The sequence below is a fragment of the Chenopodium album genome, chromosome 27, assembly GCF_948465745.1.
Source record: "Chenopodium album chromosome 27, dcCheAlbu1.1, whole genome shotgun sequence".
In the NCBI taxonomy this organism is placed as follows: domain Eukaryota; kingdom Viridiplantae; phylum Streptophyta; class Magnoliopsida; order Caryophyllales; family Amaranthaceae; genus Chenopodium; species Chenopodium album.
In genome coordinates, this window is record NC_137860.1 from 32,223,948 (window position 1) to 32,363,004 (window position 139,057).

The 139,057-nt window shown below is 35.0% G+C and overlaps 17 protein-coding genes and 1 pseudogene across 19 annotated transcripts; 11 read left to right on the top strand and 7 right to left on the bottom strand.

The window, feature by feature from the left end:
• The first annotated feature begins 1,151 nt into the window (after positions 1 to 1,151).
• On the top strand, positions 1,152 to 7,261 carry LOC145620791 (RNA pseudouridine synthase 4, mitochondrial-like). 2 transcript variants are annotated; one of them, XM_081675501.1, is made up of 10 exons: positions 1,154 to 1,626; positions 2,263 to 2,331; positions 2,436 to 2,579; positions 2,663 to 2,710; positions 2,812 to 2,892; positions 3,585 to 3,698; positions 3,854 to 3,958; positions 6,198 to 6,303; positions 6,439 to 6,485; positions 6,583 to 7,261. In XM_081675501.1, exons 1-10 carry the CDS (start codon positions 1,255 to 1,257, stop codon positions 6,943 to 6,945), a joined length of 1,449 nt encoding a protein of 482 aa, XP_081531627.1. In that variant the 5' UTR covers positions 1,154 to 1,254; the 3' UTR covers positions 6,946 to 7,261. The 2 variants fall into 2 exon arrangements, with proteins under 2 accessions (XP_081531628.1, XP_081531627.1); XM_081675502.1 differs by lacking the exon at positions 2,263 to 2,331 and having other exon boundaries at positions 1,152 to 1,626.
• Positions 7,262 to 8,942: 1,681 nt separating this feature from the next.
• On the top strand, positions 8,943 to 12,105 carry LOC145619194 (putative cinnamyl alcohol dehydrogenase). The gene is made up of 5 exons (XM_081673828.1): positions 8,943 to 9,093; positions 9,565 to 9,678; positions 10,371 to 10,598; positions 10,694 to 11,133; positions 11,662 to 12,105. Exons 1-5 carry the CDS (start codon positions 9,005 to 9,007, stop codon positions 11,862 to 11,864), a joined length of 1,074 nt encoding a protein of 357 aa, XP_081529954.1. The 5' UTR covers positions 8,943 to 9,004; the 3' UTR covers positions 11,865 to 12,105.
• Positions 12,106 to 18,659: 6,554 nt separating this feature from the next.
• On the top strand, positions 18,660 to 20,983 carry LOC145621458 (uncharacterized). Its single transcript, XM_081676185.1, has 6 exons — positions 18,660 to 18,801; positions 18,986 to 19,063; positions 19,162 to 19,231; positions 19,410 to 19,519; positions 20,115 to 20,229; positions 20,625 to 20,983. The coding sequence occupies exons 2-6, from the start codon at positions 19,003 to 19,005 to the stop codon at positions 20,707 to 20,709; spliced, it is 441 nt and encodes a 146-aa protein (XP_081532311.1). The 5' UTR covers positions 18,660 to 18,801; positions 18,986 to 19,002; the 3' UTR covers positions 20,710 to 20,983.
• Positions 20,984 to 21,985: 1,002 nt separating this feature from the next.
• Positions 21,986 to 29,502, bottom strand: LOC145620610 (uncharacterized). The gene is made up of 10 exons (XM_081675309.1): positions 29,171 to 29,502; positions 27,213 to 27,280; positions 26,502 to 26,527; positions 25,774 to 25,864; positions 24,542 to 24,637; positions 23,460 to 23,528; positions 23,230 to 23,288; positions 23,003 to 23,125; positions 22,701 to 22,772; positions 21,986 to 22,603 (listed from the first exon to the last, which is right to left on the bottom strand). The coding sequence occupies exons 1-10, from the start codon at positions 29,258 to 29,260 to the stop codon at positions 22,539 to 22,541; spliced, it is 759 nt and encodes a 252-aa protein (XP_081531435.1). The 5' UTR covers positions 29,261 to 29,502; the 3' UTR covers positions 21,986 to 22,538.
• Positions 29,503 to 31,766: 2,264 nt separating this feature from the next.
• Positions 31,767 to 33,002, bottom strand: LOC145620782 (transcription factor MYB44-like). Its single transcript, XM_081675491.1, has one exon. The coding sequence runs from the start codon at positions 32,907 to 32,909 to the stop codon at positions 32,115 to 32,117; it is 795 nt and encodes a 264-aa protein (XP_081531617.1). The 5' UTR covers positions 32,910 to 33,002; the 3' UTR covers positions 31,767 to 32,114.
• Positions 33,003 to 54,632: 21,630 nt separating this feature from the next.
• Positions 54,633 to 57,699, top strand: LOC145620961 (uncharacterized). Its single transcript, XM_081675702.1, has 2 exons — positions 54,633 to 55,087; positions 56,958 to 57,699. The coding sequence occupies exons 1-2, from the start codon at positions 54,824 to 54,826 to the stop codon at positions 57,234 to 57,236; spliced, it is 543 nt and encodes a 180-aa protein (XP_081531828.1). The 5' UTR covers positions 54,633 to 54,823; the 3' UTR covers positions 57,237 to 57,699.
• Positions 57,700 to 58,421: 722 nt separating this feature from the next.
• LOC145621008 (reticulon-like protein B11) lies at positions 58,422 to 63,037 on the top strand. The gene is made up of 6 exons (XM_081675748.1): positions 58,422 to 58,615; positions 58,728 to 58,908; positions 59,011 to 59,152; positions 59,235 to 59,304; positions 59,413 to 59,594; positions 62,467 to 63,037. Exons 1-5 carry the CDS (start codon positions 58,555 to 58,557, stop codon positions 59,583 to 59,585), a joined length of 627 nt encoding a protein of 208 aa, XP_081531874.1. The 5' UTR covers positions 58,422 to 58,554; the 3' UTR covers positions 59,586 to 59,594; positions 62,467 to 63,037.
• A 469-nt stretch (positions 63,038 to 63,506) lies between these two features.
• Positions 63,507 to 67,246, bottom strand: LOC145621024 (protein TIC 21, chloroplastic-like). The gene is made up of 4 exons (XM_081675762.1): positions 66,904 to 67,246; positions 65,700 to 65,957; positions 64,422 to 64,625; positions 63,507 to 63,860 (listed from the first exon to the last, which is right to left on the bottom strand). Exons 1-4 carry the CDS (start codon positions 67,171 to 67,173, stop codon positions 63,750 to 63,752), a joined length of 843 nt encoding a protein of 280 aa, XP_081531888.1. The 5' UTR covers positions 67,174 to 67,246; the 3' UTR covers positions 63,507 to 63,749.
• A 4,172-nt stretch (positions 67,247 to 71,418) lies between these two features.
• Positions 71,419 to 76,346, top strand: LOC145619366 (receptor protein kinase-like protein At4g34220). Its single transcript, XM_081674045.1, has 2 exons — positions 71,419 to 73,364; positions 75,625 to 76,346. Exons 1-2 carry the CDS (start codon positions 71,603 to 71,605, stop codon positions 76,287 to 76,289), a joined length of 2,427 nt encoding a protein of 808 aa, XP_081530171.1. The 5' UTR covers positions 71,419 to 71,602; the 3' UTR covers positions 76,290 to 76,346.
• A 10,354-nt stretch (positions 76,347 to 86,700) lies between these two features.
• On the bottom strand, positions 86,701 to 88,170 carry LOC145620071 (F-box/kelch-repeat protein At1g64840-like). Its single transcript, XM_081674722.1, has one exon. It carries the CDS (start codon positions 88,168 to 88,170, stop codon positions 86,701 to 86,703), a length of 1,470 nt encoding a protein of 489 aa, XP_081530848.1.
• Positions 88,171 to 89,792: 1,622 nt separating this feature from the next.
• On the bottom strand, positions 89,793 to 93,939 carry LOC145620072 (putative F-box/kelch-repeat protein At5g24040). The gene is made up of 3 exons (XM_081674723.1): positions 93,856 to 93,939; positions 90,653 to 91,187; positions 89,793 to 90,547 (listed from the first exon to the last, which is right to left on the bottom strand). The coding sequence occupies exons 1-3, from the start codon at positions 93,937 to 93,939 to the stop codon at positions 89,793 to 89,795; spliced, it is 1,374 nt and encodes a 457-aa protein (XP_081530849.1).
• A 670-nt stretch (positions 93,940 to 94,609) lies between these two features.
• Positions 94,610 to 101,463, top strand: LOC145619555 (F-box protein CPR1-like). Of its 2 annotated transcripts, none has more exons than XM_081674270.1 (3): positions 94,610 to 95,957; positions 99,934 to 100,019; positions 101,069 to 101,463. In XM_081674270.1, exon 1 carries the CDS (start codon positions 94,690 to 94,692, stop codon positions 95,944 to 95,946), a length of 1,257 nt encoding a protein of 418 aa, XP_081530396.1. In that variant the 5' UTR covers positions 94,610 to 94,689; the 3' UTR covers positions 95,947 to 95,957; positions 99,934 to 100,019; positions 101,069 to 101,463. The 2 variants fall into 2 exon arrangements, with proteins under 2 accessions (XP_081530396.1, XP_081530397.1); XM_081674271.1 differs by lacking the exon at positions 94,610 to 95,957 and adding an exon at positions 97,996 to 99,248 and having other exon boundaries at positions 101,069 to 101,455.
• Positions 101,464 to 104,049: 2,586 nt separating this feature from the next.
• LOC145619067 (F-box protein CPR1-like) lies at positions 104,050 to 108,005 on the top strand (annotated as a pseudogene).
• Positions 108,006 to 110,564: 2,559 nt separating this feature from the next.
• Positions 110,565 to 114,720, top strand: LOC145621125 (F-box protein CPR1-like). Its single transcript, XM_081675856.1, has 3 exons — positions 110,565 to 111,768; positions 112,437 to 112,532; positions 114,442 to 114,720. The coding sequence occupies exons 1-2, from the start codon at positions 110,636 to 110,638 to the stop codon at positions 112,483 to 112,485; spliced, it is 1,182 nt and encodes a 393-aa protein (XP_081531982.1). The 5' UTR covers positions 110,565 to 110,635; the 3' UTR covers positions 112,486 to 112,532; positions 114,442 to 114,720.
• Positions 114,721 to 115,141: 421 nt separating this feature from the next.
• On the bottom strand, positions 115,142 to 116,939 carry LOC145620708 (large ribosomal subunit protein uL6-like). Its single transcript, XM_081675415.1, has 3 exons — positions 116,538 to 116,939; positions 115,546 to 115,668; positions 115,142 to 115,467 (listed from the first exon to the last, which is right to left on the bottom strand). The coding sequence occupies exons 1-3, from the start codon at positions 116,907 to 116,909 to the stop codon at positions 115,381 to 115,383; spliced, it is 582 nt and encodes a 193-aa protein (XP_081531541.1). The 5' UTR covers positions 116,910 to 116,939; the 3' UTR covers positions 115,142 to 115,380.
• Positions 116,940 to 128,226: 11,287 nt separating this feature from the next.
• On the top strand, positions 128,227 to 129,378 carry LOC145620073 (F-box protein CPR1-like). The gene has a single exon (XM_081674724.1). The coding sequence runs from the start codon at positions 128,227 to 128,229 to the stop codon at positions 129,376 to 129,378; it is 1,152 nt and encodes a 383-aa protein (XP_081530850.1).
• A 2,953-nt stretch (positions 129,379 to 132,331) lies between these two features.
• LOC145620074 (F-box protein SKIP23-like) lies at positions 132,332 to 133,705 on the bottom strand. The gene has a single exon (XM_081674725.1). The coding sequence runs from the start codon at positions 133,703 to 133,705 to the stop codon at positions 132,332 to 132,334; it is 1,374 nt and encodes a 457-aa protein (XP_081530851.1).
• Positions 133,706 to 136,303: 2,598 nt separating this feature from the next.
• On the top strand, positions 136,304 to 137,618 carry LOC145620076 (F-box protein CPR1-like). The gene is made up of 3 exons (XM_081674726.1): positions 136,304 to 136,381; positions 136,560 to 137,464; positions 137,570 to 137,618. The coding sequence occupies exons 1-3, from the start codon at positions 136,304 to 136,306 to the stop codon at positions 137,616 to 137,618; spliced, it is 1,032 nt and encodes a 343-aa protein (XP_081530852.1).
• Positions 137,619 to 139,057: the final 1,439 nt, after the last annotated feature.

Genomic DNA, 139,057 nt, shown 5'->3' on the forward strand with positions numbered 1-139,057 from the left:
GCGGTAATCGAGGTCGGGGTGTTTTGGGTGCACTACAGTGGTCGAGGTCATATGGTTCTGGGCGCGCGGTGGTTGGGGTTTGGGTTAGGGTCTGGTCTGGTGATGGCTGACTGAAGATGAGGGTGAAAGTGAGGAGATTTAAAATTGACAAAAATCAAATTAGTTACCTCATTTGAATTTTTTTTTTTTTTTAAGCACCTCATTTGAATCTTCAATGATATTGAATGATTTTATTCCTTCTGATTATAATTGCTTCAAGATACATGAATAATTAAAGAGGAAAGCAAATGGGGAGAAATGGAATGCGAAGAGATCGAAAGAATCTGACTTTTCTTTTTTGATTTTTTTTTAAAGAAAATTAAATTTTAATAATTTTAATTTTAAATCTATATATATAATTTAATTTAGTAGTGCATAGCAGTACATATCGTTTGTAGTACATAACAATGTATGTCGTGTACTGTAGACTCTCCGTTTTACTTGTATATTTTAAAGAACATTAAATAAAAGAATATGTGATAATTTTGAATAAAATAGAACGAATATTTAGTTTCAAAAGAAAAAATACAACGAATATCAATGCTCTTTTTGTCATAATGTCATGTTCTTTTATATACTCATATACTTATGTTCTTTTATTACAATTCATTGTGAAATAGTTTCATTTTGTGCAGTTACACATTTATAATTCAAACAATACATGCACATGTACTCTTCTTACTAGTATAATAAGTAAAACAAAAAAAAAAAGATATTTCAATTACATTAAAATCCATAAAAGATTTCAAACAAGACCAACAAAGTGAAACAAATTATGTATGAGATCTTGACACACAACAATTTAGCTTAGTAGTTTGAGCTTGGCTCTCACTACCTAACTTACAAACATAATTATAAGTAGCTAATTACTTTTTATACAGACAATCTATCTAACTAGTGCCTTTAGTGGTGTCAAAAACCGACTCAACAAACCTGATCCAAAAAATCAAATTGAGTTTCGACTTATAGACAAAATACTTTAGCAACACTCAAAATTTTAATAAATCTAACTTAACCCGACCTCACTAAACCTGACCACATCAAATCTGACCATACACGATACACCCAAATTACACATCTACGCGTAACCTTAAGGTCATGAGTTCAAGTCGCACTTAACACTCGAGTCGACCTACGGAGCACTAATTAAGCAAATTTGACCGACGAACTAGAGTTTGTTCTCCCGAACCCCTTCACTTGAGAGAGAACCAGAAAATGACAGGACCTTTCTTTTTCCGGCAAGTTCTCCGTTCCCCGGCAACCGCCGCCGCCGCAAAATTCGAAACTTTCTACCAACAGCAGTGTCATCGTTTCACCTCCGCCGCCGTTAAACAAGAAACCCACCAGTCTACGGAGAAAAACGGCGGCGGTGACGGCGGTGGTGGGAGAGGCAAAGGAAAGTGGGTAACTTTGCCGCCGTATACATCAACCGTAAACGTCGATTCACTGGGTAGAAGATTAAGCCGCCGAGATATTGAAGCACAAAATGAGTCTATTAAAACGACGATGTCTGCTTTGAAATGGGTTGTTCGTTGTTGCCCTCATCTTCCTCAATCACTTGTTCAGAAACTCTTTCGTCTTAGACAGGTTTATTTTTCTCTCTCTTCGAAAATTATCAACTGCTATTGGTTGTAAAAAAAATTCGATTTTTTCAATGATGTTTGATGTATGTTAATACAAGGGTTTCTGTTAATCTTTTGAATTATGAAATTGTTTGATAAAGTAAGTTTGCTGTAATGTTAATGACATTTTTACTTACCTCTTGAATCTTGTTCCGTATTGAGGTGTTTCAACTTTCAATGGAATTATGTGATATACATGTATCTAATTACAAGCAGTTACCACAATGTGACAACTAATTCCAGACAAAGGGATTGTTTGTGATTAGTATTAGCCTGTTAGGTGTAGAAAAAGATTAAAGATAGTGATAGAGTATAAAACATATTTCTTGACCTCAACCATCAGCTTAAGCTTTTGGTTGAGTTGGTCCTCTAACAGGTATCAAGAGCCAGCGTGACACAAAGGTCATGGGTTCGAATGGGCCTTTCATGTGAGGGGGAGTGATAGAGTATAAAACATATTCATGGGCCTCAACCATCCGCTTAAGCTTTTGGTTGAGTTGGTCCTCTAACAAATAGCACTAGAGGAAGTTGGGTTTGGGGAGAAAGGGAATTTTTGGGAAAATTAATGAATTAGAAGATTCATTATTTGAGGCTGTGGCAGGTTAGAAGAGATTGCATAGAAGGAGATGTGGACTGCAGCGGTGATGCCCAAGAACGCCGGTTGAAAAGGGTAATTTGAATGAGATAGCTCGTGTAGTTTGTATGCTTCTATGATCATGTGTAATGATAGTTGTTTGGTGTCTAATTCTGAGTATTAATTTTGATTTTTGGAAGGTGGGAGCTAAGGACTTGATGAAGAAAGGAGAACGAGTTTTTCTTCCTATATCTGTTCAAGGATCATCACCAGTGAAGAAGCAGAAAAAGTATGAGTGCAGTGAAGAAGAAATGAACTTCATCCGTGGCCTTGAGTTGTATAAGGTTCTATAATGTTGAATTTGTAATTTTGACTGCTGTTTACTGACTTTCACTTGGTAATGACTCTTGGTATGGTGTGATTTCAGGATTCTGCCATTATTGCTATCAATAAACCCCCGAAACTGCCAGTACAGGTAATGTGGGCAGGTATAACATGAACATTTTGCATTGCTGCTGTGATATGTAAGAAACTTTGCATCATTGCTTTACTCTTACTGTGATCATCATTCTTTAGGGTGGCATTGGGATCAAAAAGAGTTTAGATGAACTGGCTGCTACGTGTCTAAGATATGACTCCAATGAACCTCCCAGGCTGGTGAGTTATATTTCCTTTCCAGTTCTAACACGAATTACCTCTTTGCAAAGTGCTGGGGCAAAGTGTATACGTCAAAGCTCCCTTTATTTATGGTATTGGCATTGCATGGTCGTAGTGTCATGTAAATTGCTGCTAGTTAATGTCCTAAGTTAGAACACATGGTATTTTTTAGTGTTCGTGGTGTGAATTGCAAAGTCAAGAGGGAACTTATGAACTAGTGCGTAAAACTTGTGACAAGCTGGAGGTGTAATAGGAGAATCATCCATCGGGTGACCTTATGATTTTTATGAACTAATTTTCTTTGTGCATGAGGGATATGCACATGCATACCCATTGTGTGAACTATATTCGCCACTGCTTCTGCTGTAAGGGATGTTGTCTAAGACTTTAAGAAGTAGTCTCTAGGGAAGGATTGACTAGAAAATATCTCAGATTATAAGCACTTCATTTGTATTGATTGGAGCTTTCGAAGTAGTATTTCAAGAGCGAAAATGAATATAATGGGAGTGTCAACGTTCATGAGCTATTGTACACGGCTTTTTGCTTGTTATCTTGAATATGTGAGGTTAGAAGCAGACACTGTATCTGTGGTTTAAGTGTCAGAACATGGCTGAATCACTGAATCATATTTCATTTGTCTTGCTTTCATGTTTAAATAATTCTGTTACTGAAAAGTTCATGTTTCTTCTAAGGTACACAGACTCGATAGAGATAGTAGTGGAATCTTAGTGATGGGAAGAACACAAACAAGCGCAGCAATCCTTCACTCTGTTTTTCGCGAGAAAACTATTGGTACATTGGAAAATGTAAGTTCCTGTATTTTTCAACTTTAGTAGTGTTCTTTCTTACCAGGCCGTCACATAAAACATTAATCTCATGTCCCCCCTCCTTTCCCATTCAAATTGCTGTGAGAAACAACTGTTGTAACTAATAAGAGAGATGAAATAATTTAAATTTTCAGAACGAGATTGACTGGGGGAAGATGATCCTACAAAAGAGATACTTGGCACTTGTCTTTGGGGTTCCTAAACACTGCAAGGGATTGATCACAGTACCACTGGCAAAGGTGCTTGCTCTGGTCATTAAACTCTTACATAAATCATTTATCGTTTATATATTCCTATAATGTTTTACTTGGTATTAATTTTTAACCCATATAGTACATGGCTCAAATTAGCCTTTGATCAGGTTGTACGCAGTCTGTCAGTTGTTGTGGTGTCACTTTTTCTCCATTACAGTTAACACTCCTCCTTTTCATATTACATTGTGGTCATGCTTTAAATAAAATTTCTGAGATCTTTTCACGTAACCTTAAATAATTGATTCCTTACAATGCATCAAACAAATACATAGAATACAGATTATTTTTCCGCAAAAATTGCAATTTGTATGTCTGTTTATATACTCCCTCTATCTTAGAGTAATTGACATAGTCAAACTTAGCACACATGTCAATAAACAAGTTTGACCTTATATATATATTTAAATATCAGTAAAAAAAACTAAAATTTGATAGAGTATTATGATAAATTTTGTAATATGTTACTGAAAAACTATGGTCAAAGTTAATATTTAAATAGTGAAAAGTCAACCGTGTTAATTATTCAGAGACGTAGGGAGTACTGAATTCATAACTTTTATTCTCCGTCTTGCCAAAAAAAAAAAAAAAAGTTCTCTGTCAAATAGAGCAGCATATGATGTGCTGACTGTAGGTAGGAACACATACAAATAGATCAATTGAATTTTATTTTTAATTTTTTTTTTAAAAAAAACCTTCTTGCCACCCGAAATTTTTTTCTTTTCTTTTTTCCATATGTGATGGGGAAGTTTGATTATTGGGTGTGGAACTCTGGGTTAGTGTATAACTTTAATCAGAAATCTATCCCTTTGCAAATGACATGTATGCGAAAAGACTCATCTTTGAAGTTTGAACTAATTAGAAAGGTATGACAACCATTGGAGTACGTTGCTCTCAAATAGTTAACCTAAGAATCCCTAGTTAACCTTTTCTCTATCAGATAATCCTTCAAATAATCCTTTTGAGTGTCCATCAATATGCATACTGATCATCTGAACTGTAATGGACACTAGCCTATCAACTAATGATCAATGATTTGGGGCCAGTTAGGAGGTTGTGAAATGGGTGAACAAAAAATGGATAGTAGCCTTTCGGGGTTGTCTGATGATTGTCGTGTCATTTTATGATGATAGACTAAAGACTGATTATCCTTGCTGAATGGTAGGAAACCTTATTACCGGCTTTTCTAACAACCTCTAGGACTGATTGCAATTCACAATGTTATCGTGAGGCTATAAATAATTCTGAATAATTTTACTCTTTTCTACCAAGGTTGTCCTAAGAGGCTTTTCATTTTTTTTATTTTGAGATGGATCAAGTCTTCTCTCTCAATATTGGTTTTGCGGGATATAACTTATTAAGTTTACACCACGCTATAAAAAGTTTCTTGCTAGGTCATAAGTGTTTAATCTTAATACATATATTTTCCTAAAAAAAAATCTTAATACATATATAATTCTTGAGGTTCTCTTGTTGTTGAATTTCCACTGATCTTTAGACATTTAGTGTACTTTATGATGGCATTGATTAAGCCTCTTGGAAAGGTTATGAGGCAAACACATATCTGTGGGAAAAGGTTGTTCGCTTATGGATGCTCTATATGAAGTAGAATCAGCTTCGTGACAAATTAACCCATTTACTGAAATACGGAGTAAGATTTGTGTTGAAAGAGAAGCCGTTGCTGATCTTAGACCTAGCTACCTGTGGTCTCACAACCAATTGTAAGCCACTGTTTTGATGGCTACCAGCATCCCACACAGCAATCTTGCTTTGGCCCTTCAACTCTTACCACACACTTTCTGGTTGTAATTTGTGTTTATTTTTAAAAAAAAATTTAATTTTTTTTTTAATTTTTTTATTTTGATGGATTCATCATTTTAATATTTAGATACATTTAGGACATTGTTAATTGTTTGTTTGTAATCCTGATACAATGGACTTTAACTGCCTATCAAACATTATGAAATTGGACATTTGGACTGGTATTACTGGTATGCAATTGTAAGCACTGTTTTTAAACTGGTATTACTAGTAGATTATTTTTCTGTTTTATCATTGCTCATAAGCTGAGATCCAAACCTCTTTGCTTCCCACTCCCACCCCCACCCCTTTTTTCCATCTGACTACTTTTGGTGTTATCTATATGTGGTGGTTGTGATTGAATAGTTATTAGTGCTAGTGTAATGATTGAGACTCTTCAATTCACTTGTACTTCGTACTGTTTTAGGTGGTGGTCGATGATGGAAAGTCAGAACGAATTACTATTGCAGACCGTGCTTCCTCATCCCAGCATGCTATTACAGAGTATAGAGTCATCGAGACTTCTGCGTATGGTATATTATATTTTGATACATTGTTTAGCATAAAAGGTTTTCGTTCTAAATGGATTTTGTTCCTGTGTGCTGACCAAAGAGGAGACATATGGAATATGGTTCACTGAAATTTTCATTTTCCTGATAATTTCCCAGGGTATACATGGTTAGAGTTATGCCCAGCCACTGGCAGGAAACATCAGGTAAATTCTGATGGACATCTTTGCTTCTAAATATGGCCTTTTCCCCATGTCTGGATTACTCTAACATTACACCCGCCTATCAAATTGCCAAATGCAGCTTCGAGTACATTGTGCAGAAGTTCTAGGGACACCTATTGTTGGAGACTACAAATACGGTTGGCAAGCTCATCGGAAATGGGAACCTTTATCACCAAGTCCCAACGAGAAAGTTGTTGAAGCAATACCAGATCCCCTTGGCCTCAATTCAGAATTTGGCAGCATCACCGAAAAGCAACCCCACTTACATCTGCACTGTAAACAGATGGTTTTGCCGAACATTTCTCTAGCTCTTGATCATATCTCCCCTGATTCGGATTATGACTTCTCTAAGTTGGACAGCGTTAACTTGGTAGCCCCCTTGCCATTGCACATGCAGAAGAGTTGGGACCTTCTGAAGTATCTTGCTCAGCAAAGTTCCTGATTATCGTTCATTAGTAGATGGTACTCTCAACTTCTCTAATTCTTTCATCCAATTTGAGCAACCTAGGAAAAGGCATGTTTTCGGCTTATAGCATTTAGTTTTCCTTCTGATAGAACTTGCAATATAGCCTCTGATGTGTTGATTTTCTTCATGGTGTTACACTCTGTCATGAATCATGATTCTTTTCTAGAGTAGGTTTAGCAAAAGTAGTGAGATTGGAGCAACGTCTATGTAATACATTTCGACTTTGTCTTCTTAAATTGAAATATTTCGACCATGTGTAAAATGAAACAATAATTACAAACTTTATAGATAATTATATACCCTCAGTTCAGAATTAATAGTCAAGCTGTATTGATTCAGAATATGTAGAAAAAACTGGTACAGAGAAACAATTTATTCTACACGGAAAGAAGTATTAAAGATAGCCGATATATGTTTCAGTAGTTTTCTTTACGACTACAATTACGAGCCAAGGGCGATATCAGAACTGATATTATATCCACAACAATGTCAAAACTACATCAAAAGCAATGTCGCCTTCATGTAGATGTCGATATGGGATGAGAACAGAAAAGTAAGAAAAAAGTTGCTGGGGTTGAACTTGAAGTGCAAACTTTGTAATACGGGGTACCATCTTACCAACTACGAACAGTCTGATATTGCGCAATATTTAGAGATTCAGATTGAGTGTCAAACAACTGAAGAAAAGTGCTCGAATTATGGGCAGCAAAATATCATTTTCACACCTACCCAACTTTCAAAGTTAAGTATGGTGGGGTTTGGATCTCGAATTCTTTCCTACTACTTTTCCTTCTTGTTTATCTTCGTTATCTTGTCTAGTCAATTTTGATATACCTAAAAAATTGTGGCTCACACACCTTTTTGTAAGTTCTTGTATGAGATTCATTGTGTCTCTATCACTAGGCCATTGCATGCCTAATTCTTGGTGGAGACCCAAAATATATGTATAAGAAGACTTTGACAATATACTATCGCTGCATTATTAAAATGAATTCACGTGTGATTTTGTTAGATTCGTTTTGTTGTACTCCATACTAGCTTATTTTTAAGCTATCAATTTTTACCAATTTTATGGTTAAAAAAGTAGAAATGTTGATAATTCAAGACATTTTGGAGAAGCGAAATTGACTCTTTCATGTTTTGGTGAAGTAATTCATGAAGAACCACTCATGATTAGACCATTCTACTAGAGGTAGGTAGCTATTGATGTAATTAACTAGAAAATTTCCCATGCATGAAGATAAACATGAAATTCTCCTAATTTGTTTGAAATAGGTAGAGGTACATGAAAATATGTGCTTGCCCAATTAGGTAAATACGAGATTAAGAAATTCTCTAAAGTCTAAACTAATCTTTGATTTGAATCAACTTCCTCCTACTAAGTACTAACACATTATATCTACCGAGATTTTCACTAAGTTTCAATGACCATCATAGTACTCCGTACTACCTATCTAAAATTGTTCAGGAGCGCTTTTTTTTTTTTAAATGTCAAGCTAGTATAGTAGTATCAATGATTGTGTGTTTGAGTCAAATTTTATATAGACAATTATGTTTTATCCGGAGTGACTTTTTACACTCTTCATGGCTAGGTTTGTTGACAATGACGACTAAGTGACGCAGCAACCTCAATGGGTTTACCTACCACAAAACCACCTTCTTCAACGTACAACCTTTTAAATGTGCCGTGAGTGCGCTTTGGCTTATTTAATCAATTATTGTTAATATTGCCCTCATTTCTTGCTATTTTGCTACTTCCACCAACCTTTTAAAAACAAAATTAAAAAACAGAAACAAAAGCTAAATAGTATTTTTTAATCATTTATTTTCCTTCCTTTGTTACGCCTGTTTATATATAATAATTTCATAACATATCTTCCTTTTTCTCCAGTATATATTCCCACTTCCTAGTTCCTTTCCACTCCTACCAATAGTATATCAACAACCATAAATTCTACAGTAACTCATAATTTTCTTCAAATTTCAGCTGAATTCTTTTGTTTTCTCTCTAAATATTTGAAAAAGGAAACATAAGATGGGTAAACAAGAATCAGAAAGGGTGATCAAAGGGTGGGCTGCTAGAGACTCCTCGGGCATTCTTTCACCATACTCCTTCCCTCTAAGGTACTCGATCTCACTCTCGACCATTTATTTTGTTATCCATATGATCCCGATTTATAATAAGTTAACACGCTAAAAGGGTCATTCAAATTTGAATTGGATATTGATCTCGCTCTTTATTGAACTGAACTGAATTGATTTTAATGATTAGACTCGATTTTATTGATAGTACTGAATTTTTGTGGATTTGGTAGTCTTTTTCAGTGTACATGGTTGATTTTTCGTGCTTAAAGATCAAATGTATTAAGCAAAGAACTGGTTTACGTATCTTATTGAGTAGTGGTTTTGCGGGCCATAGATAACTTAATGATCTTGCATGTACCATAAGTCCATAACTTATAACTTTTACATCCCTTTAATTTTAATTCATTTTCATTAACTAATACACGTTAATTATGTATATTTTTCGAATATGTATGGACGAATCATATATTGGCAAAGTGATTTAATAAAAATGGTAAATGTGTAAAACAGGAATACAGGAGAAGAAGACGTATACATAAAAGTACTATCATGTGGAATATGTCACACTGATCTTCATCAGGCCAAGAATGACCTTGGCATGTCTCGTTATCCCATGGTTCCTGGGTTTGTATTCGATCCCTTACTTCAAATCCGTTTTCATCGTCATATGTTTTGATGATTGTACTTTGTACCATTAGTCCCTCTATTATGAATTCATTGTCGCATTGCTTCAACCCTCGGGAAATTGTTTCACATAAAAGGGGACTACGTAATATGACATAATATGAGTACTCTGTACCATGCATGTAATAAAATATTAGAACAAAATTATAGATTTATTTTGATATACAGAGCATAAACACCCATCATGTTATTAACTTAATTGTAATTTTTTTTTTAAAATCTTGCCTCAAAGATAATTTAAAAGTTGGTCATCTTTTATCAAAAGCGTTTTGTTTTACCGAACCTGAAATGACATGTTTCGCACCTAATAAAATAATTCAAGGTACAAAAAATTCTATCTAGGACCCACTCATCACCCAAAAATTTGAAAATATAAGGTGGACTGTGTACATAAAGTCTTACAAATCATGAAAATTTATCTGAATTTTGTAGATTAATAATCTACAGTAGAAAAGTGTGTTATTAGCAGTCCCACTTTTGCCCATTAATTAGTTCGGATGTAATAATTAGTTACAAACTAATTCAAATTACATTATCAACGTGTCATTAAATTTCTCATAAAGAAGCACTTTATTTGTTATGTGTCAATTAATTTAGTATTTAAAATTTATTAACTGTTTTACACCATGCAGACATGAGGTGGTGGGTGAAGTTGTGGAGGTAGGATCAAATGTGAGCAAGTTCAAAGTAGGTGATTGTGTCGGAATTGGGGTGATCGTCGGATGTTGTAGGAACTGCCACCCTTGCAAGACGGAAGAAGAGCAATATTGCAACAAGAAGATTTGGTCTTACAATGATGTCTACACCGATGGCAACCCCACGCAAGGTGGCTTTGCCACTAACATGGTTGTAGATCAAAAGTACGTACTAAAACATCACGTGACAACTAATTTTGGACAAATATCGATTTATAATACAGTAAACTTAACATAAAATGTGTTATATATCTTGGCAGATTTGTGGTGAAAATTCCAGAAGGGATGGAACCAGTGCAAGCAGCCCCACTATTATGTGCAGGAGTAACAATATTCAGCCCATTAAAACATTTTGGGCTAAACAAAAGTGGGCTAAGAGGAGGGATATTGGGCCTAGGAGGTGTGGGCCACATGGGAGTGAAAATAGCCAAAGCAATGGGCCATAATGTGACAGTCATAAGCTCATCTGATAAGAAAAGAAAGGAAGCATTGGATGATTTGGGTGCTGATGAATATGTGGTTAGCTCAAATGCTGAGAAAGTGCAAGAATTGGCTGATTCACTTGACTATATTATTGATACTATTCCTGTGTTTCACCCACTTGAGCCTTACCTTCCTCTCTTGAAGTTGAATGGCAAGTTGATTTTGAATGGTGTTATTAATACTCCTCTTTCTTTTCTCACCCCGATGGTCATGCTTGGTAAGTCTCGAACCCTTTTTCTTTAAATTAAGTTTTGAGGGCATTCTGGCATAAATTAAGGTTGAGGGTTCATGTATAATTAACACCTCTGAAACCAACAATTTTACCGTTATCATTATTTTATCAAAATATATCTAAACCTCATATTTGTCTACTTGGACAATTAAATCATCATTTCCCCCACACTTTTTTTTGGATTTATTCAAAATTTCAACCGTTGACTTATTATAGGATATAAATAAGATGTGTTTTCATGTCATGTCATTTTATATCAAATGGCATACATTAGTGAAGCAATTTCAATAATTACGGCTAACTTAAAATCAATTATATGTTTTCATATCAATATTGAAATTAATATAATCTTAAAATCTAAATAAGTACAAAGAATTGTTCAATGTTAGACCTATATCAAGATAACAACTATATTAGGTGAGATATTCTTAATGATCATGACTTAACTTCTAATATCATGTAATTGACAAATTGTGACAAATGACTAATGTGATTTTTGTACACTATGTTTAGGGAGGAAGTCCATTACAGGAAGCTTTATAGGAAGCATGAAAGAAACAGAGGAAATGCTACAATTCTGCAATGAAAAAGGTGTGACTTCTCAGATTGAGATTGTTAAGATGGATTACATTAATCAAGCTATGGAAAGGCTTGAGAAGAACGATGTTCGATACCGGTTCGTTGTTGATGTTGCCGGAAGCAAGCTTGATGGTTGATGTTCTTTTGCTCCATGAATTGACTTACTGTGTTCTGTCTTGAGAGAATACTCCTCTGATTTATAGTGTACTTTTTCTTTTGTATGGAAAAATGCAAGAAGAAATAATATTGAGCTGTATTGCCTGTAATTGATGAGTGACACTTTTTACTTGTTTTATTTTCTTTTTCTTCTTTTATGAACTTTTGTATTCTTTTTTATGTGAAGTGATACAATGCTAAAATGTGGTGATTGTAAACTGACATTCTTTTTCTTTTTTTTTTTTAAATTAAAAAAAAAAAAAAAAAAAAAAGGGCATTTAACTTAAATTTAAGACGACAGAGTAGTAATGTAGTACAAAACTGTCAATTCGGGTATTCAAGTGGGGTTTGGGTCGGGTCAAATTAGGTCTCGGGTTAAATCAGGATCAGGTTATGTCGGGTCAATCTAGCTTCAGATCAGGTTCAGGTCGCTTCAATTTCAGTTCAAGTTATAACGGGTTGTTCACCTTTTCGGATATAGGTTGGGTTCAATTCGAGTTAAAATCAGATCGGGTTCAATTTCAGGTTCGGGTTGTGTTGAGTCGGGTTTGGATGGGTTAACAAGATGGTACATTCGGGTTCGGGTTAGTGTTGAGTCAGGTTTTGGTTCAAGTTCAATTCTAATAAATATCGATGTGGCAAAGTTGAACTATATAATTACGCCTTCCATAATTTGATCAAGCATCATCAAGATTTTATTAAACCTATATACAAGTAATAGAGAACAAAAGGAATATAAGTTGAGCAAAAGATTTTATTAAATCGGATTAAGGGTTAACATAATTATACCAGTATATATTATATAAGCGGAAAAAAAAAGGTATATAAAATTTTATTAAACCTTCCATGACTCGGTTCATGTTTTAATTGGATCAGGTACTAGTTCGAGTTCGGATTGTTTTCGGGTCGAATTAAATCGGTTGACTAATACTACCAGATCGGGGGCAGGTTCGGGTTCAGGTCATAAAGTATTGGATCAAATGGGTTTTCGGTTAAGAACAGGTCAGGTTTAGGTTGGATTATAGGTCACTAGTTTAACCCCTTGTTCATGTACAGGCTGGGTTCAAATCTATGTCGATTAAGGTCGGGTTCTCGGGTCGGGTCAGTTTTTGACAATTCTGGCTATAATCTACGCTTTTTGAGGAACTTTGAGGTTTCGGGGCTCGGTGGGCGAAAAGTGTTGAGACCCTAGTGGATATATCTCGGTGTCATATAATGCCGTTTAAAACCATATATGATCATTATATGTGGTCATAAACGTCCGTGGTAGGCTGGAGTTTACAAAATCACTACAAGTTGTTAACAGGTGAAATGACTGTTTAAGAGCATATTTAAATGGTTTTACCTACCCAATTGGACTCCTAGAGGGTATAAGGGACAATGGTAAACATATCGACAATTTTTATTTCAAGGCGAAAAAAGGTCAAAAAATTACAATATTGAAGGCTATAATCCACGTTTTTTGATGAAAATTTTGAGGCTTTGGGCCCGGTGGCGAATAGCCTTAAGACCTTAACGAATACATCTCGGGGTCATATAATGTAGTTTGAAACCATATATGATCATTATATGTTGTCATAAATGTCCGTAGTTGGCTTGAGTTTACGAAATCACTGCAAGTTGTGAACGGGTAAGATGACCATTAACGACATATTGGACGGTTCCACCGACCCAAATTGGACTCCTGGAGAGTATTAGAGGCCATGTAAACATCTCGGAAATTTTTATTTCGGAACGAAAAAGGTCAAAAAATTACAAAATTGAATGTTATAATAATCCACGCTTTTTTAGGAAAATTAGAGGTTTCGAGTCCAGGTGGCGAAAAGTGTTGTGACCCTAATGGATACATCTCGGTGTCATATAATGTCATTTGAAACCATATATAATCATTATATGTTGTCATAAACGTCCGTGGTACGTAGGCTTGAGTTTACAAAATCACTACAAGTTGTGAACGGGTAAAATGACCGTTTAAGGGCATATTGGACGGATCCACAGACCCAATTGTACTCACGGAGAATATTAGGGACCATGGTAAACATCTCGGCAATTTTTATTTCCGGGCGAAAAAGGTCAAAAAATTATATAATTGAAGGCTATAATCCACGCTTTTTATGGAAATTTTGAGGTTACGGGGCCCTGTGGCGAATTGCCTTGAGACCCTAAGGGATACATCTCGGGGTTATATTATGCCGTTTGAAACCACATATGATCATTATATGTTGGCATAAATGTCTGTGGTAGGCTTGAGTTTACGAAATCGATCACTACAAGTTGTGAATGGGTTAAATGATCGTTTAAGGGCATATTGGATGGTTCCACCAACCCAATTGAACTCCTAGAGGGTATTAGGGACCATGGAAACATTTGGGCAATTTTTATTTCTGGACGGAAAAAGGTCAAAAAATTACAAAATTGAAGGCTACAATCCGCGCTTTTTGAGGAACTTTTGAGGTTTCGGGGCCCGGTGACGAAAAGTCTTGATACCCTAAGGGATATATCTCGGGGTCATATGATGTCGTTTGAAACCATATATGATCATTATATGTTGTCATAAACGTCCGTGGTAGGCTTTAGTTTACAAAATCACTACACGTTGTGAACGGGTAAAATGACCGTTTAAAGGCATATTGAGAGTTTCCACCGACCCAATTGGACTCCAGGAGGGTATTAGAGACCATGGTAAAAATCTCGGCAATTTTTATTTCCAGGCGAAAAAAGGTCAAAAAATAACAAAATTGAAGGCTATAATCCACGCTTTTTGAGGAAATTTAGAGGTTTCGGGGCCCGATGGCGAAAAGTGTTGAGACCCCAGAGGATATATCTCAAGGCCATGTAATGTCATTTGAAACCGTATATGATCATTATATGTTGTCATAAATGCACGTGGTAGGCTTGAGTTTATGAAATCATTGCAAATTGTGAACGGTTAAAATGACCGTTTAAAGGCGTATTAGATGGTTCCACCGACCCAATTTGACTCCCGGAGGATATTAGGGACCGTTGCAAACATCTCGACAATTTTTATTTCGGGCGAAAAAAGGTCAAAAAATCACAAAATTGAAGGCTATAATCCACGCTTTTTGAGGAAAATTTGAGGTTTCGAGGCCCGGTGGTGAAAAGCCTTGAGACCCTAACGGATACATCTCGGGGTCATATAATGTCGTTTGAAACACTGTATAATCATTATGTGTTGTCACAAACGTCCGTGGTTGACTTAAATTTACGAAATTATTGCAAATTGTGAACGGGTAAAATGACCGTTTAAAGGCATATTGGAAGATTCCACCGACCCAATTGTACTCCCGAAGGGTATTACACACCATTAATAAACATCTCGACAATTTTTAGTTCCGGGGAAAAAAGGTTAAAAAATTTACAAAAATGAAGGATATAACCCACGCTTTTTGTGGAATTTTTTAGGTTTCCGGGCCCTGTGGCGAAAAGCCATGAGATCCTAAGGGATACATCGATTTTGGGGTCATATAATGTCTTTTAAAACCACATATGATCTTTATATGATGTCATAAACGTCCGTGGTACTCTTGAGTTTACGAAATCACAACAAATTGCGAACGGGTAAAATGACCGTTTAAGGGCATATTGGATATTTCCGCCGACCCAATTAAACTCCCGGAGGGTATTAAGGACCATGGTAAACTTCTCAGAAATTTTTATTATCGGACGGAAAAAGGTCAAAAAAATTACAAAATTGAAGGCTATAATCCACGCTTTTTAAGGAAATTTAGAGGTTTCGGGACCCATGGCGAAAAGTGTTGAGACCCTAGAGGATATATCTTGGGGTCATATAACGTCGTTTGAAACCATATATGATCATTTTATGTTGTCATAAATGTGCGTGGTAGGCTTGAGTTTATGATATCATTACAAATTGTAAACGAGTAAAATGACTGCTTAAGCGCGTATTAGATGGTTCCACCGACCTAATTTGACTCCCGGAGGATATTAGGGACCATGGAAAACATTTCAGCAATTTTTATTTCTGGGCGAAAAAAAGTTAAAAAAATTACAAAATTAAAGGCTATAATCCACGCTTTTTGAGGAATTTTGAGGTTACGGGGTCCGGTGGCGAAGAGTCTTGAGACCCTAGGGGGATACATCTTAGGGTCATATAATGACGTTTGGAACCATATATGACCCTTATATGTTGCCATAAATGTCCGTAGTAGGCTTGAGGTCACGATATCGGTGCAAGTTTAGAACGGGTAAATTGACCGTTTTAAGGCATATTGGATGGTTCCACCCACTCAATTGGACTCCCGGAGGATATTAGGAACCATGGTAAACATCTCGTCATTTTTTATTTCCGGGCGAAAAAAGGTCAAAAAATTCCAAAATTGAAGGCTATTATCCACACTTTTTGAGGAATTTTGAGGTTACGGGGCCCGATGGTGAAAAGTCTTGAGATCCCAGGGGATACATCTTAGGGTCATACAATGACGTTTGGAACCATATATGACCCTTATATGTTGCCATAAATGTCCGTAGTAGGCTTGAGGTCACGATATCGGTGCAAGTTTAGAACGGGTAAATTGACCATTTTAAGGCATATTGGATAGCTCCACCCACTTAATTGGACTCCCGGAGGGTATTAGGAACCATGGTAAACATCTCGGCATTTTTTATTTCCGGGCGAAAAAAGGTTAAAAAATTCCAAAATTGAAGGCTATAATCCACGCTTTTTGAGGAATTTTGAGGTTACGGGGCCTGGTGGTGAAAAGTCTTGAGACCCTAAGGGATACATCTTAGGGTCATATAATGACGTTTGGAACCATATATGACCCTTATATGTTGCCATAAATGTCCGTGGTAGGCTTGAGGTCACGATATCAGTGCAAGTTTGGAACGGGTAAATTTTCCGTTTTAAGGCATATTGGATGGTTCCATCCACTCAATTGGACTCCCGGAGGGTATTAGGAACCATGGTAAACATCTCGACATTTTTTATAATCTACGTTTTTTTAAGGAAATTTTGAGGTTTAGGGACCTGGTGGCGAAAAGCCTTGAGACCTTAAGGGGTACTACTCGGGGTAATATAATGCCGTTTGAAACCATATATGATTATTATATGTTGTCATAAAACATCCGTGGTAAGCTTGAGTTTACAAAATCGGTGCAAGTTGTGAACGGGTAAAATGATTGTTTAAGGGCATATTGGATGATTGCACGGACCCAATAGGTCTTCCGGAGGGTATTAGGGGACACGGTAAACATCTCGGCAATTTTTATTTACGGGCGAAAAAAGGTCGAAAAATTACAAAATTAAAGGATATAATCCACGATTTTTAAGGAAATTTTGAGATTTTGGGGCCCGGTGGCGTAAAGTAGCAAGATTGAAGGCCATAATTCACCCCATTGTTCGAGTACAGGTTGGGTTCAGATCTTTGTCCGTTAAGGTCGGGTCCTTGGGTCGGGTCAGTTTTTGACAGCTTTAGGGTCTCAACACTTTTCGCCACCGGGCCCCAAAACCTCAAACTTTCTTTAAATCTATGGATTATAAAACCTTCTACTCCCTCCGTTCCACAATGATGTTCCTGTTTTGAATCTTTGACTTTTTTAAGAAAGATAGAATCTTCTAAGTTTCTCTTAATCTATAAGAGCAAATATAATCATGTGGGATCTAGTTTGATTCGTCTTGGTGTGTAGATTATTAATATCTAACTTTTATAATTTTTGCTAGTGTGAGATTAAAGATATTTGCGGTCAAAGATGGGTAAAATTTTGCATCGATTTGCGAAACAGGAACATCATTATGAAACGGAGGGAGTATTTTGTAACTTTTGACCTTTTTTCGCCCGAAAATAAAAAATTGTCGAGATGTTTACCATGGTCCCTAATACCCTCCGAGAGTTTAATTGTGTGGGTGGAACCATCCAATTTGCCTTTAAATGGTCATTTTACCTGTTTTCGTACATGCCTCTTTTATTGGCTATAAGCTCTCACGGGGCCTTTATTTTAACGGATAATGGTCATATATTGGTCCACACAATATTATATGATCCCGGGATTCATCCCATAGTGTTCCGTGAAATTCCAACACCAGCTCCCGACAACTCCTAAATCGTTCCGATTTCGTGTATTATACTGTAGTATGCAAGTAAAGGAGGGAGTTATCTAGATTAATAATTACTCTTATTATAGTGGTCATTTAAAAGTGGTTTTTTTAAAAATAAAAAATAATTTACAAATATAGTTAATCAATTGCTAAATTTAAAGTTTTTATTAATTATCATTTCCAAGACTAGCTAGCATACCAAAACACTCTCACTTTGTCAAAAGATGTGAGCAATTGGTCAATCATTTGTCTTTATCTTGTATTTTTATTTAAGTGCCCTAATTTGACTGATGGTCAAAAAGATGTATGTAAATAATGTAGGAATCAATGACTCTTAAATAAAATGAAGTGAGTGACACACGTTACTTATGTTTGCATACTCCATATCTTATTTGATCCAAAATTGAATTTTGGATATTTGGTGTAGATATTGAAAATTTGAAATTTAGTTATCAACATTGTGTATCCAATGAGAGTGAGGGATTTTGCACAAAAAAAAAAAAAAAAGAGAGCGAGAGCGAGTGAGGATAGTTCAAGTGGTTATAGCTTTCTTCTCGATTCCAAAATATCTTGCGATTGATTCTCACCTCGCCGTTATGACTCTTTAAACACCAAAAAAGGCATCGTGTATTGTGTATATACTACGTGGAGTATTTTGGTTCGAATACCCGACCCATGCACAAGCACAACCGATTTTGTTTAGCCCAAAGCCCCAAAGCAGTGAAGCACTTTTCTCTGATATTCACTCTTTCTCCTCCTGCTAGAAACTTTCACACTCCGGCACTGACTTTTGTCCGGAAACATAATCAGCAGTGTTGGCTTTGATTTCTTCTTCACTTTCTGTAAGTTCCCTTATTTCTCTCTTACTAAATTTGTGAAATTTCATAACTTTAACCTACCCAAAAATCATGTATAGCTTTATTGTCTAATTAAGAATTCAACAGTAATTTTCCGTAAATTTGAATGTTTAAGATGGGTTTTCGATTTCTTTTAATTGGGTGTTTTTTAAAATTTTACTTCTTGCAGTTTCTACTTGATTATGAATGGATTGGACTGCTGTTCATAGATTGTGGGATAAATGGGCACCTGATAATGTAGGTTCAGGTTAGGAACTTCAACTTTCTGGGTTTGAATTGGGATTTTGATTTAAATTCTTATTAATATACATGAACAATTTGTTGATTTTGCTTTTTAATTTGTAGGGCAACCTTTAAAGGCTGCATTACTTGTCAACTATGATCCTACAGGACCCTCACGCCTCTTATCAACTATGTATGACATTTTATTATTTTGCAGTGATTTTTGCATTCGTTTTGATTCTTATAGTTGCAAGCATGTACTTTTCGCTTTACATCAAGTAGAAGTACCTGTGTCGAATCCCCGACATGAGCTTTTACACTTAATGTTGTGCCAATCATAGAATTGCTGATGGTTGATTTGGCATTTGCAGTGCAGAACAAGAAGGATATAGAGCAGATCCTATCGAACTAAGTCAGTTTGTAAACTTTGTAAAACGCAACAATTTGCAGGCTGAGACCTTCCTCCTTGGACCAAATGAATGTGAGTTGTGCTCAACTCAATCAATCAATCAATGAAAGCCTTAATCCCATAAGTGGGGTTGGCTACATGAACCAAATTTGATTATTCCGTGTAGTCATCGACATAAATGTGTTGTGCTCAACTAATGACTACAAATCTCTATTGTTTGGAAGTGTGTTTATTAATCTGACTTGAAAGTTTTGAAAGTTTCCTGCTCTCTCTCTTTAAACCTCTCATGATCAATAAAGGTGTATATCCGACTGCGATATTACCTTAGACAATAGCCTAGGGAAGCCTACATAGTATTCTTCAGCTGTTTTATATGAACATTTGCAGAATAGCAGCTTTAATTTTGTAGCAATGATTTAAAGTTTACTTCCTCAAAAGCAATAATATGTATTGAGTTATCTTCTCCTTATATCAATGAAAATATGTTGCTTATTATAGGTTGTGAAAATGATGTTCAGTACCCAATTGTCACTATTCTTAAATTGATATGGATTTAAGTTATGACTTCTCAAAATCAGGTCGTGTAAGTGCAGTTCTTTGTCAAATGTTACTGGCTTCTAGTACACTACTGTTTTGGCCTTCTTAACCCCTGACATTTTCGTTGCAGACTTGGTAACTTCAATTCATGAGAACTGGTTTCATGCAAGGTGCATGAACACGGCAAAGCCCTCAGGTGAAGGTGTCGTGGTGATGCAAACAGCAGCATTTCTCTTGGTAGCCCTGTAAGTATAAAATTCCATTAATCTATTCATACCTTCTGCGTACTATGGAGACAATGTGTTCCTAGAATACTTCCATAGATCATAATCATACTTAGAATGCAAATTGCACATTCAAGTGATTTTGTACATAGCAGTTCTTTTGTTTCTTACCATTAACAACAGTTGGTTCCTAGAATTCTGTCAAGTAGATGATCATATTTCGAATGCAAGTTGCAATTTCAAGTGTGTTTGTGCATAGCAATTCTTTTGTTCCTCACATTTAACGACAGTTTGTTTCTAGTATACTGTCATGTAGATGATCATATTTTGAATGCAAATTGCAATTTCAAGTGTGTTTGTGCATAGTAATTCTTTTGTTTCTCACATTTAACTTAAATTCCCATCATGTTAAACAGATATGAAGGGTCAATAGGATCTGCGTCGTGTGCTGTGACTGCTGCTGATCAGTTTGCAACTCAGTTAAGTCGCAAGAGCTTTTGACTTCAAATTGTTAGGGCGAGAGCAGAAGTGCCTGCAACTTTTAAGAGGGTTTATTAGTGAGAAATTTTTTTTTCAAGAAAGTTGATTTCCCCATTTGTCTGTGTTTGGTTTGTAAAGAATGGAAAACAGGTTTCTCAATTGTGAAAAATACAAGTAGTTCTCTATAGGGTGTAAATCACTTTCTCTTTGCAAGGGAAGCCATTGTTATTTCTCATCTTCCTCTTCCCTTTTCCCAGTTCCATTTCCATTTTTTATTTCTTTCCAACTCTTCTTGCAAGAACCATTTTACAATTGTGGCATTTTTTTTTTCTCTTTACAAAGAAAAGAGCACCTTTATCTTAAACTAAATTTCTTACAACAATAGAAGTTGCCAGATGAAATAAAACGGTATTGCAGAGGTCATCTTGTGAACAAAATGTAGCACTAGTAATCTGATAAGTGGTAACAGCAGGACAGTTTAAGAGGAAAGGACCTGGATTAGTCCTGGAAAGAGATATTCAGAGGAAGTGGCTGTGCAACAAACATGAAAATTAGGGATATGATTAATTTTGGCTAGTCCTTCCTACCTTGGGGTCACTAGTCACTACATCTTTTCGTCAGGCCAAAGCGGTTCTTCAGTTTAAGTGTTTAGGGAAGTGAGTTGGCACATTGTGCCTGGCAGTGAGTTCAACTTAGAGCAGCTGGATATCACAAGCAACCCCAAATATGTGAAGCAAGGGAGCCATTCTGGGAGAGTAGTCATTTACTAGAATACTGTTGGAATTCATTCCTGGCTAGGATGTAGAAAGACAGTAAAGGAAGAGGAACTGGAGAAATTCCACGGCATCCCTTCCTCCTTGCCCTCATGCTCTTCCAAGTCCAAATTTTTAGTCTGCATAATGGAGAGGTTTTGCAGGTTGGTCAGCTATCACATGACGTCTATAAACTGCAGATATTCAAGATGCTTAAACCGTCCTGATGGTCTCTCGGCTCTCGCACCTCTTTGTTATGTTAAAGTTGGTGTTTTGGTAGGCTGGAGAGATGATCTATTCCATCATCAGACTCTTCAGGTGGTCGCAACCAGAAAGTCCTCAGATCCTCCACAGTTAGATCTTAGGAGTTTTTCATGGAAATTTGCATTAGTTCGAATGCTTTTATTCTGAGAACATGGCTGCATTAGCCTAAAATTTTACGTAAATAAGTTCTTGTATGTGTAAAATTCTTGGATTAGGAGTTTAAATTAGCACTGTGGCAATGAACTCACATAGTCATGTATTACAGAAAGACATATCCAACATTGACCAGAAAAAGAAGAAATCTGTGTATTCGTATGTAACAGACTAGCAACCTGTATTTTAGTTCAAATGTACAAAAACACTACCATACCAGCATACACCCATACACAGAATGACAGAAGAAACAAAAACATTTTCTATTTGCTAGAAAATGTACTGCTTGTAAAGCTCTAATTGCCCTCACATTTCCAAGTTTACATTAGTAAAAGTGCGGGATTCTTTCAACAAAGGAACTACTGGAGCGGACAGGTTATAAGAATAAGCGGAACCATTACATTTAGCATTTTGTTGACAAGATCCACCAATTCCCTTCCTCGGCATCCTATTTCCCATTGCCCCAAAAAATAAAGGTAAAAATCTGTAGAAATAGGAAGGGGGGAGAGGGGAAAAGGCCGTATAGGGTAAAAAATTTCAAAAGCTCCCACAAATGACCATCAGGAAAATCTTCATACTTCAAGGGACATTCGTAGCACCTCCTGTTCACAACATGTGCCTACTGTCATCTACCGTTTCTGGCTCAATGTATGTGCTTACATCACAGCTTCGACCTCAGAATCATAGTCGCATACTGAAGTACATGTTCATTATATATCTCGAGGGATTAAAGCCACTAAGAATAACTGCATAATCAAAATAGAATAAGAATCAGACAAAATCACGACAGTAACTTATTAAGCTAATTTTACCACTAACAAAGGAACAGTGTCTTTTACTTACAAATAGGAGAAAGGATTAAAACAACGCCGATAGGATAGAGGAAAAAGGTTGTCCTCTCCAGGAAGGGCAACACTGCATTACAATGAAGGATTAGTCAAAAAGAAAAAAAAAATCTTGAAATAAGCTCTATATCTACTCTAAAATGACAATGTTTGCCATTTAGCCTATGCAATTATTCGAATATGGATAATTAAAGTAGCATTCTGAGAATCTGAGCCATGAAAGATTTGAAGCAGCAGCTTCAAACCCATCTTGTCCTTCCAACCAAATAAAAATTTCCACATCAAAAATATAAGTCTTACCATCATAACCTAGAAAGTTGAGATAATGGTAGTATGACACAGCAGCCATGAAGAGCAAATTTGACAACAGAACAGGTATGAATCCATGTGCAAGAAGCAGCGGTGACAAAAAGTAATGTATCACTGCAACCAAAAAAAGTCCATTAAAATTCAGTAATAAGCCTTTATAAATGTCTCCAGTAACTGAAACAAAGTTTATGCAAATACCAGAATGAGCTGAAACTTACCATATAGTAAAACAAACATTGGGAAGAAAGAATTGCAGTGCACATCAAATGCATACAGCCTAGCATACCACATCACACAGTCAAGTCAAACACAATCACAAACTTTTAGGATGCAAAACCAAAAAAGTAAACAGAGAGAAACCCCTCATGGTATGCAGTGTATACGTGAACAAAAACCATTCTGATTGATATATAATTTACTCAAGTATAAATCCAGAAGCCAAACTCACCATTCTACCCGCTGTTCAACCACATAACTATTTGGAGCCTCTTCTCTTAGGTAATTATTTGTCAGAAACCTGTATATTCAAGGCAAAATTAGCATCAAGCAACAAAATAATGGATTCACAAGACACGATTAAAAGACCCAGCATATGACAAACACATAATGACATAATAAATCATCAAAGAATAGGTCTTCCACATTATTAAGCCACTCTCCTCATATATTCTCCTTGATCATGTATCAATATTTGTCCCAGGGTCATAGCACAGTGTATGGATCCCAGACAAGAATTTACAAAAGATAAAGTTCACCTATTCAACAAGGATTATAGCAATTAGCAGGACAAGGAAGATAAGCTATAAAGATGATGGAATTGCAATTTTGCAGTTTCCGCATTCTAAAAATTACTGGCCAATAGAAGTCAAAGCACAACGAATAGATCCCAAAAATAATTAATGACAGGATGACTTATTCACTAGGTACTTTAGCAGGTCATTAATAATTAATGACAGGATGACTATAAGACATGTTATCATAGGCTCACAAAAGTACCACAGACCCATCAATAACAACAGTATTCATCATCTATTTTCTGGCTTAGATAGGAACTATACCATGTACACCATATGAACCCACAAAAAAAAAAAAAAAAAAAAAAAAAAAAAAAAAAAAAAAGGTCATTCGCCAAAAAGAAACTTGTAGATGCCATTTAGAGAACAGACCTACTAAAGAGAGTCCACCACTTAAAACCCCAGAGCAAAAGAATACAGTAATCAGCATCTAGGTAATATAAAGGACAGGTGCATACCCTAATTAGGGAGAACACAGGAAATCAACCAATGCACAGAATTCCATTTATTTTTCCCACCACTGGGGCACAGCCAAGCACTCAATGATTCATTCAGCATAAAAATGCTATTCAACGCACACAGGTCAAGAGCTAGAAATCATACAGTTGAGCAAGCGACAACATCCTAATCAATAATTCAAGTGAGAAGCCACGGCATACTAGCATAGGAAGAAAAGCGACAAATTTCCTTAACGAAATAGAGCATGAAGGGAAATTGGGGTGATGGAAGAATTTACCAACAACAGGTTGCCAACACTGCTCCAGTTATGATGAAATGAAAAAGCAAAACTGAAAGAACTACGTAAACAGCATGTCCTGTGCTATGATCATACCTGCATTCCGTACCAATAAAAAGCAATGTCAGAAAATTTGCACTTGCCAATAACTAAAACTCTAAGAGCAATAGAAAAGACCTTAAGGAGAGGTCATATATTTTTGATTCCATAAGATCATATGTTGAAGGTCAAGAGTTGACAGAACCATAATTTTGGTTTTGTGGTACAGAAAATAATTGGGTTGGGGTACAGGTGACTGGGGCAAAATACGAAATGGGTTCACAAAACAAAAAATATTCAGTCATAAATTGGAGAGAATAAAAGACAGAAAGTAAGAAAAGTGTGCATTCCTTAATTGGAACATTGATGCGTCTGTTCAAAAATTACAAGCAATGGTAATTGGTTCCATAACTCCTGAACAGCTATTTGAAACAGTTATTGAGTGATTCAGTTAGACAAGTGAAAATACATGCTTACTAGCTCCAACAAATTGACAGTGCATTATTGACAATCACGGATGTAATAAGCTTATAAGCTGTTTAATGGCAGGATATACTTTCCCAGAGCTTGGCCGGAAAAAAAGACCAAATTTTCACAAAATCAGCTGATGCATCTAAGATTCAAAGCATCTAAAAAATTCCAAAATTTTCAATGTGTCCTTGAAAACTAATTCAGCAAAGCAGGTTAGCAGTACTCTCCTACCTCTCTATTTGTCTCTTTTAATGCAGATAATATTAGCTCTTTTATTACAGCACAAGACCATTCTGGTAGAGCTCCTCATCTATGTTTCAAAGCATTTCATGTTTCACAACAGCCATGAGAATCGCTAAATTGTCTCCTGAAGGTGAAAGTCTCTTTTTACAAGAAAAGGCAACGTTGCAGATAAAAGGTAACTAAGCCTTCTCAATATTTTCATGAACGAACTACTACTGTTAGGAGAGTAAATACTCCGAGCAAGTATTCTTTCAAAGCACACATGACAAAGTAACTCACATCAATATTTTCTAAAATTCTTAATTAAGAAGAGCACATTAAAGATAGTGCGCATATTCTGCTCTTGAAAGCTAAAATGGACCAACTTATTAATGATTTAAATCGCATAATCAACATTTTCATAAGACTTCTAAAATCGTGTGGCATTAAACAATTAAAATGGCAAAAGAAAAGTAGAAGTTAGAGTTTTCAAGACTTACGCAGCACAATAGGCCAAAGTTGAAACCACTAAGAGAAGGCTGCAGATAACAACAAAAGCAGGATCATCACGAGCCCATTGATTTTTGGTTTCTGAAATAACAAGAAATGCAGACAATCAGGAAAAAAAAACTTTGGAACATTCCAGAAGTTTAATTGCCATTCAGATACAAAACAATATGTTTAAATTTTCAGAACATATTGACTAAAAAAAGTGACAAGATCATCCTCAACTCACAAGATTGTGTTATACACAGAACAGGATGACAGCAGGTTAAGCTGGGACTGGCAAATGTATAGGGTAAACGAGTAGTTTTTGCAGCAGGCACAGTAAATTTTGTTTGATCCAACAGTTCTATTTCCGTACTTAACAGGATACAGGACATAGTAGACCAAGATATTACAGATTCAATTCTTCAATTGAGCTATGATGTTGCTAGTGATATAAGACAGAACAACAAACGTCCCATCCCATACAGGACATGCTATTTGTCGCTCAGGCAACATTCATGGGCCCAATCATCCAAAAAGGGCATGTGTAAAGATATAGCCCCTATCATCAATTTGAAAGCTATACAGTTACAAACTAGACCAAGAATAATATTCACATGACAATTTCGCAATATCAGAATTCAAAATCAGTAGACCCACTCTAAACTCAACACATCTAATCTTGTTGCAGTTACTTGAATAATTGAGAACGTGGCAAAGGGGGAGAATAAAAACTTACGCTTGTGGTACTTTGTGTGTTGATAGCTGCATAATTGAACCATTTGATATGCCAAAGAAAAAACACGTGATTAGACAATTATCACAATACATCTGCCAGACACTAATAACAGTACATTATTATGCTGATTTTCTTAGTTCAAAATAAGAGAGAGAGTATGAAAGCAAACTTGGTTGATCATATAGTTAATAATATTTTGATGAGGGTGCAAGATGATGATAGGTATAACTGACTAAGTGTAGACTATCAAGCCATTACTCTGCACCCCCAAAAAATAAAGAATAGAAAAGTGGATTATAAAATATCATTAGTTTAATAACGCATGTTAATATGTTATCCCTTTCAAAGATGATTGACATAATATGTCAACAGATATAGTATAAAGGTGCCCTTACTCGCCACACGGCTAACATCCTACAACCACAAATTCTATACAGTCCTTAAATTTACAAGAGACACGCACAAGCCACTAATAACAGGTAAACCAAAGGGCATCAATAAAAATTACTTGTTATAAAAACAAAAGAGTAGACCTTTGGCTACAATCATAGGCCTCATAATAAGAAGTGAAAAGATTAATAGTACGAAAAAAAAAATTAAGCCTATTTCTCTCCCCACACAATTTCAGAATAGAATCCAACATCATCAATGCAAAAGATGATTCCACCAATAGTAAGAGTAGAGTTCAGACAAGTGGTAATAATTACTTACACTACTTTTGGTGAGGTACACAGATGAAGCATTTGCCAGAAAGTGTATTCAACATCCATTTGTTGCCACTGCATACAATCAGCAAAGTAAAGAAAACATATGATAAGCTTATACTTTCTAAACTCCCTTCCCCTGCATATATAAGAGAAATATGTGCAAGCAAGATTCCAGCAGAATAATATCCACAATACTTTATGGAAGGTAAAATTCAACAAAGATACGAATGTCAATGTGGGAATTTGAACCATACTTATTAACATGAAGGCATCATCAAGCAATAATAAAGCACAACATTAAATTCTTTCACTTTGTCAGCTATGATTCCTTGCATAGTTGCATGTATTCCTACAAATAACTTCAATTGCACTTATTTCCACCAGAAAATAATGCTACACTTCATCTAAGCTCCAAGAGCAATGCTTGAAGCAAATCTCTCTTAATTATTAGTCTTTCAAACCATTAATTAAAACAAAAGTCGAGATGAATGATCAATATCACCAGTGTAAGCCACATTCACCTCAAGCTCCCCCATACTCCTCTCTCCTCTGATCCCTACCATTTGCATTTACAGCCCTTCAAAGAAAAGTCATGACCCTGATTGACCTTGTGACATGGTAGCACCTCAGTATGTGAACATTTAATCATCAAGTCATCAACCTAACAACTAAATTAGTAAAGCACGGTTGAAAAATGTAAGTGCTCTCCGTCCAAAATTACAGGCATCATGATCTCCAAAAAAAACCCACCCCTGGCAAGCTCTGCACTGGGACATTGATGATGAGCCAAACTCGTGTAAAATTACCACTCTTCTATCTTTCTGTTTCCAGACATTAAAATCACCCCAGGTAATTCTCATATCTATAACATGCAGCATGTTTATTTATATTATACAGATCATACAGCCCAAATTGGCTTTGTATTGACCTACACATAAATGGGTCCTTGTTACTCAGGTAAAATCAGTTTCACAGATTGACAAAACTGTTTGATAAGGCAATTCTTGCAGATCCGTGGATTTATAAACCATGGGTTGTATCAAGATGACCAAGCATCAATCTTTATCCTTACTCACGGTAGCCTCCTTTCTAATCCAAATAAAACCAGCATGAATTTTGAAAAGGCCACAACCAAAGTTCATCAATGTGCACCTAGATGGCTGATCATCTCATCCTGTTTCCCGTGTACAAAACTTAAAGACATTCAAATAAAAATCTTTGGAAGATTATGCAGTCCTTGCCAAGATGAAAAGTACTACCGAACCCACTCCACTCTACACACTCAAAATACAATGTATACTATCAACTCGTCAATCATCCACATAACAGCAACTCCTGCCCCGTTTCCAAAGCCTCACTAGACCTCTCACGGCGACTAAGTTACAACCCAGAACCAGCAAGCAAGAGTAACAATAATCCTATCAGATCCTTGCAACTCAAAGATGATTCAGTATAATGCTATTGGTTTACACAACTCATATCAAAGTAAATACAATATCTTGGATCATCACACTAAAAGGCGAAATGACCCCATTTCAAAAGTGCAACTATAAAACAATGCCATTTTGTTTTTCTAAAGCAAGTACTGCCATAGACATCAATAATATACTATCAAGTGGGCCGCATTGCCTGATTCACCTCCTACTAAAATTGGCAGTTTATCCAAATTACATCAGATCCAATAAGAAGAATTCGAACATAGCCTTCTAATTACAGAAATTAAAAGCTAAATTACCCAAATAATCAGCATATTCAATGTAAATTACTTAAAATTAGATCAGCAACAAAATAAATAAACCCTCAAATGATCAAATTGAATAGCACAATAATTTCACACAACATTCGAAATCAACAATGAAACGAAGAGAAACCCAGATCCAAAAGAAGAATCAACAAGCGTAATTACAAAGCAATTGAAAAATCACAGCAAAAAAAAAAGGGGGGATTTATAGAAAAAATTACCTTGATAATTCGACGGAGATAATGAGGGAAAACGGGATTAGGTTGCCGAGAAGTGGACGGCAAACGCCCTTTTGACGTCGTCGGCAACATCTTCGAAGTTTCGATCTGGGGATCTCTTCTTCAGCGTTTTCACTTTCTCTCTCTAAGAAGTAGGGAAAAGAGTGTGAGGAAATGGGGATCAGTTGAAGTGGGCTAGTCGCAAAGGAGGTGAGAGAAGAAGAAAAGCTTCATCAAGCGTCTTCCATGGATGACTTTCTCTCTCCTCTTTTGTTTCTGTACTCCATTGATAGGTAGATGATGATACTCTTGTTTTGTTTTTGGGTTTGCGAAAAACTATACAGCCAGACTCCAGAAGATTTGATTAACACTAAATTTTGTCTAATTCTTTGTTTAATTGTTTCATTAGTTTTTAGTCCCGAGCAACGGAGCAATTCCCTAAGGTGATGGCCATGTTTGGTAATTGGCTTTTTAATGGCTTTTTGGTTAACTTTTGGCTTTTAGCTTTTTTAGGTGGTCAAACAGCCAAAAAAATTGTTTGGTAATTGGCTTTTTAGTCGGCGAAAAGCTGGCTTTTAAGCCAAAATGAAAAAGCTGCTTTGAGAGCTTTTTTGTTGGCTTTTGGCTTGTTGGCCCACAAATTATCTAATAAACAGCCAACCACCAACAATTAATTTACCAAACACTTTTATAAACAGCTAGCTTAAACAGCCAATTTCAAAAGCCATTATAAACAGCCAAACATTCCAGCTGATCAAACAAGCCAAGTGAACCAGCCAACAGCCAACCGCCAACAGCCATTTGCCAAACAAGGCCGATATAATTTCAGAATGTTTAGTGATTATATGTAGTCCGTAATATCTATATCTATACTTAAATATTAAAACAGAGTATGTGCCATCTATACTTCTATATTAAATCAGAGTATGTGCCACGTGGCACACCATTCACAGGTATTATATGCCACATCAATAAAAATGCTTATTACAAAGTTTGAACACAAGACCAATAAGAATTAAACTAATATACTACATACTTTGTATTAAACATCAATTTGAGAACACTTATTTAGATTCATAGTTATTATTGTTCGCTTTTATTTTAATTATATAGTTTATATTTTATAGGTCAAATAATATTTGTTAATATTCAAGTAAAACTCGGGGCATCGCCCGGCGTACACACTAGTTTTACATTTAAAAAACAACATCAATTATATACGGAGTATATAACAATAATTACATTGATTTGCGTGTGATTTTGTCGTGCATTCTTAGATTAATATCAAACTAGAAAATGTATTAAATGTTTATATAATAGCATTACCATTAAAAAAGTTTGAACTCATTCAACAAAATCTTGGATGGCTATATCTTTCCTATTATTTGATAGAAATTTAGATTAAAGTTTTTAGTAGCTAGTGCATGAATGTTCACCTAATGTTCTTATGTTCTTGTTTGAAAAACAATTAGGTTAGGAGCAAAAAAGAACAAAAGGCATGTGTAAATTTTGTACCCAAAAAGGGTCTACTAGCCCAATTTCCAAATTTACGGTCAAAATTATTTAGTTATGAAGGACAAATAAGTTAAATCTTTAATTTCATGGAATAGAATCTGAAGCATTTATAAGCAATAAATTTCAATATAAACTTGTAACATTATTCATGCATATATCAAAGTATCTACTCACATGTTAGTCGTGACATTTATGGATTTATCTGATCAAAATAAAGATACGAAGTATTTTGGTAGATGTCCTTATTTATATACGAACGTGTTCATAATCTAGCTTTGATTCACAACTTTAACATTTGAAATTGCAATGTACGAGTACTAAATTACCATATCTATTGTTGATAATATGGAGTATTAATTTGAAAATAAATAAATTAGAATCATTTAATACGTTTTTCAAGCATAATAAACAAAACCTTCCAACTTCCTCCTTTCAAGTTAGGTTTACATAGTAATAAAATTGGAGTTTTTTCTCAAAGCTTCTCAAGTTGGTTAGAAGTCTTAGAACAAGAATAGAACGGTCAACCCTTTATAAGAAGAAACGGTTGGACTAACAATAAAGAGCCCAATGGACCTAAAAATCAGTTACGAAAGTTACAGTTACAGCCCATGAATTAAGACACTCCAGCTAGTATTGACATCCTATCACACTTGATCGAATTGACCATAATACCCCTCCTTCCCCAACCGGCCAACCCATCCTTCAAAAAGATCAAAACTGTCCCAAGTGATTGTACCAGCGGAAACCGTACACCTCCGTACCCATGTGCCATTTTTACGCCTTTAAATTTTAAATTAAATTTCTTGGCTACTCAAGGTTCCATTTTCATCAATTGATACAAATATGATATGGACTTATGGAGTACAATTTCATGATAATCAAACTTAATTTAACTCCCACCCTTCTATTAAATAATAAGGGTATGATACAAAGTTTATAATTTGAACTTGTAAGGTGACAGATTCGACAATTAGATTTTACATTCGACTACTCTCTTAATAAAATTCGATTTTCATCAGTCTGGCTACATATGCGAAACAGGTCATGGTAATTAAACTTAAATCTAACTCAGTCCAACCGAAAATGATGCGAATACTTTAGATGATTTGAACTAATAATGCAACAAGTTCGATAACTAGATTTTATCGAGGCCAATAACATGATTTAAATTAATCATTTTTAAGAAAAAAAAGATCCTAATAAAAACTTTAAACCAATTTCTACCAAAAATGTGCTCCTTCATATCCATTTTAAAAACCTAATTTTACTGAATTTTCTACTCTTCATTTCTGTACATACATTTTGTGATTTGAAACTACCGAAATTTAAGAGATTTAAAATAAATGAATTGTCTTTTTTTTTTTTTTTTTTGGAGATGATTTCTTCCTTCTTCATCATATCATCTCATATCATGTCCTGGATTGAATTGTATTCAATGGAAATGGCCATTGTAAAATCGCTCAACGACGCCGTTTCGAACCACATCTCCATCAAAATACACCCCACTTTTCTCAGCCTCCGCCATATAATTCCTCACTTCCTTCCTTATCATCTCCTTCATCACATTCATCAACTCAGGCCCAAACGACATCGTTTCCTTCACCGACTCATTCTTCTGATTCACTTCCTGAGTCGTCGGATTCTGCTGCTGCTGCTGCTGCTGCTGTTGATGTTGCTCTTCCACTCCAGGGAGGGAAAGAGTCAACGCAGTCAACGGATCATTCTCAATCTTCTCCTTCTCCTCCACAACCGCCGACCTAAAACCAACGCCGGAATCGCTGACGTCAGATTCCGACGGACTCAACGGAGGAGAAGACTGAGAAATCTCCGGCCGTTTTTCCGGCCGATAAACCTCATCTCCGGCGACGATCGACGAAAACTTACGCTTCAAGGTGCTATTCCAGTGATTCTTTATGGCGTTGTCGGTTCGACCATTGAGAAGCCTCGAGATAGTAGCCCACTTATTCCCAAACTTGGCGTGCGCACGAACGATTATATCGTCCTCCTCCGCGGAAAACGCCCGGTGTTCAACCTCCGGCGAGAGCTGATTACACCAGCGGAGACGACAAGATTTCCCCGACCTCCCGGAAATCGACTTGCTGATGACAGACCAATTCCTAGCACCATGCTTCTCAACAAGCTTTCGTAGGAGTTGGTCCTCTTCAGGACTCCAAGGGCCTTTGATACGATCCGCCGCCATTGAAGAAGAGGTTTGAAGGTTATCCATGATACTGTAACCCTAATTTGTGAGCAAGAGGAGAGAGAAAATGAAGGAAGAGGAATTGAGGGAGGAGGAAGAAGAAGAGGTGGAGGCCTCTGAGATTTGGTGGTCTAGTGGGGGGGAGAGAGAATGAGGAGAATATAAAGGAAGGGAAAAAGGGAGAAGAGGTAAAAAATGTGAAGGAGGAGGTTGAGGAGGTTACGGGTACTATCCGGTAAGCGGTTAATTGGGATACAGCTGGAGTGGGGGCCACGCGTCCCCACGTAACTGCTTCGAAATTTACTGGATTTAACTAACTAAAATATCGCCTATAATAACTTTCTATATTACCACTATATAATTACGGAGTACAATTTTATTTATTTTGCCATTCTTGATTTTATCTTTTTTTTCAAAAAAATAGAATTGAACCAATGTTGTGATGTAAAAAAAGAGGTTAATTTTATGTTTCTAAACTACAAATGTGATAAAATCTCATATGACTATTTTTTTGTTACATATAAAATCCGAAATATATATTCAAAAAATATTATATAAATTACGATATATGTTAAATAACTCTTTTAATTGTAGCAAAAAAATAATAATGCTACGAACAATGTATGTAAAGATTATGTATTTTGAAATTACTGTTAAAAGCGAATATGATGACTTGGAAAATTTCAATCCGTCTAACTATTCAAAGAATGTAATTATAGTTTTAATGATGCTATCTTGGTCTAATTTAATATGGTTGATAGTTTCGTAATGTACATTTACGTTATGCAAGCATTGTTCTGAAATATACATAAATATGGTATACGAATAAATACTACTTTTGATTCGAAAATAATGTTATATGTCTATATGATGTGGCTTTGGATATAGCTATAATCAAATCATGATTCTTTATTACTTAGTTTTTTTATTGGAGTATTCATTCCTTAACAATATTTTTGACGTAACTAATTAAACGACTTTAATCAATTCAGGAGAATGTTACCTCTAAGGCTCTAACCCATGTTGGTTAGACATACTTGATTCATACATTACGAAGTACAATAGTTAATATGAGTAGCAAGCTTACTAATTTACCCATCAACACCTAAAAGGTAAGTCATTTTGTACAAAATACAATTCAATGGAATGGACACAATAATAGGAGTAACACAATGTTATTCATGATGCCACGAAATGATTAATATCGGAGTATACTCCTACAATAATAATAATAAATTCAATATTGTGATCAATTTTTTGGGCAAATGATCCAACAAAAAATTTGTTTAGCTAATCACGATAGAAAATGTTTAATTTAATCCAATATAGTACGGAGTAATATATTCCAAAATATAGTACTCCGTACTCTATAATGTTTTGTATATAGGTAATAGGTTTAAGATCTAAAATACATGTTCAAAAATAATCTTAAATTACTAACGATTTTATCTTAATTAACAGACTAATTTCGAAATAATGTTACAAATATCCTAATTTTGGAAACGAAAAAAAAAAAAAATTATTTATTGTAGTCGTAGTAGTTATGGAAGTTAGGGGATGAGTGAGAAAAAAAGGAGCAGATAAGATTTATACGTTTAGAGTTTTGACTGAGAGACAGGCTGTAAGGCACTGGGAGGGAGTGAAGTGTCATTTGAAAAACGGAAGTTGAGAATCTAAAGGTGAGGTGGACAAAACGACAAAAAAAGAGGGGTTTGCGTGGGCCCAGGAAACGGAAACGATTTAGCTGAGTTGTAAGTCCAGCCTGTTTAACCTGCGTAAAGTTGGACAACACTCTAACGGCCTATTGCTTCACTGACACCAGTCGGTCACCGTCCTTTCTTTTTGAGGTTTTCCCCCCTTTTTTCAATTTTTTCCCCTACCAATCACGATTTTCTCTTCTTATAACGCATCTTAATTACCCTATCGGCATTTTTCACGGGAATTAATAAACACAAATAAAAATAGTAAAAATACATTGAAAAAGTAAATTGACATTGGGTATGCAAAAAAGTAAAGAGATAAAGTAATAAAAATACATAGGAAAACAAAATTTACATGGAAAATTTAAATTTGCACAAGTATTGTTGCAAATTGGGGGGAATTTTGGTAAAAAAAATTAATATTAATGGTTGTTGGAAAAAACAAATTGAGTGAACATTTTAGGACTAAAATTTGCTATAAGGGATTATCAAAAGGGGACGGAGGGAGTATTTGTTTTCCATCTTAATTTTTGTTTTAGGCTAATTTATTGGTAATAAATACACCACCTCACACATAAATATTTGGATTTGGATTAATGAGTGCTGATGTGTGACTAATTGGTGTTTAGTTGGGAACAATATTGATAGTTTCAAATGCGGACAATTGTAGTTGAGTTGTTATGTAGAATGTAGATTGTAACGGATGATTCGGTTGTAACGAAATAGTATTGATATGTTATTTGCGATTTTTACATGTCCACGAAGGAATTTAAACGTATTTTATTGAAGTTACTATGATTTGGTTGATAGTAATGTTTAATGAAACATTGGCTCAAAAAATTGATTCTCCCAAATGCTCTAGAATCTCAATAGAAGGTAATAACTTTGATTTTATCATTATTGTCCCAAACACATTTAAGTTGGGAAATGATCAAACAAATATTTGCTTTGTTGTAGTTAAAACCATTATTACCAACTTTCAAATCGAGGTAAGCATACTTCTCGTTTGGAATTGACTCAGCAAATTCTCGAATACATGTCTAGGATAGAAATCAAATCATACACAATACACATTACATTACATACGTTACAAATCAAAGGCCTTTCCCTCACATAATATATAAATAAAATGAAATGAATAATGCATGACTCCACAATCCACAACCATAATGACCGTAACCATGCAAAGAATGTGGACTGTGGAGTGTATCAATGTATGTTAATCTTGTGGAACTAATGAAGAAAGTGAGCATATATTATCTACGTACACAATTTGCCATATGTTGAGTTAGCCGCACAACAACGTACGAGAGTATCATATAATAATAATGTTGCACGTCTCGTGCATTGTAGCAAGAAAATAATAATGTTGCACGTCTCGTGCATTGTAGCAAGAAATGTAGTACGAGTATATAAATTTCACATAATTCAATTTTTCTATGAGTCATAAATCTCATAATAGTGTTATAACTTATAATTAGAGATAAAAGTATTGTGACATATCATAATATCGATTATATCATAATTCATAAGTAAACCCTTGCAATTTGCCACTAGGCAATGACATTAGCTTTCAAGGCAAACACATATATTGTATATACGATATAGTTCCAAACCCAAACTATTAATTATAGAAGCCATTTGACTTTCTGATCATGATATTTTGTCAATATCTTTATAAAAAAAAAAAAAAAAAACCATAAAATTGGCAAAAGTGGGATTAAATAAAAACAACTTCAGCGATGTTAACAGGTTACAATGCTCAAAACAAGTACTAAAAGCTAAAGTAATAATTAATTATAAAATTAGATTAGATTAGTACTACAACTTTGCAGGATTGGTTAGAATTAAGGTCACTTAAACATTGTTAATTTATACACAAATAGACAAGAAAAGAGAGTCCTTAACTTTAAGGGACTTTCCTTGATCCTTCCCTTTCAATAGTTTACTTTTACGTCTGAACAACAAATATGGAATACAATAATTTATAATACTATAAAATTATATTTATTATTTGTTATTTTGTTATTGTTAAACGGTTAGAGAGCATTTTCTCAAAGAAGATAAGCATCTCTCGATTGCTACATTGTCTTTGTCTAGCACCTGCACTAGCATTCGAATGTATTTTAATTTTTCAGCGCCCAACAAACTTACAAGATATACTTTTGTTTCTTTTAATAATAATATTAATAATCTCTCGACTTTTACAATATTTTCATACGGCTTTAACATTAGTTACAACTTACAATCGATTAATGTTTTTCAATTATTTCGATATGAAGAGAGTATTATTAATAATATAATTATACAACTAACACCAAAGTAGCGGGAGCAGCCGTGCTATGGTCTATAAAATATTGTTATATAGAATATCTGAATATGTTATATGTAACTCAAGGTAGATCCAATTTCAAGTACAATTTTATAGTCGTGGGAGAATTTTTTTTATATTTATGATTGAGACACAAATATTTGCTCTTGCAATTTTATTTATTGTGCGATTTGACAGCCATTACATTATTTTTTGTAAATTGAAAAGGAAAGCATTATAAGTAGTTGGTTAATTTAAGGTAAAGTTTTCTACTACTTGCTTGCTTAATTTTAATTGTATTCGTTATGGGGTGGGATAAACCAGATATTTATAACTTGGTTACTTGAGTCCTTGCTGTTTCTTCACGGCATGCATATAGACCGCTTTGACAGAGATTTTTGTTGTCATTGTTGGGGCGCGTTTTATCCTAACCTCCTTCTAGTTCCGTACGAATCTTATTAGGACGGAAAGAGTATTATAAATCTAGCAATTTAATTGACTCTAATTCACGAGTGTTATTTATAGTCTCACAACTTGTTATAATGATAACTTAGTTGACAATTAATTAATATGTTAAAGAGGTATAACTAACTCTTAAGGATAGATATTAAATTTCGGCTATATTTTTTTTCTTTGTCTCTTTAATGTATGTTATGGTAAAGGATAGAAATTTTGGTACGTAGGGTTGGTATGACTATCTCAAAACCACTAATTGTTATCAGGTTATGAGATGATATGTATGTATATTAACGAATGGTAGGTTAAAGTCATGTCTAAAGGTCTAATGATTATGATGGAAAACCAAAATATTGATATCGTAAGTATACGTGCTCATATCAAATAGAATAAAATTAAATCTTATTCCATTACATGTCATCCCGATCCATAGATTATCATCAAATTAATAATGTCCACGGATATTATAAAAGTCAGCTCATAAGTCATAACATATAAAAAGTCATCCAAAATATTTGTTTCATACACTATTTATTTATAGTATACAAGAATAACTCTACCTCAAATTCTTAATTTTTTATACTTATTCGTTACGCATTTGATTATTTAATTTATCATCTGTTGCTTTTGCAAAGGAATTAGTTTAAGGTGTTATTAATAGTTAAATACCTACCAATCTACCATGCATGTAATCCTTCTTCCATTTTAACTAAAAAATTAATCAAGTAGCCAAATTATTTTGGTATTTGGACGTGATAACAAATATTTTTGATAGAATAGTAAACAAAGGACATGTTTGAAGTTTGGAACACACCAAATTAAACTAAAATACGGAGTAGCAATGATAAATTTAAATTCCTGGAAAAATATAATTAGCAACAATAATATGGGTTGGCATAGTAAATTCGACAGCTAGTATATAAAAGATAGAAAGTATTTAATAAATACGGAGTAATTTATTTAAAGGACAAAAAATAGAGAGTATAACCTACTAATCCCCTAAGCTTATTGATGAAGATTTTTAGTCTTGTAAAATGTAAATACTCGAATGAAATTCTTCTGTTTTTCCCTAATTAATTTAGTAAAGTTATAGCAAAAATTTAAGCATCATTAATTTGTTAAGCTGACCAATTAATTTTATATTCAATAGCTTCAAAAACTCAAATATGAAAGTTACGTATTTTGAGATGAAAGTATATACCTAACTAAGCTAGTAATCTGTAATAATTAACAGAATACAAGAAAAATAAGGAACTAAACCACCATATATAGGTATGTCATCATCAAAGTAGCTAAAACGATATTTTCAAAAGGTGGGTTTTGTTGATGGTTTAGAATTTTTATGATACATGAAATGAATATATAGTTGATAAATGGTCAAAATGATACCGCCAACTAATACCTAACGAGTTAGTTAAACCCATATTTGCATTAAGAATGGGAGGCACCAATCGTTGAAATTCATGCGTACGCAAAATTAAAGAGATATTAATGCGTATGTATTTTGGTCTTTTGGAGGTTATGAAAGTGAAAAACGGTTCTAAACCGAATACCAACTTGAAGTTTCTTTTTTTGGAATAATGAAAATGAAAGTTTTATCTACTTTGTTGATTCTGTTGGATGTTTGTTAAAATTCTACGATAAGGTTTTTTTTTTTTTTTTTTTTTTTTTTTTTTTTTTTTTTTTTTTGAAACAACCATAAGGGTTGTTTGACAATTTCATAAATGGATAAATATGATTATTTGATGATTCAAAATTCGAAGACCGGATTGGATATTTTTAAGGTTTTGCCTTATTATAATTTATCTTTGAGATCTAATGCACTCAAGGAAAAAAAAACCCAAAAAGATCTTAAATTTAAATTCGTTTAATGGAGCGATTAACTCCATTATATTTATCCTCACTACATTGTTGTCTCAATCTAATAAGCCGATAGGTTTAATAAAGTCTGATTTTTTTTTTGAAGGCAAAGTTTGATATTCTTCGTAGGCTTAATTGTTTGATAATATTAAAAACTTTGAATACACATAGTTTGAAACAATCATTATGAAATCCTCTTATAGTTTCTCTAAGGGCCTGTTCACATTTAGTCATTTACTGAACTGAACTGATTGGAGCTGAATTGAATTGAACTGAACTGAACTGAGCTGAAATGAATATTTTATGAGAAAATAAAATTAGAGCTAAACTGAATTAATAATTGGAGTTGAACTGAACTGAACTGATTGGAGCTAAACTAAAATGAACTAAACAGAACTGAAATTAAATAAATGTGAACATGCCCTAAAACGTAATAATTCTCCAGATCAATAGAAATTGTAATATTTCGATTATCCCATAGGAAAAGTAAAAAAATTAGTTAGAATGTGTAATCTTTTCAGCTAATTTATTTGTAATGTTCATCTTATTTTCACTTATTTTAGGTGTATAATTTCAGATAAGTTCAGTTAATTTCTAATAAGTTCAGATCAGGCTTAATAAGTTCTGATAAGAGTTATCAAAGTACAAAGTTCAATTAAAATAAGCTTTAATAAAGTCTAATAAGTTCAGATAAGTTAAGATAAATTCAGATTAGTGAAAAATCAAGTGAATAGAACACACCCTTAACTAAGGGTTCGTTTGGCATTGTTGTGGTTTTCTGTTTTTTGGTTTTTTGTTTTTTAAAATATTATATATGTCACATAATGAATAAAAAATTATTTAGACTTATTAAAATCATGATAATTTTGAAAACTGACAACAAAAAAGTGGAAACACCTTTTTCTTGTTACCTGTTTTTGGTTTTTAGTTTTCAAAAAAACAGAAAACTAAAAACCAAAAATGATGCCAAACAAACCCTAAATAACCCTAATTCGTTTTTAAAATCTGAATGGAATGAACAAACCCTTTATCACTGGAAGTTTATATTTTACTTTCTTTTAGTTATCTTTAACATAAAGTCATATGGGACATAGTTGGCATTTTGGGAAGTAGTATATTAGTATATAAGCTCTTTATTTTTTCCCAAGTGGTCGTAGTAATTGACCTAATTGTCTTTGGCACCTGAACAACCATCTTCTATCACGTGCCATGGACCAACATTGCACTTGTTTTTGTTTCCATATTATCACATTCATACTTCGTATTTATTTTATCATAAAGTATATGCTTTACCAGTTAGGAATAATGTTCATCCATATTTCGTATTATAGGATTAATTACTAGATCATATATTCATCATGTTGTGAGATATTGGGTGTTTGCTCGAGTGGGAACAACACCACCATCTTCCCTCTGATCTTGCCAGAGTTTATTTCAATTTCATCAGGAACTTTTATTCCCTAGATCTAAAGGAGATCCAGGACAAATTTAATCAGATTTCATTACTAATCAATTAAGTCAAAATTCTTATTAGCTTAATTTATTTAATTAGTGTACTATATGTTGATTGTATGGCATATTATTCTCTGATAAATGTACTTTAGGTTTTGGTAAAATAAAAGTACTACATGTAAAGGATAATGATCCCTTAATTTATTCCTTAATTTACTCTTTAGGTTGATGGTCAAAGATATCCCTTATTCTTAGTTAATGTACCTAGACAAGTACTCTAATGTATCTAGTCGTATTATATTGCTTACTCATGTACTATATATACTCATGGAATTACATCAATATAATTAATCTTTCCAACATTCTCTTTCTCATAACTCTATCATGGTATCATGAGCTTTTGATCCATCTTTTCTTGCTTTTGCTACTACTAATCTACCATGGTTACACTATCAAAACCCTTTGCCGACGCCGACAAATGATGGTGACCATATCAAACTTCCTTCCAGGAAAGCTTCAAACCAAAATCACACTTCGCTCAACTTTTTTGACATCCCGTATTTTGTATACCAAGAGATGTCAATTATCGATTTTTTTTTTCTCCAAACCCCTTCCGGAGAAACAATCCCTTTTCGGCATCCCGTAGTTTACCTACCAAGTGTTGCCAAACATGAAATTCTTTTTCCAAAATCATTATGGAGAAACATAACATTCTTTCCAAACTAAACCACCATCAACACCATCATATTTTTTTTTTCATATCTCACCTTCAATAGTTATGAAGGAAACCCTATATTTTTATTCTTCTCTCATATGTTGCAAGCACAGGCTAAAAAAAAAAAAAGAAAAAAGAAAAAAGAAAAAAACTACTTCTAATACTCCCCTCTCTCCAAACCCTTCCGGAGAATCACAATGCGATGCAACCCTTCTCACATCACCTACACTTCACTTCCTAACAAGATTTGCGAATTATAATCAAGATCGGCCTCTCATTCTGGACGTCCATCTTGCGGGGGCGTGTAAAGGATAATGATCCGATCCCTTGATTTATTCCTTAATTTACTCTTTAGGTTGATGGTCAAAGATATCCCTTATTCTTAGTTAATGTACCTAGACAAGTACTCTAATGTATCTAGTCGTATTATATTGCTTACTCATGTACTATATATACTCATGAATTACATCAATATAATTAAGCTTTCCAACATTCTCTTTCTCATAACTCTATCACTACATACGGAGCACATATTTCTCTAAATTGCTAAATCACATTGAATAATCGACAAACAATGATACGAAGTATGTTTTAGTTGAAGTGTAAACCCAATTAGAGGTTATTGGAGTATTACATATATAAGTTGGCGTATAATCAACTCGTTTATTACTTACATACAAGAACTAGACTGTTATATGATTGAAATTTCCAAAATAAAATCGCATACTATATTCTTTTTAACATTACATACATGAGCTAGTATAGGAAAAGAAAATAAAAGTGAACGATAAAGTTGGTAATCAAATGAAAAATAATAGAACTACATTATACTCCGTGATTAATATACTCCCTCATATACTTTCTTAGTAAGTAATATAATGCATGTAGATTTGTTATTTTATTTTGAAATATCAAAGCCATGGATTAGAGGATCAAACTCTCTCCATTGTATAATATATACGAAGTAGGAATAGTCGTTAATAAGTCTCTCAACCGTTTTAGTGTGAACATAGAGTATAAACACAGCTCTAAAATATTCTCCTAGTAACTTACTAAGCATAGAAATCATAAATTTGAGGAACACAAAGCTAGTTTATCAACAATTGAGGAATTTATCACAATAAATATTAATAATCAAGCTAAGATTTGCCTAAGAAGAATAAAAAACAACAAGATTAAGACCTAAATATTACCCACCTACCAATTAACAAACTTGATTAATTAATACGAGTACTCCATAAGTATATAGTATATGAAAGCTAAATAAACCTAAACTTGCTTTCCTAGGCAAAGCACATGCTTTTCTTGCAAAAGTTGTTTTCTCCAAAAAGGGAAAATAAAAATCTAGACAAACATAAAATTTTAAAAAAATCCGACCCTTTTTTTTCCCTTACAATTTTGCATTATTGTCACCTTTGTCAGCCCGAATCCAATGACTTTTTTTAATTATATTTATTCTATGATATGATAAAATGTTATAATATAAGGTTGAGGGTAACATGTGTTGCACATTTTATATTGTTAGTAGCAGAAAGTTTACCCAATCAGAAGGAATTGCTTAAAACATCAGTGTGAATGTATGACATCATCATGGGAATATTAGTAGGTTAATTAATAGTTAATTAAGATTAAGATATACTGATATAGTGTAAGATATAGGTTATGATTCAACGAACATGTAGAACACATATCAAGAGAGATCCTGTTGTTTTGCACATAGTTACATACATATATACTTTAGTGCGATTTGCACTGAGATTTAAGTTAGGGGGGTTATAGTTCTTTTTAATTATGTGATTATATATGATCCTAGTTTTTGGATTTATTAGGAGTAATTTGAATTAATTAACTTTGTAATGATGAATTTAAAGATCTTTTCTTGTGATTCACTCTTCCAGTTGATTTGTTTCAACATATCATGTTCATGTGTTTATATTATGAAGGCTATTATTGTGATCTTTTTATAGGATTTAGTTTGTGAAAGGACTAGTTACGTTGGAACTCGGTATAAAACATGCATGAGATGGGGTTATGTTACTAAGGTTCGATAAAGTTGAATTAGAACCCGATTTTAAGTTAAATAGTCAGATTCTTAACTGTTGAGTTAAGTTTGATTACATGTATTTTAACAAAGTAATTAAGTGGGTAGCATACATATTCATTCTACCTTCCAAGTCTTTTGCTTGAGTTAAGTATCACCAACTTTTTATTCGAAGAATAGGCTTTACTACTTTAATAAGTACTCCTTCCGTTTCGTAATAATCGCGATGTTAGCTTTCAAATAGTTTTCATATAATTTGTGTTTTTAACAAAAGCATTACATTTTTAAAATGAAAAAAAAAGTTATAATTCATCTTCAAAATACTTTATTTGTTTTTTTAATACCTACAACACTTTCCTAAAATAAAAATATCACAATACTTGCAAGTTGCAACACTTTCTAATTTGAAAATTTTAGTTCGTTAAAGTTGTACAATTAATCTTATAATGCTCATGGCTACTTAATTACACTCCAACAATCTCACAACCTCATTATTTAAGGGTTTTAAGTCATTTGAAGCCCACCTTTTTAAATGCCAATGAAAAATCGTGTGTTGCAAGTATTAAAAAAACTCTAAAATCTACTTGAAAAGTTGTTGATAATTATATATAGACCATTGTCGTGTTCGCCCAAAAAAAAAAAAGCTAATAAATAAGCCTAAAGTTGTCGCGGAACATTATTGTTGTAGTGTATTATTTATTTATTTTTTCATATAATATAATACTCCGTATCAAATTACTCCGTATCAATTAAGATTCTGTAACAAGACTATCAATGATGGATCTAAAGTTATAATTGATCCAAAACATATAAAAGACACGTTCTTTATTTAATTTAAACTAATTGATTATTCTCCCAAAACATGAAAACATGCACGCATGTTTTGAACAAGTGTTACTTGTAAGCTTACATACTTAAAAATAGAACCAGACATAAATAAACCTTAGATCTTCACTTCTTCAGGCTAATTAGCATGTAACTAGCATAGTGCCCGTGCGATGCACGGTTTATAAATCAAATAATAAAACTCGTAGGGAAAATAAAAATAAAAACAAAGGTAATTCAATTACTAATAAAGGACTTGGTTACTAATGGTCAATAAAAAAATTAAAGGAACGTGATTTGAATAGTATTTTATGTTATTTGAATTTCTTTTAATTTTTTATAATGTTATTTTATTAATTGAAAAATAATTGAATAATACTCCAAATAAGTATATTAGAGAAGTGGACTAATTCATTTATATATCCCGTTGAGAAAAAAACTACTTAAATTTTCTTATCATACCATCTGCATCAGTAGCTACATACAATCATTTTACTATATACATGTTTTATTGACCCGGCCCGTTGCACTCTCCAAATCTATAGACACAATAATAACCTTATATCTTTCCTAAGTTAAGCATTGTGCCAAAAACTATATATTATATAATAGTCATATAACCAACAGATAATTAAATACACTATACAACACAAATACTTCGTATATAGGTATGGTCGTATGGATACTGATAATTTTATACAAATAAAATATACGGATTATATATTAAGATTTGTCCCTACCTTAATTATAAAAAGGTTAACAAAACTCTTATAATAGTGCATGGACATTTATATCTCTAAAAATGATCTTGTACATATATTTTCCCCCATTTAATTTTTAAAAGCCTTAAAGTTGTCTCTTGAATTCGCTAAATTGATTTAAAAGGGTATGTTTATTTCATATTTAAAGCCATTTACTATTTTCATTTCCTTTTGTTTTAATTTTTCTATTTAGAATTTATTAGACTATTATATTTCAATATCGAAGTCAATATCTTGTTACTGACAATCACTAAATCAAAGTAGCTCAACTAAAGTTTTTAACATTGCATAGCTACACAACATCCAACACATTTAATGACTACATGCAAATAATTTTAATAAAATTACGCATTCGATATAAGTTATTAAACAAATTAACTATATATACATTTTGATGGGTTTATATCTTTCATATTAACAAAAATTTACAAATATTATTATTTCTTGAAAAAATTATAGACTTTAGAGTTTTGTATAAGATATATAAAGGATAAGTTAATTCCCGTCATATATGCATTGAGTTGCTTGATCAATTTTTTTTTTGGTGTTCTATCTGGTTCACCCTTTAAGCTAATTCGGATTCGAGGATCAGTTGTGGGCTGTTAGGTTCCATTCCCCTCTCAATTGTTGTTGCCGGGGATCGAACACGGGTCCTTCCTGCCAATTAAGTGTAGTCTCAATCACCAATACCAACAACCAATTGGTGTAGTGGTGATTGAGACTACACTTGATATGGAGGACTCGTGTTATAAAATATTATATTATATATATACTTTTTTATATTATAAAAAATATTATATTATATACACATACTATTTTACACGAAATGTATTAATTTAATTTCATACTATACGTAATTACATAGAATGTAAAGTACATGAAAATAGTATCATGCCTACATTCCAATAATATAATTAGAACTTTAACAATGTGACTTATTATATAATGTTTAGGTTTAATAAAAATGACATGTATATATTTTTTTATTATAAATTGTTGATTTGAAAGTCTAAATTATAGTTAAAAGTATTATTATGTATAAAACAACATAGATCATTGCACATGATTGTTGTATATCTAGTATAGTACATGAGCAATGCACGAATTCATAAGTAATAGCATTGTTTGTTTGTTTTTTTTTTTTTTTTTTTTTTTTTTTTTTTTTTTTTGAGGGAAGTAATAGCATTGTTAATACGAATATTACAATTTTAAACACGAGTTTTAGTTATAATACATTTTATATATGTCCTTTCCCGTCAAATGTGTAATTCATAACTTGTATTGAATTTAGGATAACTTTTATAATTGGTGCACAATATTTTACTTTACATCTGTTTTTTTTTATTATTTTTTTATTTTTAAATTTATGTATTGATTTCACAATTGACGTCAAACAGAATTCTATCGATTTTTTTTTTTGAGGGAAGTAATAGCATTGTTAATACGAATATTACAATTTTAAACACGAGTTTTAGTTATAATACATTTTATATATGTCCTTTCCCGTCAAATGTCTAATTCATAACTTGTATTGAATTTAGGATAACTTTTATAATTGGTGCACAATATTTTACTTTACATCTGTTTTTTTTTATTTTTTTTATTTTTAAATTTATGTATTGATTTCACAATTGACGTCAAACTGAATTCTATCGATTTTATTTAATTTTCATTAAAAAAAAAACAATATTAGCCTTTCAAAATACAAAATATTTGTTTCCTTGATTGGAAAGACGTTATGGACTATTTGCAGTATTGGAAAGTATATATTTTATTATTAAAAATTTAATCATGTTAGGAAATCATATAAATCTTATGCATGTATAGAAACTTGCTTTTAATGTTTAAAGTTGAACAAAAATAACTATGCTTGAATATGTAAACAAAAATTATTTAGATATATTTTATACATAAGATAAGCCAATGAGAGAGTGACATTTGTCATCCTCACATTGAGGTGCTTGTCTTTTAGTATAACACGAGTTTTAGTTATAATACATTTTATATATGTCCTTTCCCGTCAAATGTCTAATTCATAACTTGTATTGAATTTAGGATAACTTTTATAATTGGTGCACAATATTTTACTTTACATCTGTTTTTTTTATTTTTTTTATTTTTAAATTTATGTATTGATTTCACAATTGACGTCAAACTGAATTCTATCGATTTTATTTAATTTTCATTAAAAAAAAACAATATTAGCCTTTCAAAATACAAAATATTTGTTTACTTAATTATGCACTTTAATCATATTGCTTCAAATTAGTTACAGTATTATTCTTTAACTTGACTATAAATAAAGATTGGAAAGACGTTATGGACTATTTGCAGTATTGGAAAATATATATTTTATTATTAAAAATTTAATCATGTTAGGAAATCATATAAATCTTATGCATGTATAGAAACTTGCTTTTATTGTTTAAAGTTGAACAAAAATAACTATGCTTGAATATGTAAACAAAAATTATTTAGATATATTTTATACATAAGATAAGCCAATGAGAGAGTGACATTTGTCATCCTCACATTGAGGTGCTTGTCTTTTAGTATAATATATAGATAGATAGATAGATTATACGAGTTTGTGCATACATCAATCTCACGAGAATCGGATATGATTATATTTTTACTCCTTTACAGCTAATAAGAGTACTCAAAATTGTTTAAATACTTGTATGACAATTGATTGCGTTCCCAAATTAGGAAATAGTATTAAAATTGATGTTAGTCAAATAAGGCAGCTAGGAATCATCATTGTGTAGGTTAATTGTCGAGTTTAAGAGCTTAATTGAACAACTTAAGTTTTCTTTGATGTAAGCTGAGATTGATGATAGATTTTGTGGACGAAAAAAAAAACTCTCTAGGTTGAATTTTTAAATTGAGCTGAGAATCGGATATGATAGAGTACAATTAGATCTATTTGGTTATTAGCGAATAATTATAGGCGGATTTAATTTGATGATGATTTTAGACAAATTTTTATGCGCAGTTGCTACCCACACCGTGCGGCCACCCATTATAGGGGTTACTTCGTTAGTGTTATAGGAGTTACTTAGTCAATATAATAGGGGTTACTCGATTAGTGTTATATGGGTTACTTGGTCAGTATTAAAAGGGTTACATAGTCAGTGCTATAGGGTTACTTTGTTCTTTTATAAGTGGTTACACGGTGTCACATAAGACAAGCTGATACACTAATAACATTAATTAACTCGCTAATGTTGGTTAGTTTAATTTGTAGATGTAGATTAGCTAGCTGTTCATGGTATAATAAAACGTGGAACTAATCAGCTAATGAATAATGATGTGGCTTGAGACTATTGCATAATATGGTGAAAAGGATTGGTTTTTTTTTTAAAACATTGGCAGAATAACTAGAACATGCCGTAAAATTGTATGGAAGTATTGAAACAAGTAATTAACACTTGTAAACTTCATCTAATAGCCATTTTTGATATGCTTGAAATACAATTAATTAGTAAAGCTCTTCCCCACAACTTTCTGAAACAAATAAATCTATACGCAAGAAAAGCAATGCTATGTATGATCAAGAAGACAAAAAGGTATTGATATGCATCAGGAAACATAATAAGCAAATGCAAGACGATCAAGCAAGCAAGAAAATTGTGCAACAAGCGTGGCAGAAGACGAGGATCGTTGCACGGTAGTATACCGTACTTTCAAAAGACATGTACAAGTAGTATGTAGCAACTAGCAAGTGAATTATTGACTCTGCAAACAAAATAGAAAGGTGAAACAAGTTTATGAAACACACCCTTGGATATGACCAGACGACGATGACTAGCTATTTTCAGATTCCTTTCATGCTCTCTGAAATCAGCTAGACTGATGTTTTTGGTTTCCAGTACTGATGATTGATTTCGGGTGGTGACTAGCAATGTCGCGGTCCATTGTCAAGCGTGATTATTCCTTCTTACTATGATATTGAATTTCCCTGGAAATGCTAATGGGGAGTACGTAATAGCTTGCATACTTTGTACTTGTATTAGTTAAACTGGAACATGTATGATCTTGATCTTGATAGTCCTACATTATGTGACCTTGTGAAGCACTAAGTTTAATTTAGTACCTGAAGCTGCTTGGCGGGTCCTGATCCTTGACACTAAGCTTTTCAATTAAGACTTAGCTTGAAAGCTTCGAATTGGCTGTTAAGGAAAAAGGAGCACTGCTAGCTGCAGGGCAGTCTCCACGTTGGCAGTAACACCGAAGTGGGTTAAGTACATTCACTTATAAATACTACCTTCGTTTCATATTTTTTGCAACTTTTACCAAAAATGCTTTATCACTTATGAGACAGAGATCAGAGCTGACTCATTCAAAATTCTCCTTTACGACGTCGGTACTTTCAAGTTTCAACAACAAACTAACAAAGGATCTATGCTGCACCATCGATCTCCTTCACAAAGCTTTATTTATCAGCTAGGGAAGCGATGTGTAAAGAGGTATGTATCAGCAATTCAGCATAGGGTAGCAGGGCAAATTAAGTAATCAAATGAAAAATTTGACAGTTTATTTAATGTGATGATTAATGTCATCAATGATCAATTTTACTTGATGTGTCAAATAAAGTCCTAAAGCTTCATACGAAACGATGCCATACCAAACCAAACTACACAGTCTCGCTGAGTTGCATTCACACTCTAGGGGCTCAGATGATCAACAAGCAAATTCTCGGAAATTTACTCCAAGGTAAAAAGCTATTAAGCGATTAGTCTTCAATTATACGCGTATCTTCAAAGGATTACTGTTCGACAATGACGGGTGACAAATGATCGTTCATTTAGTAAAAATTATACTTGCCACATTTTGAAAATTATTTTTACGTTATCAAGTAGACCACGAGTAAGTTATTTATGATGATACACCAAACAATGAAAAATAATTAAATTACCAATTTGCCATTATTTAGATAATAATCTCCTACAAATTTAGAGTAAAAAAACTTATAATACTAAAATTACACCTTGAATTTGTCACATAATGTTATGATACACCACAAGATATTAAAATCAACATCTATTAAGCACCCTATCCTCTTCCCTTTCTCTTTGACAATGAGGACATTGGAATACCCTGCTTTCATGACCTTCAACAATTGTACCTTCAACAACACTAGACCCATGGACATTGCACCTAATCGATATCGCCGATGGAGTTTTCTCTTGTTGAGTACCAATAATTGCTGCAACCAAATAACAAATGGCTAGCAACAATGGCATGTAGTCAAATTTTACAATATCTTTATTGGTAAGTTTTTCTTGTAAATTGATGATAAGCTGGATCATTGAACTAATGATACCGAAGTAAAGAGAAAATCTACCAAATAATCTCCCTTCATTTCCTGGATAGTAAAACCAGCAACAATAACCTCTTTTTTGCCATACTATGCCAGTTCTCTTTCCTTCCTGAAACGCCTCGAAAATTGCCATCATTAAGCATATAGAGGAAGTAATGATGCTTAATTTAAAGTAAATATTTGGACCCATTTTGCCTTGATTTTTCACTTGGGAAAATGTAGCTTGACATAGTTCAACAACCACATTAAGCACAACAAACACCCACTTAACAAAATCTCTGTTTCCTAGAGTTTTTGATCTTATGGTTTTGGGTATATGCACAAAACTATTAGTACTACTTAGGGAGACATGAAAGTTACCTTGATCGCGATCTTGTAGATTTTCCTCTGCATCCACGTAGGAAGTAGTTTCCTCCCTTATAGGATTATAGTCTACTACACTAAGGCGATTAAGCCCAAATTTGTTAACTTAATTGACCTTAACCAGACGACACTTACTGTAAGCCAGAAGAAATCTGTTTTTTCTCACAGAAAAATAGTAAAGATATGCTCGTAGAAATAGACGAGCAAATAAAAGTGGATCAACAGAAAATGTCGACTAGCGTTGTCTTTCCGTGCATTTAGTAACACACTAACACTTGTAATTGTAAATGCAACAAACTCACTTGTCTCTCTAGCCACATAGACCCTATTGGTACTACAGTAATTTTAATCGTCACTTAACTGGAGTTACCGGCCATTATAGTTGTTGGTATTGACATTAGTCATGTACACCAACTTTTATTTCAAGCTGTTTCAAGGTTGGTCAATATCCCTGTAAAAAAAACTTCGAAAAGTTAGATTAATGGTAGGTAATATTTTATACCAAGTAATATTTTACCTTTTATTAGGTAGTTTCTTACAACATTTATTTATTAATTAGGTAGTTTCTCACAAAATCTAAGTTTTATTAGGTAATTTTTGACAAAAAATACTAATATTATAAGTGTTAGATTAAACTTATTTCCATCCTTAAAACCAATTGGTTATCATGAAACTTATATCATTATTGAAGTATGATATAGGGGACCAGGCCAACTTAAATCTGTTTTACAATAATTACAAGTATTAATGATCAAAGTATATTAGGTCTCTCCACCCGACTCCACACTTTTACAAAACTTACAAAATATGAAGTATGCCTTTATTTTTACACGTGTTGTACTTCGTAGTTAATATACTTTGGCCACTATCTCATAAGTCCGGTTGCACCAAAAAAAAAAAAAAAAAAAAATATCTCATAAGTCCGTAGCTAACATACTTTGGCCACCGTCTAGCTCATAAGTCATAACTCTTATGGTCATGATTGTACAAAGTAACTCTCTAGTACTTGCATATGAAGTATTAGAAGTCAGTCATGTCATTGATGATCAATCGTCTTGATGTGTCAAATAAAGTCCGAATTTCCTTAAAACTTCACACCAATGACCAAACCACATGAAATTAAGTCACACTAGTAGCTCAGATCATCAAAAAGCAAATTCTTGGACATTCACTATTTCGGGTAAATTGTTGTTGTGCTATTTAGTCTTCTATATTACGCGTATCTTCATAGGAGCAATGTCCCACACTGATGGATGACAATTGACAAACTAACAAATTATTCGTGCGGAACGTAAACATTTACGTAGTATCGTAGCAAGGAACCCTGAAAAAAAAACATTATAAATGTATTTTACGTATTCCATCATTAGAACAAATTAAATTGATCAATCACATTATGATAAAAAAAAGTAAGATTACTTATTTCAAAAATATAAAGTAAGATTACTAATAAACAAGTCCATAAAATACAATATAAATTTTGATGATACAAGAAACACCAAAAAAATGAATTAACTTACTTAATAAACTCCTAAAATTAAAGAGTAAAAAAAAATTGCAATGCCAAACAATGCAATTTTTTTTAACTTTCAATTGTTTTTTACTCTCAAATTAAACATAGGAATATAAACAATTCAAATTCTATTAAGCACCACATACTCATCCGTTTGACACAGAGGACATTGGTATACCCTGTTTTCATGGCCTTCAACATTTGTACCTTCAACAACACTTAACCCATGGACATTGCACCTAATTGATATCGCTGACAGCGTTTTCTCTCCAGTACCAATGATTGCTGCAACCAAGTAGCAAATTGCTAGCAACAATGGTACGTAGTCAAAATTTACAATGTCTTTTTTGGTAAGTTTCTCTAGTAAATTTATGAATAGTTGGATCATTGAACTAATGAGACCGAAGTAAAGAGAAAATCTGCCAAATAATCTCCCTTCATTTCCTGGATAGTAAAACCAACAACAATAACCTCTCTTTTGCCATACTACTCCAACTCTTTTTACTTCATGACACGTCTCGAAAATCGCCATCATTAAGCATATAGAGGAAGTAATGATGCTTAATTTAAGGTAAATTTTGTGACTCATTTTTCTTTCATTTTCCACTTGGGAAAATATAGCTTGACATAGCTCAACAACCACATTTAGTAAAGTAAACACCCACTTAAGAAAGTTTTTGTTTCCTAGAGTTTTTGACCTTAGAGTTTTGAGTGTATGCATAACACTATTAGTACCTAGGAAGACATCAAAGTTACCTTGATCGCGACTTTGTTGTTGATCTTCTACTTCAAATCCATCAGTATTGAGCAGTTTTGAGGTCTCGAGTTGTTCTTGTACTTGGAATCCTCCTTTAAGAAGAGGCGAAGAGGCGTATTCCCGAGGCGGGCGTTCGACTCTCGATGATGATATACCGGGGTCTGACACCGACCACGGGTGTTGCTTAAGGAAGTCTCGCAAGACTTGTCGACCCTCATTCATTTCAGCTGAGTGATCTGTATGGTCTTCGATTGCGGATTCATCAATGGTCATCATCATCATATAGTAATGTAAGTGTTGTTTGTAATTAGTTGAGATTAACAATCTAAAAAGACCAGAAGTTATATAACAGCTACCATTAGAGCTGACTTTTAGTAAAAGTTTAGGGAAGCAATTTCCTTTTCTTAGTAGTTTCTTTGTTTCTTCCTTATAGGTCAATGACACAACGTTTATTTATTCATGTCAACCAATTAAACTGTTTCGCTAAACTTTACTACTAGTATACATTATATTGTGTTTGTGGAATTGTGTTACTTCAAATGTAAATCATAAAAGTGATATCAAAGGTTATTTTTCAACGCGTTTACTAGGATAAAAATGGAAACAAATGATGTTATATCGATCACAAAACAAGAAACAGACCGGTGATACTTGACAAAGACCAATGAAGATATTCTCGTAATTATGAACATTCTATGCCTCCATGGTAGTCATGCTTAAAATGAATATTCCTATACTGAATTTTGTTTGACTGCTTTTTTATTTATTTTTTGTTGGTTAAAACTTATGATAAATGATTTTCTTTTTTTAATTTTTAGTTTTTTAATTGTGAAAATTAATTATTATAATTTTTGAAAATCTTTTTTTAAATTTTTATAATTAATTACAAGGTTTGAAAAAATAAACCAGCCAATCAAAATTCGGTATATTAGTAGTCATTTACCATAGAAACATTCATAATTAGCTCTCTTTTTTCTCGTTCAATGCATATGCAGATGATAGGAGTAGATAGTAGACAATGACATTATTAACAATGTCCGATAAAGACAAGTTTGGAGTTTAGTGAAGATTTTTGAAGTAAATGTGGGAGAACTACACAAATGAAGTTGAAGAAAATAACGTTAAAAGTCTAGGAAAAGCGGTGAAGTTGTGATGAAGGGGAAAAGAAAAAAAAAATGAAAGAAACTATAAGAAATGAAAGCAAAAGATGAGACAAATAGGAATTTCGAATATTCCATAATCCTTCTAGTTAATCCATGTATTCCTTCCGTACTTTAAGTGTTTCACTTAATTGACATTTAGTGTTAGCTCACTCGCTAAGATTCCTATATCAAATTCTAAAGGTTTAGGGTTCGAATCATACCAAATGAAGTGATACTTGTAAGTAAGGATTCTCTTACCTTTCCCTCTACTCTCAAGTGTTATAACATATGAACATAACAACCAAATAACACGAAGTACTAGTATTAGACTATTAGACAACCAACAAAATGTGACTCATTTAGGATCTGTTCTGATTTACTGAAATGAACTAAATATTCATGCTCATATGAGTCATAAGTCAATTAGTCATAACGCACCTGGCCTTTGTTTGCAAGGCCCTAGCATTTTTTACCAATCGATCAATCAAACCTCTTCTTTTCGTCTGTTCTATCATCTTTCGGTTGGTCAGTAACCCGTACTCGTCTCCTCCCCGGAAACCCACAATTTCCTATCAAATTTCTAGGGTTTTCAATTCACAACTTACCCCCAATTTTCATCCCAAATCATTCAAAAATCATCAATTAATCACAAAATATTCTCATATTACCATTCAATTTCTCACATATCCATCCAATTTCTTTCAATTTTTCGAATCAAAACAATGTCATCGGGTCAATCAAGGTCGGTGTTAGAAGGCGACTTACAGATAGTTGCAGTAGAAGATAAGCCGACAACAATGTCCGCTTTGCCGCCTAGACCGCCGCCGTCGACGAGCAACGCGATCGTGGAGTACACTCGTGCCCCTTTCAAGGAAGAAGAGGAAGATATTGAGATTAAACTACGTCGTATTCTTGAGAATGTTCCTGTTCGTGTTAGTAATACTTCTGGTAGTTCTGCTGGTTCTGGCTCCGGTGATTTTCATCAGGTTTCCTTTCTCTAAAACCCTAACTCTTTAATTATTCATTCATTTATTTATATAATTCTTTATGTTATTGTAAGGAAATATTAGTTCCTAATTTTGTTCATTTAGTTGTGATTTGGTCATTTGGTAGCTAAATGCAGATTAATTTGCAAGGACAATAGACTATGAGAATTTTGGGAGTAATTATAGTTGTTGGAGTTGATATTTCTTTGAGTCGAAATTAGGGATTATTGTTAAACAAGCAAATTGGGGAAATTTTGATGCTTGTGGTGTACAGTGGATGAGTGGAATCTTGCAAGTGATGTGAGTTAAGGATGATTTTGCCTATTTGTTTAATGGGTTTTTCTGTGGTTATTGCTAGTTGGTTGTGTAAGAAGTTATGTGTGTAATGTACTTCGGGAGTTCGGGTTGTAATTTATTTTTGAAATCGAGCTTGACTCCTGCAAAAATTAGAGTAAGTGAAATGGTCATGACCAATTGTCGAAATTTCTTAGGAGGTTATATTCACAAAACAAATTGAGCAAAGGGGCGGTTTTCTGGGTTATGAATTATTAGTTGGAAGTTGGAGTGGATAGTTTGGTTTATGGAAATGGTTCAGTTGGGACTTGGGAGCATGAGTGATAGGAAATGGAGACACATGGTTGACATGGATGATTTGTGTGGTGAGGAAGTTTATGATACAGCTCAAGTTCAACATCTTGTTTTTTTATTGCTTGATGTTGTAGATGGAAGTAATAGGTAGGGCATATGGCTCTATTACCGGAAATGGGTGCATTTAGTTTGTCAATGAAAACTATAATTCTATACATAAGCAATACTTCTTACATTGCAACCTTTATCCATTGAAAGGTTTTAGCAAATAGAAAAATCTAGGGTCGGAGAAAAGGAGGAATCTTCTTTTGCCAGTTTGATGACAAATGCATCTTCTGTTTGCTTTGTGTAACATTCTTCTTGTAGCTTCATTTGTCACTAATGTAAGTCGTTTAGGTTTAAAGGTATCAAGCTTTTGTTTTCAAACTTTTCACTGCAACTCTCGACTTTAATTTAATAACCTTGACTGCTGCTGAATGGTGGAACCATATATTCTTTTGCTTTAGTATATTTGTCATATATAGCTGGGAGCCCGTGGGTGCCTTTGAACAATCTTCAACAAGTTTTATGAACAACTGTCTACAAGTTTTATGAACAACTTTCTACAAGTTCTATTAACAACCTTCTACAAGTTTTACTGTTTTAGTATTCATCCTTGAACTACTCGTTTATTCTGTAAGAATCTGACTGTCGTGTGTTAAATATATTTGGCTTTCTTTTTTTCTCATGTATGGGCAATGCCATGCTGTCATGGTTACTGTATAAACATGAGGTTACTTTATTCTCTTCTTTGATGTGCTCCTCTAGTGTGTAAAATGCATTTGCTGGAGAGCTATTGAGAAATGAGTTATTACTAGCTGTTTGTTTTAAGACAAAACAACTGAAACTAAGATTGTGATTGTGTTGGCATGTATTATTGGAATAAAATGCAAAATCTGGATTAGGAAATTAGGGTGGACCTTACAAGTGAAGTACATAATTTTCTGTATCTTAGACACAGTACCTCAAGGCTCAAGTTAGTTTTCGTCATTACCTTTTACTAGCTTCTTAAAAAATTGGTCAACCTGTTGAACCTAATTGATGGCAATTATGCATGACATTTCTGCCTGTTTTTCTTACCTCTGTGTGTGTGTGTGTTTGAATATATAATCTATATGGGTTGACCAATGGCCTATTTCAGGTATGGTGCGCTTGTGTTCTTGTGTTTATTCCCCCTTCATATATTTTGTGACCTAAAGACAGACTCTTGTTATCCTGGTTTGAATGCTAAATTGTATTGCAGTACCGGCAAATGAGGCGGAAAGAGCAAGACAGGCTTGCCAGAATGGAAGTTGACTATCAAAGAAGGAGAGAGGTTGCAGAATTTGAATATAGAAGAGAACAAAGACTGAAAGCTGCTGAAGAACAAGCAGCTAAAAAGCGTGCAAAACGCCAGAAAAAGAAGCAGAGAAAGAAGGAGAAGAGAATAAAACCCAATACAGCTGGAGAGGAGCATCAGAAAGTGGATGTTTCCGATGATAGCGTGGATTCTGATAATGATGAGAAGACAGGAAATGATTGAGCACTTTTGGCAGACTTTCTCCGGCAGTGATTTTTCTCCAATTGCCACATAACATAAAATTGCTCAATTTGTAATTGGCTGAAGCAAAGTAGAGATCTCCATTTGTCCTGAACTATGGCGCTGCTGCCCTTGCTAACTCTGAGATCATCCAATTGGAAATTAAAAATTGATAGTTGCATGGTTGAGCCAAGTAGGTTATACGAAGTATTGAACAAAGCCTCCGCAGTTCATGTTTTTGGATAATCATGATCGAGCAACTACAGTTCATGTTTTTGGATACTCATGATTGAGCAACTACAATTACATGTATTTGCATAGTGCGGTTATTGGGCATAATAGTATGTTTTATAGATTGCTGTGTTGTAAGCCTCATTTAGTTGCTAACTGCTATGTAACAGACTAATCGCTATGTACTTGCTTGATTCAAAGTTTCATGGCTATGCACAGTTGTGCCTTAGACCCATATGACTGAGCCACCCATTAACTTTGAAATGAGATTTTGAAATTCAGCTAACAAAAAAAAGTGAAGCAGGGGATTAATAAGGATCAAAAAGTTTGGAAATCATATCAACTTCTACTTAATACTTCGTATGTTTTATCTGTGTAAAATACTAAAATGGTTTGTAGATGAGACTTTATGATTTACATTACTGTTATCTTAAGTTCGAATTATCTTTAACTTCGAATTATCTTAAGTTAAAGATGAGTTTTGGATGCTTACTAGTAACTAGTTTTTGGCCTGGATAATGTCACGGGTCATTGGTCGTAAATAAAAAATTATAATAAAATAAAGGGTAATATTTTGGTGGTTTATAAATATATACATATATATATATAAAACACATGTTTATTTTTGCTAATATTAGTATACATTAAAATTCATTATTAAATATGTAGCAACCTAAATTTTATGCTTAGTATTAGATTACTTTTCATTTGTCATAAAAATTCCTTCAATTAAAGTAAATATATATGTATTTTTAAGAACAAATTTAACCTATCTTGTTATGGTTTTTTTTTTTAAAAAAAAAACAAAAACACCTTTAAAATAACTATGCATTTTTTCGTTACATATACATTGATATTTCTCGGACAACAATATTTTGTCATTTCCGGTAGCAACAAATTGTATGAATATTCCCTCTAATTTCAATATCATAATAATGTAAAATTGTCGTCACCATTTCAATTCTCATTTCTTTCTCAACTGCTTTCCCTAACATCCAATTTCTCTCTCTTTCTCTTTCCTAAGAATCTCGAATCAGAAACCCTAATTCCTCAAAGAATCGGAGAATCAACAAACCCTAACAATCTTAAAATGGGCGATTCTCACACTAATCGTCGCATTTCTGTTCATCAAACTCTCGGCTCTGGCTATGGTACTCTTTCTCTCTCCTCAATTTTTCATCCAATTTCGTTTGATCTCTGCAATTTCGATCATTCTTGCTGATTTTTTGACTCAGTTTTGATGAATTTTGATGGATTTTTCAGTTGCAGACGTGCTATTATGGAGAAAACGTTTCGGAAGTGTTTTGTTGCTAGTCTCATCAACATCATTATGGCTTCTCTTTGAACGTGCTGGTTATAATCCTTTAACTTTCGTCGCTAATGTGCTTTTGCTTCTTGTTGCTATCCTCTTTTTCTGGGCGAAATCTGCTTCTCTTCTCAATAGGTATTTGATTTTCTTTGGTTTTAAGTTTTGATGATTTCTTTGATTTGATGTTGGTTGGAAATTGAAATGGGGTGAATTTGTTTGTGATGATTGATGAACTAGGCCTCTTCCACCTGTTCCTGATTTGGAAGTATCGGATAAGTCGATCGATCAGGCGGCTGATGTGATTCGAGTTTGGCTTAATCGTGCATTGGCTGTTGCTCATGAAATTGCTGTTTGTGGGAATTTGAGGGTTCTTCTTCAGGTTTTGTGTCTTAATTGGTGGAAATTTGTGTTTTCTGTTTGCAATTTGTTCATATCATAATAATGCTGAATTTTGCGTTCAGGTTGCTGCATTGTTGTGGTTGATTTCATACATTGGTAGTTTGTGCAATTTTGTCACATTTGTCTATATTGGTGAGTGCTTTTATATGATCACGCCTTTCACTGCTTTTTTCATGCTGCTCTTGGCTTATGGGTATCACTGTGTATTAATATTGATGTTTGATTCGATAAATTGGGTAGGATTCCTTCTTGCTCTATCGGTGCCAGTGTTGTATGAAAAATACCAGAGCCAGGTTGATGAAAAGATGAATGTAGCATGTAGACTACTCGACGCTGGTTACAGAAAGGTTGATGCAACTGTTTTAAGAAAGATACCAGTGTCATTGTACAAGAAAAAGAAGAAGACTCAGTAGTCTGAAGTGGTACTCTTCTTTCCTGATTACTTTACTTGGTATAGCTTTTGAATTGGAAAATTCATCTTTAGTATTTTCTTCTTATTATGATGGTATGTGCTGGGGTTATGTGCAAGTTTTTTGGCCTTTAAAATCAATGTTTACATTTTATTTTGATGTTTCTTGTGATCATAGGTGAGTGACTTAGACATAGCATGACATTAGTGTCAAAGCATTGAATTAAAATATTGGGCTTGATTTTTGAAATAGATGTCATCCTGGGCATACATACATCATGTGCAAGTTTTCCTTTGGTGTAGTTGTAGTTATGAATCGCGGATTATGTTTGTTTCAAGCTTATACTGCACTGTATATGAAGCCTGAACATCTCATTGTACATTTGCTTTGGTATTTTGGGGTAGGGAAATATGTTCCTCTGGTGAACCTTAATGAGTAATGCATACTTTTCCTTTAGTTCTTCTCTATCAAGGGGGAAAATGTGCTAACATTTACTTCTGATATTGATGTTTTAGGTTTGTGTTTTTGTGGTTTGTTTATGCCATAGGCTTAGAATCTAGTAGAAATCTTAATTGGTATGCCACTATGGCAAAGATATATAGATTTGCTTGTATGGATTCAACAGAGAGGCTTTGAAAATTGTAATATCTTTTTCAGTAGTTGTATTGTAACAAATGTAAGAAAGACTAATGATAAACAACAATAAAGAACACATGGATACTAAAAATGTCTTAACTTCATCTAGAGGCGTGTTGATAATGACCTTGGGAGTTTATATATTACTCGTACCCCAAAACAGAAACAAAATTAGCCCCCAGAATAGGCCCAAATATGAAATTGTAGCCCAAAAGTGAAGGATGGGCTGTGTGTGTGTGTGTGAGCTGGGGGGGGGGGGGGGTGGGGTACAAATTGAATGATTTAGGAGTTTAATTGTTGTTAGTTTGTTACACCATTTACTCCAGTTATTTCGTCCTTCAAGGCTGTAGTGTTGAGAAATTTTCCTTTGATCATTGTGTGTATTGTTTTTGTTTTGTCTTTATTTCTTTTACCATCCTGCTACATGTAATGGAGAAGGAGCTGCTTGTTGTAGACTGGACCATTTGATGTGGGTGCGAGTGTGTTTTCTGTAATTCCGGTTCTATATAATTACCTTATAATTTCCTGTTTTAGGTATCAGTGATGTTTAGATTAATTTGGTGCAGTCCTGTTTTATCAAAAATGATCTGATAATATCATGGTGTGGATATTTTGATTAAATCATGCTCTGTACCTGCTCTAAAATTGATTAGTCACCTTATCTCATTTTTTATCTTGTTGTCATTAATCATTATGGCAGTTGCAAGTTGCAAATGCATTTAATACCTGACATAACTGTACCATTCTGCTGTATTATGATAAAAAGCTAACAATTGTTAGAAGCTTTAAACTGACATTTAGTTTTTTCTCTACTAGTGATGTGAAGTGTTTTTTGTTTGTTTAGGAAAGGGAAAAGATGTACTCAATTGTCTCTTCTTTATTTATTTATTTATTTATTTTGGCTGGTTTTGACTTTGTGAGGGTAAGGTTTCTTTTCCATTAAGTCACTTCTCCATCTGAAATCATAATTGTTAGTCTGGAGCTTTGTAAACTTTGATCTTGCATGATACATCTAACATCTTTCATGAAGTTTTTAAAGTGAGACTTGAGTTATTATTTGATGGTTATTGTTAACATATGTGAAGAAATAATTTTTTTCCCCCCAATAGAGGCAAGGGAGAGGATGATCATTTAGCAGTATGGATTCTTCTTGAAAGGTTTTTTCTAAGAGATTATGGGATAGCACTTGAGTGAAATGCATGTAACAATCTTTAGCAAGCCCTAGTGACGGAGGGCTTGATAGTGTACCTTTTTTGTAGTCAAGTGATAGTGGCTGCCTGGATGATATATGGGTGGGACTGATGATGACATCCTTTCTTAAATATGAGATTATGGCATAAGAACGTAGCTTTATAGAGGGGGGACATGGTGGCATAAGAACGTAGCTTTATAGAGGGGGGACATGGATGAAAGTTACTGAGCGGCATCATTGTTGAGAAGAGGAGTCTTAAGAAAGGATGTGGAGACTCTTTCATCTTAGTATGCCATGAGAATGTTGCTTTTATAGAGGAAACGTGGATGATAGCTCCTTGTGTGCTTATAGAAGAGACATAGATGATTCCTCAAGTATAACCTGCTTTCTCTTATTTTGGTTGATGCCATTGTAAATAAGTCAGCGGTTTCAGTTCATGCTGTTTTAATTTTGTATGATCGGAGGGGGGGGGGGTGTTGTGGATGAGACTTTGGATGCTGGACCTACACATGTTTATAGTAGTATATTACTCGCCTTGATAAATATTCTTTACTAACTAATCACTGAACTATACATCAAGAAAAGGAATTTTTCTGGGTGGTCTGAATCAATCTTGTTCAACATTTTCCATTGTATTTTGGCGCTTTGATTCGCTCTTGTGGATCTGTTTATTAGAATGTAGTTATGAATTACAGTGTTAAAGATTTAAAGTTGGTGCTTCTGATGGGAGCCTAGAACTTATGAACTGGTAATTCCATGATTGGAGCATAGGACTATACAAACTCATTCTGTTCACTAAACTTACTTCTGTTGAGTTATTAGTCTTTTCATTTTGCATCGAATTTGAGCATATCTGGTTTAGAACTTATGAACTGGTAATTCCATGATTGGAGCATAGAACTATACAAACTCATTCTGTTCACTAAACTTACTTCTGATGAGTTATTAGTCTTTTCATTTTGCATCGAATTTGAGCATATCTGGTTTACTTTATTGCACGAAGATTCTCTTTATGCTTGGCCATTGTGTTCACCTATTATCTGATGTATTTTTCAGATAAAATTCAAGAGGATGTTCGAGCTGTGCATACTACACTTGTCTAGTAACACAATGTCCTAGATTGACGTTCACATTGGTCGTAGCTGGGATTTGGTTTGAGTGACTTGACTTTTTTCTTTACAAGGTTTAAAGGAGTGGGTAAATTTTGTAGTTGGAGATCGATTGGCATTACGGTGTTTGTTCCAGAACTGAGAAAGAGTGTAAGATATGCTCTGGGTGGTGAACTGGAGATCATCACTTTATCTGATGGAGAAATTGGCACACTTTTAGTGTAAATCATCAGCATTAGGTTTCCTTTGTTGTATTTTCTCAGTGATCAAGACTTTACATGAAGCTGGAAATTGTTGAGCTCTTTTCTTGGCGAAAATATAGATTGATAGTTGATATTGTGTGCTAACTGTTTTTTCAATGGAAATGTGTGCCCGTGTAATACTAGCAATCTATAGTAGGACTTAATGATACCTTCTCACATTTTCTTTGGAAAACTGTTTCACAAACAATTCTCATTCATTTTTGGGATTAATCAGTATTATGATATACACGCTATACAAATATAATTTCATCGTAATTTGTTAGACACACATTTTGTTGGGGGGAAAGACTGGGAGAGGCGTAAAAACAAAAAGTTGCAATTTAGAAATTAAAACCGAAGGTTGTTTTACATACAAATTAGCCCTATATTTACCTTGTGTTTTGCAAAATTCCGTTTGGTGAAAATTAAGGTTTGATTGTGTACCTTGTGTAATCGACTGTTTATCTCCTGCAACCTTATGTTACATGTTTCTAAAAAAATCTGTTATTTATTTATTTATTAATTTTTTTTTTTCAAAAACCATAATCTTCCTCTCCCTTCTATCATGGCAGCCAGGGATAAGCATGGACCGGACATCCGATATCCAAAATTTAGGAAAATTTATATCAATAGAATTAGGAGGAATAAAGATAATTAAGACTTTGAAAATTGTTGCAAGATAATGTTTGACTGAGCTGTGCTTGTAACCCAGATAGTAGTAGCTCCTCCATAATATCAGTGGAAGTTGAGCAAAATATATAATTCCATTATATTAGTGAAAATTGAGCAAAATACTCTTGAAGTTCTCAACTCCCTAACCTTTTTGTTTTATTACACCAGCTATGACATAGTAGTTCAAATACAACTATCAACAGGAAGGAATACAAGATTCATCACCAAACATTCGTTTGTGACATTGATGAAAAAATCATCAAGAACCTTCTCTTGTGCACAGATGAAATGAAGCACATACCCAAAAAAGAAAACTCTAAGCCATCTTGGTCGCAGGAGCAGATCCAGTAGGCAATGTCACTGACCGCAACAATTCCAAGGAGGAAACAAGACCGAAGAAATGAGAAAGTATAGTGTTAGCTGATGCCTGCAAGAGAAATGATCCATTGAGTTATTGTAGGTAAACATATCTGCTATATATTCTACCTGCCTAAATTTCAGTTCCATCTTTTAAGTAGGGAAAAGTAGGGGGAAGGAATGTGTAAGAATTGAACTGCATGAATAAGATGCATGCATGGTCAGCATGTTTCGTTAGTGTTAACTTTGTTTTCCCTATGACAATCTTAATTCTAAACAAGAACATACAGCCAAAAAAACAAAATTGGGACACTTTCTAGATCTTCTGTTTACTCCCTCTACTCCTTAAAATGTATTCAGTAATTCTCTGTCACTTTAATATTATGCAACATTTATCATCAATTTTGTATGCTAATTAAATAACTACGGAGTACCATTTTTTTTTTCAAGTGCATCAACTCTAAGCAAAGCCTGAAAACGGTGGAATAACACTGGACACTTTGGCAGATCCCAGGGACTAGGGTATGTTATCTTGCATTTTGGTGGGGATTGTGAAATCAGAGTGCACATATTATCACTAGACGTTATCTGCATCTAAGTGGCTCAATTTATATGTTCCAAAGTTATATACCTGGACCAAGAATACGTCCAAAGCAAGAACAGGACTCGACCCAGGGGCTACACCCTGATAGTAAGGATTTGCAGATGTAGTGAGAGCCTTGGCAACAAGTAATCCTACAGTGGCTTGCATTCCTAGTATAGCAGAACCCATACCAAGGAGATTCACAGCGATTCCATTTTTCAGACTTCTGACAACATCAGCACGTGGGGGAGCCTGAATAGTAAGAAAATATTTAAAATTAATTTTGACCAAAATATTAGACTAAAATAGTAGTTCACTAGTCAATAATCAAATTAAACAACACAGTATCTTGGAAAGGTTTAAGTAGGAACACAAACTTTTAAATAAAACGGATGTTCAGTAAATTACTGAACATCAGTTATAAAGTGACAATAAAATATGCAAAAGTTACACTAAAACGCACAAAAGTTACCCTGACATATATAAGATTTATATTGATAAATTTGGCAAAAGTGACACTAAATTTGACAAAAGTGACACTAAATCTGACAAAAGTGTACCCGTTGTACAGTAAATTACTGAAAAGCGGGTGTATACAAAAGTTTTCCAAGTAGGAAAATGAGAGATTTACATATAAAAAGACAATTAAGATAAAAAGATAATGGGTCTTATAAACAAAAAAGAGTTAAGTATTTATCAATGCATGGGAAGCACAAAGCATTAATTAAGACTAGGAGTAGAAAAATCCACAGATTCAAGGATATTGAGGAATTTCTCACTTCATACGAACTGCAGTCAAATTCCAAGCTAAGTGGAGCAAATAACAATAATTTTATTAATATTGCACTCAAAGACGTGATAATAGATGACAAACAAGATAATCATACATTTACACCATGATTTGATTGCATCTGTAAGGCGAAAACCATAAGGATTTTATGCAAACGTACTACATGTCTACAAGAATGATTAAACTACAGAGAAACCATGAAAGAACTATGTAAAGACAATAGTATTGCTTACACTGTCACTACTCACTACCCAGTGGTCAAGGAAAATTGATGCGATAGTAAACCTAGTACATACAAAGCTCAGGACCAAGATAGTGCATTGCACAACATGAGTGTAAATAAGTTTATCACATATTGTGTTATTGTATATTAATGTGGAAAGGGGAAGCAGGGTTTGGCATCCTATTCTATTCTCTCAACTAAAATTCAGATGCTTATGCAAGACAATTTATGTTAACTGCACAGTAATAAGAGTTCTGGCCAAGAGCGGAAAATGCCCATAGCAACAAACCAGTAGTTTTCTCTCTGGTCCTACCTTTGAAGGATCGTTTGCTGATTTACGAAGTTTCTCTGATAGCCGAAGATAACCAAAGGACCAAAAAACAGAAATAAATGCGGCAGCAATTCCACCCGCAGTAGCATAGAATGTTATAGGTGAAGTGATCTTCCCAGTGACTACAACGGAAAATGAAAGAATCACAGCAGAAACAATGGTGCATATTAGCTGTCCCCAAAACCCAAATGAGCCCAGCCTTTTGAAATATCTTGCTGTTTTCTCTAGTCTTTTAGCCACCTGTGCCAAAATGCAAACATCAAAAGAGTAAATAACAGTAAAGGCATAGGCATGTCATAAAAGCAGAGATTAATACTATAAGTTAATGAGCAACCATGGTAGCATTTTCTAATAATATTCATGCATTCCCATATTTCTGTGACTTCTGTCCCCCTAATTCCTAAAGTTGCAAATGCCACAATTAATGATAGGCAAGCATGCAAAACCCGAGGGTTGGGGAGGAAGATAAACTCATAGATTCACATTATTTAAAAGCTATCTTGTCACAAATCAGCAATCCTCAATCCCCGTTGAACTATTAACACATTCTGGAAGTAATTTTGATCAATCGCCTTTTAATTCCTATCCTAACATCTAAAGCTATAAAATAAATACAGAACTTGAGTAATAGTCAAATCTACAAATAGACAGGTTCTATCCTTACTATGTCGAACAAGTTTCAGCAATGAGCATCATTCATCAAAGGCTCAAAGACCAAAACATTTGAGTCCGAATTTCGCCAGAAAAATCATTACCTACGCAGTTATTCCATTTCACATCACAAATCTACATTCTACAGCTCCCTAGTGAAGTTTGCTTCATATTACAAGAATACAAGGTATAATTCCACTTCATTTGATCAAATTTAGACTGTTTGAGTCTAAATTTCACATTTACAATCAGATTAGGGTTTAAGCCATATAATTGTAATTCGCAACTGCAAAATTTCAGAATTTGACAAGAATTTCAAATCCAATGTCTAATTAAGCTACATAAACAATTATATAAGCGATAATTTGACACATAATTCAGCAATTTAGAGGCGTAAAATGCACGCATCACTCATTTAAACACAAAATTAGAGAAAATCTTCAGCATTTTACACTGAAATCAAAACCTAGAATCACTCACGAGAATTTCATGAATAAGAGCCAAAAATGACTTGAATTACAACGCGTTAACTGACCTGAGCTAGTTTAACCTGATCAGACTCATCAACGGGAGAAGAGAAACCAGTGGAAACAGGAGACGACGCCATTAAAGGAAGCCAATGCACCATTTTTATCGAATTTGTTGAGGAGAGAGAAAGGAAGGAAGAAGAAGACGACGATGATGAAGGAGGAGAGAGAAAGCGAGTAGAGACTGGTGTTCTCCGGTATAAATGCGCTGCCGTCGTCACCGCCGGAGACGGCGGAGGGACGCCGGAGCGAACCGCCGGTAAAAGCAGTGTTTGCATAATTAATTTTTTTTAGAGAAATTGAAAGGTAAGAGGAAAAAATAAAGAGAATAATAAAAGTGTTGTAAAAAAAGAGAAAATATTAGTTCCTTGCTTCACTAGTCAGTTAGTTAGTGAGCCAGCTGAGCCTGGTGGCTGGAACGTACAAAACTTGATTTACTTATGGGCCAATGTTTTGGACTGGGCTTTATGTTTGACATTGGGTCTTGTTACCTGGGGTCTTAGATTAATTTTTATGAGCTAATCGTTAAATTTTTGCATTAACAAGCGTGATAAATGAATTAAGTCAAGTGAAAAAAAATGGAGGAAGTAAATGATAAATCATAGTCATATGGGATGTTTAAACATTTTTTTATAATATCAAATTTTTTTTTTTTAATTTTATCATTTTTACTTATTATAATTGCAGAAATTAATCATTGATTTGTGTATTTGCAAATGTGGTAAAAGATATGTGTCAACTAAAAAAGAAGGGGATAATGCAATAAAAGTTTGTAGTAGAGCTAGTTTTGAGCTAGTTTTGTGTTAGGTTCGATCAATTCATGTCAATATGTGTTTGCTTTGAGCTTTAAAAGCATAATTTGTGCCCTTTTTTGGAATACCAATTCTTATACACTTATTAGAAATTAAAATTAGTTTGACTGATGTGTACTTATCCTGTCTAAAATAAGTTAAATAGAACACGATCCATATCATTTTATTTGTTCAATGATTCTCACATATCATTTTATGTGAGTTTCACCATGTTAATTAGTACAAATTTGGTGTCATCTATGTAACTATGTTCTCAATGTAACATATTAACATGGTGCAACACTCCAAGGCTACTTGAGATTGTAGATAGCTCCTTTCTAAGTTCTACGGAGTACAAATTACTAAAATACTTATCTCAAAATGAGAAAAAATATATTTCCTACTTGTCATTTACTAATGTTTGTCTTATACTAAATTGACTACTGCTACCGTTGATCTTTTATTCTATTTTAGCTGCTAAACTTGCAAATAGAACAAAGAATTTTATAATTCCAGTATCCCTTTATCAATAGAGAGTTTGTCTCATTTAACTTCACTTATGTATATACGCATCTACAAAATTACCAATGCATGTAACTTACATTGCACTAAATTGAATTCCATTAATAATCCATGAAAACCAACAAAACTATGCTGCAAATTTCTGTGACAGTAATATGCCACCATTCACCAAGAAGAAAATAAAAGGAAAAACAATGTAAAGAATTTAATAAAGTACAATTAAAAATTCCTTAAAACCTCGTAGTTCTGCCACAAATAATAATTTCGTTATTTTAATATTAAAAGATGCAAAAACAAGGTTTATTGGAAGATGGACTGATTTCTGTCTACGGCATCACGGGGCCGGTTAAAATAAGTGTGCACTTACTAGAATCACAGTACTATTTTAAGCATAATTATATGATTATTAATCTTATGTTTTGTCTAATTAATCATTGTTTCAAACTTTCAAGAGTTATGTGTTTGTACTAATTTCCCAAATATCCTTGGTTGACTACTGACATGAGCAAGGTGTAATTCCAAACAGCGCAGGATCAATTTGTACAAAGTATATGCATGTTTGTTTATGTTGATTAACTCGGCATATACTATGATTATATACAATAAGACAAAATGTAAGGTTCGTGAACACGTGATGTATCATGTTTCATTGGTTTCTACAAATACGAGTAATACTGTTATGTTTAATATTGTGATATATACTTAAAGAATAAATATATTCATATACAGTTTAGTTCATCAATTCGTTTCGATAAATACTTTTCAAACATTGTTTCAACTTATTAAAATATTTATAGTTATCTAATTAAATAATTTTATATTAAGCTTAAATTTTGCTTAGAGTGGGTGTAATTATGCAATATTATGATGATGGGCGTATTATTTTTAATTTGACCCATATTTTGTTTTATAATGTTGAGCTAGTTTGTTGTTTTTGAAGGCATATGAACAATTGCTTAGAAAAATTAGAACATTAGTCTAAATTGTTTTATTGTACTAGGAGTCTAGGACCCGTAATTTGATTGGCGAGGATTGATGGACCCTTCATAAGAGAAACTCCAAGATTCCAAGAAATTTTATTAGTTGACTAATTTGAAATAATTGGTTGCTATCTTTGGATTTCAAATGGTTTTAAATTTATGAATAGAAATATAATGAGTTTTAAAAAAACAAAGGGAAATGTCATTGTGTTCAAACGCTATTTGCTCTAGGAGGCCTACTAAAAGGAAAATCTCATGTTCTCAGCTTTCTATTCGAAGTCAAATTTTTTGTTTAACTTTTTTGATTGATTGTAGCAATTTTTCATCAATAATTATAAGTAGTAGCATAATATAGTGAAAGCATGTCATATAATAATACAAGAAAATCGATCATAAAATCTAGAATCGAAAGAAAAACTCTAATCACTTAAGTTATTAATCTCTTAAACATATACTCAATACATGCTTGAATTTTGATCTAGTAGCAAAATAGAGATTGTGTATATTATATTGGTCAAGAGGACCCACCTAATCTAACTACTTTACCAAAGATCTGATGCCCATAATTAACCTGATATTGCAAGCATACATAAATAATAATTCGTTAAGAGTATTATTAGGGCTCTTTAAGAAGCAATTAGGGAATATTTTAGGGATGTGCAAGGCGGCAGGAGTTGATTAGTTGCACTAGTTACTGTAGCTGTGGTTAGTGGTTAAAAATGTGTAGACAAAATTATCTTATAAGCTTAGCGATTGTGAGTTGTTATACCAAAAGCATGATAACCACTCCATATTCAAACGTGCAAGTATATAAGTTGATCTATAAAGATGAAAATCTTATTGGCTTAGTTCAAAATTGATACTCATTAGTTACAAAATTATAAATCTTAAATGACCTTAATGAAAAGTCCATGGTTTAGGAGAAAAAATAACCGAACAATTAAATCGTTTTTTTTTATAAAAAAATACACGTTATTCTAGTTATTATACATGTCTGTGGAGTGATAGCGAGACAATGTGACAACGCAATAACCTTAAAACGAAGATATAATATACTATGAAAGGATAACAAACTAATTTATCATAACTAATCGTATTATAAGCTATAAATGGATAATCACCTTTTCATTTATATATTTTGATAGGACATGTGGGTTTGATAGTGTAGCTAACGACATGTTATACGTATTAAGGGTCAAGATTTATGTTGAGAGGACCTTTAAACACATAAATTGTTCTCTAGCTTTCTTGTTAGTGTGCCTGATTTTTATCTTCACAGATTCAACAATGGTCGGGTCCATTGTCCACCTTTACAAATGGTTAAAATATGCCCATGCTGAACATTGTATAAAGATATGGGGGAAATTTTAGTAAACTCGCTTACTATTTTATGTGGAAATTTATATTGAACCAGGCCATGTAATACATTATACTTCAGTATAGAACTTAAAATAAAATACTTATTTAGCTCAAAAATTCATGCTCCTTGCTCAGAAACCTTTACATGCTGAACATGCAAGTTATCTTGTTTGTGGGTAATCTTCATTATCCAATAAGATTTCTTTGTCTTTAGCAACAATCAGACAGTCAACTAGCAAATCTAACCCTGCTCAAACTAGCATTAGCGTTGACACAGATGTTAATGGTACCCAAAATTAACCTAATTTTGACCTAACCCCAGCCAATTAGATCAGGAAACTAATATAACAAAAAATGATTACTCGTGTATGATTTTGACTTAAGTTAAATGATTTAACAATTTACTTGAAAATGAGTAAGGGACTCTCAAGTTGACATATAAATGAGTATGTGACTCACAAAACATCAATCTACTGCCTCCGTTTTATTTTATTTGCAAATTTGTTAGACATTTTTCCAATGGGGGTAGTAAATCAAACCCGATCCATTTCAACCTAACATGTCGATTCGATTACCAATTCTACATCCAAGGCCCAAGGGTGGTAACAAAACCAATACAAGTGCAAAAAGTGGACTTTCAATTCCCTCAAGTGTAAAACCTGCAAGCTTCCAACTCATGTACATATGTCCTCTTGCAAAATTGATTCAAAGATTCTCTCTTTTACACCACCACAATAAAAAAAAAAAACACATCACTAAAAAAACAGACTAGTAGTAATAATTGTATACTAGTAGTACAGTTACTACAATATTAATACTTTTGTAGTATTGTATACCTTTTCTATATTTGGTTCCTTCTTTGACCCACCCCTCTAAACCCCCCCAACTCCTCCTCCATCATTATCACCAAACAAACAAACCACTACTCCTCCTCACACTTCTGGTTACCAAAACAATCTCACCAAAAACTCCTCCATTTCTTCAACCTCTTTTTCCCTTCATTTACACCCCCTTTCCCTCCTCCATGAGTTCAGAAGAGTTTACCAGTCTCTAAAATGTCAAAATCGGCTCTGAACACGTCTTTGTCTCTTTTATTAGCAATCATTCTCTCCTTACAACTCGACCAACTCGTCTCCCTCAACACAGATGGAACCTTCCTTCTCTCCCTCAAATACTCCATCCTCAACGACCCGTTATCAGTACTCGACTCATGGGACTATCTCGACGAAACTCCTTGCACTTGGAACGGCGTCGTTTGCACCCCTGATCAACGTGTCATCACCTTAGCCCTTCCCAACAGTCAGCTCTTGGGTTCAATCCCCTCTGATCTCGGCCTCATTCAACATCTCCAACACCTCGATTTATCCAATAATTCCTTCAATGGTACTTTACCACCCACTCTCTTCAACTCTTCTGAACTTCAACTACTTTCTCTCTCCTCTAATGAAATTTCCGGGGGTATTCCCGTCTTTTCACACTCTTCCCTGAGCTTCCTCAACCTCTCTGATAACGCATTTGGTGGGCCCCTTCCGGTTAATTTCACCTCTGGTTTTGATAATTTGACGGTTTTGTCCCTCAAGGGGAATTACTTTTCCGGTAATGTCCCTTCTGGTTTTCCTCCTTCTGTTGAAATTCTTGACCTCTCTTCCAATCTCTTCAATGGGTCGTTACCGGCTGATCTCGGAGTGGGGTCCACTTTGAGGTACTTAAATCTTTCTTACAATAAAATCTCCGGCGAAATTCCGGCGGAGTTTGCCGGCGATGTACCGGGAAATGCCACCATTGATGTGTCTTACAATAACTTGACGGGTCAAGTCCCGGGGTCGAAACCTTTCATGGGTCAAAACCCGGAGTTTTTCTCCGGGAATCAAGAGTTGTGTGGGAAGCCATTGAAGAATTTGTGTGTTATTCCTTCTACACTTTCCAACCCACCTAATGTCTCTGCTTCTATTTCCCCTGCTATTGCTGTGATTCCCAAACCCATCGACAACTCGAATTCAAATTCAGACTCAGACTCAGACTCGAACTCGGGTGGTCATAGCAACGGTCTAAAACCAGCTGCCATTGTTGGAATTACGGTTGCTGATTTAGCCGGAGTTGGGATTTTAGGGGTTGTTTTCTTTTATCTTTATCAGCTTAGAAATAAGAGGGTTAAACAACAACAAAGTCCAGAAAAAGATTTCAATAATGTTAGTGGTAATAACAATAATCTTCCTCCAGGAAAGAAGGCGCCAACAACCTTAGGAAATGATCATTTCTTGGTTCAAATTAACAGTAGTGCAACAACAACAGTGGTTCCAAACAACAAGCTGCACAAAAAATGCTTCACTTATTGCATCAAAGGAGGAGATCATAGTGAAGAAGGGGCAACAACAGATAATAGAACAAGTTCCGAAAGCGAAAGCGAGGGTTCTGATGATGATAATGATGAACAGAAGAAGCGAGAGAATAATGGGGAGAAGCCGAGTGATGGTTCCGGTGGCGGTGGTGGTGGAGGAGGAGGATCGTTGGTGATGGTGGACGGCGAGACGGAGCTCGAAGCCGAGACGCTGTTGAAGGCGTCGGCGTATATATTGGGTGCTAGTGGGTCAAGTATTGTGTACAAAGCAGTGTTACAAGATGGAACTACATTTGCTGTTAGGAGGTTAGGAGAGATTGCAGTTGACAAGTTGAGGGATTTTGAAGGACATATTAAGGCAATTGCTAAGATTAGGCATCCAAATTTGGTTCGTGTTCGTGGCTTTTATTGGGCTTCGGATGAAAAGCTTGTTATTTATGATTATATCTCTAATGGCAGCCTTGCTTCCTCTGCTTACAGTAAGTTCTTTTCTCAATCTATTCTTTTAATTTTGTTTTAGCAAGGTCTGTTAATGTTGGTAATGCATGCAATTAGATTTGGTTTGTTAATCAGTAACCAATTAACTAATGTTGACCCAACCCGATATTGACCCGATGAATTGTTAGTGTGCTAACCACAACAGTTAACTCCGATTATGACCGCGGTGGACTTAATTGACCCAATGATATGTGACAAAGTCGACCCTTGGTATAAATGTTACATTAAAATTATTAGCTTGTTCATGTGTTTATATTAAGGGATATGGTATGCCCTTTTAATTTTGCATGGTCTATTTTTTTATTGTAATGTTTCCACTATTTTGTGGCTGTTTGATATGATGTTTTGACAAATTTGGTATCTTAGGGTAATGTTTTAGGTTAAACAGTTGCTAATGTCATTGTTTATAATGAGTCCAGCATAATTCGTCTTCAGATTAGGTAAATGACACTTTTTAGTGTAAATTTCTAGAGTGCCAATGCAAGTACATTAGCTCATAATGTGATAAAAGAACTAAGAAAATCACAAATTAATTGGGTCATTTGGCTAGAAAAATTAGCCATTTTTCCATTTTTCTGTTACAATTTGTTGTTTACCATAAAGCTAAGTAACTAACAGTGTATCATGCGCCATAATGACATTGCTTTAGCATATTTTTTTATATGTTAAAACTCTTGTGACTTGCCTAAAAACCTGTGTAATTTGTCTAAAGTAGAATGAATGAATGATTATAGTCACAAAATACTAAAAAAAACAAACAGAAGTAGAGGTAGAATGGATTGATGATCTAGTGTGAAGAAATTTCGGTCTACCCAGTGTGTAGATTACCACTCACGTTGTGTGCGTCTTTAAGGACGATGTATTTAGTGTTCTATATCGAAAAACACGGGGGAATTAGGGGAGGAAAAAGGCCAAATACACTCAAAGACGAGAAACTCCTTTCTCTTGGGCGTTTCTAGCCACTGTCATATCATCTTTGTTTGGGAGCTATTGATGTTGGGAAAATCTTAGTTCTACCACAACCATATGAATGATTCAGCAGTAGTTATACACTGATTTTAAAGCTGGTCCAGACATCCAAACAATAGATGAATACATAAAAAAATTCATAGAATTTAAGAAATTTCCTTCCCTTATGTCACGGGCTAAATTCATAGATAAGAACATATCATATCAAAATTTGGCCCATCAAGAAAACTACAGGACTTTGGTCGCCATAATTTGCTAAATGGTGGCCTGGTGGGTCAGTTAGCCACTAATGGAGTATTTACTTTCTCGCGTTTTCTGAGTATAGGATGCATTCTAATGGATGACAATTAGTTTAGTTAAAGTTTTAGATGGTGTGTGAACTTGATATCAAATTCCGTTTATTTTTGGGTCTCTATATACCAAAGGAAAATAAGAGTAAAGACAATATGTTATATCTTATATGTACTAAGTAGTAAATGCAAAATGCTTTACTATCATAGCATTTTATGCATGCTTATTTTGCCTGTAGTTATACTCAAAGTGAACTCAATCAGCTATACTTTTTGTTCTCTTCTTTTTTGTCGGTGGTATTTTTTTTCAACCATATTTTTGGTCAGAAAAGTTACAGGTACTCAAAACCAATGTACCACTTTAATCTTTATAAAACAATCTTCTTTGTTTTGATACTTTCTCTTTCAAATAATGGATATTCATATAGCTAAGGAAAGGATTTAATTTGCTGTAAAAGGTACCCTATAATACATCAACACCTACTACTATTTAAAAGGAGTTGTGTAAAGTAACTTTGATACCCAAATACATTCATACCGAAGGAGAGATTGAGCATTAGTTGTTGTTAGAACTTAGAAGAGGTCGGTTTAGGTAGTTTTAGTGTTTTACTACCTGTTACGGTTTTGAGGATAGGGATTCCCTTATCCGTTCTCCTAATCTAGTCACTTTCAAGGGCTATCACGATCTGCAAAAGTTAAATTAAATTAACGTTGAGAGGTTTTGGTCTACTATATTAGAGTATATGCTAAGGAAAGGGTTTAGCTTTATGAAGTGCTAAAACTTAAAAAGTACCCTATATTTGTGCTTAATCTAAGGGAGCTTTGTAAAGTTTTTATGGTATTATTTGATCTCTTTTCATGGTGAATTTTGCTTTAGTTGTGTCATCTTTTGCTGGTTTTAATATATGCTCTTGCTTTTTCTTTCACTAATGCATGCTTTTCATGTGATTTTTTCTTTTCAATTATCATTGAAATTTTTTAGAGAAGAGTGGTTCCACGCCATATCATTTACCTCTAGAAGCTCGGCTAAGGATTGCAAGAGGACTTGCTAGGGGATTAAACTATATTCACGACAAGAGATATGTACATGCTAACATCAAACCAAGTAACATTCTCTTAACACAAGAAATGGAACCTATCATTAGTGACCTTGGGCTTAGCTGGCTTGTTTATGGTATCAACAAAGGAAGTGGCTCGGCTCGACAGTTTGGGAGCAAAAGATCCATGGGCTCCTACGACGGTACCCAAGATCTCTCGGTGAGTGGCAGCCCGTATATCAACCCGTTTGGAAACACAAACGGGGTTGGATCGCCTTACCACGCACCCGAGTCGTTGAAGAACCTCAAGCCTAACCCAAAATGGGATGTGTACTCATTTGGGATAGTGTTGCTTGAACTTCTAACTGGTAAAGTATATTTGGACAGGGAATTGGGCCAATGGACCCCAAGTTCTGGGCTTGAGGATAGATATTGGGTTTTAAGGATAGCTGATGTTGCACTTAGAGCTGAAATACAGGGCAAAGAAGATGCTATGATGAGCATATTTAAATTAGGGTTTAGTTGTGCATCTTTGGTGCCCCAAAAGAGACCCTCTATGAAAGAAGCTCTCCAAGTCCTTGAGAAGGTCTCATTATCTTTTGTTCATTGATGTATTTTCTTGGACTAAAAGAATTTTATATATCATTCCCTATCTCTTTTTTTTTTTTTTTTTTTTTTTGTTTTTTTATGTAGTACAAGAATGTCCATCTTTTTGACTTGTCTTTTCACAGAATAGTGAAAGGAGTGTGTGAATAGTTGATGCACGAGTGTTGTATGAAATTTTAGTTAAGTTATGATTTTTTATTATAAAATTAACTATTTGTAGTAGTAACTTTGTATTGTGAGAATTTAAGGAAGATAACTAAATTTGTTAATTCTGAAAGATGAAAGACTTACGCGAAATTATGGGAGCTTATTTTATCTTAACTTATATATATATATATATATATATATATATATATATATATATAAAATTAAAGACCATATACTCCCTCCATTTTTATTTTTTTTTTAATTTTCTAAGTCGACTGTTTTTTTAAAGTGCATTACCCACTTACAAACTCACCTTCTTAAACTATGTGACGGTCAAATCGATGCAATTATAAAAAAAACGGAGGAAGTACCCTTTCATAAAATCATAGTTGTTCATAAAAAAATTTCAACCATGCATAAACACTATTTTATTCAAAATAATACGAAACAAACATAGTGGAGTATGTAATTAAGTGTTTTGCGGTTTGGATGTAGTCAAGTTTAAAATTTGCCGAAAAGAAGTCTAATGCTGAGCCTGAGTACATTAATATCGTGCTAAAAGAGAAAATAATGGTACTAAGTTAAGCAATGCATACCTAAAATATTGTGACTAAGCCAGAAAATTGAGGAAGTAGTTATTAATCCTCTACTTTAAACTGAATTGAATTGATGCATTTTTGGTTAAGTTGACATTGTTTTAGAATGTATATCAAAAGCAAATAAAAATACCCACCACTAACTAATACAAGTACGTAACAATTTGTGTTCCAGGGATATTCTTTCTAATTATAGCATCCCCAGTAAATAAACTGTAATGATATCTTGGCGTAGATGAGGATCACCAATTTCTCGAAAAGCCTTGGGTCCATCATCAGCAAGGTAATATTGAGCTCGAAAAGAACAAATCTTTCCATCTGATCCAAATTTAACTAAGGATTCACGTACTCCGCCGATAAATATTTTCTCCTGTAAAATTTTTGAGTGCTTAGGATCATAGGGACATACATACCAAGGCTTCACAATTTCAGCTACTTCGAGATCATCATAAGCTGCTGCATCAAGCTCATCTTCTAACCGAACAATGACTACTTCAAGATCGTCAATATCTGCCTTAATCTCATTATACCATGTTAACAGTGGATGATAAAGATCTATACTTCTTCCAGCAAAATAAACAAGGACATTCTTTCCTAGGAGATCAGCCAGAGGATATGTTGTGCTGCCTTTATAAACGTAATTCTTTGACCCGATGACCAACAACGATTCCAAGGTGAGTCCATGAAGCCGCTTCAGTTCCTTTTCGATGAGGCCCTCCCTAGTGAACGGATAACCATCAATTCCGCGTCTCTTCAGGATTTCTTGACCATGCAGATCCACATATTCATTATCAGGTCCTACTATGACGAACTTAGAGTCATTAGCACAGCCTACAAGTCGTTTAAACTTTAAGCTAACATTGTTGTTGATGGGCAAGCACCACCACGATATTCTCTTCTTCTTCAACAACCTATCAATTTTACCCTTGTGAACCCGTGGGTCAAGGCAGTTGTCATAGGGAATGTAGACCACCACAATCTCAAACGATAGCTGATTTTCTATACATTGTTGATGGACCATATGGAGAGTGGAAGTGAAGTCTCCATTTCTACACAAGTACAATGCAACGACCTTCTTGTTAAGTTCTGAGATGGTGATCGTTTCCTCGTTGCCATTTTCAAGAACATAAGAGGAATCGCACTCCAAAAGTCCTTCAAGGCTCGAGCAAGACATTTGGTCTTTGTCAATTACTTCCTTAATTTTCTCTTTAGTAAAGGGAAAGGCATCAGCTCCATAGGAGAACAGGAAGGCAGGAGTTCCATGGTACAAAATGTTTCTGTTGTCATCGGCATCCAAAATGAGACATTGAATAGATGACTTATCAACCAAGTCAAGATACTTGCATATGAAGTCGCGATGCATTGACTCCTTGTATGGTACCACAAGACAAGAGGGGAAAACTGACAAAAAGTGATCAAATACTGCCTCATGATCCGCCATGTACCTCATCTTTACAACCACAACCATCTCAAAGTCATTTCTTGTATTATACAAGTCAAAGCATGTATTTACTATGTGCTGCACAATCCATGCATCAGAGCTGTTGCGGAAGATAGGCACATAAAAACAACAAATCATGATGTATTTTCCGATAAAGGATTCCTCCTTAACTGCAACTGGGTCACCATCTTTCCGATCAAGGTAACTCAAGACACCACCACCCGACAACAATGATATAACATCCAAAGACCGACCAATCTCAATAGGGCAAGATTTCTGTGATTCGGAAACCATCTTGTTTATATCATGAGGATATTCTGGCAACACATACTTCATCGAATTTGAAACCGGGCACTCTCTTTTCGATAGTGCAGGGCCTTTGGCCTCCGAAAGGACAACAGGCCATGTTGATCTAATAAGCCTGTTAAAGAAAGTTACAAAATCTATAGGCCTTACAGGGAAAAGATCCTGCAGATATTGTTCTGCTGCAGTAGAGTCGCAATGCAAGATGTTTTTATTAGCATCGACAAGCAACCAATTAGAGGAGCCATGAGCATTGACACCAAGGTAATCGCATAGAGAGGCCCTGATCTTCGAATGCTCATATGGTACAACAAGAGAGAAATGAGGTAAGAAATGAACCACCAAGTGGTTGAAACCAGACTCTCCGAGATTTGGATCATTGCCCGTTAAGGCCACAACCATCTCAAAATCGTCTCTGAAGCGATACAATTCTGAACATACACCCACCGGCTCTTTAGGAAAGACCTTTTCGATGTCGTATTCTCCTTGAGGCGCTTTATAAGCAAAAACCACAACGTATTTGGATCGAAATGTATCTTCGATAATAACTTGGTCGCCATTAATTCGATCAAGATAATCCAAATCAGAAAAACAGGACAGTAGAGATTCAACAGTGGAGGAAACATGATTATAATCCTCTGATTCAGATATGATATCACCACCATCATAATCATAATGTTGCTGTTGCGGTAATTGTTGCTCGATTTCAAACTCTACCCTACTTTCCATCCTGTAGTTCAATCAATTTCAACTTTAAATTAATTCCAGAGCAATGTTTCATCTACAATTAGTTTTAGAAGAACCCTAAATCGACTATACTTTACAATTAAAACAAACTAAACCCTAGATTGTGAAATTGATATTCGATGCTAAAAAAAAAATCTTACCTGTTTCAATGGAGAGAGAAAACTCAGAAGCCGCTTCAATGAAAACTTCAGAGTACGCTTAAATAAAGGGGTGCACCGTAAACCATAGGAGGAAGTTTTGGTTTTTTTTTTTTTTTTTTTCCAACAGGTTTTATGTGTTTTAGGCTTTTTAGCCGAATTTATGAGTTTTGTTAGGGTTTTTTTTTCACTCAAATCTAATCATCTATCTAATATACGAAATATATACATATATATATAATGGGGAGTTTTTTCCCGCGTTTTTAGAGAGCTACGTAGGATTTTGTTATTTTAAAACACGTAGGATCTTGTTATTTTAAAAAAAAAATATAGAGCGCCACATAGAATTATGATTTTGCGCTTATGTAGAATTGGAATTTGATTTGTGCCACATAGGATAAAAACTATATATATAGGCCATAGGGGAGTTTTTCCCCACGTTTTTGGAAAGTCACGTAGGATTTTGTTATTTTAAAACACGTAGGATTTTGTTATTTTAAAAAAAATATAGAGCGCCACATAGAATTATGATTTTGCGCTATGTAGGATAAAATGTGTTATGTAGGATTGGAATTTGATTTGTGCCACATAGGATAAAAACAATTAAAATATTAAAAGTCAAGATGGCGTTATTAAAAAAAGTTAAAAAATATGTCGATTCCGCATGCATATTAATGTTTATCATAATTAAAAAAAATTAAAAAATATGTTAATCCTACGTTATTTAAGAAAAAAAAACTTTAAAAATTAATCCTTTTTTGTCAAAAATAATCCAACATTAGGCAAGAGGATTACATCATAACATTAGCTCGGACGTTATATACATACCAATCTATCTATAACTTTATACTAAAGACGAAACCAGGAATGACACATGTCATCTCCCAATTAAAAATTTTCCCTCCAAAAGTTTTTTTTTATTATTATTTTTATTTTTTTTTTGGGTCAAAGCTTCTTAGAGAAGTTTTTAATATAAACTATTCAATAATATTTCACTTCCTCTTTTATAAGTATATTCAATTTGACATTTGTACACAATCAAACAAAGATTTTTTTTTTTTTTTTAATATATACAATATTATGCAATAATTGTTTTCTATCTATAACTTTATGATGTAGTTCATAGTTATTTTTATTAGTTGTGTATACATTATTCTTTCTATTTTTTTTTTGGTGTGTGTGTGTGTGTGTGTTAAGAGAGCCACAAGGGCGGGAGTAAGAATCGATCCCAAGATTTCCTGGAACCGGGAGGGAGCTCTAACCACTTGAGCTATCCCTCACTCGCATTCACTTTGTTTTCTTTAGTGTGATCAATTTTTTAAAATTTTTTTGTAATTACAAAACTTTTATCTTATTCGGTAATTAGGTTTAATTTTTTATAATTAAATAATAATGCTAAATTAATGATAAGTATCAAGTTTTAAAAATTACCGTGCATGGCACGGGACTTAACCTAGTTAGGCCTATGATTCAAAATGTGTTGCTGCTTCCGTAAAGAGTATACGGCCAAATCAGATAAAACTACTGGTTTTACAAACATACATACGAGTAACGTATTTCACATATGCATATGATTATTATTATTATTATTTCTAAGGGGAAAAAAAATTTCATATATATTGTTATTGTTATTATTATTATGATAATGTTTCGTATCACCTACGTACATATGATTATTATTTCTAAGGAAAAAAAAAACTTAATTAGGAAAAAGATAATAATGATTACAGAACAATTTTAATAATGATAAAATTTAAGTTAGGAAAAAGATATGAATTGTTTTAATTAGCTTATGATTTGTTATTATTATAAATAATTATTAATTTAATCCACGCACCACCAAAGAATCACACAAAACTTCATAAAAGTAATTTAGGACTTTATATTGTGGTTTAAGAATCACATTTTTTCATTGTTAGATTTAAGCTAAGGGTACTACAACCGTTACTAGCAACGTGTTATGATTTCTTCGAAAGCCATCTAATTTTGTATACTACACCCATTACTAGCAACGTGATATTTAGCAAAAGCATCACTACACTTTTTTTAGTCTTTTGTTTTTATCATATTGTTAATGAAATTTTTTTTTTTTTGCATCTACCAGAGCGATTGTGCTTTGATTATGTGGTTATATTATTTTTATTGCATTGTTTTCTTAGGTCTATTTCTTCGATTCGAGAACTTAATTCTTCCAAAAATGAATGTAAAATTAAAGTACGCATATCAAGGCTTTTTGAGCCCAGTTGCTGGATTTTGTTGCTAGAAAACCAAAATGAATAATGCAAGTCAAACTTTTTAGATTTAGAGGATAGTTTTCTTGATAAAAGTTTTAAGCGAGTAGTTGTTGACAAAATGACCTATTAGGCGGGTAGTACCAGACAATTTTTCTTTTTAAAAATTCATATTTTATAATCCACACTTTTTGAGGAAAATTTAAGGTTTCGGGGCCCGGTGGCGAAAAGTGTTAAGACCATAGGGGATAGATCTCGGGGTCATATAATGCCGTTTGAAACCATATATGATCATAATATGTTGTCATAAACGTACGTGGTAGGCTTAACTTTACGAAATCACTACAAGTTGTGAACGGGTAAAATGACCGTTTAAGGGCATATTGGATAGCTCCACCGATCCAATTGGACTCCCGAAGGCTATTAGAGACTATGGTAAACATCTCGCCAATTTTTATTTCTGGGCAAAAACAGGTCAAAAAATTACAAAATCAAAGGCTATAATACACATTTTTTTGAGGAAATTTTGACGTTTCGAGGCCCGGTGGCGAAAAGCCTTGAGACCTTAAGGGATACATCTCGAGGTCATATAATGCCGTTTGAAACCACATATGATCATTATATATTGTCATAAACGTACGTGGTAGGCTTGAGTTTACGAAATCACTACAAGTTGTGAACGGATAAAATGACCGTTTAAGGGAATAATGGATGGTTCCACCAACCCAATTGTACTCCTGAGGGTATTATATTATGGACCATGGTAAACATCTTGGCAATTTTTATTTCCGGGCAAAAAAGGTCACAAAATTACAAAATTAAAGGCTATAATCCACGTTTTTTGAGGAAATTTTGAGGTTTCGAGCCCGGTGGCGAAAATCCTTGAGACCTAAAGGAATACATCTCGGGGTCATATAATGTCGTTTGAAACCATATATGATCATTATACATTGTCATAAACGTACATGGTAGGCTTGAGTTTACGAAATCTCTTCAAGTTGTGAACGGGTAAAAAGACCGTTTAAGGGCATATTGGATGGTTCCATCGACCCAATTGGACTCCTGGATGGTATTAGAGACCATGGTAATCATCTCGGTAATTTTTATTTCTGGGCAAAAATAGGTCAAAAAAATTACAAAATCAAAGGCTATAATACACGTTTTTTGAGGAAATTTTTAGGTTTCGAGGCCCGGTGCAAAAAGCCATGAGACTTTAAGGGATACATCTCGGGGTAATATAATGTCGTTTGAAACCACACATGATCATCCTATATTGTCATAAACGTACGTGGTAGGCTTGAGTTTATGAAATCACTACAAGTTGTGAACAGGTAAAATGATCGTTTAAAGGAATATTGGATGGTTCCACCGAGCCAATTGTACTCCTGGGGGGTATTATGGACCGAGGTAAACATCTCTGCAATTTTTATTTCCGGGCAAAAAAATGTCAAAAAATTACAAAATTGAAGGCTATAATCCCGCTTTTAGAGGAAATTTTGAGGTTTCGGGGCCCTGTGACGAAAAGTGTTGAGACCCTAGGGGATATATCTCGGGGTCATATAATGTCATTTGAAACCATATATGATCGTTATATGTTGTCATAAACGTACGTGGTAGGCTTGAAGTTACGGAATCACTACAAGTTGTGAACGGGTAAAATGACCGTTTAAGGGCATATTGGATGGTTCCACCGACCCAATTGGACCCCCTGAGGGTATTAGAGACCATGGTAAACATCTCAGCAATTTTTATTTCTGAGCAAAAACAGATCAAAAAATTACAAAATCAAAGCCTATAATACACATTTTTTTAGGAAACTTTGAGATTTCGAGGCCCGGTGGCGAAAAGCCTTGAGACCTTAAGGGATACATCTCGGGGTCATATAATGACGTTTGAAACCACATATGATCATTATATATTGTCATAAACGTACGTGGTAGGCTTGAGTTTACGAAATCACTACAAGTTGTGAACGGGTAAAATGACATTTAAGGGAATATTGGATGGTTCCACTGACCCAATTGTACTCCTTGAGGGTATTATGGACCGTGGTAAACATCTCGGCAATTTTTATTTCCGGGAAAAAAAAAGTCAAAAAATTACAAAATTAAAGGCTATAATCCACGTTTTTTGATGAAATTTTGAGGTTTTGGGGACCTAATTAGAGCTTTCTCAATGGTGATAAAATTCGTTTTGGGGAAATTTTATCCCAATGGTAGTTTTATACCAAAAACTTCATGAACTTTTGTTAAAAAGTTCACACTGTGAACTTATTCACAAAAATATTCACACGGGCCCCAATCTCTCTAATTCTGACTTTTATGCCTTTTTTTCCTTTTTTATTTCTTTGTTTTTAAAATAAATTATGTTAGAGAGAGAAAGAAAGATGAGTATGATTAAAAGTAAGAGAGAGATTGGTAAGAGAGTTTTTGATTTTTCATTGATGGGATAAAAAAAATTTCCTCACAAAAAATCTGATGTGGAGGAGAGGGAAAGTTAAAGAGAGAGTGGCGAGGAATTTTAATTTTCTTCACCATTGTGCATGCTCTTAGGGTTGGATCGCCTTACCACGCATTCGAATGATTGAAGAACCTTAAGCCTAACGCAAAATGGGATGTGTACACATTTGGGATAGTGTTGCTTGAACTTCTAACTGGTAAAGTATATTTGGACAGGGAATTGGGCCTATGGACCCCAAATTCTGGGCTTGAGGATAGATATTGGGTTTTAAGGACAGCTGATGTTGCACTTAGGGCTGAAATACAGGGAAAAGAAGATGCTATGATGAGCATATTTAAATCAGGGTTTAGTTGTGCATCTTTGGCGCCCCAAAAGAGACCCTCTATTGAAGAAGCACTTCAAGTCCTTGAGAAGGTCTCAATATCTTTTGTTCATTGATGTATCTTCTTGGACAACAAGACTATAGCATTTAATTCCCCATCTTATTTTTTCTTAAATATGTGTAGTTTAAGAATGTCTATCTTTTTTACCTTTTTTTTTTTTTTACAAATTAGTGAAAAGGAGTGTGAATAGTTGATGCACGAGTGCAGTAAGAATTTTGGTTAAATTATGATGTTATTATCTATAGACTTGACAGTTTGTAAATTGTAATTGTCACTTTGTATTCTAAAGAATGATAATGAAAGTTGCTAATTACCTGGATGAATAAAGACTTAGATTTGCTCTATTCAACTTAAGCTCATTATTGCCAACTATGGAGTGCTAATTAAATATCTATATTGTTTAATCATGGTACTTACTCAAGCAACTCACCTAATCAACATAACATTGTGAATGATTCTATCATAGTAAAACCTACAGTAGTAAATCCCCCGTTTCCTCAAAAAACACTCCATGTTAGCAGTGGTTTGAGTTGCTAGTGGAGTGTAAAGGCCAAAGTGTATTGAGCGATTGATCAGTCCTCTATTATGTGATTGATTGGTCACCTCAGAAATATACACCAGGTTTATTTGATCTTCCTAATGAATCAGTATTAAGCTATTAGCATACGAATATTTGATTGTCCTTAAAAGACAAGGATGCTTGAGGTTTTTGAAGCAATTTGTCTCCCAGCGTGTTTTCTAGGCTGTTGGTCAATAGCTTAGTACGGGCAAGAAAAAGGTCGAATTTGCTACGAATTTTATTGTTTGCAGCTGCAGGACAGCTCAGTTGAACCACACAACTCTAAACTCTTCAAGCTATTTCAGGGATGATTTTAATAAATGGGTGAGAAATTAGTAATCCTAAATTCTTGATCATTGTTCTGTTAAATTGTCCTATGAAGCATATTCATCTATCCTTTGTCATCCCTCCAACACCTTAACTAAAGTACCATCTTCCCAGGTCATGGCACTGTGGTGCCGAATACTTCAGGTAGCATTACTAGATCAAAGGATCATCTATCCTCAGGTCAGATATCAAAGAAAACTAATGTTGGAAATGTAGAACCTACAAAAAGTAGTGGTGACTGGTGATAATTAGATAACAAAGTTCCCTTTATATAAGGTTCAAGCATTTGCAAATTACAAGACTTGTCTGATTTCATTTTATGCAAGGATGAGGAGTGACACTAAATGATCTTTAACTCTCATGATGGTTAAGCAGTTTGCCCGAAACCATGAATGATAAAAGGGGAAACTATGGTCTATGGTTAGAGGAATTCACTCAAGTAAATCAACCATGTCGATAACAAGACCTGAATTAAACTAACTTGGTTTGCTCAACGGTACGAGCCAGCTAAACATGATACAATTCAACTCATTAAACCATCCAAGCCTCCATACTTAAGTCTCATGGTCAATTCCGGCCATTTTGCAACATGAACAAAGCTTAAACAGGGGAAGAAGGGCAGGGGGTCAGAGTCATTTTATGAGATACAGGCCTGTTTTTCTACATTCTATCAGGATGCATTGTAGCACTTATATGCTACCACTTCCACTTTTTATAATTCACACAATACAGTAAACAAATTTACTGATTTACTTCGATTAACTCGATAGATCATCGAACTAAATGTAGCATTCATCACAAACATTTACATCAATAACAGGGAGAAAATAGCTCATGCCAAAATGCCATATCATAACTCAATAAAGTAGTCAGCACCAAGCTTAACAAAGGAGTACTATTTAATTAATTTACTTAACAAGCACTACTAATTAATTAGCACACACCAAAATATGATACCAGAGCTCAAAACACTAGACAACACTAATACATAAAGCTAAATTATTCTGAAAGTACTAAGATTTAGCAAACTTAACCTCAACATTGCCTGATTAACAACTTCTTTAACTTCATATTGCAACCAAAACTACGGAATTTCTTCGAGCAAATCAGCACCACCAGCAGCAACATTACGAGTCCCATGATGATCATCAGCATCAGTAAACTTGAGATTGTGCAATTGTACCGCAACATCATCGAGCGAAAGAGAATTCCACTTCATCCAAGGAGGAGGAGGAAAGAACAGTTTAGTGTAAGCCTCTTCATCATCAAGATCTTCTAAAGGAACAACACCTTTCTCCTCATCATCGATATCGAACACACGAAACAACTTCCGGTACTTCGGATAGGTGATGGAGTCCATACACTCGGCCCCCTCCGGCATCTCATCGCCTAAAGCCTTGACATGCTGGTTGATGAATCGTTTACATGTCCGACCAAACAAGCAAACAATCCCACTCTTCCACCCGGCCGGAAGGCGCTCAGTTGAGACAGCAAAAGAGACATCAGACCCAATGAAAAACACATTATCACCAATATTGGTAACACGTTTCCATTCCCATTCATTTTCATCTAGCATAAATATCATCAGCTTTTCCTTGAAATCAATCTCTTCGAACACCTCGAACACCAAGTACAAGTCATCTTTAGTAGGCACAAAGTAAACACCACCAACATCACTCATCAAAACCCCGAAATCGAGCTCCGGTGCATCGATGAAATCCATTTCAGGGGACTCATTGAAATCGCAATAAGATGGATCAATGATTCCAACATGCCAAGAATTCACCTCAAAAACATAGAAATCATCCTTGAAAAAAGCAATATCAGCAATATTCAGAAAATTGCAAATATTATCTTCATCTTTATCAATTTTACCCCATTCCAAATCCCCCAATTTCATAAATAGCAACCCTCCACCAAATTCCTTCTCAAGCAAAATCAAAACAGCAAAAACATTAAGATTAGTAGGAGCCAAATAATTCCAACCCCCAACAACTTTCTTCGACAAAACCTTGTTCTTATTCCCACTCGAAATAAGCGAGAATGGCGAAGAAAGTTCTAGAACCCTGTAATCCAGCAAGCTGATTTCGGAGCTAAGACGTGGGGTGGAAAGAAAATACGGGTCGGAGCTGTTAACCGGGTTAAACAGGCGCCATTTTTGGGTCGCAATCCCTTGGATTCTCACAAGCCAAGGTGAGTAACAATGGCCGCCATTAACAGGGGAAATGAGGTAAAAATGAGAAGCGAGAAGATAGCCAGATTCGGATCCGGGTAGAGTGGGTTTGAGGTTGAGTTTAGGGATGGAACCAAAACCAATGGAGTAAGAAGGAAGGAGAGAGAGAAGAAGTTTGGAACGCCATGAATGGCAAACAGCTCGAAGATGGGGGATGTCGGTGTTGATGTCGAGGTATTTAATGAGGCCGTAGAGGAAGTTCACCGGAAGTTCTGACCAGTTTCCGGTTGTTGGGTAGTGGGTTTGGGTGTCGGAGGTTAAGTCGAAGGGAAAGTCTGACGGTGATTGGGTGACGATAATGATGGGAAGGATGGACTCCATTGAAGAAGAGTAGTGTACTGTCTGATGAGAGAGAAAGTGACAGTGTTGTTTTATTCACGGAGATTGCTTGCGCTCCACTCTTAAATTCTGATTTTACTGGGATAGTACGTACTGTAATTTTTTTTTTTTTTTACTGGGGTAGTACTGTTGTAAGACAGTAAGAGGTTTTTTTTTACTGTGTAGGTAAATTTGTAATTTTGGATATTTTTAGAGATTTTATTGCCAAATTGCCGAAATTGGTGAAGGAAATCAATTGAAGAGAAAACCAATGAAAAAAATTGTAAGCAGGCATGCTATTATATTAAAAAAAATCTCTTCAATTTTTTCAAAAAAAAAAAAAAATCTTTATTTTATACGGAGTATCTCACAGATAATACTCTAAAGTTGCAATTAAAAGTTAACGGAGGTATTATAAAGTGTCTGGAAAAATAACAAGTCATATTTTTTCACTTGTAATTTTTTTTTTTTTTTTTTGACAAATTTTTTACTTGTAATTCACAACCAAATTCCCTTCATTTTACATGTTGGGTGGCTTAATGTATTTTGCTAATTCTTATGGGAGTATCTTGCTAATACTTCTCATTAATTTAGGCCAATTGTTTTTAGCTGAATTCCTGAGATAAATGAAGTATAAACTAGTGTTTTGACTTTATTACTATGGATTTACTAATTACTTGCTACTTAGCTAGAAGCTAGTGTTGGTTTATGTAAACAGATTTAGAAATTGTATTGATTATTAATGAGATGCCCTGCTTTTGTTTTGGCATAAGCGAATTTTCTATGAGTAACATTGAAAAATCATCTAGTTAAGCAAATCAACACATTGAATTATAATACGAGTGTGTTATTTGTTAGTAGTAGTGAAAGAACATACAAGGGGATATAATGCTTATTAATCACGCCAAGTTAATTTTGCAAAATCAGTCTTAGACATAAGTATGGCAGCCTGGATGGTTTGATGAATTAAAATACTTGAATGGTCTTTATGTATTTTTCCCATCCTCCTAGGTTATAGTTTCGAAAAGAGTTTGGTTTTCATTTCAAAATCATGAATTCAATTGGCCTAATGACCTAGTACTACTACAAAGCTTACCTTAATACAAGTATGACCTGATACTTAAGTATATGCAACATAAGCATAAGTAGCCAGCATGAGTTGATCCCTGTGCTGGCCATGCACTGTACCTCCTTGCTTCCTACTTCTTATTTTTGAGATGGTCTATGATTCCCAATTAATGCAGTTAATAGTTTTGAACTTCATACAGTGAAATACTGAAATGATCAATCATAAGGAGTTTATTCTACTGGATCATTCATTTAACCATCAAAACTTCCACAATTGAATTGAAACTCATGATCGATGTTAAGGGAACGAAGAGGCTTAGGATCATAAGCTCACTCCGCTCATAGCTGAAATACGACGTGTGATGAGAATTCATGTACTACATCAATAAGCATAATATTTTAAACCAATCTTACAAATTATTGGTAAGTTCAAGTAGTAGTATGACAAAAGATAATAATTGAGATGCAGCAAGCATAAATTATTATCTATGATCACCTTATTATGCCGCGAAACACCACCATGGCCAGCCACCATTGATATACTACTAAACACGAACCTACATTAACTTACTAAGAAGCCAATCAGGAGGGGGCCAGAAAATCTTGGCGAACGGAGCAACCTCTTTTCTCTCGAAACCAATTTTTGAATCTTCTAAACGGTAAAATGCCAAACAATCTCCAAAATATTTTCCACTACCGTACCACTTTCCCCGTTCTATCTTGTCATCTATTAGATTTTCATCCACGCTAAAGAACCGATGAGTGCGTAGACGGTAGCTGTGATCACATGGCAAAAGAACATAGTTACCTTCAGGCCAGCCTAAACCTTCCATCGCGATAGAGAAGGTCACATACTCACTAACATAGAAAACACGATCTTCTATGTTCGAGACCACCTTCCAAGTACAAGTCTGATTATTATTTTTCCCACTGTAAGTCTCCAACTTACAAACTCCAACAACTCTAGGTCGCTTGTGTTTTTCTAAACAAACATGTTTTTTATAAACTAAGTAAAGTTGCCCATTCGATTCAACTAAATAGGATAACAAATCGCACTTCAAGTCTAACTCTACTGAGATCAAATCTAACTGTACTGTGATCAAATCCCTTACCTCGTATGTCGTGGGATCAATCATTATTAACCTTGCTTCCCTTGTTACAGCGTAAAATTTACCTTCGAAATTGATAATATCAGAGAAAAAACTATTGTTGATTACTTTTTTTTCATCTCCATGGTATTTAATCTCGATAAAAGGATCTGGTATAATACTCCATTCGGCTTCACCCGGCCTCCACAAACCCAACTTTCCAACTTCAAACAATACCAATACGGTGAAATCATCGTACTTGTCTTTAGAATTATTATTCCAACATACAACTGCTTTAGCTTTTCTCGGGTTTTGTTAATTGTTTCTACCATATTCAAACCAATAAGACTTGGTTATTTCCTTGACATTGCACTCAATCATATCGAAAGATCCTCTAAACAATGTAGGGTGCTCGAATGATGCAGGCAGCATAAGCAAAGGGTTTTCTAGGCACAATATACTCGATTCAGCCCGTTGTTCAACCCTTACAATCCAACCACTTTCTTGGTGTTCTACACCTGAAGGAGGGGGAAATAATAAAATATTGCTTCGCGAAAGGTATGCGGTCGTGAATGGTGTATTGGAGCGACTTTTTGAGTATAAGGAAGAAGGCGGTGGTGGGAGTTTAAGAGGAAATTGAAGAGGTTTCTTTAGGGGCAAGAGCGAAGAGCGCCAAGAAGTGCAAACAGAACGCATCCTTCGAAGCTCGAACTCGTTATCGATGTTATCATCATCGAGGTGTTTGTAAATTTCGAACAAGATATCGCTTCGAAGATTTTTCAAATCACTTTGATGATCATATGCAAATTCATCTTCCCTTCTTCTTCTCTTAGAAGCCATCTTTGAGGGGGAGTTTAGGTTAAACTGAATTGAGAAATCACTTATCAGTTATCACCCTTTGTTAAGTTTTTATACGGGTAGGGTTCAAAGGGTTTGATTTTGATGGTTGAAAATTTAAACTATGGACTTTTATGATAGCTGTCATTAAATGTACCAAATTATATATATATACTAGGTTAGATTCCGTGGTCATGTGCGGTTTTTCAACCTTTGTCACGGAGTATTAATTTAAAATCTATTTTTTTTTTTTTTTTAATCTCATATCAAACTACTTAAAATATTTGTTTTTTTTTATCTTTTTTGAATACAAATTATATTGCTTTCTTCTATTTTGAACCTTGATGACATTATTTTTATTTCAAAAGTAATTACTAATATAGGAATTTATATATGCAAAGATATGGTTGGATTTTATAAATATAATATACTACAATTTTTTTCCAAATTTTGGAAGTAAATATTTTGCGTATATTATTTTATTAATTTTCTTAAAAAAAAATTTAAAAAAAAATATACTAAGGACACACCAGAAGACGACACGTGTCATTAATGATGTGTCTTTTATTTAGTATATTGTTATTGATTGATATATGCAGGATATATTATTATTATTATTATTATTATTATTATTATTATTAGATCCACTCTCCAATTCAGAACAATACTGTACCGAAAAAAAAAAGAATAAGGCTATTAAAGTTCCCTACTTCTACCAGGACTAACATAATGTCAAATAGTCAAATGGTGGGAAGAACAAGCATGTAAACTCGTGTGCTTATCATTCAAATTCTGAATTTGCACATATATACATTTCTCCTCCTCCTCTTCTCTTGTGTGTTTGTATAGCATAAAATAGTTCCAATATCTTATCATCCAAAAAATTTTATCGCTCATTCACGCAACAAGTCTACCCATTAATGATGGGTGGCTCGGATGACTGATCATCCCGTGAAGACAATTTCGAACCCTATTCATACCCACATTCGAACGAACATGAGCCTAAACCCATTTCAAAATAAACTGTATTATAATTTTTATAAATTAACAAATTACATGAAACTTCGAATGTATTATACTATTATATCATACACTATTGATGAATCGTTCGAGGTTAATAAATTATATGGAGGAGAGAGTGGCTATGGAGGAGAGAGATGAGTCAGGAGGAAAGACGAGAAAGGAGGGAGGAAAGAGAGGTCAACTATGACTGTGGTTGTGAAGAGAAAAAAATGGGTATAATTGTCATCTAACATTAATAAACTTACCCTAAAAAGGAAACGTGTTGACTAAAAAAATATCACATATCATCCGTTGTTAAGAAAACTGAATTTTAATTCATTAGAAAAAAAAAACATGGTTTATTAAACATGATTTTTGGGAAAGTAGCCCAACGATAATATGGCTATGACCAAGTTTAAAGAACCTTTAATGGAGATGACATTTAATGGACATGACCTTTTTTGAGTAAGAGGCCAAAATATTTGTCCAATTTAATAGATAAATAAAATAGATATTGTGAAAAAAAGAAATACATACGGAGTTTATATATTCGTATTCATATATACTTAATTATGGCTTTGTCCAATATTTGTTTAAAATAATAGTTTGTTGCCCTGCCCATTATCTACCGCTATTGACCCATGACTTACATGGACTAAACCCACATTTGACCCTATAAGACTTGAATACGCCGGTGAACTGCATTGACTCAACCCACTTTTCGCTCTATGAGATGTGACCTGACCCGGAATCGACTCGACTCGCACAATAACCATGTCTAAATCATCAGATATATTTACGAATTTGTTAGGGATTAGTTTAACTGTTATTAAATCAAGTATCTGTATATATACTCCGTACCATTAGAATTTGTATAGTACACCCATAATTATTTTGTTCTTATTTGATACGAGTAATTGTTTTTCATTTAATGAAGAGCAAAATTATATTAATATTTGATTAGTTGGGTGTACGGTAGACTCGGAAAATCATTTAATTATCTTTTATAATAGCACATTAATTAGTTAATACTCCGTATCTAACTTGGATATATTGGCATGTTTTGTACTGTTAGTCACTGGCCGATCAAGGAATTTAGGAACGGGGGTACAAATTTAAAGTTTTTAAACTCCGAGTAAGCGAGTAGTAGACTAGCATTGAAGATCATTTATTGAACTATCGATGTTGACTAGAACTTAATCAATTCAATCGTCAGTTCATTACCGAGCATTGAAGATCATTCATTAAACTATAGCTCAGACTCAATCGATATCAAGGGAAGAGGGTCAAGGAAATATTTGATCAAACTTTAAACTGACTAAAGTTCAAGCCAAATAATAAACGGTTAAAACATTTAGAAACTTAATATTATAACAAAAACCATAAATAACATTTCATATCATTCCAAAACTAAAACTAATTACGATAGGTTTAATTAGCCCTCTACATAGTCACTACTCAAGATAACATAAAACTTAATCAGAAATTATTTGGCTGATTAAAATTAAAAGACTAGCCATTATAAGAGCCCAACCCGGTTAATCAGCCTGATTATCAAATACTTGTTAATCAGCAGCTTCTGTGGGCCCCACTTGCCAGATAAATTAATTTTATATTGTTGATGGGATTTTAAGACGTTACGGTGTTACTACTAAGTACTAACATCTGGTTATTTTATTTTTTTTTTTTAAACCATCTTCTCCAATCTTCCACTAGCAGCACCACCATAGCCACCATATCTCCACCACAACGCGAAACCCTTAACAGCTACCACCATAGTCCTTAACAACCACCATTTTTTTAATTCAAATTTTCCACTGGCAGCACCGCCTTCTGTCGATCGAACCCACAGAAGCTTCCTCTTCGTCCTCTTCTTCCCAACGTCCTCTTCTTCTTCCCATAGTCCTCGTCTTCTTCCTCAACAATGGCCGCTTCGCGGCGAAACCGAAAGACACCCTACTAGAAATGAGTGTAAATTAGGGCTATATCAACCCCTTAAGGAAAGCCTTTCATTCGCGGCGGCATTTTAAATTTTCATAGGTGGTGGTACCATGGAGGAAGAAGTGGTTTCTGGGGTTTAATAAGGGTTTCCATTTAAGGAAAACTTGGAAAGCTATGTCTGAGTTCTGGTTTTGGTGTTAGATTGGCGTCAGCCCAACGTTTGCCAAGTTATGTCTATGCTGACAATAGTACCTTACTATTATGACTGTAAAGACGAAATTGCCCCTGATTAACGATTTCGCAAATCAGTCTGATGAACAAGAATTTCCTCAAGCTTGAAAATACCCTCATATTAATTATTTTTCAAGTCTATGACATAACACTTTTCCTCATATCCGCATACCAACAACGCACTTACCTTTGGTAATTTTATACCAGTAGTAGCAATGAATAAATAAAAACCGTGATGGCTTACAAAGAACGCACTTATCTTTGGTAATTTTATATTTGACCCAATGGGCCAATTCACCCAAATTCTTCCCTTTCTCCTTCAAAACCATTCCTCAAAATCCTGAAATTTACAGAGATGACGATCTCCCACGAAACTGAGAAACACGATGAAGAAGAAGGGCAATGGAAGAATCTGACCAACGACATATTAGCCTTGATTTTGAAACGCCTCAATACCAAAGCAGATCTCTGCCGATTCCGCTCAATCTGCAAATCATGGCGATTTTTCGCTACTCCAATTCAACCCCACCTCATTTTCCCTCTCACTCTTCCTCCTCTTAACCCTAATTCTCGCCCTTTCTCCCTCTCTCCTACTCTCATTTACATTATCTCTCCCCAATTTACCCACCATAATCTCAGCAACAATGTCTGGCTTACCAAAGTTTCAGAAACAGGGGAAAACAAGTGGGGCCTTCTTAATCCTTTGACGAAGCATAAAATGTATTTTTCTTCATCTGGGGTTTTTAGAGAAAGGATTAATTTACTGGGTTTTCGAAATCTTGAGGTGGGTCGGTCGTATCGGCTTCAATTGATTAACGATCATGGAGATGAAGATACCTTCGATTTTGAGGAATTTAGCTCTTCGATTTCTTTGAGGAAGGTTGTTGTTCGAATTGGGGAGGAAATTTCTGTATTGGGTTTGTATGGGTATGGTCAAATTGCGGTTTGGAATTCTGGGGATGAAAATTGGAAGATTATTGAAACTGGGAAAAAAGAGAAGAAGAATGAATTTGATGATGTTATATGCTTTGATGAGAAATTCTATGCCGTTGATCGAACCGGGAGGTTGGTGATGATTAATCCGGCAGCTCGGGAGCTCGTTGAGGTTGTTGGCACTTCAACTGCAGAATGCAATGGTCAGTATACTTATTTGGTAGAATCTAATTTACGCTTATATTTGGTTAATAAGATTGTTAATCCAATGCCTACTAATTATTATGATGATGAAGAAGAAGAGTGGGTTGTGGATAAAAGTAGTGTAGGAAAGCCTCTTGGCTTTAATGTTCTTGTGTTGAATGAGAACGAAAAGTGTTGGGAAAAAGTGAGGAGCATAGGGAACAATGTGTTCTTTGTTAGTCGTGATGCGACGTTTTCGGTTTGTGCTAAGGATTTGGGATGGAGTAGGGGGAATTGTGTTTATTTTGAAGGTGTGACAGGTTACGATGATGAAGCTGATATGAGTTTTGGGTTGAATGCTGGTGTTTATACATTGGAGGATGGAGCTATTTTGACCTTTGATTCATCGGTGGATCGTTGGACCGGGATTTTCTGGCCTCCTTCGAGGTGGTTTGTGCAACATATGGAGTACCCTGAATGTGACATGCTGGATTAAGTCGTATGTTGGTTAGTGATACCTTCAGCATTATGTTGCCTTGTATTATATAAATTATAAATGGTATGCTCTTTTTGTATTGAATTATTGATAACAATGAATAAAATTCAAAATTGTTTATTCTTGGACAACTTCTTAAAATACTTGGTAAATAGCAGATGAGATTACATCTTACATCAATGGTAACACTAGATTATTACTGGAATTTTCGAACAATAGTTGCTTGAACTCTTTCTTGTTTTATTAGCTAATACGAAGTATGTTTTATTGTGCTTTTTGTCCTGGTGTTTCATGTTCAAATTAAAAAACTAAAGCTCAATACTTTAAAGTCATTGGTGTTTTATTTAGCATTAATCTTGGATTGCAATGAAGATGCTTTGAGTTATAATGGTACAAATAGGATCATCTACATGGTTGTGTTTCTTAGATCAACACTTTGTTGTATCCTTCTCTTTAGTTAGTAACTCTGTATAATTTTGAGGCTACATTTATCTTTCTCTAGTCGGACTGGCCAATTTCAGTTTTCTGAACATATTTGAATTAAGAAAAATAAGCCTCGTCTTTCTGCGTGATATCTGTTTTGCCAGTGGAAATAGGGTTTCAAGTTTTATTAGATATCATGTTTCTTAAAGATCATTCTCTTTTGGTGTCTCTTGATACGGTAGTGTTACCATTTCAGCTGTTGCTGCATTACCTTATGAGTCTAGTACTCTAGTGTTTTGACTCTATTTACACTAATTAATGTTATAAAATAAGAGACTTATCTTTACTTTGAATGCGAGAAAAGTTGTGCTTCTTTAGACAGCAAGGGGAAGTGTTCTGTTCTTTTTTTAGCAGAATTTTTTTATTATGCACTCTAAGCTTTGAATAGTTGCTTTAAGATACTGATTTTTCTTCATAGCTTCTTGGTGGGCTGGTGTATATTCTATAAACCAGGACATAAAGGGTTATTCACTCATGAATCATGACAAACTAGTAAGCTTAAATAATGCAAATAAAGCTTTATTGTTTGATCAAGCTTCAAGCCCAAATACCTTATGTTGGTTATTTTTTACCGTAAGCATTATTTTTTTCTGTGGCTAGTTCGTTGCAGTATATCATTGATAACAATTAGAATGTTTCACTTTTTGTGATTACTTGATGATGATACTAGATTCTAAAATGCCTTGAGAACTAATAGTATTTAGTTCAATTGTGCATCTTATTGTCAGTCTTGCTTGATGGTTACAATTGTATTGATTAGTTGCTTTAACTCTTGAATTTTTTGCTTTTTATTACTAATATATGGTGCTTTCCTTACACTCGGTAATTTCATGTTTTCCTATGGGATATAAATTGATGCCCCTATTGGTGTTTTTGATATCAAACAGGAGTGAAGATTACCCTCTACCATGGCGGTGTAGCCTTGTAGATATTAAAGTTGCATCATTGGTTTGATCTGTCACAAAATGCTTTGATGAGTTTTTTTTTTCTTTCGCCAAACTAGATAAGCTATGTGGCTGTGTTTCTTGGGTCAAAGACCATTTTCTTTGTTGCGTCCTTTCTTTGTCTTAAAGTTTTGTTTGACTTCAATGAATATTGTGGTCGATTCTGTAAAATTTTAAGATTGTGTATTTTTGTCGTGTTGGACGGGGCAATCATCTTAATTTTAGCCTCATCCTTGGTCTTGAGTTTAAACTAGATACATCTTAATTTTAAAACTCTGAAGTCTGAACAAGAGGAAGGTTGTTCTGTTGGTAATAGAGGAAAATTGTGCTTCTGAAGTCTGAACCGTAAGCTGTAAGCTCAAGTTCTTTGCAATGTATAAAAGGGTATGAATTGCTGATGGAATTTTAGTTCATTTCTTATGAAGTGCTCTACTTGACTCATCAGCTAATTGTGTCAAAAAATTGGGACTTGGGAGTTGGCTAGCAAACTCAAGATATTTAGTTGGGCCTGGGCTGGCCCCCTTTATCATTATACAGTAGTTCCTTTGGGCTAAACCCAATTCTTTTTTTTTTTTTTTTTTTTTTTTTTTTTTTTTTTTTTCTGGTATATAAACCAAATTGGCATAACCCAATTACTTTGATTAAGCCTTGCTAAACCTCAAGAGTTTGAGATTGAGCAACAATGTCAGAATTTCCGACAGAAATAATCTCCGAAATTCTCTCACGATTACCTGTAAAATCACTACTCCGCTTTATATGCGTCTGCAAATTCTGGAATTCCTTAATCAAATCCCCTAATTTCATCAAAACTCATCTCAATCAAACCCTAATTTCCAACTCCGATCGTTATCTCCTCAAATCATCAGCAGATTCCTCTTTTTTCATTTCCAAGATCGACCTCCACCATAACCAATTCTCCTTCTCGGGACTCGACCACCCTCTCGAATACGAGGAAGTCGAATTGTTTGGTTCCTGCAATGGCGTCATTTGCATATCTGGTTACGACAAAATCGACGTTTTTTTATTCAATCCTCTTACTAAATCATATCTTAAGCTGCCTGTCAAACGAAATCCGAACCCAAAACATAATTTTGTGTTGTTCGGATTTGGGTATGACAGCAACAACGACGATTACAAAGTTTTGAGGATGCTTCAAGGGTATAGTTGTCGCAAATGCAGTTATGATGAAGTTCAATTGTATAGTTTGAACAACAATTCGTGGAAATCTGTTCAAGGTATTCCGCATCCTTATTATCTCCCTTTTGCTGATTGTCATGGTGTTCTTGTTAATGAGGTTTTACATTACATTGTCAGTTCTGATGAATTGGAATTGCAGCAATGTAAGATGATTGCTGGTTTCGATCTTCGGACCGAGAGTTTCTCGCTTATAGACTGCCCCATTCATGATGAAAAGATTAAAACTTATTGGGACTTTTTGGAATTTCATTTGAGGGAATTGGGTGGGTGTTTATCTGTTGTGGTAGGGTATCTTACTAGAGATAATGCTATTATGATGCCTATTTTTGATGATGATGTGTCTAATCGTGAACTCAAACGAGCTGATTTGTGGGTGATGAAGGAGTATGGAAACAATGAGTCCTGGGTTAAACTGTTTAGTATTTGCAACCTGCCTGATATTCAGAGATTTGTTGCTTTTACCCCTGTTGTCTACTCCAAAGATGGGCGACGGATTTTGATAGTGATGGATTGTTTGGAGGCTGGTTGGTATGATTTAGAATCTGGGGAATTTGAGAAAGTCACGGTTCGTGGGCTGCCTGATACTTATTTCGACACTAGTTATTTCGTGGGCAGCCTTGTTTCACTTGAATGTAAGCAGCAGCCAAGTGGAATTGTGAAAAGGAAGAACAAAAACAAGTAAACAGTCTAAACACTAATAAGAACATTTATTGATTTTCTGTGCATATATAATTTTTTAAATAAATATTTGTGCTTATCCTGTGTCTTATGACTTGTTTGGTTCCTAATTGCTACAGATATAGATCATGGAGAAATTCCTAATAGCTTTTCGTCCATGTTTGCTAGGGATGTCCATTGCTCTGATCAAGATGAAAGTCATTAACCTGTTAGATTTTATATTGTATAGGTAGCCGGTAGCCTACTATAAGTCATTTCGTCTGCTGTAATCAGAGATTACTCTAAATTGTTGTGTACTTATATATGATTTTTCTTGCGTTTGGAACTCTGGAATGCAGAGACCACTAGGTGTCTAGCTCCGCTACCCATGTTTCCCTTATTGTTTAAATTGGATATATTCATTTGACAGTGTTTCTTCAATTTGAATCCTATTATAACTTGATGTGGAATATGTTCAGTATCTCCTTATTACTGATAGATAATTTTTTGATCTTTAACACCTATGAGAAATAAGATTATGTCAATTATTATGTTACACTCTCTATTATAAAATTGAAACTAAATAAATCATGTTAAGTGATTTTGCATCTATTTAGTAAGCATTGTTATTATCTTGGAAATACCATATTATATGCAGTGAATAGGACTTAATTCACACTCTGAAGCTCTGCTTTCTTTTCTGCAGTAAAGATTCAGATACTTTTCTCGCTGAGGGTTTCAAGCTGAAGCTATGAGCCTATTGTTTATGCTGGGAGTTCAGAACTACATTATGTAAGTATTAAAGTTTTCTTGTTCAGTTGCTCATTAGCCCTGTTGTATCCTTGAAGGCCTTGACTAAATGACTTTGAAAAGAATCATAGTGTTCTTTGTTGTATATATTTTGCCTAAGCTGAAAACCTGAATCTTTGCTTACAAAATCCATATACCTCATATACTACGTATAATATTTAGATTGGACAAAACAATATGTTTTAGAACGGGCATTAACCTTTTTAGGGGTGATACTAAAAGTTAAAAGCCTCAACATGTTGATTCTAAGCTTAGCTTAAATTTTAAAAGTCTTTTAACTTCCTTCTTTAAAAGTGTTTCAACTCTTGTTTTTTACCCTTGATTGTTTTCTTTAGCTAGACTTTAACAGAGATAACTTTTGATAACAATACCTTGCAAATACTAGGACCCAGTGTACCACACTCCCACATTCTGATAATGTATCAAGCCTACCCTGTTTCATTAATCCTTTCTTATGAACTCTAGTACTGCAAGTTTTTAATGTTTATGACTTATGAATTCAAAGGAATTTCCCTACCCAAAAACCAGAGAGTCAGGAAGAGAACCAAACTGATATTGGAAGGGGAATGGTATTAATCAGTCTTTTGTGAATAGAAATGTTCTGTAAAATTTGGGTTGTTGGTGACAATATACTCTTCTTGTTTGTTGCATCATCTTAGAACTTTCTAGATTCAAAACTTCGTTACGTATCTTGATACTGGCTCCCTTGCACGTTGTGCTTGCTGTATAAACTGGCAGAGTACTACTGAAGCAATAGATCTTTCCCGGTTTTACTGCATTTCATTAAGTTTGTCCTTCTTTGATTTCCATAAGATGTGTATACTAAATCCAGGGTGATCTAAAAGTCATAAATTTGGTATATTCGAGCCGTTGATCAGCTTGTTGGACTATCTACTGCAAAGAGATAACCTTTTGGATCTCTTGAACTGTTGGACCCATGGTCATCAACTTCCAACTTGACTGTTCTTCTAGGCGTGCTTTGTTATCTTAATTGGCATTGTTTCTTACTGAAGTAAAACTCTCTGCTGTAGGTCTAGATAGGCATGCCAGCTGATGCTTGATCGCTCACCCTCCATGAATATCTTGAAGGCTCAAGGCTGAATTACTCAGTGTTCCAGATGATATATGACCCAGATTTATGATGCAAGGTTACAGGTGCCAATCTGATGTGAATATGCATCATCTAGACATTTCATCCTTTCAGCTTGTAATAAGAGATGGTTCTCTTACTGATAGTACTATGACCAATTTTAACTGTTGTGTTTTTTGTTGCATTTGCAAAGAACTGAAAAGGTTGATCATTTGCAGTAGATTTGCTTGTTGATATTTTGGTGATGAGATAATGAGGTATTGGATATTTATTCTGTCCTTCCTAATAATATACTCAGATTGGCACCTTATGCCTAAGACACTTTTATGAGGTAATAGGCACATGTCATAACTGCTACACCTTGCATAAGATTTTTTAAATGTTGAGAAACAATGAGACTTAACCTGGTAAGAAAATCAATCAAATAATGATGTAATTGTCTTGTCAACTAGTTTATACTTTCTTACGGAGTAAAATTTAAGTTTTCAAATGTTACTTCTTTTGTCATTAATAGTACTCTTTGTCAAATGGAGGAAATGGCCCACCGAGTACACTTGGTTTCCTAGACGTAAGAAGTTTTATGGTCCGACCCCCAATGTTCAACCGTGTAATTATGCTTTCTTTACTTAGTTTAGGTTGTAATCATGCTTTTCATTAATAGTAATCCCTCCGTTCCTAAATTACATTCATCCTTTCTATTTTTAGTATTCCAAAATTACATTCCTCATTTCTATCTTTGTTAAGTTTTTTTTAGTAAATTAACTCTCTATTTTTGTTTATATTTAATGCTTTCTCACTCATCCTTATCTAATCTCACTCATAATCCGTGTGCCAAATTGCAATGAATATGATTGGTTAAAAAATTTCAATTAGAAGCATGTCATTGGTCCTTTTTTTTTTTGTAAAGGATTGATGACATGTCATGAGTAATAACTATTCTATCTTTGTACTTCCCAATGCATTATCTAATTATTGTTATTTGTCTTATTCTTCTTTCCTTAATTCCCGTGTAAATTTCCAAAGAGAAATGTAATTTAGGGACGGAGGGAGTACTCTTTGTCAAAAAAAAAAAATGCTACTCCGTAGTTCTTTTGTCTCAATTATTTCCTCCATTTTGTAAAGAAAAAAAAAATAATAATAAATACTCGCAGAATTTGGTCCTACAGCACACATCACCAACTAATCTATGCAATTTTATTGTTCATTTTATTATTACATCAATAATTATACGCTAATTAGATTTTTTCATCTTTTTTATAAATGATTATACATATCTCTGTATTATCAATTATCAATTGCATTAAGAAATAAACATGTCCTTTCATATTACATAAATTGACTTATTACATTAATAACAGAGTATAGTACTCCGTACTCCAACATCAAAGGAATGTGAAAAGCTTGCTAACGTCCGTTACGTTTCCCAAAATGTATACTTTTTTTTTTTTTTTTTTGACAGTGAGAACTAACAAAGAAACTAACAACAATTAAAAAGACCAAAATAAAATCTCCCGACGCCGCGCCTGCCCAGCTAACCAGTGTGCCGGAGAAACCCAAGCCCGGGGAACCTTCTGAATTGCACAAGCATCAAAGGAGCGAAGTAGAGATCGAGTATCTTGTAGGAGCCAGTGAAGAGAAATATCACCTGTAAGTCCTTCTGCAAGAGAAAAGCAAATAGAAGCACAGTCAGTATAAAGAAGAACCCGGTGAAACCCTCGCCGGAGAGCATGACGAAGAGCCCAGAAACAGGCCAACAATTCCGCATGAGTAGAAGACGAGGCAACCACTGCCCGAGCACCCCCCCCCAAAACCTCAGCAGTCAAGGGAGCACGAAAAACCCAACTCACACCGGCCGTAAAATCCGAAGCTAACCACGAACCATCCAGTAAAACGCAAACATCCCACGGGGAAAATGGGCTACCCCAAAGGCAACGTGATGGAGAACAAGGAGAACGTTGCTGAGGAGAGCGCAAGCGGGTAGCAAAGGTACGGAATTCAAGGGCCACAACACAACGCTGTTCCCAGTCAGATGCCAGCGAAATAATGGCAGAGGGAGAGAACTGCTGCTGACGAAACCGCACATCGTTTCTGATTAGCCAAGTAGCCCAGAGGATGCTAAAGAAAGAAGCTAAACCTTGCCAATTTTTTGCTTGAGACAAAGAGGAAACCTGTTCCGTGAACCAATCATCAAAGGAGCGGGAACATAAGTGGTGCAAAGAGAAGCCCAAATGTCCACAAACCCAAACATGCTGAAGCACATCACAATCCCGGAAAAGATGCGAAACAGATTCCTCATGTTGATGACAAAAGGAGCATAGGGGATCAACTGGGACACCCCGCCGATGCAAAACCAAAGCAACAGGCAAAGCATTATGTAATAATTTCCAGCCGAAAACCTTCCATTTAGGAAGGAGAGGCAGACCCCAGAATTTCCTCCACCATTGAGGAAGAACAGATGGGGCCCCTGAAGGTGTAGAATCAGCCAGGAGTATAGAGATGTAGGCCGATTTGGTAGAGAAACGGCCATCTTTAGTAAACTTCCTGTAGACAAAATCGTCCATTAACTGTTGTGGACGATCCAGAGCCAAAATCCGACCTGCAGTCGTATCATCAAACAGACGATGGACCGCCGAAGAGTCCCACGCGTGAGAACGCGGATCAATTATAGAAGAAACATGAGTCGGGGGGTCCGACTCGGAAACACCAGGCTTAAACGCAATGGGTTCCCCCGGAACCCAGTTATCAGCTAACAGGCGAACACTCTTCCCATTCCCAATCTTCCACATAACACTATGAGCAACAATAGCACTACCTTCGAGTAAACCACGACAACCCCAAGAGGGTCCCAAAATGTATACTTGTATAAGCAAAAATATACTGTAAAGGATTTCAAACTAAGCCAAACTTTCAACTGGAGCAAAAATGGCGGCACTTCCTACTGAGATAATCACCGAAATTCTCTCACGATTGCCTGTTAAATCACTTCTCCGCTTCAAATGCGTCTGCAAATCCTGGAATTCCTTAGTCAAATCCCCCAATTTCATCAAATTTCACCTCAATCAAACCCTAATTTCAAATTCCGATCATCATGTCCTCAGATGGTCAGAATGCTCCTCACTTCATTCCGCCGAAATCGACCTCAATCTCCACCATAACCACCTCTATTTCTCTGAGCTCAACCACCCTCTCGAAACCCACAAAGTCTACTTGTTTGGCTCCTGCAACGGCGTCGTTTGCATCTCCGATCCCTCCAAAAACGACGTCGTCTTATACAATCCTCTTACCAACTCACACCGTAAGCTCCCCGCCGATCGAACAACTCCAAATCTTATCCATGAAGCTGTTTTATTTGGGTTTGGGTACGACACTAAGAACGACGATTACAAAGTCTTGAAGATTGTTCAGGGGTTGAAATCTGAGGGGTCTTTTAACAATGAAGCCAAATTGTACAGTCTGAACACTCATTCATGGAAATGTGTTCAAGGTATCCCGTACTATGTCCTCTATGGTGATCGTCATGGTGTTTATCTTAATGATTTTATACATTTCATGGTGAATTATATGGAGTCGGATTCCAAGTCGTGTAAGTTCATTGCTAGTTTCGATCTTCGAACCGAGACTTTCGAGCTCATGGACTTCCCTAGTTATGATGATAAGTTGAGGAATCCTGTTGAGTATTTAGAGTTGTACTTAAAACAGTTGGGTGGTTGTTTGTGTTTATTGGTGAATTATCATACTAATAATTATGCTCATATGTTTCCTCCTGGTGTTGAGTTAGGTAATCAAATACTTTATCGTGCTGATTTATGGGTAATGAAAGAGTTTGGTAACAAAGAGTCTTGGGCTAAGTTGTTTAGTATTTGCGAGATGAACATTATTCAAAGTTGTCTATGTCTTAGGCCGATTGTCTACTCCAAAGACGGACGAAGAATTTTGATGGAGAAAGACTATTCTGAGTTTGCCTGGTATGATCTCGAGTCCAAAGAAGCTACAGAAACCATATCCCATGGGCTGCCAAATAAGTTTTTCGATGCTGGATTTTTCGTGGGCAGCCTTGTCTCGCTTGAAGATAAGCAGCGTTCTAAGAGGGAGTCCTTGCTAGTTAAGAGCAAAAAGAGGTATAAAGAATTTTCGGCTATCTTTTGTGCCTATTGGCCTATTCATATCCCTGCTGCCAAATCCATGCCTTGTCTTGAAATAATGTTTTTGGGGTTGTTTGACTTGTTATTTCAATGTAGTTATGTACTTATGTAGAGTAATGCTAATAGCTTGGATGATCACAATGCATGTTAGATTAGATCATGTTTAGGTAACTGGTAACTATTGTAAGGGCATTTTTATAGTTGTTATCAGGGTATGCACTAACTAGCTGCTATTGTTATGATATCTGTTGGAAGTCTAGAACGCGTAAGCCACTAGGCGCCTTGGCCTACTACCATTGTTTGCCTTGTCTCACCTAAGAAATTTACTAATTCCGAATAATAGATAAAATTATATATCTTCATAAATCATAATGTTTAAATCTGATTAAAATTAATGTAGATCATATTCAGTATCTCTTTAATTATTACTGGTATATGCTTTCTATTTTTTACCTTTTCTAATTTAAACATCTTGTGTAATATGTTTGTACTAGGTATCATTTTTGTTTCTTTATGTTTGAACTACATTTTGCTTAGTAAGCATTGCTATGGTCTTGGGAGGATCAAATTGGAACTTCGTAAGCATTGTGCAATGGAAGTGGAAGTGTTCATTCTTAAGCTTACTTTTCTTTTTTGATCAGCAGTAATGATTCAGATAACTTTCTTTCTGCGGGTTTCAAGCTGAAGCTATGAGCCTATGAGCGAGCCTATCACCTAATTGAAGATGGGACTTCAGGAACTATGTAAGTATGTATGCAAGTTGAATTTGCAGTCTAAAAGAGTAACTAAGGATGAATACATGTGGCATGTACAATTAACTAGAGAGACTGATTAAGGGTAAGAACTGGTTCTTTTATATATATACATATACACACAAAATTACGAAGGAAAGGTAAATAGATCTATAGTCCCCCTATCTCCGGGAAAGACCAATGATCTAAGTGGTATGAGATGAACATAACTTCTGTGCCTTCCAGACTTTCTGCAAGTTAGGCTCGCACTAAAATATGACTGACCACTGAATCAATAAGAACCTTAATTGGGTTTCATTGTAAATATAAAATCCATCAAGTTTGTTCTTTCTTAATTGCCATCTGCCCATTTATAAGATGTGTATTAGTGTATACTGAACCCCCAAGGTGGTCTTAACATTAATAATCATAAACTTGTAATGTAGGAGCCTTTTAGATTGTATGTTGGACTATTCATTTCAACAGAGAAACCTTTTGGATCTCTTGGACCCATAATTATTAGCTTACCACACAAGTTGGGTGGGTGTTTGCATTTAGGTGAGTTGGGTGGGTGTTTGTGTTTGTTGGTTATGTATCGTACATTAGTACCTGCTTCCCCTTTGGAGGATCCTGTTGATAGAATTGATTTTCGAATGAATCGTGCTGATTTGTGGGTGATGAAGGAGTATGGGAAGAAAGAGTCTTGGGTTAGGTTGTTTAGTATTCCTCAGACGGCGAGTGTTGGGATGTATCTACAGATTAGGACTATTGTAACTCTAAAGACAGGAGAAGAATTTTGTTGGAGTATGATTCTTTGGGGCTTGGTTGGTATGATTTGGAGACCCAGAGTTTTAGTCCGAGAAGCACCAATATCTTCCGGATTTTTCCTGAGTAGCCTTGTATCCTTGGAGATTAACAAGCAGAAGTCTGATTGTGGTACCAGATCGTCAATGCCAAGAAAGAACACTAAGAAGTAAAAAGACTTTTTAGCTTATGTTCCTTGCTTAATTGCATATATTCAAAGTTCAAATGCATTAATTTATTCACATATATGATGATGTCTTGAATCCTGACTAGCTGTCTAAAGTTCTATTATTTAATTGTTATTTGGTGGATGTGTTTTGCTTTGTGGCTTGTTTGGTTGGCATACAGATAGGATTTTTTTCAAATGAATTAGATTCAATGTATGTAACTGATGCATGTGCCTTGTTGCGTTACCTGGTTGAAAGTTGAAAGCCATAGTGTTCATTTGCCTTGTAATCATGTAACTCCTAAATGTGACTCAAAACCTGCAAGGAAGGATCCTGAATAGCTTGTGAGTGCCTTTTGCATTAGAGATTAGTTCTGTTCCTCTGTACTCCAACTCGCTTATGACCTTGCCATACCCTTGTGCACATGTGTAATTTGATTAACACCAATTAGGATTACTTGGATGTGATACTTGTATTAAGTGATTGTTAAAAGAAATTGAAAGTCATAGGAAAGTTTATTATCCATATTAGATACTTCTAGATGCTCCCAGCACTCTCGAAGAGCATAAATACATAGATGGCCCTCAACTCTCAAGGATTGCACCTCTGACTATATCTTCTGGTTTACCTTTGCTGAACATGACAAGAGACCAGGAATAGTTGTTTGATTTAAGCATAATATATTTTGTGCATTTCACAAAAAGCCCTTTCTTACCTGTCTGCTTGCATTTTTTTAGTTTTATGCTTAATGTGATTGCGTTTTATTGCTCTTGTTTGCAGTTGTACTCCTACATTGTTGAGTTTTGTTTTTAATAGTAGCTGTTGTAAATTCTGAGAAAGCAGAGGCCACTGCCAATGCTTCCCTTATTTCACTTAAGTAGAGTTTGTCATACATGTTGAATATTCCTTCAAGCTATCATCTATTCATCTTATGATCATAAGGAGCTCTTTAATACCATTCTAAAGTTCTCCCTTCTTTCTTCAGGAAACAGTTGGATGATTTTCTTTCTATAGGATTCAAGCTCAAGCTATGACCTGATTGAGCTACTTTTTGGGAATTAGTTCAGAACTATGTAATGGTAAGCTGTAAGCATGAAAGTCACATTGCAGTGATCTAAATTTTTTGTTCTCATTAGCTTCTTTGAGTTATCTTTTATTGTAGATGTATAGTAGAGATTGTGCTTTGGTATCAGCTGAAGAGGTTTTCTCAATCACTCAGTCACTCCTTGTTTGTAATCCTTAGGATGATGCCTTTAAATTGGGTATACAGTATGGCTTATTTAACTTGAAAAATACAACCCAAGCATGGAGCATAACCTATTGTAAGCTTGATGTTAGAACTATCATACTTGATGAGATTATGTCGACTTGTCAAGTTAAAGCTACACATGATTGAACTCTCATACTGATTATTGCGAACTTTGAAAAGTAATTGTCTGAAAATAATTCTTTGACATCAAGCCTGGTGTTTTGTCATTTATATTTGTTTGTTGCAATTTGCTGATGAATATAAGCTCTGAGTAATCCATCCCTCCTCCCAAAAGAAAAAAAAAATGGAGAAGTTATTCATAGGGCAAACTGATATTTGGAGGGAAGGGAAGGCTGGGATAGAAAGAGTTCAGAGTGTTATCTTACTAAAGAAAGAAGAGGCTTTGGTTATTTACATCTCGTATGACCTATGCTTATTATATATGTTCAAGTGGTTCATCTATCAGTCATTTGATGTTCAGAAGCAGATGAGAGCTAATTTGGTCGGGGTTGCTGGTTTGAGGAAGCGCAATACTTGCAAAATGAGATTCTAGGCATTGTCCTCTCATGTTCACACCTGACCTTTTGTCTCACTAAATCGCGAGTGAGGATATCTTGCATTGCTCGTGCTAACATTAATTTGCTAGGCTCTGCAGTGTTAGAATCCATATTGTGCACTTATGATTGTTTTACAGTCATTTTGCTTTTAAGGTAGCTTTCTTAATTTCAAAAGGCTGAAGCTTTTTTTTTTTTTTTTGGAGGTGTTCTGTCCTTAGAGTGTGTCAGAGTGATCCTTGGTTGAGGCTGTCATTGGATTATTGGATAGATGATTTCTGAAGACCTCTGAATGTTAGCTATGGTAGCTTTCTTTTGTCATACATTTGTTAATCTGTCGACTATGATATATTGTTGGCAAACTGATATTGCGGGGGTGGCAATGCATCAACACTGATCTAGTTATTTGTGTTTAATTTTGCTTTTAATATGGACGACAACTTATCTCTTTTTTGTTTGAACTTTGTATGGTGAAACTTTAGTGTGTATTAATGAATTGTACCTATTAGGTGAAACATTGTGTATAATTGAGCTTGAGCAACCTACCACAACATGAGCTTGATTTCATATACGCATCAAACAAGTCAACTTTTTAACGAGCCAAGTTCAAGTTTAAGTGCTTATGTTATTAGTGGCAGTTCTAGAATTTCTCTTCAAAGATTAGCACCAATCACTAAAAATAACACAATATTATGCTTCCATAATTTAATTGCACATTTTAAAATTTCACACATATCAAAGCATAATGTTAATCAATACTAATATTTTAATTTGTATGTAGTACTTAAGTTAAAATTACGGAGCATTTAAATAACATAACCTTAATGAATGCCCTTATCATTTTGGGCATTCATATACTATTTATCAATCTATTCATTTTACTTAACTCATTACTATAAAGGTGATGTCCAATAGATCTAATTAATCAATGTGAATATTAATTTACGTGATATAATAATTTGACATGATTCAAAAAAAAAAATTACAACTTGACTTGGTCTAATCAAATTCAATTTTCTTTTCTTTTTTTTTTTTTAAATAAGGAAACGGATGGTGCCTAATATTATTAATTTATCCATAAGAATGTATGGAGCAACCTCACAAGGACTATTGTTCTCTCGTACCTGTTCAACACCAAAAGGCACAATGCAGGCTAAGTTATGAGCTACAGTATTGCCCTCCCACTTTATTTGACACCAAATGATAGAATTAAAACTAGCACTAGACCAAAAAATGTCTAAAGCATCTAAATTCAAGTAGAAGATTGTTCCCTTGCACAGCCTCCATATAAGCACTTGACTTGTCATATTCGAGCACGATATTAGACAAATTGTAGCGTTTGACAAGCCTCACAACCATGGCTACCGCTTTACATTCAGCAATTAAAGGCGGCCAGTAAGCTCGAACTCTTCTGGTGGCCGCAAATTTGACCTTCTCCTGCCAATCCCTCGCTACAACACCTAAGCCAACCCATCCATCATCTAACAATGACTAAATCTCAATTACCACACATTTTTTTTTTCTTATTTAAAAAATACATTTTAAAAATCCAAACTATTATCAATTTATTTATAATAATTCCAACTAAAGTTTATATTTTAATTGATTTATTTTTAAGAAAGTGCTACTCATTTTCTTTTTTTCACCTCCATTTTTTTTTTTTTATTCTTTTACCTAGGAAATACGAGTAATGTCTTTGACTTTTTGCTTTTCCCTGGTCAACACTAGTTTAACTTGGTTCAGAGTCTTCGGACATCACTACATCAGTCAGACTATAAAAAAGGGTCGAGCTCTGCCATACCATATACCAGAGCTGCTAAAGTGCTAAACCCCTCAAACTTGAGCTCGAGCTCAAGCAACAATGGCGGCACTCCCGACTGAATTAATCGCCATTATTCTCTCAAAATTGCCTGTCAAAACCCTTCTCCGCTTTCTATCCGTCTGCAAATCCTGGAATTCCTTAATAAAAACCCCCAATTTCATCAAACTTCACCTCAATCAAACCCTAATTTCCACCTCCGATCGTCATCTTCTCCTCTACTACCCTTTTCTCTATTCTGCAGATTTCGACACCCACCATAACCAAATCACCTTCTCGGAGCTCCACCACCCTCTCACACCTCAGCAAGTTCACTTATTTGGCTCCTGCAATGGCCTCATTTGCATCGCCGATCCCTCCAAAACCGACATCTTCTTGTTTAATCCGGTCATCAAATTGCACCGTAAACTCCCTGCTAATCAAATTTCTAACCCTAATCTTGGTTATATGTTGTTTGGGTTTGGGTACGACAGTAAGAGCGACGATTACAAGGTTTTGTGTTTGGTTCAGGGGTTTTCAGCTAACAAGGTTTTCTGCACTGAAGCGAAATTGTATAGTTTGAACAACAATTCATGGAAATCTGTTCAAGGTATCTCATTTTATCTACTTTATGCTGATTGTCATGGTGTTCTTGTTAATGAGGCTTTACATTACATGGTGAATTCTAATGAAGTGGGTGGGTTAGAAGGTAAATTCATTGCTAAGTTTGATCTTCAGACTGAGAGTTTCTCGCTTATCGATTTCCCGAAATTGGTTGAAGAGAGTGAGAGTAATATGATGATACAAATAACAGAATTGGGTGGGTGTTTGTGTGCTATGGTGAATTATCATAAAAGAATTATACTGGATGGTCTGAAACGTGTGGATTTGTGGGTAATGAAGGAGCATGGAAACAAGGAGTCTTGGGTTAGATTGTGTAGTATTGGTCAGGATTGTATTCGGAGTAATTTGCAGATTAAGCCTGTTGTTTACTCCAAAGATGGGAAAATAATTTTGTTGGAGATAGACTCTTTGAAGTTTGGTTGGTATGATTTGGAGTCTAAAAATGTTGAGAAATTTACACCTCATGGACTGCCAAAGGGAGCTTTGGAGACGACGAGTTTTGTGGGCAGCCTTGTTTTGATCGGAGATAGGCTGTGTTCCAAAACGGAAACCTTGCCAACGAAGCAGAACAGGTAAGCTGAGTTATTAGCTATCTGATTTATTATTTTTTTTTTTCTTTTGGTGCTTCCAAATTCAAATGTGCATTTTCTCTCAACATAATGAGTTTGAATCCTGTTTGCTTAAAAGCTTTTTCTGTATTGTTCTGTGACTTGTGTGGTTGATATGCTGGGGAAATAACTAATAATTTTCTTCTAGATTACTATGGAATATTAAGCAATGCTTTATGCTCTTGGTTAAGCAATAGTCATAGTACATATATAGCTAAAATATGTTTAGGTCATTGTGAATTTATAGTAACATGTTAGCACATTGCCACATATCAATTGCTGTTGCCTTTTATCAGGGATATTACTTACACTATGCCATGGTGTAAGGGTAGTTACAATTTCGCTGTGACGTAGAGGCCATTACTGACATGTCCCTTATCATATCAAATTATTGTCTAACCAATTGTCTGAATGTTGCTTCAACCTAAAATCCTGTGATAATTTCATCAGGAGTATATTCAGAAGCTCTTTATAACTCCGTTTTGTGTCATTTTTACTCTCAGAACTATACTGATTTATATACCATAACTAGCAATTTTGCATCTATTAGTAAGCTTTGTTTATATTGGAAGGAACATTTAGTACGTAATGTCAGTAATGAGTTTTCTGACTATCTCCCTACTTTTCTTCAGAAGTACTGTGGATAATTTTCTGTCTTCGGGGTTCAAGCTGAGGCTATGATCTAATTGAAGATGCTACTGCTGGGACTGTGTTTAGGATTGTGAAATGTAAGTATGAGGCCATCTACATTGATTTGAATTTTCTGTTTGTATGTCTATATATGCTTCAGCCTTAAAGTAAATTTTCTTTTTCTGAACATTATAAATCAACTGGGGTGTACCCTTATACTTTGAAATGAATATAGTGTTTTGTTTTTACTGATGTTGGGTGAACACTGAACAGCATATCTGAAATCTTCATACATATTTGAAAATTCTGTAAGAAGGGTTCATTCAGAATTTAGATTGAACCAAAAAAAGACCTTTGACCTTAGTATGCAATTATGCATTGTGTTAAATTCTTCAAACTAGGTGGTTTGTGGTTATGTGGGATTATGCTTAGTATTGCTTTATTTACGTGAACCTTTGCTTGTCCAAAACTCTGTCTATTCTTCTCTATCCCTATTCGTTGGCCTGCTAAATTTGTAAACTGAGATATTCCTGTATGAGTATGATACTTTACGAATTCCAGGGTGTGCAGTGTGACTTTGTTACGTTATGTTATGTGTGATTAGCTGTATCGTTGATGCTTCTTCTATTAGTTCAACAATTAGCTAATGCTTTAGAGCTCTAAGGAAATCTCCCCTTGGAAAAGATACAGTGAAGGATACAGAAACTCAGGATTAAATTGATATATGTTGGGATTGGAGAAGAGTTCTGACTTCTGAGTAAGGCTTTGGTATATATTCTCATGATTCTTGCTTGAACAATTCTTAGTATGTTCAATTGGTATTGACTTGTGGGAGTGTTTCTCATTTACATAGTTTTTTAACACTTCCTTTATTTGAATATAGTAATTGTTTTGTGCTTCTGTTTCTCTACAATTTGGGTTGCACTTAAAGTTGTGTAATCACTATTAATTTATTTTTATTTTATTTTATTTTTTTTTGAAAAAAATAGGCCCCTATATTGATTGGTTTTTATATGCACTGGATACTTAGGCAAAAAGATTTATGCTACTTGGTTGCTATTAGTTGTAGGGAACATCATGGTTTACAGGTAGTGCAGTGTTGGAGCATTAACAGTATGGTATGGTCTTACCATTGTGTACTATGCAGGTCTTAGAGTTGGAGTCTTTGATACTTGAGATTAACAATAATTAAGCACTTCAATCATCTTAAGGAGAACTAAGGGGAAGAAAAAAAATCTGGTTTTGGTACTATTGTTTATGATATTCTTAATATTGCTTCTAGGTTCTCTCATGTTTCTTTCTCAAATTTCAAGAGAGATGGAAATGGTTTATCTATGTTGTGCCTCACGTTAAGAGAGGAGTGGGTGAAATTAGAAGTTCTAAGGGAAGTTCACGGGTTTATTTTGTAAAAGTGTAAAGTGAACAAAAGGCTAATCAAAATATTTAAATGTTTTGCACACTAGAATTTATGTTGGTCTCGTAAGTCATAACACAAAGAATAATATAAGTAAAAAAATATATCTTTATGGCTCCTCTATGTTCTGCCTCCAGTAGAACTCTGATGAAGGTTGGATTAAACTTATTAACTGATTTTTCTCTCTTTAACTTTTGTGATTTTCAGATTATATAAGGACTAATTAGTAGATTGGTGATATGAGGATGAGATAATTGGTGTCAATTTAATGTGAACTTTGCAGTATCTAGCTGGCTGGCTTACATTGGAAAGGGGCATTGTGATTTTTGTGTGTCCACTCTTTCTATATTCTTCCACTTACAACAATAGCTTGTTCGCCTATAAACCATATTAGCACAATCTTGTTTATGATTTCCTGTACTTTGCCTGGGTATTTCTTGTAAATTGCAGTGCTCTTGTTGATAACTGCTCGTCTCTTTGTGACAAAGAGTTTTTTTTCATTGTTGCTCTAGTCGATTTAGCTGTTGGTATGGTTATATTTGGATCACTTAAACTGACATTTGTCAATGTGTTTTCTTTTGTCGGAATGACAGATGGCTAAGTTGACGATTAGAGCCCTAGCTTTTATGATTTTTACATGAAGATACAGAGAAAAGGGCCATTCGAAGCAAGGGTGTGAAAGCATTTCTTGTAGTACATTTATTAATATATACCATCTGTAGAACTTATGGTGAAAACTTCTATGGGGGAAAACTTTATGCTCCTTAATCTGCTACAGCAATTATTGTAATTTGACTAGATTTAAGCTTGAACAAGCTGATCCTCTACAGCTTTTTAATTTTATTGGCATCTTTTTTATGACATAAAGCTTACCTTTTGAAGTCAACTGAATAAGTGTATTTGGAATGCATACTATTAACTTGTCCTCAAACAAATTGTCTGGCCTCATCCCCAAGTCTATTGGATTACTTTCAAGCTTGATGTTTTAAAACTGAAACAACAATTCACTTGAAGGGAAAATTCTAGAGACATCAAACAAGTTTAGAGGATTGATAATTCTGGATCTTGGTGAAATAAGCTATCAGGGGAGATGCCAAGGTTTAGTGCAAAGACTCGTCCCTCTCTTCAGATTATCAGATTACAAGTAAATTAACTTCTTGTAGCAATTCCAGTGTCACTTAGCACTCCATTGGCTTCACATCTCTTTACTCACTCATCAGCAAATTGGCATTGCAAAATTTGCAATTATACGAGAATTAACCAATTGTAATATACAGGTACACTGTAAGTCTGTAACAACTGTAAGCAGTATCTTTTCATAAACTATAAATCCATGTTGAAAATGATCAACAAGGTTTAGCCAAAAACATCAGTCAAATCAAACAAAACTTTACTAATTTTACAGTATTTTAGACCCATAATTTGAGGTCAATCCAAGAGATAAAAAGTACTTAAACTAATACCCCTAACTCAAAACTTCCTTCCTATTTTGATCAGCCTATAATTGTTGCTTAATCAGTCTCATCCATAACTTACTCCTCTTCAACAATCCTTCCCTTCTCGCTGACATAGATACCGTCAAGGAACTTCCTAATATCCTTGTTCTTAACATGACATTTCTGATCAAATACAAACACGGCAATTAGAAAGCTAGTGATACATAGTCAAGAATAATATGCAATCACAAATAAAAATACCTGGTTAATTAAAGCAGCAGATCGAGAAACAAGTTCAATGTCGCTTCCATCCAAGACAAGCTCATCCTTAACCTTCTCGGATCTCAAGATGGTAACACCGTCCAACATGTCAACCTTCCTGACCTGAAACATTTACAGGTCAGTAAAGGAAAATAGTTACATCAATGGGTGAAATCACAAATCAGTAACAAGGTTCTACTCCTTTAATGGTTTACTTATAATAGTTATAAAACTATTACCAATTGTGTTGATTATCACAAATCACAAGTTGCAATTTATGAACTTTGTAGCTTCTAGCATCCACAAGAGAGCATTGCAAATGAAAGGCACAAGAATGGCTGATGCATGAGAAAATCAGGCTTTCATAAAAAATACTACACAAAAAAGAACCTCACTCATGTTTGACCATTCGGAGCTTTAACAAATAAGGAAATGTGCCCAAAAAACTCGATTGTAATCAAAGGTACAATAAGATTGTCAAATCAATACTTAAGTTTTTTAGCTCTCTAAATCAAAAGGATGCAGTTCTTCTACAAGGAATTTTCTTTTGGGGAGGGGAATACTGTATTCAATCCTAGTTCTTGTTGTGATTTGTCCAAAATTAATTGAAAAATCTTAGGATGATGATGGCAATCTTAACTTACAGAATTCTGTGACAATTCTTGTGAATTATTATAACTATAGTTCAACCAATTGTTATGTTTAATCACCAAAATTATACTACCCATTCTAACCTCCTAAAACATACACAATGATCAAATCATGAATCCAATATAGAAAAGCAAAAACAGTGTACAATAACAAACAATTCTGGAAAAGGTCAACAAATTAGCAACTCAAATTAAATTAACAAACTGATAACATAATAAAAACAGAACAAAACCAAAAATTCCATAGAAAAAAAAAAATCGATCCTTTCCAAAATAATCAAGAAGCAAGCAACAAAAAAAAATCAACATTATACATGAAAATTAACTGAGAAATAAGATTACCCTCTTCTCGCCGAGAAAGTTACGGATCTCAATACTCTTGTTAGAGTTAGTAATACTGGCATTGATGGGAAAATGAGCATAAACCATCCTCATTTTGTAGCGATAACCTTTGGTAACACCGGTGATGAGATTCTCAATGTGACTAATAGCAGTACGAATAGCAGCTGAAGTTTTCCTGGTTCCAAACCATGAATCAATGTTCAATTTCCTCTTACCTTCTTCATCAGTGACCAATTGAAAATCAAGGTTCAGATGCTTGAAGTTGCGGGTTAGGGTGCCCCTTGGTCCTGAAACGACGATGATCTTAGCGTCGACCTTGATATCGATCCCATCTGGGATTTCCATGGAGTCGGAAGATAGTACCTGCTTCATTGTTGAGGGTGCCTGGTTTTTCTCTCTCCTAGGGTTTTTTTCCGATGAAGAACAACAGGCGTTGGGGTGAAGGTGGACAGAAATCAGGATTATAGATACAAGGGATTATGGGCTGGTTGGAATATATGAAGGTGTTGTGTTGTTTGGGCTTTGCATTTCTTTGTTTTTGTTTTGGGTTATTGCCCTTATTGGTTTTAATTAGATTAAGTCCCGTCTTACACACGATTTTTACAAAATTAATACGTAGTAAATTATAATGTTAATTCAAAATGTAACAAAAAATACTCTCATGTTTTTAAATGTAATTAAAAATTTTTGAATCTTAATTTATACTCGTAATTGAGTCCCAAATCCAAATTAGATCAAAGGGTAAATGGTGAACCAGGTGGAATATCAATCCTGGTGCCAGTTTTAATACTTCGTATAATGCTATTGATTAATTGGTTTTAAATCTTAAATTTCAAAAAACATGCAACAAAATCTTAATTAACATTATCATATTTTGACAATAGAGAATAATAACACAAATTTCTTTTTTTTTTCCCATAATTTATCATGTTAATTATGGTTGAATTAGTCTCTTTATACATTTTCTTTTATGTAAGCTTTAACTTGAAATGAAATATTTCGTGGTATTTATTTCCAAATTATACACACAAAGCAATTAACAATATAAAGTGAAGAATTTAGAACTTCTTTCCCGGTCCAATTTTTACAATTCGCCTTTGTGCTCTCTAAATAGTAACACCAACGTTAAAAATAAAAAAAATAATAAATTAATTAAAAAAAAAACCCCAAAAAAATAAAAAAAATTTGACAGTTCCAAAACCCAAAAAAAAGGAGGGAGATAAAGAGTCATTGAGTCCTCACTGTTTGGTGATCAGATCTGCCTCCTTCACTTGTTCACTCTTGACACCTGAACACGAATGTTTTTTCTAATTGCTGGTGTCACTCCCTGCATGATGCATATAGGTTAGGCAGACCATCAAAGATTTTGGAGGAGAAGTGGCTAGATGATTTCACATGAAGGCCATTGCAAAAAGTTTATTTGTGGCTATCTTTTGTACTTGTAGTATATTATTATTACCTTGTTAAAGTGGTGGGATGTTTTTTTGGTAACCTTTAATTCAGATACCAAGCTTGTTTATTACAGCATCATCATTAAAAGGTATTGAAGCTTGTTAATACTTGCTCTGTTATGTATTAGTCGACATGTTAGACTTTAGGTACTACCGTACTACCCATACAAGCTAACTTACCTCATAAAACATGAAAATTATACGACTTGGTACGTTTTTTTTTTTTTATCAAGATAAATTATACTCGTACAAGTTAATTAAAAAAAAAAAAAAGACTATAATTTTCATGTTATATGAGGTCATATTAGATTCATCTCGATATATTACATTATTTTCAAATGTAAAATCATTACAAGGTTTACAACTTTTTTTCTTTATTGGTAGTTGGAGATGTTAAGTACGGAGTATATGAATTTATGCATCGGTAAACCTATCCAAAGAATCACGTTTATAAGTAACTGTGTGTGTTAGGGGTGAGCAAAACTACCCAAAAAACCGAAAACCCGAAAAACCGATCCGTAACCGTTCCGAAAATTAGGGTACCTGTAGACACCTAAAAATGTCTCCCCAAAACCAAACCCGATGATGAACAACCTTTCACTGCCACTATTGGTCGGGTTTAGTATTTAATCCCGAGAGTGCTTAAAAATCATATTCATATTTAATTAAATCCGTATTTTTGAATAACTCATGGATCAGTCTTGATGTTTGGTAAAAGCATAGTTTTAATTTTGGCCCAAACCTTTTTAATATATTTATTATTTTAGCCCGATTTTAATAAATCAGAAAAATGGCCCGAAATTATCAATCGGCACCTAAAAATGCTGATTAGAATTAGGGTTAAATTTAAATTTAAACGGAAAAGGACAAAAATGTCCCGTGTCACGGCAGGATTTCCCGCGCCACGGGGAACATTGCCGTCTGACGGCAGAGTGTCCCGTGTCACGGGAGATCTGATGTGACACGGGTACAGTGGTGTCCTTTCCGCGTAAACCCTAACGCGTTTTCTTTTCCCGTGTGTTAAAAATTATCCCGTGTCACATAAAAGTACACCGTGTCACGAGAATATCTCCCGTCTGACGGTATTATGTACCGTGTCACGGTACGCTTTGCCGTGTCACGGGATACAGTTTTAGGGTTTCTGTCATTTTAGGGTTCCGTGTGCTCCCTCAGCACATTTTCCCTATAAATAACCCCTCATTTCTGATGTACGGGGCATCAAATAATTCTCTCATTTTCCTCTCCTATGCTCTAGCCTAAACACTATCCTACCCTTCTCTTTCAAAATACCTCCCTTAAGCACTCCCAGGAGTCCGTACTTTACCCGAGGTTCTGTCCTTAAGCCACGGTGTGAAAGGTAGAACTGTTTGAGGGTTTGGCCCCAAATCAATTCTCATTTACTTTAATTTAGTTTCATTTTAATCGTTGTTTATTTATTTTCCTTGAAGTTACTAACGCGTTTATTCTTTTTATAGTAGCAAGCAAACAAAATCAAAGTAAGGAATCATGTTCCTTTTATTTCTATTATTTTTCTAACGGTTTTATTGTTGGAATTGTTGCTATATTGCTTCCAATATTAATGTTTATTCTGTTGATCACCATATTGCATGTTTAAGGGAATATGTAATTGAAAATCACGCCTAATAAGATAATTTGGACAACCGGTTTAGGTTCCTTTTTAATCTTGTTGTTTAATCAAGTGATCACCAATATTTTAGAATTATGTGTTGCATTAATATTCAACCAATTTAGCATAATAATAGTTTGGAGCGAATTGAATATTTTGTTTGCATGCCTTTGAGATCACAGGAATACTTTTCACTATAAGAATCGAGTAGAGGCCAATACGGGCGAATGTGACTCCATGACTCACTTCGTACCATCATCCCCGATCCTCCTTTCGTGGTTCCGAACCATATGGAGTTAGTAATCTCATGGATTATGAATGGGGTGTAACCTTCACGGGTCAATCGTTGTTGCCTATCGTTGTCCCTTAATCGTGGTTGCCTTTTATGATCCGTGAACGGTTTACAAGTTCCTTAAAAACTTGTTGGCGGCTCCCTGCTTTCCTTGTCCCTAATCGTGTCCCTAATCGTTATGTCAATTCCCACTTCCTATGAGTGCCAAGCATATTCACACCATGCTTACGTAGGCGCGCTTCGAACGACGCCTACAATTTGGCGACTCCACTGGGGAGGATTCTTGGTTATTTACTGATTTGAGTGATCGGTATTTAATCGAGATGAGTGGATGAGACTTGAAAGATTCTTGAAAAATATTCCTGTGATTAATTTGGCATTTTTGCATAAATATCGACGTTTTAACGTCGAATTTGGATCTGTCCCGTAGGAAAAATTGAATAACTCGATTGCGTACGAAGAAAAATAGGGCACCAGTCAGATTTTCTGACTGCCGTGTCACGGCACAGTCTGCCGTGTCATGGTACAATGTACCGTCTGACGGTGCACTGTACCGTGGCACGGGAAATTTTGCCGTGTCACGGCAGTTCTAAAATCAGTCCAGTGGTTTATTTTCTCTTCTCACAGTTGACTTCCTTCGATTTTTCTGAAAAAACGTATGTGTTCTACATACGTCTTAGCCCCGGGGGATTTAAGCTCTATCAACCCAAAAACGCTCATGGCAATAAGGGTTCATCCGAGTTATTAAATCCACCCAAACCATGGAGTCGAGTTCGATTTCATCACGAACTCGCGGAGCCGCCCGTTGGCATACACCCTCAAGGAGGCTGCCTTGCTAACGCGTCCAAACTCTTAACCATGGTACCCTTTTTGACACCCAAAGCTTGACCATAGTCGAACGTAGAACTTGACTTTAGGTTGAGAACTTGACCATAGGCTTGCATCATCGTGACTAAATGCTACGTGGTTTATTTGATACTAACCCACATGTGTTTGTTCATTTTGTTTTGGACTATTCTATGACCGAGGGTTTTTATTTCCACTTAGTAATTAGAACGGACTAAAAAAAAAAAAAAAAAAAAAAAAAAAAAAAAATTTTTGACCGTGTCACGGTACAGTACACCGTCTGACGGGGTACCGTACCGTGGCACGGGAATGTGTACCGTGTCACGGTACAGTACACCGTCTGACGGGGTACTGTACCGTGGCACGGGAATGTGTACCGTGTCACGGTGGGTTATTCCAAAAAAAAAAAAAAAAAAAAAAAAAAAAAAAAAATTGACCGTGTCACGGTACAGTACACCGTTTGACGGGGTAGCGTACCGTGGCACGGGAAGGTCCACCGTGACACGGTGGATTTCTCAAAAAAAAAAAAAAAAAAAAAAAAAAAAAAAAAAAATGACCGTGTCACGGTGCAGTACGCCGTCTGACGGGGTACCGTACCGTGGCACGGGAATGTCCACCGTGACACGGTGGATTTCTCAAAAAAAAAAAAAAAAAAAAAAAAAAAAAATGACCGTGTCACGGTACAGTACACCGTCTGACGGGGTACCGTACCGTGGCACGGGAATGTCCACCGTGACACGGTGGATTTCTCAAAAAAAAAAAAAAAGAGAAAGCGTCAGTCAAGTTTTCCGTGTCCTCGCATCAGTCATCTTGGTTACTATTCACATGTCTAGCCATACGATCATACCACGAGTCTTATAACATCACTTAGTCACTCACGAGTTTAGTATAGTCCACGCACTTTCTTTATGTTCCGACTTGAGTCGTGCACCATGTCGTTTATGATCGTATATTAGGTTCATGCACCCTTTTTCCGTCATAATAAAAAATGAGTGGAGTTTTCTCACCTGTTTTCAAATGTCTTTTTCCTTCCTTTCCTATCTTGAGCAATGAGTCAAACAATTAAGTGATTTTATTTCATGTCACAGCACTTGGTCAAGAAGCAGGGGTAGACTATTACGATTTGAGTCGCTACCTCAACAACCTAAGAGGCGTACGAGAAAACCACCACAAGCATCTCCACGAAACCCATCTCCCATTTACTTTCAACCAATGGCCACCAAAGAAGATATGGAAAACCTTAACCGTGCCGTTGACAGGTTGGCTTCTATGATGGAAGCACTCACTACCAGGGTTCACACGGTAGAACAGAACAATCAAAGCAATACCGCTGCAGCTGCGATAGACAAAATCAGGGAACAAATGAGTAAGATTTCTGAAGAGTTCACCTATGTGGAACAACCTGCCACTTCTCTAAACATAAGGGACAAACTTCCTGAGAAGTTTTCCACTGCTGACATTCCTAAGTTCAAGCCTACTGATAACCCTATGTTTCACTTGAAGGCCTTTTCTGCAACTATGGCTCTTAAGGGGTTAGATGTAACACTCTTCCCTACTGTGTTCCCTCTTTCCCTGGAGCATGCCTGTCAACAATGGTTCTACTCTTTAGAATCCAAACACGTTGCAACTTGGGAGGATGTTACTGAAAGTTTCATGAACCGGTACAGGTGTAACATCCAAACCAAAACTTCTGAACGTGAACTCTCCATTCTCAAACAAAAAGAGAATGAAGGCTTCACTACTTATCTAAGCAGGTGGAGGGAAACAGCTGCACTCTTGGTGGATCCTCCTAAAGAGAAAGAGATGGTTCGCCTGTTTATTGCAAATCTGACTCACAAGTATAAGCAACATCTCAAATTTCTTCCATTGAATACTTTTGAAGCTGTATATGACATTGGCATCAATATCGAGGATGAATTAATAAAGACTGCTGGTAGTAACAATAACAACACTTGGAAAAACAAGAAGAACGACCTTCCTTCTTCTTCGTCTTCTAAGCAGGAAAATACTACCAACAATATAAGCCAAGTTGATCTCAACGAAGTATTAGCTCTTGATGCTCCATTGCCCAAGAAAAGGAGAACCTACACTCCTTTAGGAATGACTTATGATGCGGCCTTTGATCGCCTTTACGGACAAGGCTTGATCACACCTATTGGGCCATTTCCAGAGCCCAAACCTGAAGAAAGGAGCGCCAAATGGAACCCCAATGCCCATTGCAAGTTCCATCAAGGAAGGGGTCACTCTACCGAACAATGCTGGAATTTAAAGGATGCTATTCAGGATCTTGTTGATGCCAACAAACTTCCAGTCCCTCCAGGTGGTAAAAAGTGACAAGCAGCAATGAAGACAAAGCGCGCGACGAGCTCCTTGTGCTAGATTTCATGTTTTTTTTCCTTTCCGCCCTTTTAAGTCTAGCATAGATTTCCCATCCTAAGTTTAGTGTTTAGATTCCCTTTTTCTATAATTTGATATTTTGTTATCTTATTCACCATTTCCATCAATAAAATGAGCATTATTTCTTTATATCTTGATCATAGCAATTCTCATTTTAAAAAAAAAAGAAAAATTGCCGAACTAAACACAAGGTACACCCATGATTTGAGGCACCTTTGCAACCCTTTCATTCCTTTAAAACATTTTCAAACACTCACTCCATTTCTTCGTCAACCACTTTGAGCCTCGTCTAACGATTGACCTTATTTATTCAACCCACATTCACTTAACCCAGGGATGGAAAGATGTGCAATTTGTGTAACAGTAAGAAAGCAAGTTCAAATAATAAAAAATAAAATAAATAAAATAAAATAAAATAAAAAAAACAATGTCTAAAGGCAAGTGTTCCAATGTCTTCGATATGAACACGTCTCAAATTGCGTCTCTCATCGAGTGCTTGGTACCGTGCCTGAGAAACATGAATGCTAAGTGAGTGATGAACCGCATGATCTGAGATTGCCTACATTGATTCAAAAGAATGAAAAAAAAAGGAAGAGAAAGAAAAGAATTTCAAAGCAAAAAATATGTGAAAAATAAAACTTGCAAATTCAAAGTTCTCAAATACACAATTTCACATCTCGGGGGGGTTTCTCTCGGGTCTTGAGTCTTTTATCCCTTTCTTCCTTAAACCATCAACTTAACCACATTACAACCCTTGAAAGACCTCTTTGAGGTGTACATACACTTGTGCAAGGTTCGGTTAGAGCTACGTTCGGCCTGATTCCTAACAGATACGTAGGCAACCTCGCATTGAGGTGCGGCCACATTCATATTCATATCTATGCATGATTGAGTCAAAGAATATCCAATGCTTATCCCTACCCATTTAGAGCTAGACCTGGGGGCTTGAACCCACATTACTTAGTTTACCCAGCCTAAAGAGAGTCATCATCTTTGACTCTTCTCACATCTATTTCTATCACCACAACCCCTGCAGCCAACCTTAGTATCACTTTCACACACTTCACTCACACATACATAGCCATATCATCCTTCCCTTAAAGACCCCTTTATCATGAAATCTTGTTTCAACATTTTGCATGTCATCATCTTTCAAGACAACATTGTATACTTGCTTAGCTTCCTGACCTGAGCAATATTCATTGTTTCATGCATCGCATAATATGCTGAGCAACATTTATATATCAGTGATTTTTAATCATACAAAGCATATCGTGCTTAGCTCCTTGACTTAAGCAACGTTCATTATGCAATAATTATATACGTGCTTAGCTTCTAGACCTAAGTGACGTTCAAGATCGTTTCTTACACCATATATGATGCTTAGCTCCATGACCTAAGTTAATTCATCTATCGTGTCACATGATGTAATTGTCCTTAGCCTCCTGGCCTAAGAACATGTATCATGCATACATTATCTTCAAGACGACTAGAAGAAAATCCATGCGATTCATCTCTCTTTGCTCAACGAGGAAGTTTTAAACTTCTTTTCCTTTTTCGTATTTTTCTTTTGGGGAAGTTCAAAAACTTTTTCAAAATTTTCTCATCGAGGGAAGTTCGAAAATAAAATCTTTTTCATGTCTTTCTTTTTCGGGAGAAAGTCGGTACCCTCCACTCATGACAAAAATTGACGGAAAATTTTTGCTTTTGCATCTTCGTTTGCTTGTGTCTGCACACACATATACACACACACACACTCACAAGTCATACACATGTCATGTCACATCAAGTCAAACTTGGTCAAGTCATTGGTCAAGTCAATTGGTTGAGTCAATCATAGTCTAGACGAGTCCCTTGGCAAATTTTATTTTGCAGGTCTCATCTACAACCCACGTCCGGGGACAAGCGGACCATCTACAGCCCACGTCCGGGGACAAGCGGACCATCTACAGCCCACGTCCGGGGACAAGCGGACCATCCACAACCCACGTCCGGGGACAAGCGGACCATCTACAGCCCACGTCCGGGGACAAGCGGACCATCTACAGCCCACGTCCGGGGACAAGCGGACCATCTACAGCCCACGTCCGGGGACAAGCGGACCATCTACAGCCCACGTCTGGGGACAAGCGGACCAACTACAGCCCACGTTCGGGGACAAGCGAACCAACTACAGCCCACGTTCGGGGACAAGCGAACCAACTACAGCCCACGTTCGGGGACAATCGAACCACCATCATTTCATGGCGCAAGGTTCTCGATACACAGAGACTTGCAATTTCATTCATCTCATCGACTTTCCTCAAGCATGGAAAGTACTCATTTATCGACTTTCCTCAAGCATGGAAAGTATTTATCTGTCGGTTTTCCTCAAGCATGGAAAACATTATCGGTGGGTTTCTTCAAGCATAGAAAACCGCCAAAATCATCTGTCGATTTTCCTCAAGCATGGAAAATGTTCTCCGGTAGATTTCTTCAAGCATAGAAAGCTACCAAATTCATCAGTCGACTTTCCTCAGGCATGGAAAGCATTTCAGCGAAACATAATCCGGTGGATTCCTTCAAGCATAGGAAGCTGCCAAACTCATTTGTCACCGATACACAGGTGTCAGATACGTATTCTATCCTTTTACTCTTTTATCTGTGGAACTAACATTTTTCTGCAGGTATCGGCGTATACAGAGTGATTTAGGATCGCAGAACGTCTTAAATCATTCTCCGTCCCTATCGACTACTTTGACTATCGTTTTCGAAACTGATGTTTCTACAAACTCAGTCAAAGTGGGGGCTTCTGTAGACACCTAAAAATGTCTCCCCAAAACCAAACCCGATGATGAACAACCTTTCACTGCCACTATTGGTCGGGTTTAGTATTTAATCCCGAGAGTGCTTAAAAATCATATTCATATTTAATTAAATCCGTATTTTTGAATAACTCATGGATCAGTCTTGATGTTTGGTAAAAGCATAGTTTTAATTTTGGCCCAAACCTTTTTAATATATTTATTATTTTAGCCCGATTTTAATAAATCAGAAAAATGGCCCGAAATTATCAATCGGCACCTAAAAATGCTGATTAGAATTAGGGTTAAATTTAAATTTAAACGGAAAAGGACAAAAATGTCCCGTGTCACGGCAGGATTTCCCGCGCCACGGGGAACATTGCCGTCTGACGGCAGAGTGTCCCGTGTCACGGGAGATCTGATGTGACACGGGTACAGTGGTGTCCTTTCCGCGTAAACCCTAACGCGTTTTCTTTTCCCGTGTGTTAAAAATTATCCCGTGTCACATAAAAGTACACCGTGTCACGAGAATATCTCCCGTCTGACGGTATTATGTACCGTGTCACGGTACGCTTTGCCGTGTCACGGGATACAGTTTTAGGGTTTCTGTCATTTTAGGGTTCCGTGTGCTCCCTCAGCACATTTTCCCTATAAATAACCCCTCATTTCTGATGTACGGGGCATCAAATAATTCTCTCATTTTCCTCTCCTATGCTCTAGCCTAAACACTATCCTACCCTTCTCTTTCAAAATACCTCCCTTAAGCACTCCCAGGAGTCCGTACTTTACCCGAGGTTCTGTCCTTAAGCCACGGTGTGAAAGGTAGAACTGTTTGAGGGTTTGGCCCCAAATCAATTCTCATTTACTTTAATTTAGTTTCATTTTAATCGTTGTTTATTTATTTTCCTTGAAGTTACTAACGCGTTTATTCTTTTTATAGTAGCAAGCAAACAAAATCAAAGTAAGGAATCATGTTCCTTTTATTTCTATTATTTTTCTAACGGTTTTATTGTTGGAATTGTTGCTATATTGCTTCCAATATTAATGTTTATTCTGTTGATCACCATATTGCATGTTTAAGGGAATATGTAATTGAAAATCACGCCTAATAAGATAATTTGGACAACCGGTTTAGGTTCCTTTTTAATCTTGTTGTTTAATCAAGTGATCACCAATATTTTAGAATTATGTGTTGCATTAATATTCAACCAATTTAGCATAATAATAGTTTGGAGCGAATTGAATATTTTGTTTGCATGCCTTTGAGATCACAGGAATACTTTTCACTATAAGAATCGAGTAGAGGCCAATACGGGCGAATGTGACTCCATGACTCACTTCGTACCATCATCCCCGATCCTCCTTTCGTGGTTCCGAACCATATGGAGTTAGTAATCTCATGGATTATGAATGGGGTGTAACCTTCACGGGTCAATCGTTGTTGCCTATCGTTGTCCCTTAATCGTGGTTGCCTTTTATGATCCGTGAACGGTTTACAAGTTCCTTAAAAACTTGTTGGCGGCTCCCTGCTTTCCTTGTCCCTAATCGTGTCCCTAATCGTTATGTCAATTCCCACTTCCTATGAGTGCCAAGCATATTCACACCATGCTTACGTAGGCGCGCTTCGAACGACGCCTACAGTACCCGATCCAATAACCATAACGGTTCGGGTACCCGTTCCGATAATTTGTTATCGGGTATGGTTATGGGTATTATTTTAAAATTAACGGTTACCCGATCCGATCCGATAAGCATTTTTTTTTGCTTGTTGTCCCTACTTAAATCTATTAATATAAATCTAAATTTTCACTTTACTTCATAATCACTTTATTATATCAATGATTAGTAATATTATTAATAATTTAGTCAAGATCATATGGTATTGTTGTTAATTAGTTGTAAATTATATCATAGTAACTACATAATTAAGTATATTTATCATTATTGGATATCTTATTGGGTACCCGATAACCGATCCGAAAATCCGGGTACCCGAAGTCCGGGTACCCGAACTTATCGGTTCCGGTTATGGGTATCACTTTTAGTGATTTTGGTTATCGGGTACCCGAACCGTTAGTACTAACGGTACGGGTACCCGTCCCATGCTCACCCTAATGTGTGTGTGTCTGTGTGATAGATACCCTAGGCTTCCATTTTGGCGGAACTCTAACAGGATCTTCCGTAAGAAGCTTCACAAAAACATATCAAAGTAGTGTGCAAGAGACGCTTCACTTCTTCTACTACAAGTATACTAGTACAACACTTTATTTCCAGAGCTTGAAATTGAACAACAATGGCAGTACTTCCTACTGAATTAATCATCGAAATTCTCTCAAAATTACCCGTCAAAACACTTCTTCGCTTTCTATGCGTTTGCAAATCTTGGAATTCCTTAATTAAATCCCCCAATTTCATCAATGTTCACCTCAATCAAACCTTACTTTCCAACTCTGATCGTCATCTCCTACTATTTTACCCGTCTCTTCGATCTGCTGAGCTCGATGATCTCCACTTTAATCAACTCTCTTTCTCTGAAATCCACCACCCTTTGCAACCCCACAACTTAAGCTTGTTTGGTTCCTGTAATGGCATTGTTTGCCTCTCCGACACTTCGAATAATGATGTTGTCCTGTTCAATCCCCTTACTAAGTCTCATCGTAAGCTGAAACTCCCATCTGTTAGCATTTCTGCAGACTACATTGTTAAGTTTGAGTGGTTTGGGTTTGGGTATGATAGTGGAAATGACGATTACAAGATACTTAGGATGGTTCAAAAGCATAAAAATGACAAGATTTTCAGCAACGAAGCGAAAGTGTATAGTTTGAACAACAATTCATGGAAATGTGTCCAAGGTATACCATATTATCTCTTCTATAAAGATTTCCATGGTGTGCTTGTTAATGAAGTTTTACATTTTGTAGTTACCAAGGAGTTGGATTTTCAATGTCAGTTGATTGTTTGTTTTAATCTTAGAACTGAAAGCTTCTCGTACATGGAGTGTACTGGTTATGAGAAGGAGTTGATGAGGACTGTGAGGCTTTTGTCGGAATTGGGTGGATGTTTGTGTGTGGTTGTTACGTATCATGTTCAGGATTCTTGTATAATGGAAGAGGCTGATTTTTGGGTGATGAATGAGTATGGAAATAAAGAGTCTTGGGTTAGGTTGTTTAGTATTAGCCTACCGGGAAGTATTGGGGCTTATCTACAGATTAAGCCTCTAGTTTACTCCAGAGATGGGCGAAGAGTTTTGTTGGAGATTGACAGTTTGAGACTTGTTTGGTATGATTTAAAATCAAACAAAGTTGACGGTTGTTGCAAAGCTCATGGACTGCCAGACGGAGCTTTGGAGATGACTAAGTTCTCGGGCAGCCTTGTTTCACTTGAAGTTGAAGATAAGCTCGGTCAGGAAAAGGGAACCTTGCCAAGGAAGAACAAAATTAAGTAAACATATTTCTAAAGCTATATTACTTGCATTTCCCTTTTGCCTTATCCAAATTTCTGTTATGCTAGTGTGTTGCTATGACTTTTGTTTGTGTTTGCTATGTAGGGTTTATTTCTTACCGCTTACTGATTGATGCATGAAATGAATGCATAATGCACTTTGCTAGGTGACAGTCATAGTACTATCACACTACGTGTTTGGCAAAGTTCTAATTCATGTTTATGTCATCTACTAGTATTTTAAATGCATTTCAATGAATTTTATCAGAGGACACAATTCACCGTTATAATTTCATGATTTCTGTTAGAAATTTGGACTGATGAAGCCACTAACCAACTTTTACCTCGTCTTACCCAAGTAGCTTTTCTATTTTCTTAATGAATGTTTGTTGATGTATGATGCTAGGTTAACTTTGGATTCTTACTATTTTTTTAAAAAAAAAAATTAATTGTTAAACTTCTAATTAATTTGTGCCTTCTCTCTTCGATCATTTGGTTTGATTTATTTTTTGAAACATATTCAAATTTAGTAATGTTGCATCAGGTAGTAAGCATTGCCATAATCTTGGAAATACAAATTTGTATGTAAAGACTGTTATAGACTCTTCTGAAGCACTTCCTTCTTTTTCCTCAGGAATGATTTGGATAATTATCTTTCTGTTGGGTTCAAGTTGAGGCTGTGACCTATGTGAAGAGGCTACTAATTGGACTTTGACACTTTGTTCTGAACTGTGTAATGTAAGCATGAAGTTGTCTTCCATTGATTGAATATTCTGTTCACGTGACCTTTTTTGCTGCATTCTCTTCGCTCATGTAATCATATATGTTATTGTTAATGAAACCCTTCACTTGAAAAGAATCATAGTGCATACGAAGTATATTGCTTGGACTATGCTGGCCAGCCTGCTGTTGGCAATCTTAATCCCATCTTTATTATGAAGATGCATTTAAATTAGACAAATAGTACGGTCTTAGGCCATTTCCACTTTCAAAGAAAAGAAAAAATAATAAAGAAAACAGAAAAGGAGCATGATATCAGGCCAGGACAACAAGTCTGATTTTCAGATGAGTTTGAAGAGTTGAAAAGGTTTCAGTACGTGTGTTAATCTACAGAAGAATAATTAGGCTTGCTTTTTAGATCTTGCTCAGAAGATATCTTCTAGCTCAATTGGTTTTTAATTTGGCTTTTAAGGATGAGACATTTCCATGTATCTGACCTATTTGTTACATATTTAAACATGACATATACTTTGAATTTTGATATTGATCATTGTTGAAGTCGAACTTTTATGCAATTGGGGCTTTACCATGAATTGACATAGCATATCTAAACTGAGAAGACCCCTTTTCATTTATTAAGCAAATCTTATTTTCATAAGGATCAATAAAAAAAATTCTGCAAGTTAGTTTGTGCTTCCTTGGTTGGGAGATGTCCACACTAGAGCTTAAGGCTGTCTTAACAGCAAGGATATGATAAACTTAGAATATAATAGCTGTACATCTTTTTTTTATTGTTTGAAAGAAAGACTTCTGGTATTTTTCCTCATAATATGTTCCTGGATGTCTTGCATGGCTCTTGCTGATTTTAAATTGCTTGTCTTTGTGCAGTGTTGGGATTTTAAATTTTGTAGAATTGTGCTCAATCAATCCTATAAAATCTGATACGTGATTGATCATTTAGGAATGGGGCTCAGATGTCGCAAAGTTGATTGGCAGTTTTGTGGTTTGCAACAAATTTCACCCAACCGAACATACTTATATATATATTAACTTGTTTAGCTAGAAAGACCTCAGGTGCTCAGGCCATTAACTTGTTTAGCTAGAAAGACCTCAGGTGCTCAGGCCACAAAAAAATTGGGATTTGCAGTGAATTCTGATGATTTGCACTGCCTGTTATGCCAATATTTTGAGTATGCATAAGATCTGGATTGGGAGGAACAAAGATTAATACTAAAATGAAAGGATGCACGCATTTGCTAACCATTTTTACAATGTTCTGAAGCTCTCTCTTTTGATAGAGTGGGGATGCAACTCGTTCAAGCTGAGGCTATGACCTATTAACAGTCACTAGAACTGCTCAGAATTGTATAATGTAAGTATGAAGCCTGTCTTGCATTGATTTGTTCTTCAATTTTGAGTGAGCTTTAGGTAACCTTTTTGATATGCATCAGTGTTTTAAATCTTTCCATTTTCATTTCGGATCCTTCAATGACGCCTATTTTAAGCTCCTTCATTGAGTGCTTTAGTTTTGATGACATGCCTCTGTTTTAATTTCATTTAGCAGTTCTTATGTGTGGTAACACTTGCAGTCTTACACATTAAGTCGCACTTTGCTAGCTGTTAGAAGTTTAGAACTCAAGACCACTCACTTTTCACCTTTTCTTACAGTAATCTTTCAATAGAGTTTTTAGTTGAAAGTATCAGGCATCTAGTTAATTAAGTACATAACATTACTGAGTAATAAGTTTAGGCCTCCTTTCTCCAACCTTTTTGCTTCTTTATGTTTATCAAACTGAAACAGATGCACGCATATTAGATTATTAGTATATACCAATTTCGAATGTACTGACAAGCATTAATATGATCTCGGAAGCTAAGGGCCTACAGTGGCTGAACCTATAAATCTGTATATCCCTACTTAAAAGATTATACGCTTCATTATTGATTAAGAAGTGATTACTATTTTAGGCTAAAGAAGGCAATTAAATTAACTTAATGCGGCACAAAGCAGCCAATTACAATACATACCACCCATCAAGGAGGGTCAAAAGACAGTGTCGCAGCACTCACATAGTTCAACAAAAGACTAAAAGTAGCATGATTAGCACTAGAATTTGTTCATCTCATATAGTTCAACAAAAGACTAAAAGTAGCATGATTAGCACTAGAATTTGTTCATTTCATTTGAATACAAAAGAAATTGGTCTTTTACTAAAGTAGCCTAAAAAGAAACAGCATCAGGCATCAGCTTCAGTTTTGTCTGACGGCAGAGTTGGATTGGAGGCCAACCAAGTAGGCACAGGCCAGAAAATCTTGGTAAACTTGGAAGGCAAATCAACACCAGTCATCACTCGGCCGTCTTTCAAAGTATGGAGTCCACAAAATCTGCCGAACATTTGCAACTCTGACTTATAGCTGTGACCAATATCATCACAATGCGCGTCACCAAAGCAGAAGTATCCATGCCCCTTGAATCCTTCTTGGGTGAAAAATATGCAATTCCCTCGACTCCAACCTATTTCTCGAGCTGATAGAGAGAAGCTTACATATTCGCTCACAAACAACACCCGGTCTCCCAAACTCCTCACCGTCTCCCAATAGTACTTATTCTCGCTATTTGATGAGCTCGAACAAGAACAACTCAAGGTAGATACCATAAACTCAAGCGGTTCTCCTACTTCACTCAAGTAGTCATGAATGACAAACTTCTTTTTTACCTTGTCATAGAAAGTAGCCTCCATAACACGGGCACTCACGTTAACAACTTTGTTAACTAGGCAAAGTTTCCCACATGATTCCACCAAATAGGAGTAAATCATAAACCCTTCACTTTCCACTTCCTCCAAATGTGGCCTTGCAATTGTTTTCACCTCGGATGTTCGAGGATCAATCGATATCAGCTTACCTTTGTAACCAATAGCATAAAATTCACCCTGATAAGCAATAACATCACTGAAACGACGGCTTTCGGAAGGAATGAAAACCCAATCCTCTGCTCCAGACATGAACAATGCCAAATTCCCATCCTCATACCGAGCCAGAAGTGAGTAATTTTCAGCAGTGGCACCTGATTTTGGAAGCATAACAATCTTAACAGCTCTAGGAGTGTCATCAGAAAACCTGTAACAGGACAAACTGTATGATCTTGCAACTTCAGAGATTCTACAATCTAAGAAGCTAACCTGAGCTTTGAAATCCGGCATGGGTAAAAATACATGAGCAGGAGAAATAGGATTCTGAAGTGTCCATTTATTAGGAGGGCCTGACATTTCATCGACTCGAGTAAGCCAGACATCAGTACTGCTACTATTGGTTTCAGTTTCTGCAGGTTTAGAAATGAGGTAAAAGACACTCTGGTGTATACATTCAATGTCATTGTCGATGCAATGGTCAGATCGTGGTGTGTTAATCTTATTATGTGTAGTGAGGATTACCTCAAGAGGAAAATGCAGAGAGGGGTTAGGAGGAAAAAGAGAGGCACGCCACAAGGTGCAGACACTGCGAAGCCTACGACGGTCAGTTTCGGTGTCGTTAAGGCATCGAAGGACTAGGGAGAGGATGTCTACAGGGAGACTACTCCAGTCTCGTACAATTTGTGGTTGATCAGCCATATTTGATGGGATAATTTGGATGGTTTGTAATTTGTAAAGGGTATATGGTTTACTTGTGTTAGAGAAAGTGGTGAATACAGTAAGTTTGTTGTGCTTTATAGTGCTGGTTTTGATAGACTTTTCTAGGGAAAGTTCAAGAAATGGGGAAGCGGCGCTTCATCAACATATTTGGAAGATGGAGGGGGTGTATCCGTGTATAGCCGTATAGGGAATTTATGAGTTTTAGGTTAATGGAATAATGGGTATGCACTCCTTTTTTTTTGTTTTTTTTTTTTGACGTTGGAATATGTAGAGATATCTTCTTCTTCTTTTTTTTTTTTTTTTTTTTTTTTTTTTTTTTTTTTTTTTTTTTTTTTTTTGGTTTGGAACAAAGAGATATCAGTATTGATTTTGATATCAATGCAAAGGGAAATGTGGAAAGTAATACATTACCCCCTCAGTTTCAGAAGGAAAATGCTATACATAGCCCTAAGGGCTACATATAAGCATTTATTTTACTCTTGAAAATTATTTAAATTTAGAAAATCATGACAAAAACACACTAATTACACCGATTTGCGCGTGTTTTTGTCATGAATTCCCAACTTTATACATTTTTCAAGAGTAAATTCAATGCTTATATATAGCCCTAAGGGCTATGTATAGCATTACCCGTTTCAGAATGATGTTCCTATTTTGTAAATCGATGCAAGTTTTTATCCATGTTTGACCGCAAACATCTTTAATCTCACACAACCAAAAATTATAAAAGTTATATATTAATAATCTACTTACCCAGACGAATCAAACCAGATCCCACATGACTATATTTGTTCTTATAGATTAAGAGAAATTTAGAAGATTCTCTGTTTTTTAAAAAAAATCTAAAATTCCAAACAAGAACATCATTGTGGAACGGATGGAGTACCTTTTTCTTTAAAAAAAAAAAAAATAAAAAAAAAAAAAGCAAAATAATACTCATAAAGAGTACTCGTATAATTTATTGGTAAAACAATTGGTGTCATTGTACTTAAATTTACTCATAACTGGCCTTCAGATTCAAGCAATGCACGAAATATTTATAGCTTTATTTTATAATATATTTTAATCAATCAATCAATAACTATAACTATATATACTAAAAGACACACCACCTGGTGTGTCTTTAGTTTTTTTTTTTTTTTTTTTTAAACAAAAAATATTTTAAAAGATTCTAAACTAAAATAGTATGATTATTTTCATTAATGTAGTAGTTACCTAAAATAAAAGTTTTATTATACTCCATATTTTTATACATACCATATTGACAACCATAAATACAAAAGATATTTTATAAATATATTTTATACATATTTTGTGACATATTGTACTACAAAAAAAATATCACTATTGTTAAGATTTGCCTAAATATCTATCTAATATGTATCATTAAATTAATACTAACTATTCCCTCAAAAAAAAAAAATAAAAAAAAATTAATACTACCTAAAAGACACTGAAGCAATGACACGTGTCAATTTTTGGTGTGTCCTTATTTTACTTAAGGAAGTTATTTATAAAATAAATTGATTTAATCAACCATATAAATGAGCAATAATATATACCTTTCTTATATTAATATGCAATTAACTCTGGAGAATAAGGAAACAAATAATCTTATTTAAGAAGATGTAGTTTTGGTGGAATATTTTATTTTATTTTATTTATTTATTTTTTTTTACGGTAAAGAATATTATCTTGATTAAATATACAATAAACATTTGTAAAATTTTCAATTCATATATTTTTTTTTCTAGAAATCACTACTACTATATAAATTGAGCAAAATTATAACTCAAATACATAAATCATTTAATGTAGAGAGTTAAAAAATTTAGTGTAGTTGAGCAAAAATGCCCGAAAACCCGATCCGTAACTGTTCCAAAAAATAGGGTACCCGATACGATAACCATCACGGTTTGGGTATCCATTTCGATAATTTGACTATCATCTTAAAATTCACGGTTACCCAATTCGATCCGATAAGCAATATATTGTTTCCATAATCACTTTTTTTTTTTTTTTTTTTTTTTTTTGGAAAACCATGTGGTATCATTGTTAATTAGTGTTAAATGATATCATAATAGTTACATTATCATTGTTGGATATCTTATTGGGTACCCCAATAATCAATCCAAAAATTCAGATACCCGAAGTTCGAATACTCGAACTTATCGGATACCCAAGGGGGAGGTGGGTATGGCTCATACTTAAAATTAAAAGAATAACTATCATTCCTACATAAAAATCAAACACATAAAATCATTATCAAGTTCCAACCCAATACCACCAGGTTTCATTCCTCATTCCAAACTCTTACCATTGTTTGAACCAAACGCCCCCTAAATGAGATCGGGTACCCGTTCCATACTTCTTTCCAAGTTCAAGAGTCCGCAATCCTAAAATCACTTTTCATCTCACGTCCTCGTAGCTTTCTTAAAAAAAAATAAAAAAATAAATAAAAAAATTAAAAAAATCATTATTAAAACCCTAACATTCTAAATTGAATTTAATTACTCGATCAACAATTGCGCCTTTAATCACAAAGTTTCGAAACTCAGAGCTTGAATTCAATCAACAATGGCGGCACTCCCTTCTGAGATACTCGCCGCAATTCTGTCAAGAATTCCAGCGAAATCTCTTCTCCGCTTCAAATGTGTCTGCAAATCCTGGAATTCCTTGATCAAATCCCCTAATTTCATCAAACTACACCTCAAACAAACCCTAATTTCTAATTCCCGATCGTCATCTCCTCGTTTCATCTGAATACTCATCATCTCTTCATTCCGCCGACCTCGACCTCGACCTCATCCATAACCGTATCTCTTACTCGGAGCTCCACCACCCTCTGAAACACCACAATGTTGTCAAATTGGTCGGCTCCTGCAACGGCGTCGTTTGTATCTCCGATGAATCCAAAAACGACGTCGTTTTATACAATCCTCTTACCAAATCACGTCGTGAAATCCCCGTCGATCAAATTTCAAACCCTAGTATTGATTTCATTGTGTTAGGGTTTGGATACGATAGCAAGAACGACGATTACAAGGTTTTGAGGGTGGTTGATGAGAGTGAAGTGACATTGTATAGTTCGAACAACAATTCATGGAAAACTGTTGGAAGTTTTCCATATTATCTCTGTTATAGAGGATTCAGTGGTTTGCTTGTTAATGAGGCTTTACATTTCATGGTAACCAAGAAATTGGAGTCGCAATTTAAGTTCATCGTCAGTTTTAATCTTCAGACTGAGAGTTTCTCGCTTATTGAATGCCCGAAAGATGATAATATGTTAAGGAGTGATTTGATGTTTTTCTTGGCTGAATTGGGTGGGTGTTTGTGTTTGGTGCTTAATATTCATAATGAAAATCTTGCTGATTTAACCCCTGATAAGATGTTTACTGTAAGACAGTTTGCGAATCGTGTCGATTTGTGGGTGATGAAAGAGCATGGGAAGAAAGAGTCTTGGATGAGATTGTTTAGTATTTCCAAACCGGAGAATCTTGGGGCTCTTATTGAGATTAAGCCTGTTGTTTATGCTAAAGATGGTCGGAAGATTTTGTTGGAGATAGACGGTGAGAGACTTGGATGGTATGATGTCAAGTCCAACAAATTTGATAGATGCACGGTTCGTGGGCGGCCAAATGAAGTTGTGGACACTGTGTGTTTCATTGGCAGCCTTGTTTCGTTTGGAGATAAGCTGCGTCTTGAAAGGGGAACCTCGCCAAAGAAGAACAAAAAGAAGTAAAAAATTTAAATTAATCTATTTTTTTGCATTTCCTTTTCGCCAAATCCAAATGTATGATCTCCTCTTTGTGCTATACTTGCTTTTACTTGGTTGCTATGCAGGGGAAGTTTCTTAGAGCTTGCTATAAGTGTCAAACCTGGTGCTGCTTAGTTACTGAGCTAGGTGACAGTCATAATGTCATAGTATGCATGTGGTTCATGTTTAGATCGATCATCAATTCTATGCGTCTTTAAATTGATAAGGTTACCCTTATTTACTATTGTTGTTTTTTATTTGTTGGTTGGAGTGAGGTTAGACTAAATTACAATAGTATCACATAAGTTAATCGTTACAAAATTGTTAAATTAGACTAAGGTGGTGATGTAGCACCATAATGTCGATGCCACACAGGACTAAAAGTAGAGAGTGAGATAAGGGTGGGGAATACACTACAACAAAATTCACCAAGCACTCAAGCAGCTGTTAGAAGTCTAGAAAGCAGAAGCTGCACCAACGTTTCTCACGTCTCACTCAAGTAATAATTTTCTCAGTGTTTGCTGAAGCTAGGATGTTTTGTTATCATAAAATAATATGATTAGAAAATTTTGATTCTCTACCTTGATCTGGATTTTTTTTCTTTCTTGATTAACATTCTAATGTTGTTATTTTGTAACTATTAAGTATTGTCATTTTCTTGGAAAAGGATGTTCTTTTAGCTAGGTGAAAGGCATAGGATTTGTTGGCCCTAATGATGTTTTTGTAGAATTGTAGCTGCTATTTGGGATACTAAGTATGAGAGCAAGATTGAAGGATCCTGAATTGCTTTTGAATGATGTTCTTTTCATCAAAGTGAGATTCTGATCAAAGATTTATGAGGCCTTTGTTATGCATCTTTGACATTAGAGTTTCAAAGTTCTCACTGCTACCGGACAAATTGTTTGCTTTATTACTCCTACTCTCAATTACATTTCCATACTCGTTCATCACATGTATCTATCACTTCAATCAGGTAGTCACTTAGATGTGATTTCTAGTGTATATAAATGCAGGAAAGCCTTCCATGTCTTAGATCCTTTTAATGATTAACACTCACCTAAAAAAAAGACGAATTTAGATGCCTCATTAGGGGTGAGTGCAGCTCTGACTAGTCCTCCTGAATTTCATGTCATCCTAATAGGACAAGTAGACTAGGAGAGGTGCAATATTTGGTTGATTTTAGCAAAACGAAAGTTAATACATTGCTATCCATGAGAACCTTTTGAGGGCTGAAGAAAGCTCGTTCAATCGAATTACCTGTGTGCTGTGTCATAGTTTGTTTAAGTTTATTTCAATTGTAATTGCTCTTCTGTGTTGTACTTTTACATGGATACATTTATAAGTTTTTAATGGCTGTGTGGTATCTGTGAGAACGTAGAGGCCATTGCCAATGTTGCTCTCATCTCATCTAAAAAGAGGCTTATATATGATGACAAGTGAATATTCTGTCAATCAAGCTGTATTCCTATGTTAATTTAATCTACATATTGACCTAATGACTTATGGAGCTCTTTATGAATCGGTTATGATGATCCTAGTATGTTGCCTGTTCTGAAATTGTGTTTCATCTATTT

What these genes read in the sequence shown, in the direction of transcription:
- LOC145620073 (XM_081674724.1), top strand. Translation starts at nt 128,227, where the DNA reads ATGGCAGTACTTCCTACTGAATTAATCATCGAAATTCTCTCAAAATTA.
- LOC145620610 (XM_081675309.1), bottom strand. Translation starts at nt 29,260, where the DNA reads ATGTTGCCGACGACGTCAAAAGGGCGTTTGCCGTCCACTTCTCGGCAA. An exon ending in TGTACCTCACCAAAAGTAGT is followed by an intron (nt 26,528 to 27,212) that starts GTAAGTAATTAT and finishes TCAATTATGCAG; the next exon opens with CTATCAACACACAAAGTACC. An exon ending in GTTGAACAGCGGGTAGAATG is followed by an intron (nt 23,289 to 23,459) that starts GTGAGTTTGGCT and finishes GTGGTATGCTAG; the next exon opens with GCTGTATGCATTTGATGTGC.
- LOC145620076 (XM_081674726.1), top strand. Translation starts at nt 136,304, where the DNA reads ATGGCGGCACTCCCTTCTGAGATACTCGCCGCAATTCTGTCAAGAATT. An exon ending in CTCTTCTCCGCTTCAAATGT is followed by an intron (nt 136,382 to 136,559) that starts GTCTGCAAATCC and finishes TCTTACTCGGAG; the next exon opens with CTCCACCACCCTCTGAAACA. An exon ending in CCAAAGAAGAACAAAAAGAA is followed by an intron (nt 137,465 to 137,569) that starts GTAAAAAATTTA and finishes GTTGCTATGCAG; the next exon opens with GGGAAGTTTCTTAGAGCTTG.
- LOC145620961 (XM_081675702.1), top strand. Translation starts at nt 54,824, where the DNA reads ATGTCATCGGGTCAATCAAGGTCGGTGTTAGAAGGCGACTTACAGATA. An exon ending in GCTCCGGTGATTTTCATCAG is followed by an intron (nt 55,088 to 56,957) that starts GTTTCCTTTCTC and finishes ATTGTATTGCAG; the next exon opens with TACCGGCAAATGAGGCGGAA.
- LOC145620782 (XM_081675491.1), bottom strand. Translation starts at nt 32,909, where the DNA reads ATGGATAACCTTCAAACCTCTTCTTCAATGGCGGCGGATCGTATCAAA.
- LOC145621024 (XM_081675762.1), bottom strand. Translation starts at nt 67,173, where the DNA reads ATGCAAACACTGCTTTTACCGGCGGTTCGCTCCGGCGTCCCTCCGCCG. An exon ending in CAGCAAACGATCCTTCAAAG is followed by an intron (nt 64,626 to 65,699) that starts GTAGGACCAGAG and finishes CTTACTATTCAG; the next exon opens with GCTCCCCCACGTGCTGATGT. An exon ending in TGGACGTATTCTTGGTCCAG is followed by an intron (nt 63,861 to 64,421) that starts GTATATAACTTT and finishes TTTCTCTTGCAG; the next exon opens with GCATCAGCTAACACTATACT.
- LOC145619555 (XM_081674270.1), top strand. Translation starts at nt 94,690, where the DNA reads ATGACGATCTCCCACGAAACTGAGAAACACGATGAAGAAGAAGGGCAA.
- LOC145620071 (XM_081674722.1), bottom strand. Translation starts at nt 88,170, where the DNA reads ATGGAGTCCATCCTTCCCATCATTATCGTCACCCAATCACCGTCAGAC.
- LOC145619366 (XM_081674045.1), top strand. Translation starts at nt 71,603, where the DNA reads ATGTCAAAATCGGCTCTGAACACGTCTTTGTCTCTTTTATTAGCAATC. An exon ending in CCTTGCTTCCTCTGCTTACA is followed by an intron (nt 73,365 to 75,624) that starts GTAAGTTCTTTT and finishes GAAATTTTTTAG; the next exon opens with AGAAGAGTGGTTCCACGCCA.
- LOC145621125 (XM_081675856.1), top strand. Translation starts at nt 110,636, where the DNA reads ATGGCGGCACTCCCGACTGAATTAATCGCCATTATTCTCTCAAAATTG. An exon ending in TTGCCAACGAAGCAGAACAG is followed by an intron (nt 111,769 to 112,436) that starts GTAAGCTGAGTT and finishes ACTTTTCTTCAG; the next exon opens with AAGTACTGTGGATAATTTTC.
- LOC145621458 (XM_081676185.1), top strand. Translation starts at nt 19,003, where the DNA reads ATGGATTGGACTGCTGTTCATAGATTGTGGGATAAATGGGCACCTGAT. An exon ending in TCACGCCTCTTATCAACTAT is followed by an intron (nt 19,232 to 19,409) that starts GTATGACATTTT and finishes TGGCATTTGCAG; the next exon opens with TGCAGAACAAGAAGGATATA. An exon ending in CCTCCTTGGACCAAATGAAT is followed by an intron (nt 19,520 to 20,114) that starts GTGAGTTGTGCT and finishes TTTTCGTTGCAG; the next exon opens with ACTTGGTAACTTCAATTCAT.
- LOC145620074 (XM_081674725.1), bottom strand. Translation starts at nt 133,705, where the DNA reads ATGGCTGATCAACCACAAATTGTACGAGACTGGAGTAGTCTCCCTGTA.
- LOC145620791 (XM_081675501.1), top strand. Translation starts at nt 1,255, where the DNA reads ATGACAGGACCTTTCTTTTTCCGGCAAGTTCTCCGTTCCCCGGCAACC. An exon ending in AAGAACGCCGGTTGAAAAGG is followed by an intron (nt 2,332 to 2,435) that starts GTAATTTGAATG and finishes GATTTTTGGAAG; the next exon opens with GTGGGAGCTAAGGACTTGAT. An exon ending in CATCGAGACTTCTGCGTATG is followed by an intron (nt 6,304 to 6,438) that starts GTATATTATATT and finishes ATAATTTCCCAG; the next exon opens with GGTATACATGGTTAGAGTTA.
- LOC145620708 (XM_081675415.1), bottom strand. Translation starts at nt 116,909, where the DNA reads ATGAAGCAGGTACTATCTTCCGACTCCATGGAAATCCCAGATGGGATC. An exon ending in ACTTTCTCGGCGAGAAGAGG is followed by an intron (nt 115,669 to 116,537) that starts GTAATCTTATTT and finishes TAAATGTTTCAG; the next exon opens with GTCAGGAAGGTTGACATGTT. An exon ending in CTGCTGCTTTAATTAACCAG is followed by an intron (nt 115,468 to 115,545) that starts GTATTTTTATTT and finishes GTATTTGATCAG; the next exon opens with AAATGTCATGTTAAGAACAA.
- LOC145619194 (XM_081673828.1), top strand. Translation starts at nt 9,005, where the DNA reads ATGGGTAAACAAGAATCAGAAAGGGTGATCAAAGGGTGGGCTGCTAGA. An exon ending in AACATGGTTGTAGATCAAAA is followed by an intron (nt 10,599 to 10,693) that starts GTACGTACTAAA and finishes ATATCTTGGCAG; the next exon opens with ATTTGTGGTGAAAATTCCAG. An exon ending in CACCCCGATGGTCATGCTTG is followed by an intron (nt 11,134 to 11,661) that starts GTAAGTCTCGAA and finishes CACTATGTTTAG; the next exon opens with GGAGGAAGTCCATTACAGGA.
- LOC145620072 (XM_081674723.1), bottom strand. Translation starts at nt 93,939, where the DNA reads ATGGTGGTAGCTGTTAAGGGTTTCGCGTTGTGGTGGAGATATGGTGGC. An exon ending in GTGGAAGATTGGAGAAGATG is followed by an intron (nt 91,188 to 93,855) that starts GTTTAAAAAAAA and finishes TTCTCAATTCAG; the next exon opens with TTTAACCTAAACTCCCCCTC. An exon ending in GTCTTATTGGTTTGAATATG is followed by an intron (nt 90,548 to 90,652) that starts GTAGAAACAATT and finishes TATTGTTTGAAG; the next exon opens with TTGGAAAGTTGGGTTTGTGG.
- LOC145621008 (XM_081675748.1), top strand. Translation starts at nt 58,555, where the DNA reads ATGGGCGATTCTCACACTAATCGTCGCATTTCTGTTCATCAAACTCTC. An exon ending in AACTCTCGGCTCTGGCTATG is followed by an intron (nt 58,616 to 58,727) that starts GTACTCTTTCTC and finishes TGGATTTTTCAG; the next exon opens with TTGCAGACGTGCTATTATGG. An exon ending in ATTTGAGGGTTCTTCTTCAG is followed by an intron (nt 59,153 to 59,234) that starts GTTTTGTGTCTT and finishes TTTTGCGTTCAG; the next exon opens with GTTGCTGCATTGTTGTGGTT.